We start from the raw sequence: 142,820 nt of genomic DNA, 5'->3' as shown, positions 1-142,820 counted from the left end.
CAAATCTCAAAAGAGAGGGGAAAAAGGGAAGATGGGATGCTACCGAGCGGCATCCCTGTTAAGCGATCGATTCGGTCGTTCATCTTGACTCGGATTGATTTTGAACGCATATAAATTTGAGCCGTCGATTGCTCGACAAAGATCCGAGCCGTCGATTGCCGAACGGCTAAATCGGCCGCTCTACACTCGCTTCGCGAGGGTTCTTGGCAACATCCCCATTCAAAAAAAAGGTTACTTTTGTGTTATTTTCCTCTTGAGTGTCATAGTTAGCATATATACTTTATCTTGTTATTAAAATAAAGAAATTGAAAGCTACCCATTAGACATTTATTTAGTTAGAAATGTTCCAATCGTGTACCATTTTTAGTCTCCCTCCAAATGATGCATCATGGTGATTATTTTCAAACTTGTTATCACACGCCAAAGAGACGAGTTAGTTGAAAAGATGTCATTTTCCAAAACTGAGGGGTTTCTTTCTTGTTCAAGTTAAACTTCCGTACGTTAAAAGAAAAATCTTAGCAACTAATAAATGAGTTTACGAACCAACAAACTACTCCCCCGCAACCCAACGGATTGGTCAATTGGTCTTGACTTAGAACTCAGGAATTTGTTCATTCTTAAGGTTTCAGGTTCGATTCTTTTTATCAGCAGCTCTAAGAGCTATTTCACCTCACGTTCAAACGTGTGAAACAGTTAAAGGAAAAACTGTATGGATTAATCCGAACCCGGGACGTACACGGTGCCTTACCCTTTCGATCAAAGTTATTGCAAATATACTAAAACATACTTCTCATAAAGGGTGAATCTCTCGATAAAATTCACATGCTATGAAACTCATGCACCCCTCTAGAAGGATTTATATCCCGATTTATTTCCAATGTGTAGTGGACCGTCTCATAAAGTTTTATCTGGTCTGCAAAACGAGAACTAAAAAATAATACATTTCTTTCGAGAAAAAATTTAATATCTTTTCATAAGCTAAAAGAAGTCATTGATATCTAGTAAATTGTTGAATTTTTTTGAATTTTTCTTGCAAAAATTGTGTTATTTCTTAATTATTGTTTTACGGAAGTACTGGACAAATTTTATGGGACATGAAAATGGACTTCATGTTATAGTCAAATATCATCGTTGAGCTGCCGCGAGGATTCTCCCACTGTTGGAGTTGCTCCTGTGAACTCACATTATTTCAGGAAATGATATTCACACTTTCTTTTTTGTTTTTTAGTGTTGAAAGATGGTAATTTTTTACTAAAAAAAGACCAAAAAAATGAGTGTGGATATAAAGAAAAGGAGTATAAATATCAATTCTCACAATACATTTTTTAAAATGTTACTCCATTTATTGTCTTTTACCAAATTTGATCGAAACCACATTAATGAACCAAAGAAAAAAACGCAATGGAAAGCCTAAACTCAATTAATCCAGAATGCCCAGATCAAAGGCAACCTTTTATTGCTATACGTGGAATTTAATGGACCTCATGTATGATATGAGGCGTAACGAAAAATTATTCGGTGCTCCAAGTTACGTTTCCACCGCAATTTGTGTAGAGTTGAAGATAAAATGTGTGGACCTCACCTTAATATGCAGAGAAAAATAAGCGTGTGGTTGTAGCCATATGTAGCGTTTACTTATCAAGAGGTTGCAAGGTCAAAACGTTCCAAACCTCAGGGCTATTAAAGACTTGTTCGATTGTTAATTTTAGAGCCCAAGAATTCGTTGACGTGCGCCTATATTAGGCAGATTGGGGGTTACTGCTGCACTACACCGTATAGTGCGGCAGATTCAGCCGTCTATTTCGGCACGAACAATACGGATTTAATTCGAGCTCCGACAAATCTCAACCGTTTATTATTCGGATGAAAATTTGAGTTATCTATTGCCTAGATGGATGGTCGAATCTGTCACATTGTATGGTGTAAGGCTGAGGGTGCACTGTACAAAACCGTTTCGGAACATTACTATCATAAAAAATTAAAAAATTAAAAAAAAAAAAAGAAGAAGAAGAAAGAGAGGGCCGTGACGATGCAATGATTGGAGGGCTGAATGACGGAGTAGTATAAGGTAACCGACAGTCACACGTAGGACTGACATAGATATGTATACTTACGACAGATACATAATCCTATCATGGAATTTACGCCGTCCCCGTCACCGCAGCTACACCCAATCAAAACCCACATACTGTCCATTCCCTACCGTTGGTTGTTCGGCCGCTACATGTTTCGCTTACCCAAATAAGTACTACTTAAAAAATAAGTATTTATTTTTAAATTTAAAAAATTAATTTTTAAATTTTTTTTCAGGGTTTGATAGATCTCATCGAAATCTATTAAACAAGATTCATGTTGAATTTTTTTTTGATTTCAGTAAGCATACCATTTTAAAGCTTGAAAATTACAAATAAGTACTTATTTTTTAATAGACAAGTGTGGAACACCCACGCCAAATGGGTAATTTCTTTTACTTTTTAGATTACTCTCGTTATGAAGAAGCAATAATCTACAAAAAGTTAACGAAAAGCTAACAAATACAAAAAAAAATTGAATATGAAGAAAAAAATAAGTCATTTGGCTTATTAGTCCAAACAACCAACACATCACCTTGAGGTTATCCATTTAGTGCATGGCTAAAGTTAGCAACCCTAAGCTCTATAGTGGCCAAATCAAAATGAGTTGACAAAAATTTGAAATCTTGCGGTCAGCTTTTTTTCTTCTCAGGCGCTATTCCGCAAGGTTATTATTTTTTGGCTTACGAGACAAGTCATTCTTTCACAATACGTCATTTTTAATTCAAAAAATAAGTACTTATTTTAGTTAATAGAACACACCCTGAATCTAATAGTCTACATTAAATGACGTTCTAGTACAATAAGTGGAAGTAGAGAGCATTTGTCAAAATTCATACAGTGACCAACATTGTTAAATGCAAAATCATTTGTCAAAGTGGAAAGTACATTTCATCTCTACCAATAAAGCATTTATTCTATAGAGAATGAGTTTCAAAGAACAAGAACATAGAGAATAACCAGGGCCGACCCAAAGACAAGGTCTAAGAGGCCTGGGCTTTGGGCCTTGGGCCCAAGATTTTAGCCCAAAAAGAGGGGCCCGTTAGAAGTAATTATATAGTACTCCATCCGTCTCCTTTTTGTTGTCCATTTTTGAATTGCGTGTCATTTTTTAATTGCTCATATCTTTTAATCTATAACGTTTTTTTATAATTTTGAAAACTTTCTATTATAGAACTAATCAAGATCTATCTCAAAAAAGATCTATATTACATATATTTCAAGATCCACACTTAAAGATATAGGCAAAAGACATGAAAGAGACATACAAAATAATAGACAATGAAAATGAGACGGAAAAAGTATAAAATTTATCCCCAACATATTTTGTATGAGCCTTCCTTGTTCACTGGTAAGATAACCTCTAACCCACAGGGTGTGCTTGGGTTCGATTCCTTCCCAAAACACTTCTTTCTTAAATTTTTATTTGTCCAAAAACAGCATAGTGGAAAATATGTTGCTGCTTGGTTATGAATTTTTGTCAAAGTGAACACAAGGAAACACCCAAACCACCGAACCAAAAAAACATGTTTTGCATGAAATGTGGTATAATATTTTAATTTAATTATATATATAAATTATCTCTTGTTATATTGTAATTGTGAAAAAATTTAAGACCCCACTTGATGATTTGGTTTAGGACCCTCAAATACTTTGTGTGGACCCTGAGAATAACTTTTGTTATCGTAGGACCCATTATTTTTAGTTATTGGCTCAAATTTAGTCATTGGTCAAGAGATTGCTAATTTTAGTTACTCCTTCATTGTGAGCCATTTTATAGGCCAACATTGCTAACTTCGTAAATAAGTTGCTTTTGGTTATACCATTGTGAATGCTGCAATGCCTTTTTCTAGTGGGAAAAAGCTAGCATGCGGTCAACCTCATGTTACTTTTTTCATCTTGCTCGATAAATAACTTTATGTGCACAAATCGCGTTGTGGGGTTCACTACGGGTTTCACACAAACTATTTAAACCTTTCATAAATCATTTAAAATATTTTTTCAAAGGCTCCCGAGAAAAATAAGCTCAATCCGATACCTATGGATGTTCAATGGAATCATCTAACTTTTCATTTAGGTTTTAGGATCCTATAATCTAAATGAAAAGTTATATGATTGGATCGAACACTTATAGGTATTAGACGAGGCTGATTTTTCGCGGAGGCTCTCAAAAAAATATTTTAAATTTAATGAATAGCTCAAATAGTTTGTGTGGGACTTGTAATGGCCCACGTCAATCTGTGCACAAACTATCTATGTGAATAGGCTTTTCGTAAAAAAGAAAAAAAAAACCCTCATGTTGCTACGGAAGGAACCGTGCTATTCACACAGACAAAAATATCACAGATCGTCCACAGATTTTTTGGGTAATCCGAACCCTCATTAATTAAGATTCATGACCTGCACCAATTTTGATTAGGTCATTATCACCCAACAAACTGATTTAAAACCACAATTATCTGGCTGATCAATTAGATAGATTGCTTAAATGGTCAGTGGAGAAGGCAATTAAATCAAGCAACCTATCTTACTATTTAGTACTAACAATAGTTGCTATAATTAAGAAGAGTAAAAAATTCAAAAGCACAAATGGGGTGGCCAATCGTTCATGGTATGAATAGTTTTTAAGACCAGACTCTCCTTTTCAAAAATCTTCTTAAAAATTAAGCAGCTTATCTTATATTTTCAAATTCAAAAATAATGCAAATGAAAAATAATTTTCAATTTTTTTTTGCGCTATTTAAAAGATCTCAATAAAATTTATCAAATAAGATCCATATTGATAGAAAAATTATTTGCGTAAATACATAATTTTTGAGCTTAAAATTATCTTCTTAAAAAATAAGTATTTATTCAGGTTTCTAGAATGGGGGTGCACAAAATGGATTGGAAGAAATATCTATCTCCTTTTAACTTGTTATGCATCGATATTTCTTCTACTACTTTATGGATATGATGCCAGCGTCGATAAACTCAAGTTCTCTGCACCATCGTAATCGAAATTGTCTCCATGCTAAAATAAACAGATTAAATTTTGATACAGATAAATAACGACATGCGAAGTGAGTTCCCTCTATTAAGTACACAAATAAAGTACACTAAATTACGGCAAAAGCTAAACACCGCCATGTGCATCCGTTTAGTATAGGCTTACTATAGCATTTCTATAGGTGTCGCTACAAATGTCTTGTTTCTTGTAGAGATTTTTCAGTGCGGAACGGTATATCCTACGTGGTATCTGTTTGATACGTCCGAGCCGTCCAATATATTTTTGGATGGCTTGGATTGATACTCTCTTTCTCCTTTCACCCCAACACTTTCTTTCTCCAAAAATCTGAGAGCCGTTCAAAAAAGAAATAGACGGCTCGGATGCACGAGCGAGCACCACATAGTACCCGTCGGCGGTGAAATTTTTTTCTGTTCCCTAATATAGTAGGAGTACTATTTACTTTCTCCACCCGAATTACAATACCACCCTTTACCTTTTCTTTAAGTTCAGTTCTTCATTTTCTCGATAAACCCATCTCCCTCTCGTACTGGACATTTCCTATTGATAATTTTGTTTTTTAATTTTTGTGAGGCCCATCACAAGCCACAAGTTATTCTTAAAATATTTTTTATGAATTTAAAAAAAATATTAACTCAATCTGATATCTGTAAGAGTTATTTTAGAATTTGTTGGGTGTTTCAAAATTTGTAAGACGCCTTATGAATTTTGAAACAGCCCTTACCTCATATTGAGCTAATTTTTTTCAAGAACCCATAAAAAGTATTTTAAAAATAACTTGCAGGTTAAATCATCTTTGTAGGGCTCGTAATGACCTCCAAAAATCATCATATTTTAATTTTTGCTGGTCCATTAGAGATCCTACAAAGATGATTCAAATAACAAATTATTCTTAAAATATTTTTTTATGAGTTCTGAAAAAATTAGCTCAATTAGATATTGGTAAGAGTTGTTTCAAAATTCATAGGGTGCCCTAAAAATTTTGAAAGGACCCTTACCGATATCAGATTGGGCTATTTTTCTCATAAACTAAAAAAAAAAAAGAATAATTTGCGGTTTGAATAATTTTTATAAAACCTGTAATGGACCCCATAAAAAAAAATTGATTGCAATTGGCCAATGAGGGCTAGAGGGGAGAGAATGTGGGTGGAGATTTTTTTTTTATTAAAATTGGAAAAAAGCAATGACGATGAGAGAGAACGAAAGTGATTTTTTCAGAGAGACGAGAGTTTGTTTTTGCTACAAGGCTCCGTTTTCACTAACAAAAAATGCTAAAATCTTAATGCATTTTACTATCTCATTTTTACTAATAAAAAATTGTCAACAAATTTTTTTTTTTACTACAGTTATTCTATTCACAAACCCATAAACAACTTATTCACTATCGAAAACACCTAACAACTTCTCAACCATAAATAAAAATCTACAAAATTTTCATTCCCGGAAACACTCTGTAAATGGAGATGAGATTTGTCTCAAAGCAAAAGATAAAAGGTTAAAATTGTCAATTGCAAGTAGGAGTAAATGATGCTTCTCAGAAATAAAGTAAAAAGGAGACGGCAAGAACACGTGGCTAACTGTGGTAATTGTTTACAGGGCGCTATAGTGCGCTGGTTAGATGAACCGTTCAATTAATATTCGAAATTTTAGTTGATCATGAACCCATGGTTACAGCCCCAGAAAAAATGATCATTGTGTAGATCATATGATCTGAAAGACGGCATTGCATTTTTTCGGGGACCTAAAGAAAAATTTTAGTTGATCAATGATTCGAACTTTTAGACTTTTAGTTAGGGCCGGCCTTGACTTTTCGAAAATCTAAAAAGAAAATAAAAAAATGAACCCTTGTCGTTGGACTATTAATATAAGTACCAAAAAGGAGGGGCGGAGCTTCTAAAGTTCATAAAACTTTTAGGAACCGAAAGCGGTCAAACTTCAAATTTTTGTTCAGGGTCGACTCTGCTTTTAGCATGTATGTTTACATTAAGTTGTTACGCAAAAACATCATCCGTGTTTAACGCTCCATGTTTAAGTTTAAGGATAAATTTTACAATGGCATGAATTCTCATTTTCGGCCATCTAGTATCAATTGTGTTAATTTTAGCCCTATAATTTGCATTCTGTCTCAATTTCGTCCTCTTGCTTATGGCGTTAATGAAACAAACGGAATTGGAGGATAAAATTGTCATTTCTCCTCAAAGAAGGACTAAATTGAGATTTCATGCAAACTAAAGGGACTATTTCTACAATTTTATTTTTACTTTTGTTTTTGTAAATAAATTTAAAATATATCATATGTAATATATTTCTCATCACATTTTATATTGAATAATCAAAATATGTTGAAATTTTTTAAAGTTTTTATTATATATATCACAACAAATATGAGAAAATTCGAAAAGCAATCCCTATGTTAAATGTCTTGGTATTGTATTTTTTTTCAATTGATTTTCACTCTCGTTATTTTCTTTTTCACATGATTAAAAAGAAAAAGTTGTTCAGTAATATTTAGAAATCTTGTAATTGTGTTTAATTAAGCAATGAAACACTATTGAATATTAAGAGATCAAATACATTAAAATATGGGTATAAATGTATTTATTTTGGGACTTACTCATAAGATCACTCATATAACAAATAAACACGGATTTTGAACATTTTTTTATCGCGTGAAAAAATAAGAAGATTATAAGAACATGATACAAAGACATTAGCTAAGGGGTTGATTTGTGCATTTTTTAATATTTTTGTAATGTGTAATGAAATATAAATTTTTTCAATATAGTTTTATTACCCAATAAAAAATAATTCAGCTATCAAATACATTACTTAAGGTCTTTTTTATTTTATTTGCAAAAAACGAAAGTAAATTGTAAAATTTTAGAAATAGTCTCTTTGGTTTACATCAAATCTAAATCTAGTTCTCTATGAGAGAAAATGACAATTTTGCCCTTTAATTCCATTTGTTTCATTGACAGCGCCAGGGAGACAGACGAAATTGAGATGGAATGAAAACTATAGGATTGAAATTGATACAATTAATATTAGAGGGACGAAAATGAGAACTCGTGCAAAGTAGAGGGACCATTTGTAAAATTTTCCCCAAGTTTAATGCATCCCTTATTGATATCTCTGCCTATTTAAGGGGGTGACTATTCGCAGCCCCGTATTTTCTCTTTTAGCCAACTACATTTTGGAAAAAATAGTTGTTGAAAATTATACATAATATTTCGGTAAATAGCTGTTAAAAACAAGATTATATTTCAGTAACTACATGTCGAAAATTGTTCAACTTTCGGTAAACAACTGCCGAACATATATTTTCGGTAAATAGCTGCTGAAAAGAATATTATATTTCGGTAATTGTATGCTAAAAGTGTATCTCAATTTAGGTAACTAACTGTCGAGTATAATTGAAAATTTTTAATGGGCTAAGAAAGAAAATACGGAGTTGCGAATAGTCACCCCACTATTTAATTGCATCCCGTACGCACGTGTGCACAGACTTTCGTTTGGATTTAGGATTTGTTCATGGAAATATATTAAAGCAAAAGGAAAAAAAGCAAAAGGAAAAAAACCAAAATGGTTCTTGTAGTTTAGTATTTATGTCAACTTGGTCCCTACAGTTTGAATTGACTCAATTTACACTCTGTAATTTTCATTTTGTTCCAACTTGATCCAATTACTAACTGTCGTTAGACTCTGTTAACCCCAGACATGAATGGACCACTTTTCTAGGGTTAAAATCATAATTTGTCATTCTTCTCTTGCCCTAGTATACCTCTGAACCAAAATACAAAGCCTCTTTGTTCCATTCTCCATTTTTTTTCAAGGATTCCATTCTCCATTTGTCGCACCTGAGATTTTACCTTCGACCGAAACGTGTCTCGTTCTCCTTTGGGGGGAAGGAACGAGAGGGATTAGGACTTGGATAAGTGATCGGGTTCCTATGGATTGCAACATGGTTCTTGAAAAGAAAGGAAAAATGAGAAGTTTTGTGTTCTATAAAAGGGGTTCAGATATTTTTGAAAAATGTTTGAATTTTAGAAATTGAAGTGGGTTTTATTTTAAAAAAGGACCGAGCTTTCATCAAGCTACCTACATATCTCCAAGTAAAAGAGAATCAGGCCCGACCGTAGTTCGGGCCACAAAAGGGATTTAGAAAATAACTTAGAGTTTCCACCTGGCATAGAGTTTAGGTACATTTGGCCATCTCTTGAATATCGAAAGAATAGTTCAAGTATTTTAGAAAAAAGAACACGGGCCAGAGAACCCAGTTTTTAGAAAAGAGTGACCAAGTTGACACAAACACTAAATTACAAGGACCATTTCGGTTTTTTTCCTTAAAGCAAATTAATAAGCAAGAAACTACCTTTTACTGGGAATTTTTTTTGAAGGAATTATAGCGAAGATTACAACTCGTTGAACTCAGGAAGTTAGACCTTTTGATTGATTATTGTCTCCTTTTGAGAAAGATAAACGTCTTTTTTTGATGTAATTGGTTGCTTTGATTTCTAATAAAATTTCTACGATTTTGACAAAAAAAGAAAAGAACTTGATACCTTACCTTTTTTTTCCCCTTACCAAAATCAAGTAACCATACAAAGCGAAAGAGAGCCATTGAATAATCTTGTTCGCATTCAATAGAATAATCTAGTATTAAGAAAATATAGTCACATTACTTGAGAGTGGAATGAATGATCATTCCCCGCCGTCCCCAGGATAAAACAGCCCAGAATTCAGCACCTCTGCTCGGCTTTCTCTGCACGGAAGAAAAATCGAAACAAAACACAATTCTACCTAAAGCTCAAACTCAGAAAACATTTTAGGGGAGGAAGAGAGAGTCGTTTTTTCTGTGTTTTGAAACCAATTCCGAAGTGCTGTATTTATAGGTGAGGGCAGGGCTTGATTTTTGGAATCAAATCAAAACGAATTGTGTTAATTTAGCACACGCTTTCTAAAACGTGTTTCAGAATTTTAGCAAAAACGTGGGCTTTACTAGTACGTGCGCGAGGCTCAAATCCCGGATTTGCACCCCCCCTGCGCGAATAACCCGTGACGCGCACACGGTTAACTAGTTTCCGAATCAGTTTTTCAAATTGCCGCCCATTTTCCTAAGCGCGCGAGACCTCTCTTTGGGTCTTTATTCACAATCTCATTTGTGTGCAAAGTCATTAAAGTGGATAGAAGTTTTGTGATTTAGCAATGTGGGACTAGAGAAAACATGTACGATGTGTTTTACAAATACACACCAAAGTTCCAACAGATCATTACATAAATGAGCCGAACATGAACCTAGTAGTATTTGACTCGATTAGACTTATGAACCTGGAGTACATGTGTTTCATGAAAATTTTATATAACATATATAAACTCAAATAAGTATTACTCCCTTTTCCATATGTGGGGCTCATAAGTTCCATTTAATAATATGCATAAATGCAATTATTTTCAATCAAAAAACACTTAATTAATAACCAGCTACATATGCATTTAACACCGATTTTAAGTTTCCACTCTTTGACTTTAAAATGGAGTACCATTCGAACTAGATTTTTATGTATCCTCCCATTCGTACTAGACATAAGACTAAATTTATATTTATTCTTTATGACCCACATGTTTTATATATGGCACATACGAATTATAGGTCTAATATGATTATTCATATCTTTTTGCCTAAACTTTTATGCTATTGGTCAATGGATAGATTTTACTTTGATGTGAAGTAAATATAATGTTCACTATCTGGTCCTCTCCCTCTGCCTATATAAGAGCATTTAGGGTTACATCAATTTAGGAGGTACTAAACGATTGAAAGAAATGTACAGTAAGAGAGAGAAACCTGTTTTCCACCTTAGGCACGTTGCTCTTGCATAATTATGGCTTCTTCAATAAATTATCGGATCACTCAAATTCCGCATTAATGGATTCGGGTATGCCGTTCTTGATTCTTTAAGTTCCGCTTAATGATTGTATATGTGATAATCGTGATAGTTCTAGTAAAAAAGGAGATCACGCCATTCTTGTAAACTTATTTTTCGTCTTCATTTTGTGTGTTTTGTTTATCTTTTTCGAATTTTTGTTAGATTCGAATGATATTTTTTAGATTAGTCATCTTTCTTGGTGAGAAAAGTCTAAAAAATTCAAAATTATGACCAAAAGCAAAAAAAAAAAAAAAAAAAGTTCACTAAAGATGAAAAAAGTATCAAACAGCTGTCTTATTTGTCTGAATTGCCGTCTTATTTGAATTTTTTCAACATCGGTCCTTATTTTTAGACTTTACCGATTCGTCTCGTTGAGACAAACGATTAATCCCAAAAATTACTACGAAAAGCTAAACAAAAAGTTACAAAAATAAAAAATACCAAAATAAGTTTCAGACTAAGTTTAGAAGAATGATGTAATCAAAATATGATTGACTGTAAAGCAATAACATCCATGTAGCTAGTGTAAAGTTGCACACGTCACAATATGATTGCCAAAATTATTTTTGTTGATGCCAAAACTCCAATACAAAGTCTTGTACACTGCACATGGTACAAGTCTTTTATGCACTAGAGTTTTGACACCAACAAAATAGTTTTGGCATTATCATTTCCCTTAGTATTATAATAATTGTACATGCAATATATTACTTCAAGTTGAGGGAATATATAATATGTCATATCTTGTAGTATCAATAATAACATGGTCGTAAATGTTATAAAAACTTATGTATAGAGAAGGAAATACTTAACCTTTATAGTATTGCTTTAGCAATCTAAATGCAAAAACGTGAATCGTGCATGAACGCTTTTTAAGTCAGTGAAAGTCTGTATTACTATATTACTCATTGGAGGAGGAGTTGAAAAAATTCATACGGAGGAGTCAAATCACGAAATTTGGATCATTTCATAACATGATCAAACTTTAATCAGTGTGTTTTATCACTTTAACTTTATGATTAGACAATGGAAGGTTATATTTCTTCTCAAGGCAGAGTGATTAAAGCTTTTGACTTAAAAGCCGGTGGATTTTGGGTGCATGTAGGGTGTACACAGTTCGGATTGGTCTGATTCTTAGAAAATCAGTAACCGGACCATTTCAAACGGTTCTAGAAAATTGAAAACCAGAACCTAACCAATATATACATGGAACCTAACCAGAACCAAACCGCAAGACCGGTCGATCCGGTTTTGGTTCGGTTCCGGTTCTATCCAATGAGCATTCAAACACTTATTCACAAAATATAAACTCATAAAATTAAAAAAATAGGAAGATAATCTGCTGGAATAGAAAATGAAAGAAAAAAATAAAAGCTTTCCTAATAAATGAAATTTCATTTCTAAATAAATTAAGTTTAGCAAGGAAAAGATTAACCTACCAAATTCAAATACATATTTAATTACACACACATATGTATATCTATATTTATCATAGTTTTAAACGGTCCGGTTCGGTTATAACCATGGTTCATTATTTGAGAACTAGTAACCTAACCAAAATTAACGGTTCTTATTTTTTTGGAACCATAACCTGACCATAGAACCGCAGAACCGAACCAAATAGGACGGTTCGGACCGATTTTACGGTACGAGCAGTTTTCTTGAACAGATTAGGTGCCATGGAATCTTGAAATTAATTAGGCTTATACTCCTTAATAAAGGGTTCAAATCAAGTTAATTAATAATCCCTTATTGAAGTCAAGTATTGCAATTGCATGACAAGATATCTCCCACTTAAAATCAACTTGGGGGGCAAGTGAAGGATCATGATGTGATGAGGCTTTAGGCCCAACAATATGTGTTATTTTTTCTGGACCCTAATACTAAAGTAATGCTTCAATTAGAAAAAAAGAAAAAGAAAGAAAGATTGGAACCTTAATAAGAAATTTTGATTTTCAGAAGTTAATTACAACTAATTTTGCATATTGAAAGAGAAAAATAACTGAATTTACATGAGACTTCTGGATCAAGGCAAAATTCAACTTGGGTGTGTTTACGATATTATGGAGGATTTCAAACACAGCCTTGGGGGCATTCGTAAACTGAAATTGAGCTGATATATCTCTTTGGTAAATTGAGGATTTCTATCATGCCTTTTTTTCCTCGATGTACCCTTAACGAGCTCTCTTATAAAATTTTCTTAGCTGATTAAGAAAGAAAAAGACTTATAGAGTAAACTAGAAGAATGTGTGATCTCATGCATCTAAAAGAATCTCCAGACTCCAGCCTTAGCTTCAAATATGGAGATGTCAATTTGGCGAATTTCCATTTCTAGAGTTGGCATCCACATAACCTTCCTGCTCCAATCACAGTGTCAGATTGTAATAGAAAATATATACTTCTCAATTTTATGGGGAAAAAAAAAACAAAGATGCTACATGCACAACGGTTGTGCAAAATATCAAACACAACCAATCTCCATCCGTCCATTGTTGTAATAAATGGTCAAGATTCGTTCAAACTTTTCCTTGGAAGAGTTAAACTTTTCCTTTGAAGAGTTTTTTAAAAATCTAGAGCGTCCAAACACATCTGAACGGTCAAAATTGGTTACACAACACACACAACGGTTGTGTGAGTATCATTTCCGGAAAAAAAAATCCTCAATGGCTTCAATATAAATTGCTTTTTTTTTTTTTTAAATTTCAAAAGGCTCATTTTGGTATTTGGCAGCTGTTGCCAAAATAAACGTGAAATGAAGCCTGTCCAATTCACGTAGGATTTGACTTTGCATTCAAAGGCAATGACCCGGGAATGCTGCTCGGCAGCTCCCTACCGAGCATGTGCAGAGCGACTGATCCGATCGTTCATCTTGACAGGACAACTCGGATTGAATATGAGCGCATACAAATCTGAACCGTCTATTACTCGGTTAAGATCCCAGCGATTGCCGAGATGAGTAGCCGAATCAACCGCTATGCACCGCTCTACATGGAGATATGCTCCCATTCCCCTTTTCTTACCGTTTATTTGGAGCTCCATGGTGGATTTGAATCCCCGTTAGAGGTGCTCCAAGGCCCCAAAATAGCTGAGCAACATATGCATAATAATAATATAGCAAACAGTACGACTGTGCTGACGTTGTTACAATAGTGAAGACACCTCAGCGATGAGTGAAGACCAAACTAGGGTTTAAGGAACAGAACGCAGTGTATTGATCCGCAAAGCTGACTCTCTCATATATGTGTTCCTCCAAGCTTAATTGATACCTCTTTTTTCTTAAAATTAAGTCTTTGCTTATATCTTACTGTATCTTTTAACTTTGTCTGCCCCAAAATAGCTAAACTGACTCTCTTATTATGTGTTCCTCCAAAGCCTATAAATGATAGTACCTCTTTTTCTTAATTAGGTCTTGCTTAAATTTTACTAGTATTTTTTTAAACTTTGTATGCCCCAAAATACCTAAGCTCATGACTCTGTCTCGTGATCTATGTTGCGCATGATGGTCATGGAAGCTTAATTTCATGTTACAGACATGACAAATAAACTTTATCTGTACTAGGGAGGCCAGGACACAAGCAAAAAGTTTGAAAAGTAGGCATGCAAAAGGCCAAATCATTTTGGGGGAAGGATGAAGGGAAAGAAAGGGGGTTCCAAAGCAATATTATTAGTTTCAACATCATTTTTATGATTATCATCATCACTTGAAAAAGAAGCTTTAAGTGTTGGTTGATTGAGACTTTATTGCAAAAGACACCCATTCCACTTATAGGAAGAAAAAAAAAGAGAGAGACTCTTTATCCATTCCATTTTTAGGGAAGAAAAAAACTACTCAACAATAGTTGTTTTACGGAGTCAATCGCGACCATCCAAGACAGTCCGGATGTCAACGAAACTTTTTCGGGGAAGAGTTAAACTTTTTTCCGAAATTTTTTTATTAAAATTCGGACCGTTCAGAACACTTTTGAATGATCACGATTGGTTGCTGCTGTAAAGAACTTGTTTACTTTTCCCACTGTAGGGAAATACCAGCAGTTCCAAACGCTTGGGTTATATGCATGTATCAGGTACACATATAGCTGAATTGTATGGTTCATGCATTTAATTTCCAAACACAGTACTCTTCAGGCATTTTTTTTTTTTTTTAAATTTTTTAAGAGCTCCAACCCAACAGCCATTATTTCTCCATTTGAGATGATGAAATTGATATTTATTAATCGAAAAGTAGATATAGAAGGTCTCACTATTTGTATATATACAAATTTCAATCGCAAATCTCTATATCTATAATTCATCTCTATTTCAATTAATATTTCTTTACTTTTCCTCCAATCATAATTATTCATGCACTTCCCTCCTATCTGTTAATTACTTTTGCATTTTATATTCAACAAGTGAATTTGGAGGATCCTCTATTTGTTTATTTCGTACTCTATATTTGGAGTATCAAATTCCATTCTCCAAAATGGAGGAGGAAATAGAGGAGGGTTGGAGCAAGAGTTTCCTCCAAAATCGAGAAATAGAAAATGAAATGGAGAAATAAAGGATGGGTTAGAGATGCTCTTAGCAATTGAGGAGCCGGATGCCTATCCAAAAAATATATATATTAAGGTTCCGGATTTATCTTTTAATTTTTTACCAGATTGTGTATAGGTATTTGGCTTTTGGAAAGAAAAGAAAAGCAAATACAAAACAAATTAGATTTATGATTTTTTTTTCTTTCCATTTTTAACTATCAACAAATCTTTCAAAAATCCTAGATCCAAATACAGTCTAGGCTCAGATAAGTTAGCTGTTCTTATTTAGCCTCAGTTAAATACATGGGCCAAGAAATTTTTTGGTGCCAGGTGGGTATATCCCACGTGGTATCCACTCGGCATATTTAGGCCGTTGAATACAATATTTTTGAACGGCACAGATTGAAACTCTCTCTCCCCTCTCACCCCAACACTTTCTCTCTCCAAATTTGAGCCGTTCAAAAACGCAATGGATAGCTCGGATGCGCCGAGCGGGCACCGCGTGGTACCCACCCGGCACTGAAGAATTTTCCACATGGGCCAATCTTTAGGGCCCTTTCACCACAAAGATAGAATGATTTGCCTATGCGATCGATTGATAAGGATATGGTGGATAAACTTGCGTCGTCAATAATTGTGTAGCTAAATGTATGGGAATAATAATGTTTAAGGCTGGTTTTGGCTAAAAAAGTAAAATTGATTTTTTTGGTTTGACTTTATTTAATTTTTTTCGCATTTATTAGTTTTACGCCAACTTTTTGTGGATTATTAATTCTTCTCGACGAAAGGAATCGAAAAAGTAAATTTTTTTGATTGAAAATCATAATTTTTGTATAAAAGACAAAAAACAGGTAAAAAAAGACTGCATTTTTGACTTATTTTTTTGTCTTTATTCAAAAAATTATGAGTTTCAATCAAAATTTTATATTTTTTCGATTCCTCTCGCCGAGACGAATCAACAATCCACAAACGGTTGACGCAAAATTAACAAATGCAATTTTTTTTTTGAATAAAGACAAAAAAAAAATCAACTTAAGAAATGTTTTGATCCTACAGGTTCAACTTTTCATCGTTATTATAACTCTAGTTTATTTGTATTTCTTCCCTTGTTGTAATTAAAATTCTTCTAAACTATGAATGTACAAGACCACACATCTTCATCTAGGTTAGAAAATTTTGGTATATTAGTATATTATTACATGTGCAAGCAAATTTTTTTGGTTACTACTAACAAATAATAACACAACTGTTGTCATTTATCACATTTTACCCAAAATTATGGAATTTGTATAGGAGTGTTGCTATATGTACCGAAAAAGGGGGAGAGATTTCGTACCGACGGCCGCCGGTGGGCCGTCTCCGGCTACCGGACGGCCGATCCGAGCCGTCCAAAAATTCTAAAAAAAAAACCGAGGGGCCCTTTGCGGGAATCAATGGCATCCGAGGTGTGTAGGGTGCTTGATCGGAGCACCCCTTTTCGCGTGTAAAATGTTACACGCGAAAAGGGGTGCTCCGATCAAGCACCCTACACACCTCGGATGCCATTGATTCCCGCAAAGGGCCCCTCGGTTTTTTTTTAAGAATTTTTGGACGGCTCGGATCGGCCGTCCGGTAGCCGGAGACGGCCCACCGGCGGCCGTCGGTACGAAATCTCTCCCCCTTTTCTGTACCTCTATCATTTCTATTTGTATAGTGGGGCCATCTTTGGAGTTTACTATTTCTTGGGAAAATGACGGCCAATGATGTGTTTTACCATCTTTGGAGTTTACAAATGTTCTTAATTTATCTTTGACGTGTATTAATTATCAAAATACGTCATGGGCCTTCATTTTCCCCTATTTCTTGCTCTTTTGCCCAAAGCATTAAGGCAATTAGACAACCCAAAGCCACTTGGTCTAAAATAACAACTCAACTTTTTCCGGCCTGACATGTTATTGGGTTGGGTTAGTGGTTTTGGTTGGGCTTCGGACACTCCATGGACTTCCTCCTAATTAGGCACGTCGAATGTCTTTTTTTTTTGGTGAACAAAATGGAAGTGCAAGTATAGTATGACATCACATCTGCTAGAAAAGTATTATCTCATCACATCACACCACATCGCTATCTGTGGAGGATCCCACCACACCTTTGTCGAGACCGAAGCTTAGGTGGTGTCGAATGTTTCGGTGTGTGAGTGAAATGGACTTGAGGGCATGCTGTTTAGCCTTTAGGGATTGTAATGTTGGGCTGGACTGGACTGCAGCCGTTGTAAACTTGAGGGCCGCCCCTCCCCACCCCCCCCAAAAAAAAAAAAAAAAATTATATAGTATTCATTATGTATATTTCCATAAAATTGCCATCATTTAAAATGAACACGAAAAAATAAGGAAAAGATTGATTGTACGCGCGTAAATAGCACTTCCCCGGCTAAAAATGCAAGAAAAATGATTTTTAAGCTTTGTTTTAGTTAACTGTAATTATATGTGTAACGTAAAATTTTGTTTCCCTAAATACTAATAATAATTTTGCAATTTGAAGGTGTCTTATCTTTTTATCATTTTAGATTTAAAATGCATAAAGAGCCCCCACTTTTCTAAATTTGCCTTGTACTTCCAAAATGTTAGGCCATCTAGGATAAAATTACACCAAATTTGAGTTTGGAGAAGTAAGTAGCGATTGTCAATAATAAGCTCTTAGCTCAGTTGACATTATCTATTGCCTTCCTTAATAAGAACTTGGGTTCGAGCCTCATGAGGGACAGTTGGATGGGATTCACGACTATAAACAACCTCAGAATCCTGAAATACTAACTCTCTCCGCTAACCCTATATAATAATATTAAAAACGAAGAAGAAGACGTAGCTATTGCTAATGAAAAGTTGAAAGAATATTCACCCCCTACATCACCAAAACGTCCCCGTATTGCTGTTTTGTTTGCCTATCCATCCTCTACCTTTGCCAGCGGAGAGAGAGAGAGAGAGGGTTTATCACTCTGTCCCCAAAATCAGTTGCAATGAAATCAGTTACCCAACCCTTCTTCTTTTCCCTCCAAATCCAACCGTTAAACCCCCACCGCCGCCAAACCTCCCTCCACTCTATCTCCCCTCTCTCTCTCTCCTCCCTCAAAACCCACCCCAAACGACCCTTCCCAATCAAATCCCAACAAACCCACCTCAACGAAACCCAATCCACTTCAACCCAAGACGACGGCATCCCCATCGACCACGTCAAGACCTTGGCCCGCTTCAAGTCCCTCCACAACCACATCACTGTCGTCCAGGTCTCGCGCGCCGCCGACCACCCTTTCGCCGGCTCCCGCCTCCTCCTCCTCGACTCCCCCGGCAACATCCACAGCATCTCCTTCACCTTCCCCAACAGACGCCTCTTCACCTCCACCTACTTCGACGTCTTCGCCACCCTCCCCCCGATCCTCCCCCCCGGCCCGCTCGCCGTCCTTGGGTTCGGGGCCGGGTCGGCCGCGAAATTGATCCTTGAATCGTACCCGACCGGGGTTGTCCACGGGTGGGAGATCGACCCCGCCGTGATTTCGGTGGGCCGGGAGTATTTCGACCTCTCGTGGCTCGAAAGGAAATTCCCAGATAGGCTTAAGGTATGTAGTTTTACTGTATTACTATGTTTCCTGTTTAGACCAGGTTATTATTCATGTTTCTTAATTAACCTATGTTTTTTGTTATGCATGTTTTTTTTTTTTTTTCCGTTCATGCTCGGCTTTCTAAAATTTTGGATTTAGGCCCCCATTTTTCTACCTGTATTATGCATTGTATGTACGTATTGGACAACAAAGAGTTGTATGGATAGAGAATCTACAACCAAGAAAAGCCCCAAAACAGGAAATAATTGTTCCAAGCTATGTTACATGGATTCAGGTGCGAGTATCGGGTGCAAGTCCAAGCGTCGGACCTTCCTAAACTTAAATCTTAGGATACTGGTATATGTGTTCCCAAATTGGATATGGGTACGGGTAGGGCTGTAAACGAGCCGAATTGAGCGAATATTAGAATGTTGAGATTCGTTCGTTAAGTTTTTTAGTGAGCGAATATTAGAATGTAGGACACATCGACATGGATACTTGAGCCAAAATAAAGGATCCATGTAACATAGTTTCCAAGTAAAAAAGGTGTGAGCACTTATTTAGAAGAAAGTTTATGTATCTAATTTTAGTTGTAAACTGTTCCCATGGTTTTTTTTTTTGGTCTAGAGTAAGATGATCTAATTAGTAATTTTGTATCTCAAAAAGCTAGAAAATTGATCCTCGTCAAGTAATTTTGGAAAGATAAAAAGGCCCATTTTAGATTGATGTCTTAGGCCTCAAATTTTCTTGAGCCAGCCCTGATTTCGTTTAGGGCTTTTGGTCATTTTATAGCCATTTAAGGGTATGTTAGGCCTATGTTTTATATATGAATGAAAACTAAGTTTTCTAAATTTACTTTTCCAACAAGGTGTATATCGGGGATGCGATGGGGGCGGAGATTGAAGACGGATTTTCGGGTATTTTGGTGGATTTGTTCAATAAAGGGTGTTTGATACCGGAGTTACAGGACCCAAGGACGTGGGAGAAGATGAAGCGGAGGTTGAGGCGTGGAGGGAGGATTATGGTGAACGTGGGTGGGAGTTGTGTTGAAGCAGAGGATGGAAGTGATGGAAGAGTGGTGATGGAAGAGAGTGTGAGGGCCTTGGAGAAGGTTTTTCCGGGCAGAGTTAGTGTTTTGACCATGGGAAATAGGAATGAGGATAGTTCTATTGCTATGACTGGGGAAATGCCTGATGTTGGTGAGTGGAAGACGGCTCTGCCTAAAGCTCTGAGGTTTTATGCTGATATGTGGACTCCATTTCATGGGTAAATTGGTTTTTCTCTGGTGATGTTCTGGTTACATCTTTCCAGGTATTTTTGGTGGTGAAGCTTCTACAGTAGATTGTATGATATGTTCTCAGTTTTGAGCCTTCCTGGTATTTCACAGGCAGTAATTTTATCCCATTGAAGTCATATAGATTTTGACAAACTTTATGTCAATTGCATGATTGGATTGGTGGGAATTTTGACTAGCAAATTCATTCGACATCGTACTACTGATATTTGATTATGGGAGTGGTGACTCATATCACAAACTACTGAATTTAGTCACTCAAGTAATCTATGATCCTTCATATGTATATGGATGTATCCTTGTACACATGCATTTGTAATTGCATGACCCTAGTAAGGAAATGCTTAGGTAACAGAGGATTTTGTATCCCGGTTGACTTTCATCATACGAATGCATACAAAAAATCACAAATGGTGTAACATAAAGCACAAATGTCGTAACAAATTAAAATGATAAAATGGCACAACATTACCAAAAGAAAGCATACATTTTCACCGTATGATGCATAACTTTTTCAAAACCACTTGGCTTACGGCGCCCCCATAATAACATCCATCACCATCACCATTTCTTTTGCATGCCCCTACTCCAAGGCCTTTTTGGCAGGCAGTTAGGCACAAGAGCAGGGTTCAAATGGGCCTTGGAAGCTGAATGAAATCATCGATTGGTATGTGCTTCAGGTGAAGGGTGAAAGTTTCTTCAGTTTGGTTATGAGATGATCTTTTGACAGCCGCAGTTATAACCTATGGATCGAGAGGAACCAAGGCCCGGGTCAAGCAAGACTAACATGAGAGGCTATCTGAGTTATAAAAGAGAATGGTGGAGCCATTCCAGGAAAATAGAGCCTTATGCCAAGATTGGGGTCCTTGTAAAATCATGAGATCAGCTCAGGAGTTTCGTTCAGGGTTTTCTTTAGCCTCTTGTTTGTCTGTATTGGCCTTTGCTTGATCCTCTCGTTTGCCAGTAATCGTTTCTGCTTGATCCTTTTTGATTGTGCTTGCTGTGTTGCTGAGTACTGGGTGTGTGCTCATGTATGGGCCTTGGTTGTATTCCAGGGACAGCCCCTGAGATGATGTATTTCTTGTTTGAGCTTTCAATGAAATTTGTACTTATCAGGGAAAAAAACATTGACGAGAAAACGGGATAACATTCACCATGGAAAGGCATATCAAAAATTTTCATTTTTTCATTTTGCGATTTGAGCACACCATAAAGTGAAGGTACCTTAGCATTTCCCATGGTATTACTGTTGAACTCAATTTGTTCTTTTCTTTTCTAGCTAATTAGAATTCCTATCATCCATTATTACTGGGACCCGATTAAAGCCTTTCTTGCATATATGGACTCTGTATGAGGAAATTGGGTTGAAGCCAAGAAGACTTAGAAAGTAAAAAAGGATAAAAAAGAAAGGACTTTTATAGTACGAGTAAACTGGGAATTGGTGTTGTCTTGTTTTTATTGCTACTGTTATTTATACTCCTATATATCTTGAAAAAAAATGGTGACGGTTTCTTGGAGTCCACTTTGGTTTTCTTCTCAAGTGAGATTTCTGAAAAAGGCTATAATACCATCTTTTGTGGGCAGCAGCATGAGGGTGAAGTAGTAGTAGTAGTACTAAAGAGCTACCTTTTTGAAGGAGTAGTTGGATAGGATAGGATAGCTAGAATGAGAGAGTGGTAGGGATTGGGTTGTGTACCAAGCTGTCGCTACCTAGAGAAGAAAGCTAATTTGAGATCACTTTATTATTAATGTAAAGAAAAGAAACAAACAGCATAGCCAGTACAGTAGTGGAGTACTATGGAAAGAATCCATGTGCATGGAGTATTATTCAATTGATAATTGATAGGTACCCAACTCCCTACCTACCTCAATGTTGTTGCATTTCTTAAGGGCCTAACCTATCCTAAACTAAATGAACCCAATTCTGTTTCCTGAACTATTAAGTCTACACTCCCTGCACGCCCACGTCCGCATGCACTCTTATGTGGGCGTGCAGTGAACGTAGCATCTGTCTGTTTGCTGAAACCTTTGGGCAAATTAAGAACGAAAATCCTTCCAACACTAACTGTTTCTGTCAAGGCAACTGATCATTAATCAAAGTGAGTTAGTTTCAGTTAGGAAGTTAGTTTAAGAGAAGTGATTAGTTGGTAATTAGGAAAATATTTTCTCGTGTAGTATTAGTTTGACAGCTGTAACTGTGACAGAGAATGAGATCGTGCATCTCAGAGAGCAAAGCATGATAAGAGCTCAGGTCCTGCGATTGTAATTCTCAAGCAAACACAATGGAAGAGTGCAACATAATAACTCCCTCTTTTGGCTCACTTTACAGGGAACCCAAGACTAAAAATAATGTCATAAATTATGATCATTTGAAGAGATTAACTTTTACGTATCGGACCAAAAAACCCCTGCTTTAACATTTACTCCTAAGAAACTCACCGATGCACCCATAGCCTATAAAATTCTCTTCCCTCCGAGATTTGTCATTCATTCCCACCTAGTATTTCACTTTTCCGAATTCATATAGAAATATAAATAATTGAAGAAAATTGAACCAATTGCAGAAAATCCCACTCTATTATACATATACTACTTAATTATTTTTATGTTGACATTTTATGTTATTTTGTTGTTGGATATTTTTAGTATATTTGAATTTTATGGATTCACTCTCTTCTTGTCTTTGTGAACTCTACGGTCATTTTGTCTATGTTTTGAAGATGGATCTTGTTTTAATTGCACTTATTATTATTTACAATTTTTTTTTTGTGTTGCCCTTGGTCGATTAAGATGGAGTGATTAAAAATGTTGACCATTGACTTCAGTAATAAATCAAACCGAACCGGTAATCGACAATTTGGGTTATAGTATAGAACAAAAGAAAACTGCCGATTTTGGTTGCGGTAATTGTGGTTTTTGTTTTACCTATGACCGAACCGAATGGTTACCATCCATACTAGTAGAATATTTTTTCACATTCGTGCTCGGTAGGCCTAAAAAAAGGTCCCCAATGACAGACAACATCAAAATGTAGATTAATAAAAATAATAATCAGAACATATACTAATAAACCCATTAACTGATAGTACAATATTAGAGAAAGTCATTAACTGATAGTACGATTAGAGAAAGAAAAAACTTTAGAAAATGTGAAAGGGCAAAAAGACGGAGGGAAAATGAAAACAAAGGGGAGAGGAAGTAAAAGGGTATTTGAGTAAAAAATATACTCCGTAGAAAATATTTCGGTTCATCCAACGTGCCAACTAGTATTACTATTTCCTAGGTGAGTGGAGTTAGTTGAACTCATTTATTAAGCACTAACATATGCCTTAAGGGCATACATTAACAAAACCCTTCTTAAAAACAGTATAAGCTTATCGAGCCAAGTAATAACTTATTTCAACTAGTAAATTCGAACGTTTAACTAATTGTGATACATAGAAACTTGAAGATCCTTCTTGTAGGAGCTTAATTAAATGAGTGACGTTTGAGTGCTTTTGTTCATTTAACAACCCTAATTTACCTGAATTGGCCACTTTTTGCTTTGGAAGAAGATTATAGAGCGCATAAACCAAAATCAAGCTACATTAATTAGCCTCAAGTTAGTCACATAATCCTTTAAAATGTCATGTGCTTCCGTTCTTATTTATCGCATTGCGCTCGTTCTCTCACTCGTTCTTATGAATTTTTATAGATGGATTTCAAAGACGTTTTCATTGCTCAAGCTCCTGCTTGCGACTTATCTGACTTGGCTTCTTTTTTTTTAACACGAAATCGTAAGAGAATAATTCCACTTAAGTTAATGACAGTCATTCAAGTTTTTATGTACAGAAGAAAGATCGATCTCCTCTAAAATGAGAGATATTAGACCGTATTAAATCAACGAGGACGAACACAAGGATCGGCAAGTTAGATCGATCGTTTTCATCATTAGTGGCGTACTAGTTTATATTCAGACTAATCACGGTGGTTAAACTAATTAATCCGCATTCCGAGAGAGAGAGAGGATGTCATGGCTAGCTATATGTGGACAGGGGGTGTGTGCTGTGCAGCTTCGTGCTGCACAGCGTGCTGCACGGCCTCTGGCGAGGCTTTTCCGGCATCGGTCCGACGATCGGAGACGTTCACCACGTAGAGCTCGTCGAGTTCTACGTGAGCATCAAAAATCAGCTAGATAAAATATCTTTAAGGGCCTCATCCGAACATATATAACTTGAAAAAAATGGATTTAGTGGTTTTGATCCAGTGTTTTGTATCCATTAGGATTCATTTTTTTTCAAGTTATATATGTTCCGATGAGGCCTTTAATGATATTTGATCGAGCTGATTTTAGGTGCACATGTAGAACTCGACGAGCTCTACGCGGTGAACGTCTCCGATCGTCGGACCGATGCCGGAAAAGTCTCGCCGGAGGCCGTGCAGCACGCTGTGCAGCACGAAGCTGCACAGCACACACTCCCTGTCCGCTATATGTGCATGTTGATTGAGACTGCGGCTAAAGAAGTGGTAGGGTATGTTAGCAGTTAGCTTTTTGCCTAAAAATGGTACCAAAGAAAAATATGGACGATGTGTGTTTTGAGATTTTGGATTTGAAATTTTTTCTCAACGTATAATTTTTAATAATTTTTTTCTCAATTATTACTTTCATTATTTTTTATCTCTCTCTCTCTATGCATTACCCAAAATTTCAAAACAAACAGGATTTGTCACTGTTTGTTTTTCCCGAAAACGATATAGGTACCGGACCTATATGTACCGACCATGTACATGTCTCTTTTTTCTGAAACAAAAATTAGGTATATTGATTAAGCACTTACCGATATTATTTTAAGCTGATTTTTTAACCAAATTCCATAAAAAAAATTATTTTAAAAATATTGAACGGATGTTGGTAACTCTATGGGTCGGTACCCATTGCAGTTTTTTTTTCCCCTAGGAGTTTGTCACAATAATCTTGGCGGTACGATAGCCCCAGGGTTAGTCTGATTGGGTGATAAATTTACTCCTCATACCAGGATTCGACTCTTAGGTCAAATCGCAAGAAAGTATTTTATTGTCAATTTTCTAGTTCCGACGTGAATGCTATTTCTTTAACCAGATTGGAGAGGGCATTAGTTGAGGTGCGTAAGCTTGTCCGGGTACTCTGACCGTCAAAAATAAAAGTAAGAATAAACTTTGGTGGTATGATTGGTGGTGGTCCACTTTGTAATCTAAGGAACTGTACATATTGTCTAAAGAAGTACTAAATTTTAGGCCCAAATAGGCCCATATACACAGGAATGGGGTACAATAAAGAATGAGAAGTACAGTAACATGGAAACCTTTGGCAGGACTCATCAATACGGGAAAAACTGTGTAGGGGAACCAGTTTATAAATGTCCAATTTATACTATAAACTAATAATAAGAGTTTAACGTAAATTATACCATGGTTTCATGAGAATTACTTCATATTATATCTCGTCTGATTCTTCATGTGCTCTGTATTTGAGAGAAAATGGGCCCATCATGATCTAATTTTGTTTGTACAAATATGTGTTTTTTTTTTTATCAGCAAAAGACGAAATTTTATTAAAAATGGGAAAAAGGGAAAAGGAATCCAACAAAAGATGATTTTTTTTTTTTTGTGAACCAATATGTGTATTGTTTATTTACGAAATCATGATAATTTCATATCCATAAGTACCTGATCAAGTCTTATTTGCCTTAATTAAGAAATGGACAATCATAATGGAATTGGATATTTAAAAATATGGTTTTCTATTCCTCTCAAGGAAAATACTCCATGATTTATTGAGATGACTCCATCGATGACCACCGATTAACCCTCTTTTTTTTAGGAATACCATGAGCTTCTTCACTGTCCCAAAATCTGATAAATAAACTCAATGTCTAACATTTCTCAGCTCAATTTATTATAATCCTAATTTTATTAATATATACTCCTACTTCCTTCAATCAATATATTAATCAGCCAAACTGGTTTCCGTCAGTATTGTTGGCTTCCTTATCTTCCCAATTCTGGACAAATCACGGCTATATAGAGTGATATATGCTCCATAGGGAATGCGTCTTCAGGCATCGGTTCTATAATTCAAGTGGGGTTCAAAGTTCAAGTGGGGTCAGGCCAAGAAACGTTGTTCTGGGATCATATTTGGTTGGGGGAGGTGGCTCTCAAGGATGTTTACCCGAGGTTATTCCGAATTTCCACTCAGAAGGACCAAGTAATCAGTGTGGTTAAGGAAGGGGCTGGTGAAGGCAGTTGGAATTTACATTTCGGAAGACGTTTATATGATTAGGAAGAACTCCAAAAAGTGGAGTTACAACAAAGGCTTCAAAATGTAGCTCTGGACTGTTCTTAGAAGGATACACTGCAATGGATTTGGTCTTCAAACAAGTGCTTCTCGGTGAAATCTGTATATGATCAGTGGGAGCAGTTGGTCCAAGTTAAAAATGAGGTTTTGGGGTCTTTAAGTAAAAGGTGGAGATGCTCTTACAAACAAGAGTGACATTGAGCTTAGCTCAAGAGCTATGTTTGTACTCTTTGATTTTGACTGGAAGTTTGGAGTTTGAATTCTTGGAGTAGCATTGAATGTTACCTTCTTGTCATTTAACTACTAACTACCAACAATATATTATAATGAGAAAATCTTATTTCCGGCTGTGCTGTAAATAAGGGTTTTCAGCACTCAAATGTGACCGTTCAAAAGTGATTTGGATGGTCAAGATATTAATGAAATTTTTTCGGGTAAGAGTTAATTATGACCAGTCATAATTAAAAACGAATCTCAGCCATTGATTGTGCAAATAGATGGCTGTGATTGGTTTGTGCTGTAAACACGTTATTTACAGCACAACCGGAAATAAGACACTCTCTATTGTAATACATGTCTCCATGTGCGAAGTAAAATTCTTTGAAACGCTTTACATTTATACTTGTATGGCTGAAAATTTATACTTACATAAAATTAAATTCTCTGCATTTGCAGGAATAGATTGAATTCTTAAGTAAAAATTATGCAATTAACTTTTGAATTCTCTCAGCATTTGCATAAATTATGAATTCAAAATTTATGCGATAAACTTGTGTCCAAATAGTATTTACTTATATAGAACTAATTAAGGGTGCATTAATACCAGACACAGTCAAAACGGAAGGGATGCATTGTAGCGATATTTTTCGAAAGTAATACTTTTATGAGCACTTACTAGATTAAAATTTAGATGATGATTCGATACTTTCAGTCTCTTGCTCATTTTTACGATTATTTTTGTAATTGTGTTTATTCTATTTTTCTGGTAGTGTTTTTTTTTTTTAGGTTCTCTCTTTTTTTCTTTTTTTTTGGAGCTTCTTTTTGCTGGGCGATAAGATGGTAGCTGATTTTAGAGAGTTAGGGCCCGTTCGGACAAATAAGCTACAGTGGCTTATTTTTTGTCCTTATTCAATTTTTTTTCTTATCACTTGGCTTATTGTCATTTTTTTGGGGATTATTGCATCCTCACGACAAGAGGAATCTAAAAAGTAAAAAATTTTGACCGAAATCCAATTTTTTTTTAATAAAGACAAAAAAATTGGCTTATTGATTTACTATCGTCTTTATTCAAAAAAAATTGGATTTTGGTCCAATTTTTTTACTTTTTAAATTCCTCTTGTCGTGAGGATGCAATAATCCCCAAAAAAAATGACAATAAGCCAAGTTATACGAAAAAAATTTGAATAAGGACAAAAAATAAGCCATTTTGGCTTATTTGTCCGAACACCCCCTTAGCAGTTACAGCGGGAGCCGAGCATTTTTTTTCACGAGGACTTGAACTAAAGACCTCTCTATTGAAAGGAAGAGTGAAGAATCAACCATACCAACGGTGGTTCTTTTTCTTTTTCTTTTTTTGAGCTTGAATGCATGAGAAAGAGGCAATAGGGTAGAAGGGAGAATGGGGGACATCCCCACAAGGGCCACAACTAGACAAATACAATAGCCATGAGTATTATCACTGTATCAACTTCTCCATTTATTACCCTTTTGTCCTTGATTTCCCGCATTCCTTCTCCCATCCACTAAAAATTCTCTTTGCCCCTTCATCCCATCCACTTTCTTTCCCTGCTTCAATTTCAGGCCCCTCTCTCTTTGCCCCTTCATCCCATCCACTTCCTTTCCCTGCTTCAATTTCAGGCCCCTCTCTCTCTCTCTCTCTCTCTCTCTCTCTCTCTCTCTCCAATTTTTAGGTGTTCCTCTATGAGGTGATGATCTAACCACCTCCAGATATGAATGTGTGAAGCTCCCTCACATATCTTTCACAGGGCTACATCACACTGGTGAAGAAAAAAGGGGAAAAAAAGCCCCCTCTTGAAATTAAGAGGATCTACAAGAGAGAAAAAAGGTACTTTTTTTTTTGTTCTGCTGATCAAAGAAACTAAAACCAAGATCACAAACCACATATGGTGTTTCCTTAGTAATTTAAGTGTTTCCTTGTGATAGTTTCTTTAATTCTGGTTGTTTTGTTGCTCTAGAAAATCTGAAAGGCTATATGTAGGGAAAAAAAACACTATGGACACACACACACACACACACACACACACACACACATATATATATATATATATATATATATATACACATACATACATGTATGTTCTTTGAGTTGTATCTGATCATCTAGGGTTTAGCAGTAAGAGTGTAAAACCCCACAGATTTTCATGTGCCATCTTAAGTTTTTGGGAGGTTCCACCGGCCGGATCCCATGTGCAACTGAGCAATTCAGAAGAACAAGTTTGGATGTCGTCATGATTGCTGATGCAGCTGAATTCATCCAAATCTAGGATCTGGAGAGAGAGAGAGAGAGAGAGAGAGAGAGAGAGAGAGAGAGTTAATGCATCAAACATAGCACAAGATTTTAAAACCACACCACAAGAAAACATGCAGATCAAGCTCTTCTGTGTGCGCGCGCGCGAGAGAATGAGAGAGAGTCTTTAATTAAGAAGCATTCAGAGAGAGAGAGAGAGAGAGAGAGAGAGAGAGAGAGAGAGAGAGTCTTTAATTAAGAAGCATTCAGACCACGGAGAAAAATATGGCAACTCCGATTAATTTGTTGTGCTTTTCCGAAACAAAAGATTTGTGATAATTTTCCCATTGAGACATTTTCTTTAATTTTCCCATTAAGAGTAACTAGCAAGAATAAAGATGGCTTAGCATAAATGAAAGCCACAAGAAGATTTCTGCACAAGAAAATCTTCAACCCTTGTACGTTCTCAGGAGGAAGAAAAAAAAATAAAAAACCTGTTCTTTTCAACAAGTTCTGTGTGTAAATTAACAATAAAACACACTCTTAATTATCACTCCCAAGTTCCCTAACACACTCTTATCTATTAAAAAATTTTGCCGATCAAAAAAAAAAAAAAAGAGTTCCCTTACTGAAATCTCTTGAAGTTAAACACCCCACAAAAAAATAAATAAATAAAAAATAAAAACTTTTGTGCAAAAACTCATTCCTAATTATGTACAATAATGATTTCAAAAATGAAAGTGTGTTTCCGTTTGAAATAAAAATACTTCTGAAGCATATGTAACGAAAATTATGCCCGAGCATTCTATTTTTTCTGAAATAAATCTCATAACTTGTTTACTTGGGTTTTTGCAGGGGAAATGGCTTCATCTCACAACTCCTACAGCTCCCCCTGCGCCGCCTGCAAGTTCCTCCGGCGCAAGTGCATGCCCGGCTGCGTTTTCGCCCCTTACTTCCCACCAGAGGAGCCAACGAAATTCGCCAACGTCCACAAAATCTTTGGCGCTAGCAACGTGACCAAACTCCTCAACGAGGTCCACCCTCACCAGAGGGAAGACGCGGTGAACTCACTCGCTTACGAAGCAGAAGCCCGGGTCAGGGACCCGGTTTACGGGTGCGTTGGTGCCATCTCTTTCCTCCAGAGACAGGTGGAGCGGCTCCAGAAGGAACTGGACGCCGCGAATGCCGATTTGATTCGGTACGCCTGCAATGAGATCAATCAGACGACCGTGCTACCTGCCCCACCACCACCGGGGTTGGTCAATTCGGTTAGTCATCCGACCGCTGTGAGTCGCCCGAGGCCGGTGGAGGTGATAAATAGAAGGATGGGAAATGAGGGAGGGAATTTCCATCAAATTCCTTCTCCTTTCCCATATCCTTATCCTCTTCCATGGTATGATTATAACCCTTCTGGTAACACAACTGGAGGCGGTGGAGGAGGAGGAGGTGGAGGTGGAAATATTTGAATTTAAAGAGGCCAGTGTCAGAACCCATCTAGGGTTTTGCATCTTTTCAGCTGGAGCTTATGATCGAGGATCATCCTATGGTATGATATTATTTTGGTTAATTATTTGTAGTTATAAGCTGGCTTCTAGCTAGTTAGCCTTCACAAGGAAACTTCTAGCTAGCTAGGCCATTGAATTCTAAAAACATATATAGAAGATTTATAATTTGGAAGTTCAGGAGTTATATATGTATTTTTGTACCTAAAACCATTACCCCAAAGTAAATAATTGTGGGGGTTTACTATGGCATTGAAGACCTAAGTCTTTCTTTAGGGTATGTTTTTATTTGAATCAGTAGCTATACCAGATAGTTCATTTTTTTTTTTTGGTTGGCAAAGAAGATGTTTATCGATAACTCGATAATGGGTACATCGAGAGGAATGTGGGAGTGAAAGGCAAGAAGCCCATCGGATGCAAGAATTAATGCTGCAAAGTAGCTCCTTATAGAGCGCCCAGCAGGGAATCATCCATCTCGACAATCAATATATGGTCCGCATTGAAAACAAACTCTTCTCTGAAAGAGTTAACGTAATTTTTCCTGTAAGAGAGTTGCTTTGCAGTATCCTTGGATCCGAAGCCCAACACCGTGCAAAAGGACTAAGCTAGCTAGTTCATCTTTTTTGTTGTGTTATTGATAATTTTAGCTCTGCAACACTAGAGAATGTCCATGTGAAAAAGGTTCCTTTTCTCCCTAGGGTGATAGATTATGGTTAATCAAGACTTAAAGGTACAATTAGAAGTAAAGAGGATTCTCCATAGCGGCCTAAGTCTATGGCTTAGTCTTCCATAACCCTATAGATATATTCTTGCTTTGTTGATCTGAAGGGCCACTGCACGCTTTCTAGCTTTACATTCTCAGCATATAAATTTAGAATTGATTCTAAATTTATATTTAGGCTTTGATTCCAAAAAACTCATAAAAATATATAAGGCAAGTCGGCGCTAAGTTGCAACAGAAAAGACACCTTTCATTCTATGGGTGCTTTGCATATATTAAGGGAAATATTGTTCATTAAATAATCCACATTTATTATAAATTACTATAATGTATCTAGGATTAGAAATTTTAGTACTTATATATAAAAACTTACGTCATTACTTTGCACATAAATATACAAACATTACTTTCAAATTAATAAGCCCGTGACCGCCCATTGTGACGTGTCATTTTGAGGGTACCTATTGGCGTGGCTTATTATAAATGGAAGTGCTCGTTGCAGTTCATTTTTAAGCAAAGAGACAGTAATTTTGGTGAAAATTGTATGATTTTATATGCAAGTGTTGTGAACTTCTACGAGCATGTATATGAGTCGTAAGTTCTTTATTTTTATTTTTTTCTCGTTTGTATAGACTGATTCGAATTCTTAAAATGTCATTGTTTTTCTTGATGTTCTAAGCCCCTGCACAATATATAGGGACCTAGAATTTTGCTTAGAATTAATTGAGATGCATGGACTACAATCAAATGTAGGTATGTTTTATAGTACCACACCATGAATTTAATCTACCCCTTCTACATAGAAATTAGGGAAACTTATAACATGTGTCAGGGAAAATCCGGCCCTAATTAATAAAATAACCTGAAATATGCAAGTCAGAAAGTCTTGGTCTGAACTCTGAAGCGCGACGTGGAAACTAACCAACAGATAAAATAGCAGTTTTTGTCTTCTTCAATTCAATATTTTCTGATAACCAAAATAACAAAGAATTGGAAGGTGAAAAAAGGCATCACAACCGAAACCACCGGCGTCAACTTAACCACCGATCCTAATTAAATTGGCACCAAAGGAATGGACAATCATATCTCTCTCGATGTAATATATTTTTGAATTCAATCATCTCAATTTGTCGCTGGCCGGCTTCTATCTGATTTTTCATATATAGTAGTAGTAATGGTTAGACCATTTAATGGACAGCTTATGAGCCTCATATTTTGCGAGTCATAATTTTTTTTCAATTTATCTAAAACAGTGGGTGTAACAGTTGATAGCCCATTGGATCCATATGGGATTGATTGTTCTCCATTTGCTGCAACAGCTTTTTGCACACATACCCTTCACTGTTATCGTCCCCCCAACACCTCCCAGACAAAACAGTGCATGCCACTCTCTCTCTCTCTCTCTCTCTCTCTCTAACACACATAAACATCTTGGAGGGCCGCCATGACCCGGAATTGGGAAAAGGAATCGAATCAAAACCAAAACTTATTAGTAAAACGAAGCTTACCAAACAGAATTAGGGTTAGGGTTTTGAAATAGTGTTCTGAAATTGGAGAAATGCGTTTCCAAGGAGGTGGGAAAACATTTCCATATTATTTATTGTTCTTGATAACATCGAAGCACACATTAATTACTTACCCAAAAAAAACATCGAAGCACACACTGTAAACACATGGTCTAAAAGAAAGATGTGCTTGGGGTTTTGGGTTTGTTGAAAGAGAGGAAAACTTGTTTCAAGTCAGAGAGAGAGAGAGAGAGAGAGAGAGAGAGAGGGGTGTCAATCAATTATCAGGTCTCGTAATTCTTTTAGGAAGGGTGTAGGGGCACTTTTGTGTCTCTGTGTTGTGATGATGCCCAAGAAGCATTCTCCTAGGCTCTTAAAAATCTTTAAAAAAGAACCAAAAAAAAAAAAGAAAAGAAAAGATTCTAATGTACTTTTTACACCTTTTAATATATATTTATTTATTTTTATTTATTTTTTCAAAAATGATTGGATACATGAAATTCGGTCCATGAAAGAAAATGAATGGTCCAGATTAAAAATGTTGTGAATCTGAGCCATTCATATTTTTTTTCATGGACCGTATGTGTGGTGCCAATACTTCTTTATTTTTTACATACTTCAATACATTTTTTTTTTAATATTAACAACAATCCATTGGCTGTTTTTAGCATCTTCCATTAATTTTTGTATTTTCTTGGACCTTATTTCACAGATTTCAAACTCTTAGTTCCACGGAGACGGGACCTCATTTCTTATCCCAACCCTATAATACCTCTCTCTCTCTCTCTCCTTTTCCTCTAATCTGCGTCAGATCTCTCTCTCTCTCTCTCTCTCTCTCTCTCTCTCTCTCTTTCTGTCTCTCTGTAAGTGTGTGTGTGGTGTTGTGGCAGTCCAAGTGGGGCGTCACGTCCATCGACATCTACGATTCATGGTCTTCTCGATTGGGCCAATTGAACTTTCTTGAGATCATCAAAGAATCCCACACCCCCTTTTCGATTCATCTCTGTCGGGAATTTTGGGTGGACGAAGTAAGAAATCGACTTCACTGTTGGAGATCTCATCATCTCCCTCTAATAACTCCAGCTAGAAAAACAAATGGAGTATAATTTTACAATCACACACCAACACTTATACATACACAAAGGGATGAACCCCGCACATATCGGATATTTGCAGTGTGTATGGAATCCACTTTTTTATGAGTGAATATGTGTGTATATATTTGTGCGTAGTTGTAAAATTATTGTATTATAGTAACGCCGATCAATTCGATCCCCAAAAATCTAGGATTGTAGCAGCAACAGACATATACGTGCGTCTTCTTTCATCTTTGTGTTTGTCGTTGGTACCTAGCTAGCTACCTACCTACCACAGTACTGCTAACACTTTCTCACTATATGCAGGATTCATGTTTTGCTTTTGAAAACAAAAGTTGATTTTCCTGTTCAAGTCTGTGTGAATTCGAAAAGAATACGCAGTACATACATAAATTAATGTACATACAACACAACTTTTAGGCTCCTCTCGTTGATATCATGATCCGAAAATAAGACGTGAATCGAAGGGAATTCAAAAAATACCAAAAATTTAGCCTTAGGGAAAGCTATATAACCCAATATGCAGACCGCACAGTGTTTTTTTCCAAGTAAAAAGAATTTATTAATTTTTATAAAGGGCTACAAACATTAAAAGGATCAATGACACACCGGCAAGAAGCCACCTAGGACCTAAGAGAACGCAAGATGCCCAACCGAACATCAAAAAGAACCCACAAAGACCACACAGCCTAAAACAACCAGTCGAAAAAAAAAATGCATCGAAAGAGAAAACCCCAAACCCGATACCACACAGTGTTGTTCGTACTTATATATATATATATATATATATATATATATATATATATATATATATATATATATTGGATGTTGATTAATTAACCAAAGGGACATAGAGCCTTCTCTCCTTTGATTAACTTCATTTTATTTTTTAGAAATTATGTATAATTCGTTTATAAAAATCATCAATTTGATCCGATAATCGTAGTCACTTTACCCCGCCACATGTAATTCAGGATTTTACAATAAGTTTAAAATTAGGGTTTGGATCTACTAACAGAGTACAATACTAGTGAACATATATCAATTTTGAATAATATTTCAAGATGTACTCAGCAAAAAAAAAAAAAAAATTCAAGATGGTCTATTTCTCCATATATACATGATTAATAGGATTATGTGTCCATTAGTCGATTAATAATGTGACTTTGTCATTGATGACCTAAAAAATGAAAATAAACAAGTTAAACCCATCAAAATGACACAAAGGATGACCGACCAGGCGACCAGCTTAAATTTTATGTTCTAGTCCCTTTTTTCTATTTAATGTATTCTGTAAAAAAAAAAAAAAACGTGTTGGATTTTGCATTGAGAATGGATCCTTTCTGGTAACTGTCCGAACTGTTGCTGAAGTTGTCTCAAGTTCAAATCCTCCAAAAATATCTTCACGAACAATACTCTTACATTGTGAAAAAATATTAGACTGTCCTACACAAAAGATGAGCCAGCAGAGGGAAGATGACAAAATATCTTCATGTAACCTTCTTCGTGGGGGTCTCAAAATTTTTGAGTACGATCTCCAATATGTTTTCTCTATCTATCTCTTTCCATTCATTATTTTCAAAAATTTCTGTCAAAATCCAAACCGAACAGGGCCAAGTTGCTTAATTTGTGCTCGATCCATGTATGTGTCTATGCAAAACCTGGCCTCCAATATACAGGGAAAGGAGAGAGGACAAGGAAAACTGTGGTAAATTTAGGACGAACCCATCAAAGATCACAAAGATTTATGTGATGGGCCCGGTTAAATTCGGGATCATGTCATGTGTGTACACATTTCTGCACAGTTAGATTGGTGTACTGTACTGTACTGTGTTGGGTCAGAAGTTTTCTGCTGAAGTTTCTGTTGGGTTTTACTTTTATCGGCAGAGGCAACTCGATCGTGTGAGGTTTCATATGTGGACTGTACCGTGTAATTCACATCGTGGACCTTTTCTCTTTTTTTTTGAAATAACAAAAATTTTATTGATAAACTCGATAAAATTCACATTGTGGAGTTGAATGCATGGGGTGCCATGGGCATGGGACCCCTATACAGATTGTAACAAAAGGCTACTAATACAATTTTCGAACATAGCTATATTTGGAGCTGTTTGATGCAGACGTAATCACGAACCATCTTGTGGTCGTGTGCATATTCAAACATGGATGTGTGCATCGGAGGTTAAGAACTTAACGCCTTCTCTCTTGTACTGTTAAACAGTGGGTGTGGTTGAGTTCTCTATATTCAAAAAAAAGAATTTACTACACAAGGCAAACATAGAAGCGGACAAGCTGCTTATGGTTTCGTGGGAGGAGGGGAGGGCCTTTTTTACTCCTTCCTAAGGTTTAAAGCTCAGTTTTTTTAAAGTCAGTTCACATTATTAAATTTTTCCCCGGCTTTATTTTGGTCTGCAATAGTGAAGTATTTTGTAATTAATCTTCCAAAGTTAGTTGAGCCTGTACATAAACGTTAGCCGGCCTGGATACTTTGAAGATGAAAATAAATCAAAGGGAGAAGTGTGGATTGCACGCTGCAGTTTCAGACAAAGCGCTGCGTCCTTGAATTAGCTAGGTTAATTTACAGAAGGAAGGGGAGAGTGCAGACACAGTGTTTGATCAGTTGGTTGCATTTATGAATCCAGAAGAATAGGGACGCTTTCGAAGAATAGTACTAGACTACTAGTCCATAAGGGTGGGCCGTATATCCAACACGTCAAATCCAATTTCTCTTTTTCTTTTCTTTCTGTAAAAGGCGTGGAAAAGAAGCAAAAAAAGAGCAGAGTCCTGCTCCTGGCTGCAGGGTTAAACTACGAGGAGGACAAACAACTACTACTCCTATCTCATCACAAACAAAAGGATGTGGGCGCTTCTGTTCATGCCCCCTACCAGACATTTCCATCTTACTACTATGTTCCTCTCTCTCTCTCCCTCTCCCTCTCTCCCTCTCCCCCCCCCCCCCCCCCCCCTGATTTTGTAATAATTAATATGATTACCATTCACCAGTGGCCCACCCGCAGGAGGTGCTGTGCGGCACCATGCTCCGGACATTTTGGCCGTCCGTTCGGCAATCTAACGGTTCAAATTTTATCTTGCTAACGAACTGCTCGGATGGTGGAGATGAGATTTGGACCGTTCGATTACCGAACGGACGGCTCAAATGCAGTGATGTGTGGCTGGTGCACAGCACTATCGGATGCCAATGTCGGCTTCGGTTTCTGGCTTTTAAAAGATCTATGGTGGCATTTTACGAAAAACGTCAGGTTTGATTTATGAGTGTAAATCGCCTCTTTGGCGAGTTTTTCCAAAAATGCCGGGAAAAAGTCACCTTGCTGGCGTTTTTTGCGGCAACACTTTTTTTTAAGTGGCCCTGACTATTTGTCGAAGATTTTAAACATGGGCTTTTGTTTTGGTCGATTACGGTTTTTGAGCTTTTCGATACAATTATATCCTGATGTGCAGGTGATCAGATGGAAAATCGCATTTGATTTCGGCCGATTTTCATTTCATATCATCCCGTTTCCGATTCACAAAATTGAATTACAGCAGTTATGGTAGATACTCGAACCTGAAGGTGATTTAGGCAATTAATAAAAAAATTCAAGAATGAATTTTTAAAAATTCCCGATCGCTAGAACTGATTCCCGTCGTCAATACATACAACCGATGCTGTCATGCTGCAGCAATTTTTGAATCCTATTTGAAAACCCTAATTTGTTCCTTTAGGTTAGACTTTTTCAAGAACTTTTACAGGGTTATCTGATTTCATAGATTATGCGCGCTATTAAAAAATATTTCTCTTTGGGTATCGCATTATATGCACTCGTTAACTAGATATTCTTCCACATTTAAAAATGCTTTTTCCGTACGAGATATCTTAAAATAACAAAATTTAAAAAGACATGCTTGAATTAAACCTTCTTAAATTAATTAAGCCCCAAACATATCATCACCCAAATCTAATGGATCACTTTTTTAAACATTCATAATAACTTAAAAATGTACACAATTTGGCCTAACATGCTCGTCTCCCAAACTCAATCAATTAAGATTATTTATTATTATTGCACTTTAGCTTTAGAAGAACCTATCAGTAGGGCAATGAGTCATGCCCACTTGCATAGAGGAATTATAAAGAATTCGGGTTATGTTACTCTAATGTGCATGTCTAAAACAAAAACTCTACAATGATTAGTCTTAGTTTGACTGTTTTTTAATATACTATTACAATAAGAGAACCTCAATCTCCTATGTATCGATCCGCTTGACAATCAAGGCCTGAGTTTTAGGAAATTTGCTTTCTTCTTAAAGTTTCAGGTTCAAAACATCTTAGATGTTATCAACCCCTTGGGACCGTCCATTGGGCTCTCCGCAAGTGGCCAGGGGAAGTGAGATTAGGTCTTCAGAATTAGTCGAAGCGTGCATAAGCTGATCTAGATATTTGAGTTATAAAAATTTAAAAAAAAAAAAAAAAAAGTCGATTTCTTTCTTTATCCTTTGTATTTTCTTTAATACCAGGAAGACTAGTTCTTTTGGCGGGTTACCAATGATGATCATGATCGGATTATGATGGCTCCCATCAATGGTACAATAAACAATTACAAGCGAAGAATTCCACTTTTTGACAATCATAGTATCCGGTCGTACCAGCTAATTTGTTCGCCCACTTGAAATTAAGTTGATGAACATTACTCACTTGTATGTACGGGGCTTTCACCGGATCGATCTTAATAATAAGAGATATAATCAATTTGTACAGAAGTAATTTTAAACATTCTCCACAACGATCGATCATTCCCATGGAATATCAATATGTGCTTAATGATATATAGGAGATCGATTGAGCTCAAATATTGAACATCAATACGTGCTTAATTAGGCCAAAATGCTGCTGAACTAAAATTTGGAGAACCAAGAAAAGTATGAGTCGATCGATTATGCACTTCACGATATGGTATCAAGTTGATTTTTTGTGAGGAATTATAAACATCAAGTTCCAGGAAATTACAAACAAATGTTATCGCTGGGTGCATGGGATGTGGACCTGAAACACAAAGTGCATAAATTTTTAGTACGTATTTCTTTTTGATCCCGCAAGTGCATAATGTTCATCTATTTTATATGTAGACAGATGAACAAAAAATAGCAGCACTCCATGCACTCTCTTTCTGAAAAATATTTAATTGATTTATGAAGTCTGATGACAATAATTATCATCCTTAATAAAATATGCGTTGAGTTATATATGTTTTTTGTGTGGAGACCATCATATGAAGAATCTAACAATATCTTCCAATTAAGTACAATATTCAAGGAATAGTGACAATCCGGCCCTCTAAGTCCAGGGGCGGACCCAGGATTTAGTTGCTGTGAGGTCAAATATCTACAATACATGTAATTTCGTGGAATCTTTGGGGCAAAAATATTATCTTTTGGGGCAAAATTACAAAATACTCCTCAAAACTATACCTGCTCTAGAGGTATTTTGGAACTCAGCGGGGTCAAGTGACCCCGCTTGCCCTATACTGGTTCCGCCCATGCCTATAACCCTTTAAAAAGAGGTGTACAAACTTTAATCATATGCATGCAAAGTCGGCAATATTTGTGCGTTAAGCTAAGTAGTTAATTTGGACTTGAATAATATTGCTAAAAATTTCTTCAAGGATTATCACAGCAATTCTAACTACTAATATTTTTAATGTGCTAGGTCTCCTTATCTATCCAAGCCCTTGGCCGGTTAAGCATTATACATATGCACCAACCACCCCAAACTCTCGTTTATTTGACGAGATAAGCTCGGAGAACGCGTGATCTCATCAAATGTGTAGTGATGGAAATTGATAGTATTATACTCTCATAGGTATCGTATGTATCACATGCACTTTAAACGATCATATATTCCAATCTTGTGCCCCTCCCTGAATTTAGAAACAAACTGGTCTATCTATGTTTGTTTTCCCTTATATAAGAGGGCATTGAGGAGAAATATTTGAGAAAAGGATGATTTTGGAGGAAGAACGGCAACTAATAGTAAAAGAAAAGGGCTTATATAAATAAAAAATGATGTCTGTGATAGGCTTACACAGTTACACTTAGCAAGGCCTGGCCCACATGAGAAATCAGGGTTGGGCCAGGGTGAACATCAGGTCAGAAGCCCAAATTTTACCCTACTTCGGCCCAACTAAGCACAAGACCAGAACATAACAAAATCCAACTGAACAACTAAGCCACACATTATGGAACACCGGGCCTTAACTAGGGCCTTATTCACAAGAGAAAATGGTAAAGCTTTGGACAATCTTTTTGGATGGTACGTAAATGATTGCTTGAACAAAAATTTTAATTTCAATTATCCGGTTGATTTATGGGGAGGTGGAATTGTATATGTTTCAGAAACAGATCTCAGACTCTTTCCCGTGCATCTTTTCCTCTTGCAATGCAAGGGACAATCTTTCAAATATAAACATATCAAATCAGCTACGCTTTCATGATTTGTGGTTTCTTAAGCTTAATTGTGGTTAAACTTGGTAAGACGTACAAATTAGAAAACAACCGATAAGAACGAGGTAACCATTCAGCCTCGTTTGATGAGGATGAACAAAACCGAACTCGTTACAACACACCAAAATAAAGAAGCGGCGAAACGGATTGCTCCAAGAAGTTTCCCAACTAATCCCACTATCAATCGCAATAGACCCATTTCCCATGCAAATCTCGACAAAAAATTCTCCAAACAAATGTCACCCCCAAACTCCACCTGTCCCCTCTCCACCCTCCTTAAAAACTCACCCACCTCCCTCCTCCCTCACTCCCACTCTCTCTCTCTCTCTCTCCAACCACCACCACCAATGGCCGAGCACCGCCACGACCAAGAGCAGCGCTTCCAACAACAGCAGCAGCAACACCGCGGCGGCCCCACCGACCTCACCAAATCCCTCCTCCACGAGAAGCGCCCCTCCAAGTCCCAGGTCCTCGCCGTGGTCACCCTCCTCCCCGCCGGCGGCCTCCTCCTCCTCCTCTCCGGCCTCACCCTCGCCGGCACCCTCGTCGGCCTCGCCCTCACCACCCCGATCTTCGTCATCTGCAGCCCCGTCATCGTCCCCGCCGCGCTCACCCTCGCCCTGGCCGTGGCCGGCTTCCTAGCCTCGGGCGCATTCGGGGTGACGGCGCTGTCGTCGTTCTCGTGGGCCGTGAACTGCGTCCGCCGTAGCGGGATGCTGCCGGGGCCGCTGGATCAGGCGGCGCGGCGAGTGCAAGAGGCGACGGGGCAGATCGGGCAGAAGGCTAGGGAGGTGGGGCAGAGGGCTCAGGAAGTTGGTGGCACCGGTGGGCGGTCGTGAGTTTTGAAGCTAGCGGTCCTGCATGGAGCCGTGGCCCATCTGTGCATGGATGCTATGCTATGGTCATGCCATATGATTTTATGGGTTAATTGTGTTTGTAATGGCTCTACAGTTTTCTGGGTTTAGGGTTATTCTGAAGAGGATTATGGTGTACTTCAACGTAATAAGGTGGTTAAATAGTTACATAAGAATGCAATAAAGAGAAGGGTTTTGCTAATTGAGAAAAACTTTTTAAATAAAGTTTACGGAGACAATATTGGCCGTCTAGATTAAAAATAAACTATTAACGGTAAGATATAGTCCAGATTATAAATAAACTATTACCTGTAAGAAATATTTATTATCTGTTAAAGATTACAAACAAATCTCAACTGTTGATCGTTTTTCGTGAACAATTTATTCACGGCTCCTCCGTAAATTGATTTCTCTCTTGTTAAATATTTTTTATGGGGTAAGAACGTAGATTCCGATTTCAGATTTAAGAAAAAGTAGAGACTAGAAACTTAAACTACTGTTTTGTCAAGTAGGCTTAGATAAATAAGCCGAACGAGTATAAGTATTGGTGAAATTTATTTTTCCGATCATCTCAGGCAACTAAATTTACTTAAGTTAATCAAAAATAGTACTACGATTTTTTTTACACATCATGATTAAGCTGAACAAGTCGAGTACTCATGTATATGCTAGCCTTAATTTTTTTTCGCATTTGTTAGTTTTTCGTCGATTTTTTGAAGATTATTATTTTGTTATTACAAGAGGAATTTAACAAGTAAAAAATTACGTTCAAAATCTTTTTTTTTTTTGATAAAGATTAAAAAAGCTAATAAGTTAATTTTTTTCGTCTTTATTAGAAAAATAGATTTCGATTGTAATTTTTAGATTTTTCTTGTCATGACGAAACAATAATCCTCAAAAAATTAACAAATGCAAAAAAAAATTTGAATAAAAACAAAAAAAATAGGCCAAATGTAGTAATGACTTAAAAGTTAACACACACTTATGTGACTCACTTTTTGTTCTAATACACATTTTAACACACAAACGAAGAGAGCCCATTAAAGATGCTCTTAGGCCTTTCTGAGCTCACCTTGATGATCAAAGGTCGTTCACTTTTAAGAACTCCGCTAGTAACATCAACTACATAAAAGAATTACACTGATCGAAAATCCTACTACATAATTTCAAAATGCAATACCTTTAAAAAAAAAGATATTGAAAACATCGGACCGTACCCAAAAAAAAGGCGTCGGGTATCGATTCAATGCTTAAATTTCTTTCTTATCCCTATCATATGATATCCAATCAACGTACTATGATTTACAATTAATACAATTTTTAGCTTGTGTCCAAACGAGTTATATAAAAAATGAATTGGCCCTTGTGGATACTACGGGATGCACCTTAAGGCACACGCTTAGAAAGGACAACAAAGTCACGGATAGGTTTGCTAACATGAGAGTTGATCAAGAAGATATATTGGCGTCGCACATCATTCTGCATGATCGACAACTTAATAGCACTCCTGGAGGTACCCAAAAAAATGTAATTGTCCCCGTTATCACAATATGCAGGTAAACAAAAGGAGAGTGATTTTTGCACTCTCCAATTTATTCTTGTGTAGGGAATAAAATTTAAAAGGTGCGAAAATCACTTAAAACAAAAGGGCTAAAAAGGTAATTTAAAAAAAAACAACTTGAACTGGATTCTCTGGTCCCGACTTTATTTGATTCCAGGAACATCCGGTGCACGCACGTTCGAAGCACTTATAATCCTCCACCCAAAAGAAGCCACAGCTCCATCTCACTTCTCCTCCTCCGACATTTCTCCCAGATGAAAACCCAGATCAAATCGCCCAAAAACCGCGCAAAAGCTTCAAATTCGCCAAAAGATTGAAGCTTTCGATCGAATTGCGTCAAGCAAGTCTCTCCTCAAAGGCTCAAACCTATATATGCACACGTATACGTATCTATAGGTCGGCGATCATCGAAGTTGTCCATCAATGGCGGGCGCCGCCTCGGCGCTTTTCATTCTGGATGTCAAGGGCCGGTGCTTGATCTGGCGCGACTACAGGGGTGACGTCACCTCTGTTCAGGCCGAGCGATACTTCTCCAAGCTTCTGGAAAAAGAGGTAGTAGTAAACGGAGTGCACGTGATTTTCCATTTTTCCCAATTCTGTTTGAATTCGATTGTTTTATGATGTTGTTAAAAAAAAATTGGACGGAGGGAGTAGCTCAGAGCCTCATATCATCAAATTACACACTTTAAAAACTTGAACTTTCCCAAAATGCCTTTGAATTCAAATTTCACTTGTCCCTTCAATTCAAGAATGAGGGTAAAAAAAGTATTTTCACAGCACTTATTCTTGGGGTTTTCAAATGGGACACATAAATTAGGACACCTAGAAGTCAAAAAGTGGATGAACTATATGACGGAGGGAGTATAACTGTATGTGGGTTAGCATTTTCGATTTTACCGTGATGCTTTATGTGGCGATTTGGTAGTTGAAATGCGCATTGATTGTCGCTGTAGACACTTTGATTGGAAAAAGAAAAGAGGAAAATGATCATCCATATGTTAGAAATAAGAATAATCATTGCTATTAGGAATGTAAAGATTAGGACTTGGGGCTAGAGCCAGGGTTTTAATCCCGCTTTTTACACGCTCCTAATAGAGTCCCCGAATTGTGAGTCTCCCATTTGTTCCTTGTCAGGCTTGCATAGCTAGTCCATTACCCCAACTGAACCAATTTGTCCAATTAAGTGGAAGTATCATGCTTCTAACTCGTGGACCGGAGAGTTCAGTACAGAAGAGGTAGAATTTGCAAATTCCTTGTTGTGAGTTGATAAGGTTCAGGCAAATCCTATGTTTGACTAATAGTTGGCAGCCAGCTGCCACTAGTTAGTTTATTGCAATTGGACACTGACCCGTGTAATTGGAAGCACTAGATTGTTTAATACGTTACTAGAACCAACCCTCCACAGGAAACACAAGTTTTGGAATCTTGATATTGATTTACGATAGGGATACCAACTATGGCATTATTGCCAGTGATTAACCAAAGGTTTCATAAAGAATGCTTATTTGTGTACATGGTCTTTACCAATTTGGAAAAAGCACTAGTGATATTTAGGATATTGCACTGTAGATCTCAACAAAAAAGTGTTTCGGGGTAGTAGATGGATTAGCATAATGCTGACAAGTGACAACGTTGCAAACTGGGGAAAACACTAGTGAATTTCTAAGCATAGTGGTAGGTATAAAACTCTTATAAGTCATGTTGTTTGCCACTAGTTTGGCTAGCTAGGGCTCTTTTGGTTGTGCTGGAAACTTCCTTTGCAGTTTTTTATTTGCTTGGTGTTCTAATGCCCGAAAGGGTCTAGCCCTCTATAGAATAAGAGTCCTTGGCTCGCCACAATTGTAATACAATTTGCTGAGGAAAATGGTTTCTTTATAAGAGTTGATCTCTTGGGGGGCGGTGCTAAACTGTATCCCTAAACCCTTCTTTAGTAGCTTAGAACTTAGAAATTGTCAAAGCAATACATGGTTAAAAAAGTATAAATGGTCACTGTACCTGTGCACAGGTACACAAATAAGATTGCAAAATTCAACTAGAAAGGTACTTATCTGGCCAAAAAGCATCATAAATGAGCAACTTCATTATATCTTGGTCCATCATCTATTGGTGCAGGAGACAGTGTCGCCAAATTGGATTAGGCTACAATTGATTACTGGGGGTTTTCTTTTGAATTTTTGTGTAATAAGCATTGCGCCCGTCAAACTTGGGTAAACGTTTTATAACAACTAGGAAGACAATGATGTTTTTTTGATTTCTTTGGGAAGAGGTTATACCACTTGAAAACCAGTTCCTAGTGATTAGTGCTTATTTTGACCAAAAGACAAAGGTTTTGTTGGGTTTTTAGTCATTATATCTATTCATGGAATAACCGAATTATTGATGATCCAAAGGTTTGTGCTCATGGAATTCTTTTTATTTTATTTTATAAGTCTCATGGAATTCTTAGGCTTAGTTTAGGATTTTATTAAATCATCGTGGTTTTCTAGTATGAATCTGAGATTTTAATCGATTCATAGGGTCTTAACAAGAGAATTCCTTAAAAAAAAAGAGACGACCATTCCAGTTATCACATAGGCCAGAGATGCTTGAAATTACAGCTGTGGTCAATCTTCAATCCTTGGTATTCGTTTGCCCAGCCTTGCTATCCTCAGTCCTCATAGCAATAGAACTAGCTCGTCAATCTCAATCCCAGTAGATGACCTTCTGTAGGCAGTCAAATCACGATCATTCGGGTTGATGAACTAAACCAAATAGTTATATGAGTGGAAGAAAGCGACTTATAAATTCGCAGTAAAAAGATTGTTCTTTTTTAACGGCGTAAAAGAACAAATTGTTACCGGAAATGCATTTTTTTGGGTTTGAAAATGGCACAGAATCCCAGAGGGAGTGTTTAATTGTGGCTGAGATGTGAATACTCATAAGAGAATTAATTGTGAGGAGTCATATTTTTTAGGGAGAATTTTTCATAAGTCCACTATAGCACTTTCCAAACCCATCTAGTCCATTTCTAAGTTTCATAACCCACTAAGTCCACTAATAATTTTAATGACAAAAATATCCAACCTAAGAAACAAGGGCCTTGTTTGGTTAACAAGAAAATCTATTTTTTTCCATTTTTTTTCGTTTTTGTTGCAATCAAGCCGCCGCCGCCGCCACCACTGTTGCCGTGGCCACCACCACCGTCACCGCTACCATCACGCCACATATAACGTTATATGAGTAACAAAAAACGTATTTTTTCATTTTTCTCGATTTTTTTATTGAATCCGCTACACTTAACATTTAACGTTATATATGTGAAAATTTTCTCTTTTTGTTTTTTCTTATTTTTCTTGTATTGATTTTTTAATATTATACGAGTGATAAAAATTTCCTAACATATAACATTATATGCGTGGCAAAAATTTTCTAACATGCAACATTTCTTTTTGATTTTTCTTGTTTTTGGTCTTTAACGTTGTATGCTAGTCCATACAAAACGTATAATATTATATGTGAGTTTTTTAATATCTAAATATCGCAAAAAAAAAAAAGAACATATAACATTATATTTGAGCTTCTGCAACTCTGAATCTCACAAAAAAATAGAACATAACATATAACATTATATGTGAGCTTTTGTAGTTCTAAATCTCAAAAAAAAAAAAACAGAATACTTAATATTATATCTGAGCTTCTGTAGTCTCACAAAACATGACATATAAAATTATATGTTCTCAAAACAACATCATATCTTTCCAATAATATTATACATCTCAAAAAATAACATTATATGTTCACATATCATGCCACCGTTATCCTTGTTTCCAGTCGTGCCTTGAATTCCAAGTTGAATCCTTCAAAACCGTTTCTTCATCAAAACCGTCATCAAATCCTTCAAAATTTGTGATTTTCTGCCTCCGAATAGCATTCACATAACATCTATATCTACATATACACATATTCAAAACAACATAAACAACATTAATATATCTCAAAAATGAGATATAATATTATATGTCTAATCTTAGGAAAAACATATATTACACGTGACAGAAGTTCTCATATAACGTTATATGTTTCGTTGTCCATCACTTATTGAATTGGTCCGCGCAGCGGCCTTTTCGACTTGCTTCTGATAATATATGGATATATCCATATGTGCTTCTGAGAAGCCGCTGCGCATACTAATTAAATAAAAGAACATATAACGTAATTAGTTCCCTTTTTTTTTTTTGGAGTTTTGCAGGATAAAATCTCATATACAACATTCTATGTTCTTTGTGCAAATTGAAATATTTTTTATGTCAATACAAGCTCACACACACACATACGTTATAACCATATATATGTATATATGGTCACAAATATTCTCATATAACCATATATATGAATATATGTTGTTACATAAACTTATAATCATATATGTCCATATATGACAATATTTGTCTCATATATATGTGTGTGAGTGTGTGTGTGTGTGTGTGGGGGGGGGGGGGGGGGGGGGGGTGTAGATTTGGTATGATTCATAGTTTAGAATAAGACATATTCAATTATATGTATCTATTTTAAAATAAAACAGATCCTAAATTTGTCTATATAACCATATGTGCTATAGTTGGCATGAAAAACATCACAGATATTCATATATAATCATAAATGGATATTTTCATATGTGTTTTTGAGAAGCTGTTGCGCAGACCAATTCAATAAGAGAACATATAACGCTATTAGTTCCTTTGTTTTGGAGTTTTACAGTACAAAATTAGGTACCAAGGGCAAATTGTCACATATAACCATATATGGATATATAATCATATATGTCTCAGTAGAGAAGATCATCTATAACCAAACTACATCGCTAACCGAGCTTCAAATCACATGTTTTCACAAATAAGTCGGAGAGGCCGTTGTGTGGACCAATTCAATAAGTGATCAACAACGGAGCATATAACGTTATATATGACAGAAACTCATATATAACGTTATATGATACAAAAGATCATATATAACGTTATATGTTATCTTTATTAAATAACATAGAATATTTCTAATCTAGAATGTTATATATAACAATATAATGTTATATATTATTATATCTCTCTCTAACTGAGAATGTTTTTAAAAAATGACATTAAATAACAATAAAAACACACAAAAGTATATTATTTGTGTGACACGAAATGTACACGTATAATCTTATATTTTTTTTTTTCGAAAAACACAACCTATTCCAACCTTATATGTCTAACCCTAGAAAAAACACACATATAACCTTAAATATTTATTCAAAAAACTCAAAATATATCAGAAGCAAGTCGGAGAGGCCGCTGCGCGGACCAAATCAATAAGTGATTGATGAAAAGCACAATATAACCTTATATATTTATTCAAAAAACTTCATATCTGTAACCCTAGGAAAAACACACATATAACCTTATGTATTTATTCAAAAACCTCCAAATCTGATGATAATCGGACACGGGACAAGCAAAAGACCGGATCAACCTTCTTATAATATTATATTTTTTGTTTTAACTACTCCAGATTTCTCTTCAGTAAAACAAATAAAAGATCGGATCAATCTTCTTAATACGATAGACAAATCAACTTTAAAGCACGTTTATGAAAAAGCGGAATAACATTATATAATTGACTGAAACTACAAATTCCACACACATAACAAGATGAAAATCCAAATTCGTTCAAGATTAGTGCAAAAAATAGACTATAACCTTAAATATCAAAGAGATCAAGATACGGAACAACAAGTACTACTATGAGGAACAAGTATTATATGTATAAGATGAGATTACCGATTCCGAGGTCTGGGTGAATGACTCTTCTCCCATGACTTCGCGTATGTTCTCCCTTCGCTGCCTGGTGAATTGATTCATAGTGATTTACGGGCCGGTCCATCTCTGACAAGAAATAGACTATATATAATTGAATCTGAATCTGCAATAAACAAAAAAAAAAAAAAAAGAACCTGATCCACCTTTTTTTATCGTTAAAATGGCAGCCCCATTGACTGGGCTATAGCACAAGGACGGCGTCTGCGGGGTGGCTGTAATGGCATCCCCACTGAACCAATCGAACAGCAACAAGTAGTAATTGTATGAAGAATTCCGCCCTAAGATCGCTGATTCTCATCTTCCTGTTCTTTCACAAAGCGACACGGACCGAACTCGACGGGCTCCACCGTGTCGCCATGGCCTTCGCCAACAATCAGGAGAGTGACGGTGTGGCCTCACTTTTGCCGTTGAGAGAGAGAGAGAGAGAGAGGAGGTTGTGCTCCGGATTTGTTTGTGGTTTAGGGTTTCTCTTTATATGACAGTTTATATAGGAGGGCATTTTTGTCTTGGTTTAATTTCTTTTTCAAAAGAAGTGGACTTAAGAACTTACTAAACTATATTCGTGGACTAGAGGGGTTACAAACATTAGAGGTGGACTCACTAGGTTACAAGTTCTCTATAATGGACCCTAGACTAATTTTTTATATTTTTTATAGGATGGAGGTAATATCTATCTCTTAATTATAGTGTAGCTAAGATATGAGTAGTAATGACGAGGTGGTGTGGACATTACCTGACTGGTAAGAAACTTAGAGAAAAAATGTTTGAAAGATATTTGGTCATGTGCAATGAAGGCTACCAATTTCATTACTTAGAAGTATGGGCGCTATCTCTGTATTTAGATGAATGCCACCAATTTCACCAAAATATGGCCTAAGATTAGTATGTAATCCTAAACCAAGTAATTAGGACTAACTGTTCTTTTGTTTACAAACTCATGGATAATATTGAAGTTCAATGTCTGATGTGTCGTGTGAGCTTTCCTTAATTTACAATCTGACACGCAAAGCTTTCTCTCATGTATAATACTATAATCCGTCACAGAATATTTCTTCCTTCGAGTATAAGTTATCACGTTGAAAAGGTTGTTGATTCTCATGCTATTTTTCCCCCTACTACATTAGGGTGATATAGAGTCTCATGGTCCAGTTGGCTATGACAATGGTGTTACCTACATGTTCATCCAGCACAACAATGTTTTCTTGATGACAGCGTCAAGGCAGAACTGCAATGCTGCTAGCCTTCTTCTCTTTCTACACCGGATAGTCGACGTAAGCACACTTGAAAGCTCTTGTCTCTTGTTCTTCTGTCTTGCTTGGAGAGTTACGTTGGAAGTTGATGGGATCTATTGAAAGATTGTAAAGAGTAGACTGGAGCGAGTAGTTAAGAACAATCTTCATTCTAGTTCATCTTCATATGCAGGTCTTTAAGCATTATTTTGAAGAGTTGGAAGAGGAATCCCTAAGAGATAATTTTGTGGTGGTGGTAAGAAAAGATGAATGCTAGTGAATGTTCGACAAATCACTTTTTGACTTTATTGAAATGATGCCTTGTGCATTTGGCAGTATGAGCTACTTGATGAAATGATGGACTTTGGTTACCCGCAATATACAGAAGCTAAGATTCTTAGTGAGTTTATCAAGACCGATGCTTATAGGATGGAAGTGACACAGCGGCCTCCAATGGCTGTAACAAATGCAGTGTCTTGGCGCAGTGAAGGGATAAACTACAAGAAAAATGAAGTATGATTATCTTCTTTGTGTGCTATTGTTACCACATTAAGCCACTCATACAATAGTTGGACTAACTTTTTTTCCACATTAAGCCACTCATACAATAGTTGAACTAACTTTTTTTTCATGTTTAACCAGGTGTTCTTGGATGTGGTGGAAAGTGTTAATATACTAGTCAACAGCAATGGACAAATTATTCGCTCAGATGTTGTTGGGGCGTTGAAGATGAGAACATATTTGAGGTGCTTGGCTTTGTCATTTTAGTAATTCGATTGTTTCGAGGACTTAGATGATTTGTTTGTTACCAGTTGAATTATGACCTATCTTTATGGTTGTTTAGCACCATAGAAAGGATTCATACGACTTGGAGTGTGCTGAATGGATATTAATAATCACAACTTTTACCTGGGGCAGAGTATGTTTGATCAATTATGAACCTAAGCTGAAAACCATATCAAGAAAGTTCAGTTGGTAACTTGGATTGATGGATTTTTGAATTGTACAAGACATGCAGTGTAACTATTTTGTTTGTGTTTCACAATAATTACTGGTGTTGAAAAAATTATGATAACTTTGTAGCAGACAACTGGGGGAGAGAATGAAAGTACCTCATGCTTTTTTATGTGAAGCAGTTGCAGTGTCCCTTGCCTTCCCAGTATGTATTCTGAAGGTTGAGTTTAAATTGCTAATATTTGCATCTCTATGTTATCAACTAAGATAGGAATCAAGTGTCACTTCCCTTTGCTTGCTTGCTTGGATGGATTGGTGATTTTTTCATGCAGTATTGGAGAACGAATTTCATTGCTTCTAGAATGTGACTTATGTATCAGGGATTAAATTGATGACTTGTGATCACTTGTTTACATTGCAAATATATCGAACAGTGGCATTATGTCTTTGCCATGTTCTTTCCTACTATATGTTTTTCAAAAGGAAATCATATGTGCTCTCCACTTTTAGCTTCTCACACTTTCCTTTCTTTTTTTGAACAGCTTAACTACTCCCTCCATCCCAATTTAAGTGTACTACGGTTCTGCGTGCCATTTTCAATGGTTTATATCTCTCAACATATATTATGTTTTATGTTTTTAAAATCATTGTCTTATAGAAATAATTGATATCTAAAGATCCATATTGCATATTTTTAGCAATATACATTTGAGATATAAGCAATTGAAAATGGCACACAGAACCGTAGTGGACACTTAAATTGGGACGGAGGAAGTATTTTTTTTGAACAGCATCTCACACTTTGCTTTTGAGAGGCTAAAAGGGAAAAATGCTTAGAGTGGGGAATGACAACCATTTCCTTTTTGAAATAAGAGGTTTAACCTTAATATAATCCGGAAATAAGGAGAGTGGGCCAAACAAACCATCCTCTCTGTGTTTGTCTCTCTTGTGTTTTTTCCTTTTATAGGTGATCATGCAGAAGGTTATAGGAAGGAGCATTTTCTCCTTCCTTGCGTTCTTGCATCCAAAGTCAAGTCGGCTTTCTTTTCTTTGAATGATGTCTTTTCCTGTTTTGTTTATGTATCTATTACTACTCCATTGGTAGTTGACTCTTACAAGAAAGTGTTGTAGCACAGTTCTCTTCTTATTTGCGAATTCTGTTTTTCATGTATGTCCTAATATTTTTTGTACCGATTAGGGAAGATAAAGTAATCACACATTCACCTCTTGTAGTGGTATGCCAGAGTGCAAGCTTGGCCTAAATGATAAAGTTTTATTGGAGGCTCAAGGTCGATCAAGTAAAGGAAAGGCCATTGATCTGGACGATATCAAGTTTCATCAGTAAGCCTTGCCTTGTTAATTTAGTTTTCGTGTTTGATCCTGCAGTTCGTGTTTACTCTGTGTACACAGTTGTGCAAGTGCCATCGTTTTTCGTTTTACGGCAGTTTCATGTCACGACATTTGGAATCTCAAAACAAAATGTCTCAATATTTTGTCTGATTTTATGCTCAATATTTTGTCTGATTTTATGCGGCCTTCATCTAGGTGTGTGCGTTTGGCTCGATTTGAGAATGATCGGACAATATCTTTCATACCTCCTGATGGATCATTTGATCTGATGACATACAGACTCAGTACCCAGGTTCATTTTAGTTAGTTTTCTTATTTACCAGTTTATTAATATGTGGTTGTGTTGGTGCCCGCAAGTTTATCTGAAATTCCTCTTTGGCGGGTGAGATGGGAGTCGAATAATGATTTATCCGGCACTGCTTTCATTATTTTATTTCCTCAAAGTTCTCTCTCTGTCTCTCTCTCAATGTTATTTTCATGCATTCAGGTGAAACCTCTCATTTGGGTGGAAGCTCAGGTTGAGAGGCATTCAAGAAGCCGTATTGAGATGGTGCTTAAAGCCAGAAGCCAGTTCAAGGACCGTAGGTAGATTGTTTCTGTTTTTCTACCTCCCTTTGTAAAATAATTTTCTCCACTTTGGGAGTGCATACACACCAGTCTAAAAGTATGAAATTTGAGCCCTTTGGTCCCCAATGGCCCACTGGCATAGTTTAGTTCTGAAGGTACAACACATGTGCTTAACTAGTCCCTCTGGACCATGTCTGGTGCCACCCTTGAAGAAATTTTGATAGTACATCTATTCTTGAAAATTGCAATATAACAATTATACAGTTGTTCAGAATATTTTTGTAGAAAATCTTATTACATTGTCTCCTTCGACATATGTGTATATGTAGAAGGTCTTACTCACAATGGCTTTAGGTTTTCAAATACTAAAAAAATTGTTTTATCTTTAGTAATTATGCAGGTATATCGGGTTATACATCATGTCCATCTGTTGATATTTGTTTCCCTTACATTGCTAAATGCTAAGCCCCTTTCCTTTCACTCACCCTTGCTCTCTTGATGTATGAAAATATAGACTTCAGCTGAGTAGGATTCATATGCATACATGTGGCATGCCAATTAGATCTATGTGAAATAAATTGTAACATAAAATTGGGCAATCTTACGGAGATATTGCTTTGAGGTGATATGCAGCAGTGCAGTTGCGTTGTTCATAGTCAGTTTCTTAACACGTAAGTAGAGATGTTGGTTTTTATAATTCTGAGTGGTGATGCTGATATTGAACATAAAGCTGATGGGTCATCAATTTCAGGAGAGATGTTTGTGGGAGCTGGGTGGGCATTGGCGCTTTGTTGATGTTTATTGACTGGGTTTGCAGTGGTATGTGTTTCAGGTGGCACGACACCACATGGCTTGAATTTGTGATCTTGAGTTCAAATGTAAGTGGGTTATATGATAGAGAGGGTGGATGGGTTTATATCTTCATGGGCCATTGTGGTGGCTGCAACAACGGATTGGTGAGGTAGTAGGTAGTGGCCATCGCTTTCCTGTGGTGGGTGATGCTGGGCTTGGGGTGGAGATGGGGGTTTTCCGTGAGTAGGTTGCCATCATAAAGAAAGGGGATTGCTGTCACATATTCTTCACTGCCACCTGTTCTCGAGGGGATGATTGGAATTAAGCCACACGGTGATACCTTTGACAAGAAAAAGATTTGTGTTTTGTGGGTATTTCGTTTTCGAATTCTAATGGAGAGAATTATTCAACACACTAAGTTTCAATATTCATAAAAGCCCGGTTTTTAACATGGTGGGGATATTAATGCTAAGGGCCTATTGATGCTTCTTTCAGGCTCTATTAAGCAAAAGGAGACGGACATTTTCATTTGATCCTTGCTTGCCCTAATAAATAGGGGGCTAGGCCCTAATCAATAGGGGGCTAGGTGTCCTCACTTTCATTTTGTCTGTAATCCGATTCAGTCCCTTAAGGCAAGAAAAAGCTTTGAATAGCTATGGGTTAGTGGAGTTGATATATTTAGCCATTTAGGTGATGAAGGAGAGTTGAATCAACAATGAATCTAATCTTTCACGAGAGAACTTGGTGTTCTGGATGGAGGGTTAGATGTTTTTCCAAAGAATCCTTGGTTCAGTCTATGGATTAGTGGAGTTGATATATTTAGCCATTTTGGTGATGAAGGAGAGTTGAATCAACAATGAATCTTATCTTTCACGAGAGAACTTTGTGTTCTGGATGGAGGGTTAGATGTTTTTCCAAAGATGTCCTTGGTTCGGTCTCTTATTTTAGAAAGTAGTCCAATGTTGGGATCAACATAAATGAAGATTAGTTCTACAAAACGCATCCTTAAGGATTTTGTATGTGCATTGCAACACGAGATAATGATGCGGCTATTCCTGTTAAATATAGAGAAATGTGTACGTAACGGAGCCATTCCTGTACATTTCTTACTGGACCTCTACGCAATATTGCCATTATATGAGTGATGTCCATCTAGAAAAAGGGGAGTTGTTCCATAGAATGCTATTTAAAATTTAACAACTATGACAACAATAAATCAGTAAATGTAGATTCCTCCTCAGAATGGTTTTATGTATGCCATATCATCATCTAATCTTCTACCTTTTATTTTTCAACAGTACAGCAACAAATGTTGAAATTCAGTTGCCTGTGCCATCTGATGCTACAAATCCTAATATTCGAACTTCAATGGGTTCTGCTGCCTATGCTCCAGAGAATGATGCATTGGTGTGGAAGATTAAATCTTTTCCTGGTAATAAGGTACGGCTTTTGTTTGTTAGCTGTACAGTGCCTTTTTGTTGAGCCCATGGTTTTCAGAAGCTTCAACACATTTGTTATTTAACTTCTTGAACCAAAAACGCACAGGAATATATGTTAAGGGCGGAGTTCAGTCTTCCTAGCATAACCTCTGAAGATACCACTCCTGACAGGAAAGCTCCTATCAGGGTGAAGTTTGAGATACCTTACTTCACCGTCTCAGGAATTCAGGTATGGGTACCCAAATGGTCATATATGCGTTCAGATATATTGTTCGATATGTTGATCATAAGTTCTAAACAATTTTCACCCATCACGATGGAGGATTTTCCAAATACGCTAAAATTGCTTACTATTGACCAGACTGGATTCAGGTTTATCATTTTGGTTAGAAGGGAAAAGCAAATTCTCTTGAACAAGAAGTTTCCAAAGACAAAATGGAACTGACTAACGCCTAATAGTCTAATAGATAAGAATTATGGTGGAGATGGGAAAAAGGTGTAGTATTTATGGTTCATTGCGAAGAGTTAGCTGGAGGGTTATTTGAATTGCCCAGAGGTTTCTTTATGACGGGTTTGCAGCATAGAAACAAGTCTCTAGCTGTAGAAATGTGGGCTTCTTTAGTACACTTATAACTAGGAGCTTACACACGTGGATCATGCAGACTGCTGCTGCTAAGTTTCTGGAAATTTTTTGACTAACAGTGACATTGTGACAATATCAAGAAAACCTAGAACTGGAATGGGTTTGTAGTTACATTTCCCCTTGAAATCTGATTGAGAAGAACCCACGAGTTTATTAGTCAGAACTCTCAGAAGCGTTGAACAATGCAAAGGCTGGAGATTATGAAAACTCCTTGAAACGGGATCCCTGCCACTTATATTTAACTCCATCACCCAGAATAAGTAGTCAAAGTAAATTGAAAAGAGGGGTTTAGCAAGTTAAATGGGATTGTATTCTGGCCTATTTATAGCACGTTACCGCTGCTTTCCCATGTCTGAAAACAATCTGAGGGTGATATTATTATTCGTTACTATTAAGTACTGTTGTACAGAGGGGTGAAAGTCTTAGGTAATAAAGTCTGTACCTAAAGTCTAGTCTGTAAAGTCTTTGTAGTAACCTAAAGTCTCTGTAAACTGTAAATGCATGCCCAAAAGTCTGTTGTAGTAAGCCTCCTTACTCCGTCTATAAAAGGAGAGCTTCACCTCTGTAAATGAATCAAGTTAATGAAAGCCAGTGTATTCTTAATATATCGTGTGTCTTGTATTCTCTTTGATCCTAACTTACTTAGTGTTTGTACCCACTTCGTGTCTGTAAACTTGGTATCAAAGCTATGTCTTCCATTCGAGCGTAAACCCTCTTCTGGGAACTTTTTTTCCAAAACTACTTCAAATCTTTTCTAAAAGAAAAACTTGAAGCGTATGCTCTGTGGTTGCCTTCTAAGGATCTTCCACATCAGAAACTTCATCAACTATTTTGGTTAAGAGAATTTTGTATCAGTGGGTTAAAGTACCTTGAGACTTTTGGCTATTAAGCAGTGTGTCTCGGTTTATCTACCCTGGTATACAAAATTTTATTAAAAAATAAAATAAAAATTGGTTGAAGTCTTTTATGTTGAAAAAGAAAAGGTTTGCTGTACTTAGGAAAAGGAGAACCCAGATTTCTACTTAAAAATGAATCACCTGTTTACAACTCACTCCTCTGCTACGTCATCCTTAGTCCCTTCATGTTCCTCCGTCAGTAGAAATTCCTCATCTTCTTCTTCTAATCTTGAATATTTGTATGAGTTTGAATACCTCCCTGATGATAGTAAGGTCCCTCTTACTGATCTCCCTTTCCTAAACCCCTATAATGCTTTTGTCAGACCACAAATTTCTGTAAAAAAGACCGTCACCCAATTTTTCTCCACAAAACGTCCAACGTCAGTAAAAGAATATGTTCAAGCCTCTAAATTTGACCAATGCTTCATAGCAGCTACAGAAGCTGAACAACATTTACCTTTGGAAATCCCGGTTGATTTGCCTCGTCTTTGGCAACAGCAAGGATTTACCCATCTTCACTTTGGAGCAATCCGACTTGCTGTCACTTTCCATGGTAGAAAAGGTTTGCCTGTTATTTCCAGACTTGCTCTGGTTGATACCAGGTTTCTACAGTATCAGCACGCATGTATCGCTACAATCCAAACCACCCTAAATGCTGGAACTGTGATTTTTATCTTCTACCCCAATTTCAACATGCCATTAGCAGATCCTCATCTGTTATCCGCCTTGAAGGTTCAAGTCCAAATTGGTGGTGCCTCCCAAATCTCCTCTACATATGCAGCAACCCTTCACTACCAAATGGCCTACCGTCTCCAAAACCATGCCTTTGACATGTCCTTACCATCCTCCACAGATGAAACCCTTTTTCTAACCATAAACGCACCTCACCAAGCTTCTTGTGTCCATGTACCTCGACAAATTTCTCGTCCTGAGCTTTTCAAGCTTCTCCCAGAATCTTGGGTTACAGCTTATGAGAAAAATCAAAACAAGTCCATACCTGTCCAAACATCCAACCCAACTTTCATCACCAAACCTGATGGTACTGTGGAAATCACTTTTCCAAAAGAAACCTCTGCCTCATCTTCAACCCATCCTGTTATTTTTCCCTCAAGAATTAACATGTTTGTGGATGGTTCTAGGTCTGGTCCTCCAATTAAATATTTTGATCCCAGTGGCCTTCCAGTCTTCTATTTCAAAAATCCAGAAACAGGTCATTGTTATTTTGATACCTGTGACTGTGATGATTGTCTAGAAGATAGTCTCCTAGAAGATGACGAGGATTTTGAAGAACCATGTCTCATATGTCCTTCGTCACCTCCCACTCCTTGTAAATCTCCACCTCCTCCTCAACCTCCATCTGATGGTGGTTCATCGACTCAACCCGGTGGATGTTTCATGTTCACCTCATCCTCTTCCTGGACAGAAACAGATTTTCCTCCTTTGGAATTTCATAATTCCCAAGAAAGGACGACCCATCGGCATAAAATTCTAGATTCTACTACCATTCTCCCTGATGGTAGTACCAAAGCAGTGTCAGCAGCAGAAGTAGCAATAAATTGGCAGTCAGCAAATTTTCTGGCTCAGAACAAAATTCTTCAGAGAATTGCTAACTCCCAGCAAAATTTGGAAAATGCAGTTCATAAGAAGTTATCAACCTTGGAACTTCTTATCAGAGATTTGCAGCAGAAAATTCAGAATGTTCACCAGGAACTTCTCCAGATGCCCTATGCCAACCAAGCATTTTCAGCAGCCTTTTACCACAAGGATGCTGAAATGAAGCATCTCAAAAACCAGCTTCATTCTCTCCAAGCTCAGTAGAATTCTCAACAAAAAAGCCCGTTTGACATGTTCACATTTTCTTCTCAACAAAGTTTGTTTAGGTATCCTCAAATATCTCAACCCTTACCCATAAATCCTACTTCAGGATTTGGTGAGTCCCATATCTTTGGGAGCTCATCAGCTTTTCTTCCTCCACCAAAAAGACCATCTCCACCAAAACTTCCTTTCCCAAAGCCCCAGATAAAACCTGTCCAGCCTCCAATAATTCCTTCTCCACCATCTACATCTATATCTACTCCAACTACCTCTACTTCTTCTCAACCATCAAACCCAAATTCAAAGTCACCCCAGTTAATAGTTCAGCCAATTTCTAACCCTTCCAAAAATCCAATCTCCACTCTCCTACATACCTTAGCCACTATACCAGAAGCCCCATTTCCTGAACCAACTATTGAGTCTGAATCAGATACTGAATCCATTGACTCGATGTCCGTTCCTCATGTTTTCATGATGAACCCTGAAAACCCAGAGGAACATGTTGAAGATCCTATCATTAAAGAAGGTCCTGAGTTTGATACACCCCCTGAAATTTCAACCTTTGATTCATTCTCACATTCCAATATGCATACCCAAGGTTTCTCTTTTGACACCATTCCCCCATCAAAATGGTTGAATAAACTTAATGAAATTCATGCTTGGTGCACGGCTGCTATGCTCTCTCCTAATGCTACACTCAGTGATGTCATTACTAAGTGTACAGCAAAATTTCTCGGCCGTCTACGTCAATGGTACTTAGCTCTTGGTGAATACCGACAGCTACAGCTCAAACAATTGCCAACCCTTGATCAATTCATCTCAGTCCTGCATACTGAGTTTCTTGGTGACCACAACAATACAAAAGAGTTTGTTCGAGAAGAATATCTTAGCATGAAGTGCTGTTCATTCAAAAGGAAAGATCTCGAGACTCACTATGACCGTATGTCTCAGAGATTTTATCTTCTCAACGGCATGGATGATGTCAATCTCAAGCAAGCCTTTCTCAATTCCCTTCCAAAACCATTGGGAAATGAGACAACAAGATTACTTCAGATAAAAGGATTGACGCTGAATGCAACATCTCTTGGTGGTATTTACCAGCACTCTTTGATTGCTTTGGAAAAATTGTGCAATCACCAGAAATTCCTCAGAACTCTTGAAGAACAGGGAAAACTTCTTGGTAAAGCATGTGACCGACTCGACTTATCCATAAAGTGCAAAGACAAGAAGTGCACTTGCCGTCCTTCAAACCGGAAGTCCAAACACTTTCAGAAATGGAAGTTTCAATCTCCTGGCAAGTTTTCAAAGTTTCCAAAATCTGGCAAGTTCCCACGCCGGAGAAAATGGAAATTTTTCAAGAAGAAAAAGTTCAGAGGGCAGCGAAAGTCTGATCGCTGCTACATATGCGGAAAGAAGGGGCACTATGCAAAACAGTGTCCAAATAAGGCAGCAAGAGACAAAATGGTGAACTCTTTGGCTCTCATTGATGATGACTTTGAAGATGCTGATATCGAATCTCTGTTTTCCATTGACGATGAAGCAGTTCTTGCATTCACTTTTGATGACTCAGACGATTCAGCAGAATCAGATGACTCTTCTGATGATCCTAACTCATTCCCTTATGAAGTCCAAACAATTGGGTTCCCCAACATCATGCTGGCTCAACCTTTAGTCAAGGTCAAAATCTTGCTTGGAAAATATGAGAAACCTATACCAGTCATCGCTTTCTTTGATACTGGTGCAGCAGCCTCCATTCTCAATCCAGCAATTCTCCCTAGGTCTTATTGGCAGTCTTGTTTCAGACCCTTTACAGCAGCCAATGGAGAAACATTTGTTATCACTCTGATAAGTAAGCCTGTTTCCATTCAACTTTTTCCTGGATACACCATAAAACATCAAGTCTATGGTTCTGATCTCCCAGGGAAAGATTTATTGTTAGGCTTTGATATTCTCCAAAATCTCAGCAAAATTTCCTGGCTCAAAAAAGGTTTGAAATACAAAAACTATTTGTTACCCTGGACCACCCAACCAAATCTCTTTTCCATAGAAACTTTCTCCACCATTAAAGAAGCCATAATCCAAACTTCCTGTGCTGAATCCCATTTTCAGTTCCTCACCAAATGCTCCAACCCACTTTGAAAAAATTCAGATTTCTTCATTTCTCTTCCCTTTAAGAAAAATGAAGACATTAATCCCACCAAAGCTACCCATCATGGAATGAACCCAGAACACTACCAGCTTGCTCTTCAAGAACTTCAGCAACTTCAATCAGAAGGTTTGATTGAACCCACAACCTCTCAGTGGGCATGTGAAGCATTTTATGTCAACAAAAGAACAGAGCAGATAAGAGGAAAGCTTCGCCTGGTTATCAACTACCAGCCTCTTAATCATTTTTTGCAGGATAACAAATTCCCTCTTCTTCGAAGAAGTGTTCTTTTTGCAAACTTGCCTAAAACTCAAATTTTCTCAAAGTTTGACCTAAAAGCAGGTTTTTGGCAGCTGGGCATCCATCCAGATGATCGTCCCAAAACTGGTTTCTGCATTCCAGATCACCACTTTCATTGGTCAGTCATGCCTTTTGGATTGAAAACAGCTCCATCCTTATTTCAAAAGGCCATGATTCGGGTATTTGCTCATATCCTATCCTCAGCCCTTGTCTATATTGATGATATTCTACTTTTTTCCCCAGCTATTGAGTCTCATGTTGTCTTACTACAAATTTTTCATTCCCTAGTCCAAACCCATGGCATCATGCTTTCAGAAAAAAAGATGTTTCTTGCTCAACCAGAAATTGATTTTTTAGGGATGCATATCTCTAAAGGTCAATATACCCTCCAGCCTCACATAGCCTCCCAACTTACCATTTTTCAGATGAAAATTTCACAGTCGAACAAGTTCAACAGTTCCTTGGAATTGTTAACTATATGGCTGATTTTATTCCCAACCTGGCACAATACCGAACTCCTCTCTCAGCTCTACTAAAGAAAACCCCTCCTCCTTGGTCAGCCCTTTGTACCAAAGCTGTAAAAGACCTCAAAGCCCTAACCAAAACTCTTCCTCCATTAACCATACCTTCAGATGGAAAGAGAGTCCTTCAGACAGATGCCTCTGATCTATATTGGGGAGCAATTCTTTTGGAAGAAAATTCAAATCAAAAGCGCAGAATTTGTGGATACAAGAGTGGTGCATTCTCTCCAGCAGAACTTCATTACCACTCTACTTACAAAGAAATTCTGGCAATCAAAAGGAGCATTGAGAAGTTTGAATTTCATCTAATCGGTCATCATTTCCTAATTGAGACTGATATGATGAGTTTCCTCAGCATGCTCAAGTTCAAACAGAAGCACCTTCCAAAGGCACAGTTACTCAGATGGGCAAATTGGTTTTCCAATTGGAGTTTTGATGCTGTTCACATAAAAGGAAAAACAAATGTCCTCCCTGATTTTTTATCAAGGCTCACAAAAGAAATCAACCAGTTTTCAAAAACAAAACCACATTTCTTTGTTCCTGGTTGTTTTCTCATGATTTCCTGTTTCCATCCGATCAATTTTCCTATCCTCCTTCAGTGTCATCTTTTAGAGTTAACCCTTCTTTCTAGATGTGTTCAAATGTGTCAAAACCTTCAATATCTCTGTATTTTTAAGTATGGTCTTAATGAAGGTCCCATAAAAGATCTACCCTTTCATCCTGTCTATCCTTTTCTCACTCAGTTTGAAGTGTCCTACCATAATGTCTTTTATTTCAAAAAAAAAGCCTATCTCCTCTTATGGTATTTAGTCGATGTGTATACTATAAGCATCTGTTTTAATAAATCAGCAGTCTTGGTCTATCTAGTTCGTGCGGCGTTCAATCAAGTTCAACCACCAGAAGATTTCTTTCTGAAATTTCTCTTGCTCTTTGATAACATACCCTACTGGCAACAGAAGATCAGACAAGTTACCACAGGTCCAGACGAAGATCTCCAATTTGCTTTTTGGAGAACTCGCAACAACAGATGTGTTCCTAATCCTGATGGTTCTATCACTTGGAGAAAGGAGTATCACAATATATTCCTTTCAGCATATCAAGAGTCTCCGAGCATTGAGATCCACAATGGAAATTATCTGGTCATGACTCAAACAATGTGTTCACTCAATGGATTGACACCTGCAAAAGTTCCCTCATCTCTCCTCCATTATGAATCTGCAAACTGGAAATTCAATGATGCTTATCTGGAAGAATGGCGCCAAAATATTTGCTATCTTTTGACCCAGTATCACTTGACTGACAGAGATAAAGAAAGTAGTTCAGATAATCCAGAGTGACAAGGGTGAAAATTATTGGAGTTTACTGTTTGTTGTTGTATCATATTATTGGTGTGTACTGTAATATAAAGTGTGGTAGTATTGTCCTCTTTCCAGAGAGGGTGATATTATTGTTCGTTACTATTAAGTACTGTTGTACAGAGGGGTGAAAGTCTTAGGTAATAAAGTCTGTTTATGCAAATGGGATGCGATAGTTCCTGCCACGATTCTAGCAAAACTTCTCCACTATGTTTAATGAAATATTACTAACCCCAGTTATAGGAAATGTGATTGCTGACGATTGCATATGCAACTCCTTGAATTTTGCAGGTTCGTTATCTTAAAATTATTGAGAAGAGTGGATACCAGGCACTTCCATGGGTGAGATACATAACAATGGCTGGAGAGTATGAGTTGAGATTAATCTGAAAGCCTACAAAAAGGAGTAATTTCTCAGCATCTTTTTTCAAAATTCTCTTTCATAACATTGGTATGCGGAGTAAGGTCGCACGTCTTGTCATGCGTAAGTGTTTTGAGAGTAACAATTAGCTTCCAATGCTGCACTTGTTGCATGTCCTGAGAAGGATCTTGGAATTATAATTTTGTATTGAACAGCAGGAATCTCATCATAATATCCATTATATAATATATAGTGTTAAAAGAGTGGGAGGTTGGTATAGAGAAAATGGTTCCATTTTGTGCTTATTCTGTTAATGAAACTCAGGGACATGGACCCAACTTTTTGAGCAAATACATACATTTATCTTTTTATGAGTCTCCCAATTCCAAATCATTGGTGCCTTCATATTTGGAATTTGGATGGATGTTTTTATGCACTCTGTTATATTTCCCAAAGCCTGTTTACTTTTGTCATCAGTCTGCTGATACACAACTCAGATAGACTTGAATCGGTTTTAAATTTCTTGGGAACTTAAGTGCATTTACAGTGTATTATCCGCGGACTTGAGTGTTGTATCTATGCCGTATTGAAGAGATATATACTTGCTACTGACCATGGACATTGCTTCATCATTCATGCAACAGCATGACCACCAATTTCAACTTTGACTTTGCGTTCGCAACCCTCCTTTGCTTGTGGCTTCGGCTCTCCTTGCCGCATGGGGTCTCACTATGTGTCATAGTGTCCTCTCTAGTTGGAGTTTTAGATCACCAACGGTAGTGGATCGATCTTGTAATCATGCTAGGCTTGTTATGGTTGATAGTAACGTCTTGCCTGTTTTTATCCTTGAAAAATATTGAATGGATTGGGGATAGATACCGGAAAATTATGACAGAATCTTCTTCAAAGCATCGCTGCATGCACATCCAATGTTGACCTCGAGTAAATTATGTTTGGATTATGACCTCGAGCAAATTATGTTTGGATCATGAATTTGTCGAAGAATTGAGAGAGAGAGAGAGAACACTAAGTACAAAGATAAATGGCTATCATATTGATGAACGGGGTGAGATAGCTATCATAACGATGAACAGCTCATCTCACCGCACCCTTTTCTGTTCTTCGCTTCCCAATCATTTTTTCATTTTCTTCACAGTTTTGTTTCAAAACAGCTTATAAAAATTGGGAATTCGCTCAACGTTCTGCCCTGGTCTCCTTGTTAACTCCTGAGCTGCATAAGTACCTTTTTTTGGGTCTCCGAATCAATTTAAGCGCATGTGGGCTAACCCGGAACCCTGAAGTAAGCCATCAGACAAATTTTCAGTGTCCCCAAAGGTTGGTTTCAGATGGTGGGAGTCAAACATGCAATTAGACGATTAACCACTTGACACTTTTGGACTGGACCATTAGCGATTCAACCATTATCTGCCGAGCAGGAGTATTTCTTTGAGCATTGCCACCGTTAGAAAAAAACACACCAACGGGGGGGCCAATGCGTATTCGTGTGGTTGTGACAGGTAAACCAAATTTGAACGTTTTCGCTCATCTACTTTCACTCAACAAGAAACAATAAATCAGCTGCCATCAGTGTTCGATTAACACAGTAGTAGAATTTCCTATTCAAAACGACGATCCCTAGCAAAATAGTACAACAGATTCTACTCGTTTTTCAGTTTTCTACAATTCGCCAATCAATCGCTAAATAGGATGCAGATGAACAAACCGCCATTAGTTATCCGAACAAACGACTACGTTTCGGACTTGCGTAAGCAATAATTGGCAAATTCTCTAATATCACTACAAATTGTACATCTGTACCTCTTAACAAAAAGAAATGTACGGCTCCCAGGAACTAACTGCTTACTTGAGGGACGATCAAGATTGGATTTCAGATAACCTCTCTATGAAGAGGTCGAACATTTCGTCACGCGGCAACATGCTAATTCTAACGTACTTTTGGCTGACCCCGAAGTGCTCCCCTCCTCTGGTCAATATATGGTGGCTACGGAGAAAGATTTCGCAGTCCTCTATTTCTCCTTCACATTTCAACCAAGCAAAAGCTACGAAAAAGTGCAATGAGTTTATATATAACAAAATGCACAAGCATCTCTAATCCCTTCGCAAATTCAACACTGATGTAAAGAGGGGAAAAAACGTGCTCCTAACCTTTCATCCTTCAACACAATTCTGGCAAAATCGCACACGGTTGTTATTGAAGTTTTAGGTGGAGATGATTTGATTTGATAGAAAAAGGTGGAAAAAGATGATGCAAAAAGTCGGGAACTTCGTAAAAAGATTTAGTGATGAGAAAAATAGTTAAGAATTGGAGTGCTCTATATCAGATCAAGCTCTTGATGAAAAATGTAATCAAATCTGATAAAACAAAAACGTACAGATTGGAGATGGCCCAAAAGTAACGAGCGTACTTCTCAGTATTTGCAATTACCTGGTTGTGTTTCGAAATTACGACCACTGAAGTTGCAACGCGCAGTGGAAAAGTTAGGCAGACTGAACAGTAAACTTTTTTCCACCGCTGCTCTCAGTTGCTTCCACCTCTTTTCCATTAGGATATAGCTATGGTCAAAGAAGGGCTGGACATCTTCAGAGCCGGTACCAACACGGTCACAACTATCAGCTACAGCTTGCAAGATTTTTGCTGCCCGGAGCTGAGAATCTTTGGACACTCCAATTGTATTGATCTCTATGAACTCGGTCATTTTTCTTGCAACTTCTTGGTCTTTAACAAGAGCCCAACTGCAACATGTGAACAGAAAGTTCCAGAAGATGGAAGGGATCCATAAGTTTTGTTCTTTCTTTACATCAATTAAGAAGCAAATATAACTGGAGCAGTTCGTGCTGCTCTTGATCATTAACGTGACGGGTGAATCGAACAGTAGGAGCCCTTAGGTCTAAAGCAATTCGTGGTCTGCAATCCCTAAATATTTCTAGATCTTTTGTCCCCTCATGCATCTTTCTCTGTCCCCTTGGATTTTACGTGGTATATGGCATTGTCCATGTCACCGTATGATTTATGGAGAAGGAGAAAAAGGGGAACAGAAGGAGGCACGTTCCAATTTGTTTGTCCATTCAGAGGAATTCAATTTTTGAACAAAACATAATCATTGCACTTAAAAGTATTTCAACTTTCCTAACCTACCCTTCAACCATTTGAAGTTAAATGCAAGGTAAATAGAAGCTCACAAATTTTGGTGGATTGACTTTTCAAAAAGGACAACCTTTTGTGGAGATTTGAAGAAAGAAATGGACAAACAATTTGGGATGGAAGGTGTAAAAAAAAAAGGACATCCAAACAAGATTACTAGATCAACCACCCATGGCATAAACCCTTGACAAAAAAAAATAATAACAATAGATGAGCAGCTTACCCTATACGTGCTCCAGCATGGCCACTGCTTTTGGAGACAGTGAACAGCATGAGCTCATGGTCTGCAGGAGAATTAATCGGGGTATATTGTGGCCAATAGTAAGCCAGATCATGAACCAGTATTCCATCCTTTTGATTGACCACGGGCTTTCTCGTGGATCCATCGGGGTTGTTTGGTGAGGTTACAAGCTCAATGTAAGGCTTATCTTGACTAAATTTGTGTGCATCACCGGCCCATTTAAAGAGCCCAGACTTCAGGAAGTCAGTCATCAGAGGATAAGACTGCAAGCAATCAGCCAATCCATATTAAACTCCTAAAGGTGAAATGTTGAACAGCTATTGCAGTATAGAAAAACTACATACCTTAGGTAGCAAGGCAAACCAGTTTTATAGTTGATGAGTAAGCACAAAAACTGGATCAACCGAATAAAACAGTACACTAGTGTTGTTTTTTCAAGTCCTCCACTTCAACGAGATCAAGGTCCTAGTGACTAGACGTGTTGGGCTTTTAATTACAAGTTACTAACCTTCCGATTCCTTTGAAAAATGTGAAAAATGAAGGGCCAAGGTTGTATTTTTGGAGACAAAAAAGAAAAAATCTGTTTTTGTGAACAAGCATCTAAAAATTCAGAGTGAAAATCAAAGGTGATGCACCTTGATTTTTATGAAGATTGGAGATTAAAATGTTTCATTATTTAAACCAACCACAGGAGGCTTCTAAGTCTTACAATGAAGGACTCCAAGATAATCTTCCCAAAAAATGCATTTTTCTGAAGGCCAGTTTGGTGGGCCAAATCAGAATTGGATTGCAAATCTGAAGAGGCCCTATTTCCGGTGATTGAATGCAAAATCTAATGGAGGTACCCGTTGGGATAACCACACCCAAAAACATTAAACTTGCAATATGTTGAGGAATGTGGTACTGGTAATCCTCTACCTACTAATCTGTCGGGATTACTCACCCTGTGAGATTACGTGTCCTGCTGTCGTCAGTCTAACCAATCAACATGGCCTTATGACACGGCTTTGGCTTCAACAAAAGAAAATGAGACTATTTGCCTGTTTCCTTCACACCCAATGAGGTTGGTGATTTGCAGAACAATTACAAAAATGGAAAATATGGGAGGACAGGGTATGTTATTAACTAGTACTACAAATATTGATTCACATGGTTCCAATTTTGCAGCTGTAGATAGTATGAGATAAAGTCAGCATCTTATACAACATTTGTCTGGTAAGTACAAACTAGAAACATCAAGACAATACTGATATGAAAGGCAAAAGTTGGCTTAAACCAACTGTCGTGCTTGCATTGGTTGTTCAGTGCTATATGGCCCCAAGAACACTGACCAATTAATGCGAGCTACCTCAGTTGGTTTTAAGCCGACTTTTGGCTTGAACAGTGCTCATATAAAAAAAGGAAAACATCTGTACACAAGCATGCCTGCTACATTACATATAATCAAACGGATATCAAACAGCGAGGTGAGAAACCAGTGTTGTTTTCCAGTTTCAAGAATCTCTAATCACAGAAAAACAGCGTGGCTATGTAATTACAAAAACTAGCTAATTCTCAAGCAAGAAAATTTCAACTCACCGAGTAAAACGGGGCAGCAGATACCACGCTCATGGGCTCAGATGCATCAGGCGGACAGAGAGCATACAATGCAGCCTGATAGAGTTGCGTTGAACCTGTTCCAACCACAATGTGACGGCCTTCAGTGATGGCATTTCCAACCAACTTATGCAATCTAATGACTGTCGTTGCAAATTCTGCCTCCAAAAACCAGCAAATGTTTGTGATATCCGAAAAATAACTTATGTACTGCGACCCGGAGATCACAACTGTCGTTTTGTCACCCATATGCTTCCAAAATCTCTCGTACATTGTCGGATCGCCACTGCATCAAATCAGATAACTTTAGGAATATTTTGTCGCAAACAGAATTACCAGAATTTCAGATTAATAAAAGTGAAAGAATTAACTTCATGTGTGACTTCAAATCCAAAGTTTGATCCTTCTAATGGACTTTCTGTACTTGTGGTACAAAGTATAGATGGTCCACCAATTTCAAATGCTATGGTGATTTCAGCATATTAGAAAAATCAAGGAGCACAAGTTGATGCAGTGATGTACGATGACACCATGGATACAAAATAAGGCCAAGATCCCACCAAGCCATCATATGAATGGTCAATTTCAAAATCCTTACAAGTCAGACCATAAATTGAAATTTATAACATTAGTAGGACCACCGTGGATGGTGGAATGGGCAGCCTTTTATTTTGCAGTGTGGAATATGATTCAAATGCACTTGATGGTCCACTAAGACAGTGTGATGATCTCTGTCCTTACCTTCAAATCTAATATACATGCAAGTCCATGTACCCTATCAAGAAAAATAAATTGGCAAAACTGGCCACTGCACAACTTACAGTAAATAACATGCAAGGTAGGTATGGAAGGAAGTACTTGAGGGTCCTACTCTACAACGGATCAATGATTGGATGGATCACTTGTAAAACGTCAAGTCCTACTCTACGTTTTTTAATTTGGTATACTGTTAACCCTCAGATATGCAAGGTGGGTTTGTAACTGGCAATGCTTAGAAGGGCCCATGAATTATTAAACTCACAGAACCCACTCCCCTTTCCTTATAGCAGTACTAATGAAAGAGGTTCATAAAAACACTTGTCGTTTTCATTTTTGTGTGATAACAGTTTTATAAAAAATGGAACTTATATTAGGGACTTTCTGAAAAATGAGTTGTTTTCAGAAGAAGTTTTCGGAAACAATTTGAATATCATTTTTTTTTCAATGAATGCATAAAACGGAAAACGAAACCAAGTAGACGTATCCAAATTAGATAGTAGTAATAATCTGTATGATCCATATGCAAAAAGGCACACACAAAAGACCCACAAACAGGCACATAGAAAGTGAGCCTGAAGAAGTGCATTGCATTTGAGCTCAAAATGGGGTTTAATTGAGTTTATTGCAGTTTGAGGTCCACCACCAATTACAGAAGAATGATGATTTTGGTCAATGAGAATTTCGACCAGTCCACCACCAATGGTGCATGTTTTTTGTAATTTTCTTTTTCTGGGTAATTCCCCATGGACCCATGGTGCAGACACAAAGCACAACCACTACTTTGGGAACAGAGAGAGCATCACACAGCAGATTCCAAGAGGGCTTCCCCACAGCTCTTAAATTTACCATGGGAATTCACCACCACCCAAGGACCTGTCTCCTCAAGCTGGCAATTACCATAGCAGCAAAGTACTGGTACACACGTATACCCAGAAGAAAAAATCAACTGAGTCAAAACAAAGTAAAACATTCACACTGTTCCCAACAAATCATCCAATGGATAAATATCAATACGAAGCGGATCGTCTGGACTGGACGGTCCAGTCGAAGGCAGAAAGGCCCATTTTGATGATTCGAAACGTTAATTATTAGGATTCACCGAGGACATTGGTCATACCAAACATCATATCGACGGATTTAAGTTGCCCTTCGTCCCTCAAAATAAGTTGCCATGTTGCCAAGCCAATTATATATGAGTTGGACAAAATAACCCAAATAGGAATTCTATTTTGAATTTTTAAGACAATACTGATACTACCTATTCATCAGAAATTGCCCCATCACAAGTCAATGCTGCCCTAACAAAGGGCACACAACCCAGGTAAGAAATAACACACCCATAACTGAAGTGTCAGCATTTTGTTGACGTGGGTCACCGAAGGTGGCATATGACTATTTTCTCCCCAGCTTCATACAAATAATACACTAAAACGATGGCATGACCAAAAAAGCTGTTATATCATACTTATCAAACCGTAAACATAGGGGAAGCTAAGAATCGTTTTGATAGCAAGAGAAGTAAGTGATCCATGGAGAGAAAAAACAATAACGTGTTTGATGGAAAGTAACAGAACATAAAAGCTATCGTAAATAATCACTTATGCAAGAAAAGTTGTTTTTGAAGTTTTTGGGGTTTAACTTCCAAATTGATCATGCTTTCGTACCAACTTATTTCTCAACAAGTGAATCCATTTAAATTATGTAAGGTTAATTTAGACAAAAAAAAAAACATACATTTCTCTGTGGCTTCCATTCTCTGGTACCCAATTGTCAGAATGAATTTTTTTTCAAAACTTCTCTCTGAAAATCCCACACTAAGCCTTTTAAAAATGTTCACTTTCCATCTTTCTTTTGTTTCCTGATCCAAACTTCATATGCAAACGGAATGAAAACAGAGTATCAGACTTACTGGTCGAGATTGATGTCTCTCTGGCCACCGTCTTCGACATCCAAACGAGCAACCGAACTTGATGCCGTCTCCACAAGCTTACCCTTGCTAACGTGCGCCACTTTCTGGGAAAAATCCTCCATGGGAGCCCCTCTATTCTGCTGCTTCTCCTCCAAACAAAAACCATGAAGGCTCTGCTCTGCTCTCCAACCCTCACCCACGTACCCAAGCCTCAGAAACAACCCCACGTTCAACGCCACAGACAACATCAACACATGCCTAAGTGACAAAACCTTCCTCTTGTCCATCTCTCTTTTGTCAATTTGGAAACTACAGAGTCCAATCAAAACTGTAAAAAACAGGGCAAAACAGAGTCTCCTATTAGGATAGCAGGAAAAATCAGACTCTGAAAACAAAAAGAACTCTTGTTTTCTTTATAGCTACTGTGTGTAGGGATGGAATATTGTTTAAAAAGTTCAATACTTGTTTAATGTTCTGATTTATTCCCTTCACTTCCCCTCCGCTCAATCCAAAGTGAGTGTAAAAGCCAGGGTAATTTAAGAAATCTGCTTAAATAAATAAAATATAAAGTAACACGTAAATGAAACATTAAAGGAAGGTAAGCGCTCTTCGAAGTGAATATTTTTAGCAGAACCAATGACTCCCAAGATTCCAACCCGATATTTGCAGCCATACATTCGACGGAGGTTAAATTTACCGGGGGTATAGAACCGTCGGCTGTTGAAGTCGCCGATAAACATTATACTACGATAAATATGCTATGTCAAAATATAATCAAACAAAACCAATATGCCATATAACCTATTTTCAGGTAGACCCAGAAATAAATTACTACTCTCTAGTGAATACTAATTAACAAGATGATTATATTAAACAAATGGTCACATAGATACCTTTAATAGCATTTTACCAAGAGTTGTGACATGCGATGAACATCAATGAGATGGCTAAAAGTCTAACAGGTATACGTGGACACTCGAAGTATAATAGTGTGACTCCCGGCCGGGCCGGTAACGTACCCAACTTTGGTAACTACTTGTGGCCAGAATAGATTTATAATCTGATAGAGTATTTGGGAGATATGTGCAAAGTAGTGTTTGGGAGATAATGCTCAAAATAGAGTATGAAGGGCATTTTTGAGGATGATGCTCAAAATAGATTGTGAATTTGGGAAGATAATTCAAAATGAGAATGGAAAAACTCCTTCACGGCTGATTCTCAAATTGTGCCTCTGTGCCTCTAAAGTTTAGTTTTTATAATAAATTGTGAGAGAATCCATTCTCACAATCTGGCTTGGGCTCCCAAACGGAAAAAAAAAAAAGAGGAGGAAAACACACAATGCACAATTTGGCTCCCAAAGAGGCCTCTACTATGAATAGTACTCCCTCCGTCCGTCTCACTTCCGACCGTCTCATTTGTTGTGACTGTTTCTTTTTTGGATTGCTGTGACTGTTTCTTTTTTGGACGTCATTGAATATTTTAACATAGGAAGTGGGTGCTGGAGAGTGGCAATTTAAGAGTAACTTGTTAACCGGGTTTGGCCAAATGAATGAATATGAGAAAGCAACTAAGTATTTATCCCCCGTGACATTCGTGAAGGCTGAACATTCCAAAACTGACCTAGACATCTGGTTATCGAAAAAAAATTCGGAGTTGCAAAGCGAATACTTGCTAATTAAATTTAAACATATATACATATATTTTATATATATATATATATATATATATATATATATATATATATATATATGCGATACATATCCTCCTCAAACAAGATCATTGAAGAGCCAATCGTAGAAAAAAAACACATAAATTCCGTCCAAAAACATAATAGAGCTGGAGGTAAAGCATAAAAACGCACAAAACCCAGAAAAAAATTCCTCCGGTACTCGTCAATAAACTTTAAACGAGATTTTGTAGACTTGTTGGCGAGGTTAAAAATGAAAAGAACATACCAGTATTGGCAAATAAGGACTTGATTGATCAATCCGCGAAAGAAAGCTTCGAATTTCCCCCAGTGGCTGCACAACCCACTACGGGGGTTGGAGCAATGGCATCTCCTCTCTCTCCTCACTCTCTCCCTCTCTCTCTTAAAACAGAGATCAATCGAAACACATTGGCATTTGAAGGAATCGGGATATTTTATAGGGGGTTTATTTATTGAAAGAAGACTGGAAGATTTTTTTTCCACGGAAGATCTCCCAGTTTCCGATGCCACATCTCGAAATATACAACCAAATCAAGGATTCACAGTTCTGTCACACGCGTTCCCTCCCCCTCTCTCTCTCTCACACACACACACAACTGAACACGCATGCTAGGAGAGAGAGAGAGAGATGGTGGCAGTGGCACTGGGTTCTAAGCTTGGGGTGAGTTGGAAAAACGAAGGAAAGCTGTTTAACACTACTGTTTATACTACTGCTCTCCACTCGTGCTACGTTGCATCCTTTTCCCTGTTTACCTTTTTCTCTCTCATTAATTTATTCAGTAGTGCTACCGTTTTGTTTCACCGCTCTTCTATCGTAGTGCTCAATTTTACCGTTCGTCTCTGCAATCAATTGTTCGAATTTTAAAAAGACTCACCAGGCTTGGAAGAGTCTTTAAAATCCAAAATACTTTTGAACAATAAAATTGAGAGCGGTAAAATACAGCGGTGGAGTAGATTTTCTGTAATTTATTGGTAACATATGGTGTTATGTAAGGAATAGTACTCTCTCGTCCTTTTTTTCAAGTGTTCAATATGTAATTTTGCGTATCATTTTTAATTGTCTATGTATCTTTTTTAATGTATATTACTAAAAGTTACGATATCAATCTGATTTGATTGATCTAAATTATTTTTATTCGTCATTAATTTTAAAAACATAAAACATAATCCAACGTAATATGCATCGAGAAATATAAGCTATTAAAAATGACACACAGAACTGTGGTGGACACTTAAAAATTACCTGAGGGAGTACCATTATGTTAAGAAATTTTTCAGTGCCACGTGGACACGACCACATAGTGCCCATGCACGCATTTCGACCGTCCAAATGTGTTTTGGACGGCATAAATTTGTTCGGGTAATTTTTTAGTGCAAATTTACCAAAATATCCCCTCAAATCCAAACAAATTTGGGCTGTCCAAAAACACGTTTGGATAGCAGAGATGCGTGCACGAGCACCACGTGGCTGTGCCCATCCGGCAATGAAAAATTTCTCCATTATGTTAGATAAAAAGGTAAATTTTCATTAGACTCCCTCAACTATAACTGATTTTCACTTATCGTCCTTAATGTTTAAAACTTAACACTTGTCCCCCTAAAAGGATTCATACAATAACCATGGACTCCTTCTGTTAGAAACACATTGAAATTTTGGACGAAACTTGTCATGCGAGCAAAACTTGACATGATAAATAAGATTTTATGGCAAATTTTCCATTTTTTCTTCATCTAAGGTAATTTCCTAAAATTAGAAGATGTGAGGATAGAATAAAAGAACCTAACCGTTGGAGTCAATTGTAGAGGAATTGCGGGAGATCACGGATAGGAGGTGATTGGGGTTGGTATATAAAGTGTGGTGACTGGATTTGATGTTTTAATGTCGTGATTTTAAGAAGGTTATGGGTAAAGGCTAAGGTGACAAGAAAACGGTGGGCAGATGATTGACGAGTAAAGGGTTAATTGTGATTTTTCATTTACGCTATCTTTAACATCTGTAGTGGAGAGGATTTCTTACTGTTAGATACCCATTCTCCATATGGGGATCCACACTCCCCGTTTGGATGAAGGGAAAAAATAATTCCCGTCACGGATAGGCGAGGACAGAACATTAGATGGTTTTGGGGATCAAAGACAGCGATCATACTATTCACTCTTGTTCTGTCCAGTTGTCATCCCTACTAGTTCATGTGGAGTTCTTCTAAAATAACTCTTTCAGGAAAAAGTTCATTTAAAATGCGTACCATTGATGGCCGTGAGATAGACGATCCGAAGCGCTTGAAGGGACAACACAAATTTTGTACCTAAGGGACAACAGGCTCTCCGAGTTCCTGTAAGCTCTATCCCTATATCAAGAACATAACATTGAACACCATTTTCGGTCTCTTCTTCTATTTGACATTGCAATTAAAATGGGGCCCTTAAAATGTAATTCACACCATTTATGCACACAAGTCAATTTCATTGCTAGTACTGTTAATGATCACATTGATTATTATTATTATTATTATTTTGACATGGTGATCACATTGATTATTGACACTACAATAAAATGCATACAAGTCAATTCTCGTTGCTTACTATTTGTAAATATAAAAATAACAGTTGGGCCACTGAACGGTTTGTCTAATCATGAATCAAGATCCGTACAAGTTAACTCGAACATCCAGTTAAAAAAAAAAAAAAATCGTCGGCAAAACTCGGTGCTCTTTGACGCTCTTACTAGGTGGCTTTTCCCTTTTCAGATGTGTGAAACAATAAACAAGGTACTAAAAAGAAATGAAATCAAACACCAACTCAGCTTTTGCCCTTTGACAAGGAGAAGACAAGTATAATTAAGTCCAGTGCTTGTGTTTTTGCCAGGTGAGTGGGAATGACTTTGGGATTTGTTCTCTTGTGTTTATTCTTCTTTGTTAATCACTGTTATCTTACTAATATCAAACAAAAGAAAAGATTCTTCTTTAGCATTTTTTGTACACCTTTTCCTACCCCTAGTCCACAATCGAATCATGCACTAGTAGAAGTAGAACTTTCAACCGAGTGGAAGTCAATTAAGGCAGGCACAACGAGGACGGGCGGAACGATCAAGCTTTCGCGTAGCATCAGGGTGAGCGCAGAGAGGAAGATGTCGGGTTTCAACAAAAAGATAAGCTAGGTTTTTGCTAACCAATATAGACTTGTACATGTAGATGGCAAACCAAGTTACCAAGGCAGCCCATAGGCCATAGTGGTCATTTTATTCATGTCTAGTCCAAAGAGGAAACTATCAATAATTTAATCTAGTTCCAGCAATTGGAAGGTAATGAAGGCAAAGCAAGCACTAGCTTCAAATGGTCTCATCAGGGATAAAATCCAACAGAAGTTTGGAGAAAACTGTATCCCTGGTTTACTTAGAGTGTTGGTGCAGAATCAGGATACTTCGGAATAGGCCTGTCAATGGGCCGGATCCGATCCGGATCCGACAGATCCGGATCCGGATCCGGATCCGATAAGACACAATCCGATCCGGATCCGATAAGACTCAAATCCGATAGTGGTAATCCGGATCCGAATCCGAAAAATCCGGATCCGATCCGAAAATCAGAATCCGATCCGGAAACTTTTTTTACTTCAAAAATTTTTGCAAAAAAAATATTTTTTTCAAAAAAATACAATTTTTTTTTTCAAAAAAAAATTATTTTCCGAAAAAAAATTTAAAAATTTTTAAAAATAAAATAAAAATAAAAATACAACTTCTTAAACATTTTTTTTTTCAAAATAAAATTTTTTCTATTTTTTTAAAAAAAATTAAAATTTTTAAAAAAAATGAAATTCGGATTCGGATTGATAACGGATTTAATCCGACCCGATCCGGATCCGATCCGGATCCGTATTGAATTACCGGATCCGGATTATCGGATTATCGGATCGATGTTATCGGATTCGGATCCGGATCCGGATCGGATTTTTCGGATCGGATCCGGATCGGATCCGGTCCATTGACAGGCCTACTTCGGAAATAGAACGCCTGAATTTTTTTGGTCAATATATATATATAAATGAAATTCGATAAGGGTACATCGAGAAGGGGAGGAGCTGATGGACATCCAACCAAATGTTGAATGAGTGCGAAGAAAAGAACAAATAAATAAAACCACCCAAAAATAACCCAAGCATTCTTGTCTCCTCTTGGAAATAGCAGCCATCTCCCAACAACCTGAACCAGCCAAACACCAAGTCCTCCTGAAACATCCAACAAAATGGTGAATGAAATAAAACGCCGTGATGGAACCATGTCGAGTCATGTTATAATGTCGCTTTCCGAAAATTCATAAAACTATATGTGCCACCATCAAATTGTGTACATTAGGTTGCAACAAACCTATTTCGAGGATACAACGAAGCCTGATGTTACAATCTTCTACTTGCATCCATACAAATGAAGGACAAACAGAATACCAAGCCAAAAATTTGGACAACAATGTAATTTTATGGCATGCAAAAAGGAATCTCTATGAATGAAAGGTATGAGACCTAATAAGATTCTAGTAATGTTTGGGTCCACAAAATCAGCATACTGGAAAGAAGAGAAAGACCAGAGTAGAGTTGCCTTCCCTACAAGGAGAGAAGGGGGGTGGGGGGCCACATTGATGTTTGAGAGCTCAGTCATGCTAATCTTCTGCAGAGAATATAGAGCTAATAACCCTAAAGATCACAAGGTTTTAAGGCTCAAGATTTTGCCAGTACTCAATGGCTGGTCACCGGCCATATCTACCTCCACACTTAGGGTGGTCCCTATGGGATTATATTGAGCCTGCAGCCATTAAGGGGATGGTCCTTCCCAATTAAGTTGCATGCCCCTCTAGTCCAGGCCTTCACCAATCAGTCTCATTGGAGTGGGCCTACTTTCAATTTTGCAAGGTCCCCTGTTGTACAATCAACATCAAGAAGAATATTAACATGAATAATGTTGGATTACGTCCCTAGGTAAGGCCATACTAGAAAATAAAGGGAAAAAAGAAAATCAATTTTTGGATTTAAATATGTTCTTATTACAAAACGGAAATAGCTTCTCTACGGTCTATGTTTGGACTACAGAGAACGGTTGATGTAATTCCAGTTGTCCAAAAGTGTTATTAACGGTTAGATTTTGTTGAAAGACTCTTCGTGAGAAAATTTAAAATCTAAATCATTGATTGTTGAGATGAACGAACGAGATGAGACCGCAGAGAAGCCGAATCCTTAAAAAAAATCGTACTTGAGACACAAAACTCTCACTTAGAGCTGAAATTAGGGGTGGCAAATTGAACCCAGACCCATTAACAAACCCAGACCCATCAACTAGAAAATAGACCCAACCCAACCCATTTATTAGTTGGGTAAGAATGGGTTCAAACCCAGCTGACCCATTATTAGTTGGGTCATAATTGGGCATCAATTGGGTCAACTTAAATGACCCAATGGGCAATGAAAGTAACCCACCAAATTTCATCTCTTAATTGATTTCTTTTCCAAACCCAAACCCATCAATTGGTCCCGCTCTCTCTCCCTCGTTCCCACTCACCCCGACCCCCCCCCAAAACCCAAACCCCAACCCCCAGGCTCTCTCTCTCCCTTTCCCACTCTCTCTCTCTCCTCTCCCCCCCCCCCCCCCCCCGCCCCATGTATCATGGCCTTCTCTCTCTTTTATTCAATTATTTTGTTTTAAATTACACGCGTTCAAAAATATTTTGAATGGTTCAAATTAAAAATCAATTATGACCGGTAATAATTATTTTGACCAGTCAAAATTGAAAACACATCTCATCCATTAATTGCGCGAATGGACCCGTGAAATTGTGCTCCGCCGTGAATAAATTTCTCTCATGGTAGTCCCGCAAAGGGTTTGGATTAAAAAATTGACTTGTTTTTTTGTCCTTTTTCAAATTTTTTTTGCATTTTTTTTGTTTTGTGTCATATTTTTGTGACTTATTAATTTGTTTTGATGAGAGGAATCGGAAAAGTAAAAAAATTTGATCGAAACTTATAATTTTTTGAATAAAAACAAAAAAAAATCAATAAGACAAAAAAAATTACTTATTCTCGTCTTTTTGAAAAAATTTATGAGTTTCGATCATAATTTTTTTTTACTTTTCTAATTTTTCGATCAGAATTTTTAGTATATATGTAATTGGGTTAATGGGCGGGTCGGGTTTGCTTTAAAATAAATGGGTCGGGTTGGGTATGGGTAATTAGACTCATAGTTAATGGGTCTAAATGGGTCAATGACCCATTAAAGACCCAACCCACTAACAACTTACCCAATTTGACCCAAACCCGCCCGTTTGCCACCCCTAGCTGAAATTGAGAAAAATATAAGTATACAATCTGTTTCCACTTGCAAATTAAGAGATTAATTCTCTTTATTGTAACTTCTACTATGATGGGTATTAGGTAACATTTGTCATCATTCCAACTTCTAAGTCAAGGAGAAGGCCAAGGAATCTGGCACAACTTAAGGAGTGATTATTCAGTGCTCCGGGGACTTTATCTATCACATATAAAGGCTCCTGTGCGTGGTGAATAATGCCCTTGAAGCACTACATGGCGGTGCTCCGAGAGCGAATAATACTTTCCCTGAGCAAAGCGTATGCATGTCAAAACCTAACAAGGACAAGAGCACCTAAACCTTTGGGATGGTAGGGATCCCATGACATCGAAAGCAGAAAATGACAAATGAGAATAGTGACCCCATGACTCCCAAAAACCTTGAGATTCCCTTCAAGTACTTTTCAGTTTTCCCCAGGGTTAATTTGGTAAAGAAATTGACAAGAGGCTTCCAAAACTTCACATTCACATGCTCCTAGCCCCTAGGAAGGCCAAACACAATCTCTAACTTTCCACTGGGAGGGAAAATATCCTCCTCCAAACAAAAAACCATCATGTGAGTGTAACTGTATAACTATAAGCTACTCTTTCTCACCCATTAAACTTTCACATGCATTATTGCTACTTTTGTTTGAGGCATATAATCTTGTATCTTTGCCGTCATATCTTCCTACTGCACCTTTTGGCGAAAATGCTTTGTCAGTTGCGTTCTTGTAAACTTATTTGCCTAGAACTTATATCGGTGTTTTTTTATTTTTTGTATAGCTTTTCGTCATAATTTGTAGGGTTAATCGTTGGTTTCGTTAATTGGAAAAGTATAAAAATATGGACTGATGTTGAAAAAAGTTAATATAAGACGATACTTTAGACAAAAAAGACAGTTGTTGATACTTTTTTTTGTCTTTCGTGATTTTTTTATTTATTTTTTATCATAATTTTTTACTTTTAAACCCCTGCTTTTGGTCATAATTTTTTACTTTTAAACCCCTCTCGTTGAGACAAATGATTAATCCAAAAAACATAATGCAAAACTAAAAAAAAAATTAAATTTACAAGAATATAGATGGAGACTTTCATTGCAGTATCTTCCCAAGATCAAATCAAAAGCGAAGCCCTAGTTTCTTCCAAAGCAAGTTATTTTCCTTTTTATGCCAGCCCATGGGCTTTTCAAGGGGTTTATGTGTGCATAACTTCTTTTAGTTCTCTCATTTTTCTTTAGGCCCACCTCTCAAGAATTGTGCCCAAAATACAGGCCAGGCTCAGACAAGGGAGATGAAGCTAAACAAGATCTAATTCAAACCAAGGATTATTAGGTCCCATTCCGCTAAGGCTCTTATTTTTTAAGTACTTATTTTTCACTTTGCAAGATAGGTCATTATCTCACAATACATCACATTTACTTCAAAAAATAAGTACTTATTTCCCGTAGTGTAACGGGGCCTTACTCGAAGTACAACACCTCCACCTAACTAGATGAATAATAGCAGCAGCCATTGTGGAGAAATTAAACATCATCACTCTTCAACATGATTTAGCAATCAAATCATAGTAAGTGATTGACCGTACCCAGTACCTGCACGCAAACCTACTAATCTTGGAATTTGAATGGACATCCTATGAGCTGTAACCGGACAAATAAGGGTGTGCGAGAACATGGGTATTTCATTCCTGAGAGGAAGATACCAAATACCTGCTAGTTGAAGAAACCATTTTCCTTTTCAGAAGTCCAAGCAGCAAAATTCGTGTTGGTTGATTGCTCTTGGAGAAGATCGGAACTGGAGAGGAACTCAATGGGTGCACAGAGAACGTACCATGCACAATGACTATATAACTGTATTGTTAACAGCTTTTGACATTACAATACTTTAGCAGTAGTATATTGTTTATACGTAAAGCCAAAAAGAGTAGGAATGGCACAAATAACGTTGATCTGAAAACGTAGGTCAATAGTCTATACACAAACTATTTATACAAAGCAAAGGTGTTGACAATAATATATCACCAGCCAAAACAAACTTTCTTGGCTAGACATTCCCGTCATTCATCAGCTTATCCAGCACGACATTAAGGTCCACTGACATTCCTGCCAAAAGAAGCTTCCTCACAGTTGCTCTAACCAAGTCCCTCCTAAACCCCATCGCTGTTACCCTGTCAACAACATCATCTATCGGAGCCTTGTTTCCAGTCCCGCCAGAACTTAATCCAGTATCCACACTAGAGGCAGTCGGAAGCGCGTGCGGTAATATCTGGGCTTTAGGGAGCTGGGTGTAATAATTACTTCCACCACCCTGTACTGAAAAGGAAGGAGAGATTTCCCAGGGTTTCATAGTTGAGCTACGGTAGTGGGAAGAAGACCCATCATGGGGATTCATATTGCCAAAATTAGCATGCTTGGGTGTCTGGGAATACCCAGAAGGAAACTCAGAGTTAGGACCTTTCATGGGTTGACCATGCATCTGTTGAGAGGAATCCAAATAAAACTGGCCGTGGATAGGCGGCCCATCCGCTGGCAGAGAGGAGGATTGGTGGATGTTTGGACGGTAGTTATGAGGTGGGTAAGGTCCATAAGGAGGTGATTCTACAGGAGGATGATGTGTCCATGAATGTTGGTTTTGAGGATTAACTTCATGAAGAGGTGGACGAAATTGCGGTCTTTGGGTTGCCTCCCCCAGGACTTGAGGAAGGTTAAGAACAGGTTCATAAAAGTGAGGAGGTGCTGGAGGTGAAGGCCGTGATTCCTGAGTAGGAGACACATTGTATTGCTGATAAGTGGCTTCTAAAGCTTTTCCAGCAGGAAAATAGTATGACTCAGGCGGGGGACAGGAAGGAATTGGGTTCTGTAGTGTTTGACTATGCACTGGTGCTGCAACAGGTGCTCCGCCTGGCGTTGCATTTTGATAATGCAGGGTTGAAGAAGTGTCAGGAATGAGAGTAGGAAGTGCTGGTGAAAATGCACCAGAAACAAGTGGAGGCTGGGGAGACTGCTCAGAAGCAGGTGATGATGCTTTTGGTGCTGATTTAGATTGACCTGCAGTCTTGGGGTCTTCGGGTTGTGGGTCACTCTTTGAACCCTGAAGCTTGGCAAGCTGAAGCAGGGTTTCTGTTATTTCCTGCTTATCCTTTAGAAAAAGAACACCATCTTGAACCTGCATGCAGAGACTGGCATACATTAAACAGTATTCAAACAAACCAATGCCTACGTACAAAAGTTCTGTCAACATTCTCGGCCTAAAGTTTATGGACCTCTGTTTTCCATAAGGTTTAGCCAATACAATTGCTGAGTGAGAAGTTTAGGTTTGTTCAAATACCCATGGCTTCTAACACCCCATTCCTGAATTTCAACATGCAGGAGTTTAAAGATGAAAATGCCTCCCACAATGGATCATCAACGTGAATTATATTCAAAGATCAGAAACAATAATAAAAGGGATGAAATAGTAGAATAAATGAACTACCAAGGAAGAGACAACAATTGAGAAATTAAGCGCAACGGGTTAACCTAGAGACTAAGTTGAGCTGTTATAAATGTCATCAGGTCAAAAGCTATCCCACAAAGCCCTTGAACCTCTTGAGGCCCCTCTAGGGCTATGCCTAGTAATTCACCGGTAGGTGTTGAAGGGGCAAAAGCCTCACATACCCTTGACCCGGAAAATATTACCTGCCCCCTCCAAAAAACCAAAGGAGAGTACAAGATGAAGAAAAAAACGGTACAACGTAGTTGTCACAACTCACAAGAACCCCAACTTGCATGTGTAATCTTAATTTTCATCTACAAAGTAGTCTATCCACTACTGGCGATGTATAAGCAATCACTTCCTAGTGGCCAACTATGGCCTGCTTTTCACATCTCTGACTTGAAGGTTATAACATTAAAAGGTAAAGCTTCCTTTTCCTTTTCAGAATGTTTGAGAGGAGTTGGGACAAAAAAATAAGTTCACATGAAGATCGAAAGGATGATTAGTAACAGCGCAAGAGAAACCTCTCTCAGAATATTTTCTAGCTGCCTCAGCTTTCCATCTGTTCTGCCATTATTATACTCAGCGGAGATCTTCAGATTGTCAACAGCATTCTCAAGCTGGTTTATTTTACTCTCTATTTCAGAGAGTCTTGCACTAAGCCCATCAACCGAACGCAACAGGTTGTCAAAATGCTCCTTCATTGTCTGATGAATCTCGGAAGCTAGTGCCAGCCGCACTTCCTTTTGACTGAATTTTCCAGAATCAATATGGTCCGTAGAATTGCAATTCTGTACATGTAACAGAACCAACTCTTAACAAGTGCAAAAGTATATGATGTAAATCAAAACACAGGACTTCAAAAAGAAATAAGATTTTTTCTCTCACAATAAAGGCAACAAGTAATACACAGTCAGGTACTGTCGTAAAACCAAGCTTAGAAGTTCTGTCAACATTCTCGGCCTACCGGGTAAATAGAACTGCAATACAGAGCGTGTTTTGACACAACACCTAAAAAGTGCTTAAGTTTCCAAATAAAATTCACATCAATTCCTAAAATAGCAAAACAATATACCGAGGAAAAAGAGAAGCTAACGTATTCTGATGCAGACAAAGCCTCATCTCCAACAAGGTAACTTCTTTCTTGGAATCCACTTCACAAGTTCTAAGTGATTCCATCAGGTCACTCTTTATTTGTTTCTTGCTAAGAAAAATGAACACATGAGAAAGGGAACAACGACCAAACGTACGACTATCCCACCAAGGTGCGAGCATGACAAGGTCCCTCTCACACGGCATCTGATTCATGCATCTACTGTCGTAAGCTGGTTTCGAAAGCACGACCACGTAAGACAGAGCAGGAAGTTTTCACTCAGCTGCCTTTACCAACTCGGCAACCACAAGGGTCACACTCTGCTCAACATGAACCTTACCATAATAGATCAACTAGTACTTAAAAAAAGAAATTTGATTGTCACGCTCTACTTTTATCCACTCAAACTCTCATTTTGGTCTTTACTAAGGTAAAATTACAAAACTACTTTTCATACCTGAGATGACAAACAGGTAATTTATATGCACAATGCCAAAAAAGAGTAAACATACATAAAACACTCAGACACCTTGGGATCACACCGGGGCACGTGATCTATGGTCTGCTCAACCCTCGTGTGCTACTCCTAGCATACAAAACCAACAAATCATCCACGTCAATATTCCCGAAATTCTTCTAAAGAAACACCAGCTTGTTGTGTATTCAACTTTAAAACAAAATAATAACCATAATGAGCAAAAGAAGAAAAAATTGCTAAAATTGCAGCACTGATCGCGTCAATCTCACGGCCAAAATCAAAGACTCTGTTCACTAATACTCTCATTTCTCTAGCTATCTCTCTCCACTCAACACCCCCAAACCTACCTAAACCAGGGTGTTCCACTAAACAGGTCATGTTTTCACAGATTTCTAGACAGATCATTCTCTTACACACATCAACTAAAATAAAATTTAGCGAAAACAGCTTGACTGTTGTAATTAGCTTGAAGCAAAAAAGTATAAAGGAAACGCACACGTAAAAGAACTCGATTTCTTGAGAGAGAGAGAGAGAGAGAAGCGTACTTTGAGTGTGGGAGGGCGAGAGTGAGAAGCTCCAAGTGATCGATCAAGATCAAAACCAAAGCTTTGACCAGCGGCGAAATCATCGTCACTATCATCGTCGGGGGAAAAGAAAGTGAAGGAATCCTTGCTCTTGGATCTGGAGAGATCCATAATTTGCTTGTCCGTGAACTCCGACGTCCTCATTGATCACAAATCAAACCGAAGAAAATTCAAATAACTACTACTACTAACATTTACAGCCGACGAGTGATTATCTCGATACGAATAAAAACATACTACAATTATATAGATACAGACAGACAGAGAAGTTCAGGTGGATTGGATGAGTTTTGGTTGGTGCCGATGGGGCAGAGGAAGTAAAGGAGGAGTGAATTTCAAAGGCAGTGGACTGGCAGTTGTGCCGAGCGCGTACCCGCTGGTTGCATTCGGGCCGTCTATTTCAGTTTTAGATTGTTTGAATTTGGAAATAGAAAAAAAAGGAGAGAAAGAGGAGAAAAAGTGTGGGGGTGAGAGACGAAATAGTATTTTAATATGAACCGTTCAATATATTTTTAGACGACTTGAATGTAACGTTCAGGCACCACATCAGCCGGGGTCACATGATACCCACCCGGCACACTGGAAAATTAAATGAATCCATTGCACTGTACTGTACCATACAACACTCGTGGCAATGGAGAAATTGGGAAAAAAATTCGGTGTCGAGTGGATATATCCCCGTGGTATTCACTCCAACATTTTCTTTCTCATTTTTCTCTCTCCAAATTCAAGTTGTTCAAAAGTATATTGAACAGCTCGAATACGCCGAGCAGGCATCACGTGGTACCCATCCGACATTGAAATTTTTTCCCGTGGCAATGGCATGGATTTATGCATTGTTTTCTGGTTTTTGTATTTCAAGAAAATGGATGCCAGAGAGAGAGGGTGGTTCTATTTGTAATTTTGCAAGCCTTTATTTTTGGGCGTCGCTATTCGCAGCCCTCTATTTTCTCCCATAGCCCGTTAAAAATTTTCAATTATACTCGACAGTTAGTTACCGGAATTGAGATATATTTTCAGCATCCAATTACCGAAATAAAATATTTTTTTTAACAGATATTTACCGAAAATGTATGTTCGGCAGTTGTTTACCAAAAGTTGAACATATTTTCGACATGTAGTTACCGAAATATAATCTTGTTTTCAACAGCAATTTACCGAAATATTATTTATGATTTTCAACAACCATTTACCGAAATGTAGTGGGCTATGGGAGAAAATAAAGGGCTGCGAATAGCAGTGCTCTTATTTTTTTCATACAACCCACAACTAATTCCTATTTTCACAAATTTGCTAATACAACCCAATTTAAATCTCCCTAAAATTCCCAACATACCCCTCCTCTCTTAAAACCCTCAATTTATCCCCAAAAATTGCACTAAGAAAAAGAGGACTGCCGGAGGTACCAACCAAATGGCTACCGGTGGGGTACAAACGACCTCGCGTAGTCATGGATGATCCGAACCGTTTAATAATTTTTTAAAATAACACGAGTGGACAAGCAAAAAATCGACTCAATCCGATATGTGTAGTTACTCCATCCAATGTTCTATTTTTTTTTATTATTCAGATTTTAGGATCAAGTAATCTGAATGAAAAAGAAAAGATTGAATCGAGCACCTACACATATCGGATTGAGCTAATTTTTCATGAATCCACTCGTTTTTTTTTTTAAATTTATTGAACGGCTCGGATCATCTATGCAAGACCCGGGGTGGGCTCCGCACAACAGTCAGTTCTCGATCGATGCAGCCACCGTCGGTGGCCATAGGTGGATTCGGAAAAAATATGATCTTCAAGTTGTGATTCAATGACAAAAAAGTTGGGGAAAATGACGGCCCAGGACGTGTTTTGATAATTAATACCCGCCAAGGACATGCTGAGAACATTTGAGTATATTTGTTAATGCTGAAAATGTCCTTGAAAGGTATTAATTATCAAACACGTCCTTGGCCGTCATTTTCCCAAAAAGTTGTGATTCAATGTACTACACTCATTCTTTTTTACATGTATATAAAATGTGCGCCAATTAGATATTAATTAGTATGTTATTGATTTGATTTTTTACGTGACTATTTTACTCAACAAAACGCTGCAATATGGACAAATTGGATCATCAACCCAAACTGAGGATGAAACTGGCCGGACTGCACGGCTGCAGTGTAGCCCCAAAACGGCAGACAAGCCTTGTGCATTTCAAGTATGTCAACCTCTTAACGATTTCAGATCCAAACACAAATTCCAACATAGCCAGATCCAAACAAAATTTCACGACCCGAACAATGAACATAGCTTTAACGATGTCATCCTTTAAAGTTGCTACCCTCTCAGGGGTATTTCTGTTCCTGCCGTGAGTTGTTTGGTGGGGAGAACAGTGAGGCTGGTCAAATTACCGCTGCCATCTTCAACTCCATTTGCGTCGGCTCCCGACGTGGAATGTTCTTTACCCTGTGTGGGTTGTTGTTCTATGTACTCAGTGTATCCCCATCCAAACCACATGAATAACCCGAACATCATGAGTTTGTTCCCATCGACGGGCTCTGGTTTGGGATTTGTAACCCTTTGGGCGGATTTTGAGTAATTGAAATCTCTTAGTATGGTTCTAAAAAAACATATCCTTCTAACAGCAGAAAATGAGAATTTAAGTCAACAGCTAATGGGAATTTTACTGAGATCACTACAAAAGCCAGGTCCATCAAATAGTCTCTGAAACCCATCAAAGAATGGATACAGTTTCTCATTCTATTAACTGCATTACCATAGCCCGGGAGAGGCAATAGAAGAGTGCAATTTTGCTCACCCTCCTTAAAAGAGGGTAAACATTACCCTCTCTTATTAGTTGAAATGGTGTAAACTCCACCATAACATGATGTCACACTTACCATGCAATACACTTTTAGATAAGCATCACATCACTTTGTAATGCGGTTCACACTATTTCAACCAATAAAGGAGGGTAATATTCACCCTCTTAAGTAAACGGTGAACAAAACTCAACTCGCGATGGAGAGATCCGTTTAAGAAGAAAATCTGCAGCATGAACCATCCTCCGGCCCTCGATACTGAAAATCCTGCCTACGTCACATGTCGCAACATCATTGGCAGTTTCAAGCCGATGAATTCTCATAATTTATTGGTCAATTAAAAGAAAGTTTAAAATCAATAAAAAAAATCCACAATTAATGTACAACATACAGACAAGGAGAGCATGAAAAAAATGGACGGGGGGGGGGGGTGGTGGTTTGCGGGGTTGGGAAATCCATAATGATGGGCAAAATCTACTAAATCTCTATTTCTGCTTCAACACATTGCATCCCCTCATCACCATCTTTCTTATCAGAAACCTCCTCAGTTTTCTCCTCCTCCATTATTACGCTCCTCTGCTGCAACTCGTGATTCAACCTTCCGATCTCAGCATCCTTCTCTTCTATTTTATCTTGCAAGATGAGCACCTGCAAATAGAGCCATATACGAATTGCTGAAATGTAAAACTAATTGGACGTAAGTGGTTCCAAATATTTCATTTTATATCATCTTTGAATTTCTGTTGTAAGAAAGCTTTAAAAGTTGAATGTCGAAATGAAAGATGCAAAGATAGATGCAAACCATTTCATTTGATTTTTCAACATCATTTGTTTGTCCCTCCATAAGCTTATACAATCCTGCATGGAGCAATCCAAGAGTAACATGAACAACATGAACCTATTAAAATGGAAATCAAAACATCTAGAAAAACTTAGTCTAAGAATAAGCACCGAAAGACAATACTAATGGAGATAAAACTAGCAATCTTGAGGATTCTTCCTGAAGACAAAAAGCAATAACATAGGCTATATGCATAAAAATCAAAAGGACTACATAAACCTATTTTCTGCAAGGTATACAACACTACTTAGAGCATCCCCATTGTAATAATCAAATTGATATGGATAAGCAAACTTAACAACAATGTTAAAAAAACACCTCACATTGTAATAAGCAAAATTACAAGTCTTTTAGCAAATAATCAAATTCCACTCATTCCATAACCAAACTTAACAACTTTTATCAAAAACAAAAACTCAATAACCAAACTCAAAACTCAATAACTAAAAAATACCCCACATTAGAATCATCTCATCGAGACGAATAATTTGGTGTGGTCGGATACGTGATTGGAACTCGTTTGCAATAGGATATAAGTCCATTGCGTACTGTGGGGGTTTTTTTTTATAGAGATGCAAAAATAACCAATGTGGAGATAAAGGTTGTTAAATTTGATTATAAACTAAATGGATAATCAAATGTTGACGTGACACATTTTGGTTATTGATTTTGATTATTCCCATTGCGGATGCTCTTAGTCGAATAAATTATAATTCATATGCAGCAAACCCGATTCCAATATTACCTATTTTGAACCAAATTTTTAAAGAGATTTAGAATTGCTTCCCTTATTCGCAGAATGAACACATATTTTCCATAGAATTGATTCTCTCATTCATACAAGGAAGACAAATATTTTCCTTTCTTTAGCAAGAAGGGGTGGTAATCTATTGGCCAATTTAGCAAGCAAAGCACCAACAGCAGCCAATCCCAGTCGATTGAAGGGATATTACTAACTTCTAAGTACCAATTTCAATGATCAGCAAAAAAAGCACAGAACAATGGTGAATACTTTGGCTAATCACATACGCACTAAATCCTAACTCCCTCCACGACGGTATTGTCTTTCACTTGTCAACTGAGAAAAAGAAAAAATTCTGCCTGACGTGTCAAATGTAGAGAAACCCCTCAGGACACATATTTACCCATTCACATACCAAATGGGGACACCTGTCTTCTGAATCCCATTAATATGGAATGCTGTCAAAGCAGAAGTTTAGAAATGCTAATCAGAAGTATCTTTGCAGCATCTTTTTATGAAAAGCTATGACTACGGCTACAGTTTGGGTAGATGTAATTCATCAACCTATAAAGATGCTGAAGGGAACCAAACAACACCGAGCCTTGAGTCCCAATCAATTGGACTTGGTTACATGAATCCGTTTTCTCCCTTGAGCTCCATCAAGGGCATCGTGTTCCGCCAATAAAGATGCTGAAGAAAATTAAAAGAAAAAAAAAGAGAGAGAAAAGGAGAAGAAAAGGCCAGAAGAGAAGAAAACAGAATCCAAAAAGAACCTAGATATAATGCACCATTGCATGAGGGACAGACAAAATCTCTTCTTGGTAAATGGACCCTGAACTTCCTCCACACCAACTCGGTGCCAACGATGCCAAACTTATTTACAGTGGACTTGATAGTAACTTCCCAGTTTCCAGGGACAAGGACAATGGGAAATAAAAAAAAATCACATTTCAAGATTGGAAAAGTTTGTGTGAACACATGGACAACCATTTGCAAAATGACAGCTGCTTTCAGAAAAGGAATTGCAACTAGGGTTATCACCACTTGAAGTGTGCAATAAAATTAGTTTCAGGCAAGAATTTGAGCAGCTTCTAACTTCCTCCAAACCAACTCGGTGCCAATGATGTCAAACTTATTTACAGTGGACGTGCATAGTAACTTCCCAGTTTCCAGGGACAAGGGCAATGGGAAACCAAAAAAATCACATCTAGATTGGAAAAGTTTGTGCGGACACATGGACAACCATTTGCAAAATGACTGCTGCTTTCAGAAAAGGAATTGCAACAAGGGTTATCACCACTTGAAGTGTGCAATAAAATTAGTTTCAGGCAAGAATTTGAGCAGCTACTAACTCCCTAGTTCCTCCACACCAACTCAGTGCCAACAATGCCAAATTTATTTACAGTGGACGTGCATAGTAACTTCCAAGTTTCCAGGGATAAGGACAATGGGAAACCAAAAAAATCACATCTCAAGATTGGAAAAGTTTGTGCAGATTTCAGAAAAGGAATTGCAACTACTAGGGTTTATCACCACTTTAAGTGTGCAATAAAATTAGTTTCAGGCAAGAATTTAAGCAGCTACTTCTTTGCAAAAGCCACAACAAATCATCTTTTCTGAAAATAGCAGGCCCTTATTTGGATGAACTACCCAACTCTTCAAAATCACCAACATCCAAGAACACTCGGATATGAAACTAATTGCTCGGCTACGAAAACAAAGTGGCCCAATCTAGAACAATCTCCAAACGAAGGAGTGCAATTAACCGCCATTTCCAAAACTAATTTCTTAAAGACCATTAGTTTCTTAAAACACAACTGTATGAGTACTACCCGATTTCTAAAACACAACTGTATGAGTACCCGATGCTTCAACCCAGACAATTACTAATGCAGATTAATAAGTAAATGAATTTTCAGTGTGTAAAACTATATGGGTACAAATCATGGTTTGAGGAATCCAGATCACCTATAGTCTTTTTCCCATAGGCGACGACAGATGACTAATCTGAAACTAAGAGTAAAAAAGATGTAGTGACAGTGAAACTATCATACTGGTAATGTGACAGTGCAGATCTTGGACTTTTGTCGTTTAATTTTCTTTTTTTGTTTGATTTCCTGTAGAGGAGATTACATAATCAATAATACAAATGGAGGAGATGAACTACTTTTTGTTCATATTTGATTTACTAGAGAGAAGATTTCAACTACTTTTTTTGATTGATTTCCCAAAGAGGAGATTATGTCATCAAATGCAGGCCAATGTTTGTACCCATTCTGATAGTCCAACAAATCAAGACAAACTGGCAGTGCATTGAAATCACCAACATAAACCAAAAGTAGACATGTAGGAGTAATAAATAAAACCTGTGCAACTTATGATCCAAGATAAAGTTGATCAATTACTGACCTTCAAATTGACTTCTGAGTTCAGCATTCTGAGATTTTTGAAGAGCAAGTTTCATTCCTAACTCGTGAATCTGCCAGAGGAAACAATGAGGCATCTATTTACGAGAATCCATCAACCAATATGGGGTAGAAGTCTCTTATGCCATCATATCCGGTAGTACATTATAACAGGAAGAACGGGTGTACCTGCATTTACAAGTTTTCTACAACCTATTTTTCTACGACTCTAAGTTTTAGCAAAACTTTTCCCCATGATAAATAACACAACACGAGGATGACAAAATGACATTCGCCCCTCAAAATTTATTTCTTTTGTTTCAACATATATATGTGCTCCCAAAATCAAGGGGAACAAAAAAGGAAGAAAAGAAAAAGCAAAGTAGATTCCAAATATATTGGACACCTATCCCAAGCCCTTTTATCCTCAAATTTAATCCGCCAATTTCCTCTTAGAAGCAAAAGAGATTTGATATGTATGTAATCTAGTAAAGAGGCTCAGATAAAATTTATCCCTTCTAAATCTCCCTCTGCACTATCTGAATACATAAATTAGATCACTATCTGAATATGTAAATTAGATGTGTTATACTACTGCAATAAGTAGTACTAGTACCTTTCCTTCGTTAGCTTGGTTTCCGATCTCCTCGTTTTCCTCCTGCAGGGTCCTACATTTAGCCATTAACATCTTCCCCATTTTGCTTTGTGGGGTAAAATTAACAGCAGCATCATTATCCTGCAAGTCCTTTATTTTCTTGTCCTTCTCCTCCACCAAACTCTGGCATTATACAAAACAAAATTAAGTAAACATATCAAAGAAAGTAAGAAACCATCAAATATGCCGTTATATATTTATACACACACACTTGCACAACATATGAACAGCACAAAAGGATTCATAATCCACCATTGCATAATCCTAAATAACACCATGAGTAAAGAAACATAGTGAAGAAACTGGCAAGACTCAACCACTGTTCTGCAGTTGCATTCCAAGAATGAGCAAAAAGTGCATAAAAAATACTAAATTCATAGGAAACATTGGTTATCGAACCACCTTTGTAATATAATCAGCTAGGAAAGGGAAAACAGTGGCATTAAGTTTTTTATCAAAAGCACTTCAATCAAAGCCCAACACAATTCAGAAGCTGAAAGTACCTTCACACAACAGAGTACCTAGTGTGCCAGAGACAAATCAAAAATTTTGACTAAGCTTAGTCATCATCAAAACTGAAACCAGTGTAGATATAAGATGCCGGAGAGATTGGTATGCATTTTTTGGCCCCTCTCTAAACAACTTAGAATCTTGGGATAAGTAGTGATCTAAGCAGCACGGACACTTCCGAGGAGTCATGTTCATGTCAGACACCAAAACAGAAACACCCATTGGACACCCCAAAAAACCAATGGACAGCAGTCAAAAAGTGTCATTATTTTAGAATTAGATCATGCATCAGTGACTTGGGGGACACAGTCTCCATCGCTGACATATCTAAGTCACATTAAAAGTTTGGCAAATAACCACTTGCAACCAATGATAAAACAGAAGCAATCTGTTTTTATAAGTATTAATTCTTTCTCATTAAGGATTGCTAAATTTACGAATCTAAATCTCCAAACTTCGAGTTTGATTATGAAACAAATATCTGAGAATTAAGTTGTCTTTTGCAATTTTTTCTAATATGAAGAGTGCAAAGATGATTTCTTACTATTTTGATAGGACAAAATATGAATCTAATGGTGATGTAAAGGATCAAGTAGATATCATTTTTAGTCTTGCTTATAAAATCAATCGGTTCAATAAAGCGTCCAAGTCATGTTTGCATATGGAATTCCCAAATCATCAGGGCACAAAAGTAATGTGCAAATGCGAAGTACAGGAGCATGAGGACACCCTCACTTCAATAGATAGCTTTTGCGTTTAAGTTCTGCCTAAGACTGTGTAACATGGTATTAGAGCAAAAGTACCCCATAATAGGCAGGGTGTGTATCCCTAGCCCAGTGAACATATTGTGCATGAGGAAGGTGTAAAGCAAAGTCCCACATCGCCTAGGGCACAAAGTAGTATGCAATATAATTAACGTCCTAAAGGTACCCTCACCTCTGTAGCACTTGTGGGACCAAGTTCTCCCCTATGTCATGATCTTTCTAAAGTTGTCATGGACATGCTTTTATTGTGTCGCATTTTGTCCCGTGCCCATATCCAATCTTCAAGGTGGAGATCTCCTAATGTGACAGCACCATCTCTGTTTATATTTGTTTCCTAGTATCCATTATGCTTCTTTCTATTTATGAGAGTTTGCATCAAGTGCTAGACGGTTTTTGGAGAGCTTATATGTGTTGTTTGACCAACGTCCCAACATCTTAAGCTCTTGAGATAAGGGGTGATCTACCACACACATAGGCACAAGATATCAAGTACACTATTTAAACCTAGTTGTTCTTTTTTCCCTAGAATTTGACTCATGGAAACATATCCTATCACATGTGCATCATCCAATTTCTATTGGCATGCTAATCATATTGACCACCAATGCAACTACTACTGCACCTATACACAAGCATAGATTCCACTCGAAACCACCAAATCATCACATTCCCCAGTATGATATCTTCAAGACTAATAATGGTTGAATGTTTTCCGGCACTCAACCCAACATCCTGGTCAACTTATCCTTCAAAAAAAAAACTCATCCTTCAAGAAGAGACGTCAGATTTTTTAAGGGCCTTGAATAGTAAAGAAGCAGGTACTCTCCTTGTTGCAGCTAGCACAATGGCCTTTACCGCCAATTACCTAACCATGGCTATCACCTCCGCCATCAGAATTGCAGCTGCCATGAATGCATCGGGTTATATGCATCATCTCCTGTATTTTTCTAAAATCTTTCTCAAACGATTTAATCACTAAAAAGTGTACAAACATTTAGCAACACGTGATTAAACAGAAAAGTTATTCCAATTACATATTCAGTAATTAAAAACCTTACTCTGGCAAGGTTTAACAATGATAACGGATTATGGTAAATTATTAAAGAAGTTTTATGAAAATCAGATTGGTAATTCCTTCACTAGGCGACTAATTCAATAAGTAGAATGGCCGTGATTCATTCTAAATCTTTGCATATGCAATAAAGAATCGAATCTATAATCCGAAGCATATCCAAAAGACCTAAGGTTCAGCCATAATAGAGATCATCACTTAAACAATAGTATGCAACAACTTGAAATCTAATGTTATTAATACATATTCCAAAAGTCTAACCCAAATCAAAAGTTGTTTCTGTTTACACATGCAAGCAAAGCATCAACCTAACACAATTCAGTAAAGAAAATAGAATCAAATCTAGTTGGAATCACCAATAGGAGTTCAGAACATGCACCTTTAAACGTGTGAACTCTTCATGAATTGCTGGATCTAGTAACAACCTCCTTGCCTGTCATGTTTAAGAATCAAATAAAGAAAGAAAACAGAGACCAAAAGTTAAAATAAGGCATAGCCACTAACAAGATAGAATTAAACACCAAAAAGAGCATAAAAAATGCACAAGTAAAGCGAACATATGTAGATGGAAAGACAGCGTAAAGCTATTTTTTTGTACACATGCAGGAGCTTGGAAAGCATAACTAGAGGAGCACAAAAGTATCCAATTAGCTGTAAAGGTACGTAAGTCTGCTGAAAATGAGATCAATGTCTGAAAGTTCATGTTTGAAATGGGAAGAGTAAAGGATGGGCAAGGGGACATGGTTTTCCGGTTTGCCTTTGCTACAGGCAAAGCTGAAGGATTTCCTTCACAAGGGGAGAAGTAAATTTGGTATGGGATGCGGTTATGCTTTTAATTTTGCAACGAGCAAAACTGAGGGTACACCTTCGCTCGCAAGGGGAGAAGTGTATTTGGTGAATGTTGTTCCATTGAGGAGCCTATCTGAAGGAGAGGTGAACCTAAGAAGGCTGGTAGTGCTTTCTTTGTTTTCATAGATGAGCTCAGGAGGCAGTGCAAGGAGAAGTATTGGGATATCATGTCTACTGTTCTTATTGGTAATGTTGCCCGGCAAAGTTGGTGGGGCAAATGAAAGCTGTCAAAATACCTCTCGTGGTGTTAGACTGTTGAGTGCAATACTGAAGCATTTCATTATACAACTTGTTCTATGATAAATGTAAAATATAGTAGGTACAAATATCCAAAAAAATTGAACACAGAATATCAATGAGCAATTTGTCAATGATAAATACTCGTAAGTCAGATGAAAAGCACAACAAAGCAAATTAAAAATCTATACATCGTAAATGACTGATAGAATGGAAGCCCATTCTCCACAGAATACCGAGGGATAAACCTGATGAATTAGGGTATTCACTATTCACGATGGAAAAACAATGGAATCTAAAAATACTCCAGCATAGCTTCCAATTGTGCATGCAAATATAGCCCATGATGCCACAACGATATTCTTATAACAACAGAAGCAGACACATTTATCGAACCTGCATTGATGGTGGCTTAAGTTGGGCTCTCAAGTCTCGTACAGCAGACTGAAAATGAAATAAAATCAGAATTAGAAAGGGAAAACACACAAGAAAGATCCAAGTAATAAATTTAGCGTATTAACAATTGGATTTTAATGATATTATAGATTCACATACCCTCTGAGTTACAGACCTTTTCCACACTAAAGACTAAACAGTATATCAGGTTCCAATTTGGATGAATCATGTTATGGGAGAACAAAAGAATACAAGTCAAAATTACAAGTCTCTCACACAAAATGTAGTACATAGGGCAAAGAGAAATCAGCCATGGATGTACCAACAGTACCAAACACAATAACCCTTTCTCCACCAGCACACTACTTGGATGACCCTTGAGGCCTTGGTCATGGGGTAGAAATTGAAGGAGCACCACTGCCTCTCTTATCGTCTAAAGTCTACATTACGAGATTCTCTCTACAATACTCTCTCTGCACTTAATCTCTCCACAATCTTTGCAACTTTCTCACTCTCAAACTCTCTCCAATCCACACTTTACCAGTGACCAAACAATCATAAAGCAGGCGAGGGTAAACCAATAAGAAAAACCACTTTTTAACATTTCTTTAATCCCAAAATCAAAGTGATAGATATTACTACAAACACGGATCACTCCCATGGAATAACATCAACTCTTGCCTTCTATATTTCCCACTATTTCCATTTTAAAATAAATATTTCTTCAGCCATGTCTTGCTTGAACACCCACTCATTCCCAAAGTGCATTAACCAGCTACAACACAACACACCAAAATGTCAAGGAAAAGCTTGAGTTCTCACCTTCAGTTCTGCTATCTCCTGCTCCCGTTTTGCAAATGTTACAATAAATGCGGCTTCCTTCTTTTTTGCTTTTTCTAGCTGGTAAACAAAATGAAAAAGAATGAAGTCTTGCATAACTACTGCCAATTTCCATTGCAGCAACAGGACAGCAAAAAAATAAACAGCAAACCTGCTCTCTCAACGACTCCTCTGAGGATTTCAGACTCTGAAGAAAACTGACTACCAGTTTAGGTTCTGCAAAGAGAATACAACAATTAGCAGTACCAAAAAAAAAAAAAAATCATTCAAAAAAATCGATTAAATGGCCAACCAGGAGATGTTCCTGCAGGTATGAAGGACTCATTCTCAAATGTAGAGTGCCAATTTTGAATCTCAGCCTTCGCAGCTTCAAGCTCCGTCTGAAACCAAACAATAGGACCATAAACTCATAAATAATTTCAGTCACGCTACAACATACTCAACTCCAAACTTTTGCCTGAGACATACTGTTCACTCCCTAACAGGAGAAACTACACAACTCCTAGTAGATAGACACGGGATAGAAGACGTTAATGGGTAGGGTGAGAGCTATGGCCATCAATGAAGGTGAGCAGAACTGAAAGGCATACAATAAGGTAATATAGAGGTGATATCCCAATATCTTAACGTATATCGATACTTACTTGGTATGTTGCAAGGGTATCCTTACAATTCTGGAGGCTGCAGAAAGAGACTTATATTAGGGACCAAGAATTGTTAAATAAATAGGGAGATATCACGATTTATGTAAAGCCTAAGAAGCAATCCAAATCCAATAATACCTCTCACGAAGAGATAAAATCATCCCAGTTGCCACGCCAGGCGCAGTTTCTTCTACTTTTACAACCCCCTGATTGTGGACAAAAAGCAACCAATGTTCCCTGAGATATAGATATTTCCAGATACCATTCGTATTGCATATGCAAATTAAAACATAGTACTTCACACCCTACAAAGACATCACATACTAAATTATCAAGCTACTCTAATAGGGTTAACCGGTTAAGTGCTCTTGGTATAATGCTCACTGCCATGAGAGCTTCAAGTTTGATTCAATTTAACAAGTACCACTAATATTCCACATTATTGAACAGCATCAAAATAACTACCTTTAAAACAAACATTGAGTGTAACCTGTGTCACCCGTGGTTTAAAAAGTTTAAACTACCCATGTCGAATGCCATAAAGGATAATTGAAACTCTCCCTAACGCCAATTGCTTTTAGGGAAGAGGGTGGAAAAGCAGTTCGACAAGTGGTATCAGAGCCAGGAGGTCATCGGTTCAAATCAGGGGAGCGTCGTCGGGAGGGAGGGATTGTTGGGTCCGGAGTGCTCCCATGGATTTGGTTACACAATGCCACTCCCTGTGACCGCTCTAAAACAGCATTGCCAGTGCGATATCGAATGCCATAAAAGACTTAAATTAAACCCTCCCCAACACCAATTGGTTTTAAGAGAGATGGTGGAAAAGCGGTCCGACAATATACAAACAAACATCAATTTTGCAGCACCGGATAGAAAGAAATCTACCTTTTTAGGGCCAAAAATATCGTCTTCCTCATCCTCAAGATCACCAAAGCTTCTCTTGTTACCTGAACCGCATGATTACACACAAACATGGAACGAATGCAAAATCAAAACCACATACATTTAACATGTATCCATATATGAACTATTCTTCGATAATGCTAAACAAACCACCTGAGCGCCTGGTCGATTGGGGCCCCGGAAAGTCACCACCGAAATCATCATCCTGACCGTGTTTTTCGAAATACTACATTAGAATCAACAAAAACAACGCAAACGAAACGAGAACAAAAAAAAAAAAATCAGAAACTCTAGACTATGACGTTTAGGCAGGGAACTTACGTCGTCGAGATGGGGATGAGAAGCCATCGAACGGAATTGAAACTCGAAGCCCTAGAACTTTTCGTCTTCACTCGAAAGGAGAGGGAAAAGAGGTGAGAAGTGAGCAACTAGAATTGGGAGACAAGACGCGGTGATTGGCTGCGGAGGGCGACCACGCTTCTCTGCTGGAGCCCTTGACGTGGCTGAGAAACGTGGGCGGGTTTTTTTATGACGTGGAGTATAACATGTAGAAAGACTGAAGTACCCTTTAGGAATTATGATATCCCTTGGACTGAGTGGACTGCCCCGTGCGGTTGGTGCAATTTGTGGCCTATATAATTGGGCATGTTTTGATTAGTGAAAATTGAGGTCATTTCGCAGAACTCGTCAAGAAAATTAATTGTGCAAAAAATCATGTATATTCGTTTACCAATCAATGGTGACCCAAAGAAATTTATTTTTCAAAAAATGAGGTTAATATAAATCCAGTAAGCAGAGCACAATTGAACATGCTTATTTATCGTTGTTTCGTATCCAAACAACACGATTTTGGTACAATTTTGGAGAGTTTTTTTAACTAGTCTACAAAATGAACGGGCCGATAATCAAATAAATAAGTTCAATATGAGCCCTCAAAATGCACCAACCTCAGGGTGCAGTCCGCTTTGGTTGATGGGCCTTTAGCAAAAATTTTGGGCTTTAAAACATGCACTCAGCGAACCTGTAAATAGGCCATTAGCCCTTTTTGGGCCTTTGGCCATGTCATCCAGCCTTTCCATTTATGTTCAAAGAAATTGTGCTGCATTTGCATTTTTTTTTTTTTATACTCGCTATTTACATTTTGGCACAAGAAAGAACATTACACTCCGACCGTTTGTAGCGAGATAAAAAGTTTTACAAGAATATGGTGAACATAGTAAAAATAATTTATATAATAAAACAGAGCTGTGTTTGAATCCAAAAGATAACCAACGCTCTAGATTTATCCTCATACTTACATAAATCTCTGCCCTTCATCTTACAAAAGGCATTTTTGTAAATACTTAACATTATTAGGGCAAGAATAAAGCACAGTTTTTATGGAAATATTATTTGAATCCTTCCAAACAAGGGAAGTGCAGCCACGGATGGAGCACATCATCGTCTCTCTCTCCCTCTTTGGAGAAACCGATCTGCTCCATCTTCTCTCTCTCTCTCTCTCACACACACACACACACACACACAACCAACAATACCTCTCCTTCTTCGTCTTTCGAATCCCACCAACTCCAAGCCGCCGATGACTTCCACCAGTCCACACGCTCTTTTCCCTCCATCACTCTGTCAATCGTCTCTCTCCGCCATACCCACCACCACTCCCCTCTCTATTTTGATTTCGGGTTCTCTCTCTCATTCGTCCAGGTATACTGTTGCTCCCCTTTTTTCCAATTTTGTAACCCTAATTGTTGAATTAGTATTTGTCGCAACCTTTTTTTTTATGGCTTTAAAGATAAAGAAAGAGAATTTGGGGGAAATCAAATTCCTTCTCATCTTCTATATTCTGCCTATTTTTCTGGAAAAAATTGTAGGGAATATAAAAGGAACAGGGCATCCAAAATGGTGTTATCGGGTATAGGGAAAGAGATTAAAAGAAAAAATCTTTCTCAGAATGAGAAATTGTTTAGAAAGAAATAGGGCATCCAAAATGGTGATTTATATTTTTGTGCTGCGTTATTGTTTATGCCTATTCGAGGAAGCTACTTTTTGTTTGGAACTTAGTGTTCTTAGGATCATTACTGTAACTTTCAGGGCATGAAGTACTTGGATGAAAATGAGTGAGTCTGAAAGTGCTTTTGGAGGTAAAAGAAACATTGTTTTTCTTTTCAGGGCATTAAGTACTTGCATTATTTTCCTTTAATTCTTTTTGACTCCAATACACTTATTGTTTGAAAAATCAAGGTAGCATGTCTTTTGGCAAATGGAGTTTGTTCCTTTTTGCCTTATTAACTGTTGTTGATTTTTGCTCTACAGGTTTTAAGATACCATACCCACATCCAAAATATGCTCTTTCAAACTCAACTGAGACGACATGAAACGACTTTAAGCAATCAATCTCGAACCTATCTTTGGCCTTTGTTTTGTCTGATTGGAAATGGTCCTCTTTGATTCTGTTAAGAGACTCAATCTTTGTTGGTCATTACGATAATTTGTTTGGCATTTGATTTTTGGTTATTTTTGTTTGTTTGGCATTGAAATATGACTAACCTGTAATGTGGCTATTTTTCTTCGTAACTTTGGTATTGTAACCATCTCTGTATTTATTTTCTATATCACCGAGTATATGTGAAGTCACCATCTCATGCTTATCTAAAAGAAGTCACCTGTTATAGGAGTTGCCACATTGTCTCGCATTAGCATGGCAGACGAATTTGGTGATCTTGAACTATTGTAATTTGGATAGCATGAGAGACTCAATAGAGACAGCCGGACATTTGTTTATGTTAGCGACAAAGAGTAGTTTTTTCTTCTTCTTTTTTGCCTTCATCGGAGTAGCAAGAACCACCGAGGTCAAAGGTAACCACTCTCCCACCTTCACTGCTAAACAAATGATTTCATATGGATTTTGTTTTTCATTATCGCTTTCCATTTGCATGGATTTTTTTTGGTAACTCAAGGGAGAGTCATGTTGGTTGGACAAGGTATATCAGTTGAGGGACATGGTAATTGTCATAGATGAGTCTGATTCCTGAACGTAGGTTGACAAATCTTCAACATCACCTTACTCCCACTGAACTGTTGCTGATGCATCTCATTGGAAATGCTTCTGGTGCCGTTCAATATGATGGATAAACAAGGAAATGACTCTGGTCACCGGGGGAGGATATAGTCAGTGTCAGTGTGCCGCAACTGGCTTCTCTCTTTTGGCTGTCAATTGCATGCAGTTTGACCGTTCACCTTTTTTTATTTCTTTTCATTCCGTTCTCAGATTAGATTAGAGACTATGAGAACTATTAGTAATACTGTTTAATAGGCAGCTGTACAAAACAAAGCCTGGTCTGGGGAAATCCCTTCCTACTCTGTTGTTCATTCCTTCTATTTTGTACTGTACAAGGTTTTCCTTAGCGTACCTTTAGTTCCAGAGATCGAGCATCAAGATAGCCATAGGTTGGTTGACAAACCCAAGGGCAGAGCAAAGCCAGCAAGCTACGGCTTCAAGTAGTGAATCAAAAGGTGTTAAATGGAGCCATTTTCTCATGTGCCCGAAAGAGAAAGGGACGAATTGAAGCGTTAGAGATGTTTGCACTTTTTTTTTTTGTGCCCTAAAGGCAAACTAAATGACTTAAGCAGTTAGTTTGGTACACATAGTAGTTTGCACTTTTTTTTTGTTCGCTAGATTAAAGGATGTTGCATGAACCAAACTAAGTTGGATATAGAGTGAATCAAACTAATATGTTGATGCATACTCTACAATGTATAATTGAGATGAGTATTATTTTGTTTGATTAATTGTTCTAAAAAATTACGTGCTAATCTAGGTTCGCCGAAGACAAAAATGCACAGAAGTTAGTAGCATGGAATCGCACTCATGGATTTTCGCTCCCATATATAGACACTAATAATTTCAAATGCCAAGAGAATTCGAATAAACTAATTTGCGTTCATGCTGTCCAATGTAAGATTTTTCCGTACATGATTTCATGGTTAATATTTTTTTTCATTACCTACACTTCGAATTTGTGAATTTTTTCGTGCGTACAATAGTATCGCGTTATTGGCCGCATCGAAAAAATATATGTTGAACACCTATGGATTGATTTATGCAATACATGCTTTAAGCAAGTTAAAGATCAGTATGGTTGGGTTGTGTGTAATCAATGCGGACAAGAAGATGTCCAAACCGTAACCAGGTATTCATTTTTATAATGAGTACTACAACTTAGATGTAACACATCCAAAGCGGTTGAATTATTTGCATGCATCTTAGATATAATGTAAAGATGGCCGTGAAAGACTCCACTGGCTCAATGGAGCTCTTGCTAAAGGATACGAAGGCAGAATTTATCTTACAATGTGTCGCATCCAATCTGAAGAAATTAATGTTAAAGGTGAATACTTAAAAGCTAGATATAAATCACATTGTATAGAATTAAAATAATATAACAATACCTTTTTATTTATTATGTTTTGCCAAGATAGAATTTAAATAATATAGCAATACCTTTATTTGTGATGTTTTGCCAAGATAATGGGGTGCAAATGCTCACAGACTATGTTTCTCAATATTATGGACGCTCATACGTGTTTATTATTGTTGCTCCAAAGGCTGCGTGTCTTAACCATTGTGTCTCTGTTGTGACTTTCGTATTAAAAGTTGATTGGTGAGAAGGATGTTTGCACATTTTCAAAGGTAATAAATGATTACACAGATTGTAGGTGTTATAAGTTGTCCTTTTTATTTCATTGTCATACCCAGATTATACATAAATCACTTCACATTTTTAATCTTATTTATGTAGGAATGTCGAGGACTGACAAAGGAACGATGGGGTCGTCATGATAAGAGCTTTGTTAAGATATTGGGAATCTCATAATGACATTTTATTTGTTACATTAAGTTTTACAAATATATATTCAGTTTGACTTTATTTAATTTTTATTATGTGTGTTGGGTGATTTGTTGATTTTGGAAAATTTTGACCCGCTTGAATATTTTTTGCACCTCAATTTGTCCTGCGCATATTCCGGTGCTCTCTTTGCTCATTGTTTGACCCGTGCCTTCAGGCACGGGCATTCGCTAGTACTATATATTATAGGGGGATTAGCTATACGGTGTTCATTTGGATATGAGGAATATAAATGGATAATGGTATTTTCGTAAATTACAATGATTTCTCCGTAAGTAATACTGTCAGTTTCGTTATTAGAAGCCGGATATGTATGGATATGGGAAGGGAAGGTGTGCTCAAAACAATCCAAGCAGCTCATCCTTGATTTGGAAAATCAAAGAATTTCTAGAAGGATTACCGTTCGGCTAAAATAAGCCACTTTTTTTTTGTCCTCATTCAAATTTTTTTCGTATTTGTTAGTTTTTCGTCAATTTTTTTAGGGATTATTGCATCGTCATGACGAGAGGAATCTAAAAAGTAAAAAATTATGATCGAAATCTTTTTTTTTAATAAAGACGAAAAAATTGGCTTATTGGCTTATTTTTGTCTTTTATTCAAAAAAATTTAAGTTTCGATCGTAATTTTTTACTTTTTAGATTCTTCTTGTCATGACAATGCAATAATTTCCAAAAAATTGATGAAAAAATTTGAATAAGAACAAAAAATAAGCCACTTGGCTTATTTAGCCAAACGGGGCCTAAGTCTAACATTAATTATTTTAATGACCGTATCAATACTTGAAGCCAAAATGTGATTTTTATGTGACGCAAAAAATGAGACTCACCGCGGTCCTACTTGATGATCCAAGTTGTTAGTTTTGTAAGTCTAGATGTGTTTGTCATTAACACAAATAATAATTGGATATCAGTAAAAGTTTACTCAAATCTCATTGTTCATGAGAGAAATAAACCCATCAAACACTAATTAACACTAGTTAACATCATTTTTTTTGTGTGTGACAATTATGTTCATTTAGAGGCATACCGATGTCCAATTAATTAACCTATTTTTGCAGCAATGATGAACACATTGACTCTTACAAAATGAATTGATCTGATTGTCAAGTGGAATCGTGATAATCCTCCCCATTTATATCACGAAAGCGTCACGTAAGACAACTGTCAGATGAGAGAATTCACACCCCAATAGGGTATTTCACAAGCCAGTATTAAAGTCATGATAAAAAAGACAAACTAGAACATTCAAATCAATATTAATTGGAGACCAAAGATACAATACTTGGCTCACCTAGTAGACTCCATGTCCCTATAATCCAAAACAAAATTATGGACCATTAATTCTACTTTTCTAAAACCTATTGGAAGGTCCAACCTCAGCCACACCAACCAATCTTTTAGACTCTTAGTGAAAACCCCATAAAATGTGTCCACGTACCCAATCAAGAATGGAAAACACATGGAACCACTAACTTTAACTTAAATATAAAAATCTCTTTTTTTTCTATATTATATACTAATGTCTCCATTTCACAATCCAAGCTACTCCAATAGGTAATCTACTTAATTAATTCCCCCCTCACATGATTCACATGTTATCATTTTTGAGCTCTCACAGAGTTTCAGGCAAAATGTTGGGAAGAGGGGGGTATGCATGCCTTTATTCAAATCTTTGAGTAATATTATATGAGCTAGGGAAATCACAAATAGTACACATAATCTTTGCATTTCCAGTCCTTGGACCATAAATGGAATTTTTTTAAATTGTGCAACTTTCCCTCTTCTATTAGGTAAGAGATATGGTGCATGATCAGGAGATGAAGACAAACAAACAAACTTTTTCTCTCTTAATCTTGCATTATTATTCAATGGGCCTATATCTAGCAGGGAGGAACACTATCATTCAATGGCATTATATTATTTCTATAAAGATGATGAGGTAGATTCAAACACAGGAGTATTTGTTGTTAAATATCTTTGCCCAATAGTAAAATGACACACAGTATAAACAGAGTTGCCCATGGGCCCATCGGTTATGGCCAGGTGTCAACTCGCGATTTGGGTATAGCATGTGGGGTAGCACTCATGGAATTGAGTTAGGCTATTAAGCAAGTAACCACTTCTAGTTTTTCGGTAAAACAGAGAAGTTATTTCTTGATTTTCATTGATGGAATGCATTGAAGGTAGACAAGAATGATTGATGATGTTAGGTTTGTGAAGCCTGAGGAGGTGTTTTCACTAAACTAAATGGATTAAAGTCGTATTTTTACGAATTTTTAGGCAGACCATTCTTCTAACATACGTCAACTAAAATATCATTTGGCGAAAATAACTTGACTATTGTCATTAGTCTGCAGAAGCAAAAAAATATAGCGAAACGGTTCCAAGATTAGTTAGGCTTTAAATTGCCACTTCGTAAATAATGTCAAAGTTCGACCTACTGGCAATATATATGATAATTGATGATGTAAACCCAATAATATGAATACATACTATGAGCAGCCCATGTAATTGATATACTCTATCTTCATTCGATATGTAGTGAAATTTGGTGCATATGAGCTGTGGATGGACTCAATTTCACAACTGAAAAACCACGTAAAAATTATCTGTGTGGTTTTTCTTTTTGCTTTCTTCTCTTTATAGTTTTTTTGCGCATTGTGTGTATCGTGCTTTGCCCATTTCTCAACAGATAAAGAGGGAGAACTAGGCAAATTAACCGTCTTCGCGATGTTTAATTATGGATGGAATGATTAACAAGAGGGGGCATTAGGGTTTGCCGGCAGAGTCGATTTCAGATTTGTTGATTGCACCAATTCAGGTAGGATAGTGATCCAGCTAGGGAGACATGGGGGGTGCCACCTGGACCCCAGGGTTTTTATGGCCACTTAAGGTTACTTATAATTACCTTATCAGTTTCCATGTAACTAGTCAATTTCACTCTAGAATGGGTTGTTAGGTAATGGAAATTAAGAGTGAATTTCAACGGGTTAGGTAGTCTTTAATCAAGGTTAAGTACTCCAGAATTAGTCGAGGTGCGTGTAAGCTAGTCCGGACACCGGAGTTATTAGAAAAAAAAAAGGTTTAGTACTCGCTTGTTATTACTTTGACATCTACTAATAAGTGGGTTTAAAGGAATAATTATGGTTAGAATTTCGTGAAGGTGCATCAATTGTCAATAAAGTAAGCCAACAACTCCATCAAAAGAGGAAAAGGTAAGCCAACAATGGCCAGTTTAGAACTATTAACTAGTGGGTGTGAAGATTTCTTTTGTTGGAATTCTGAAATTTCCATGTGAATGTTTTTCCATTCTAATGTTCCTTTTTTCCACTTCCCACCCCACATTGAGTATAAATGGCTCTTCAATTAATAAATTCCTACTTTGAATTCCTCAAATTGAAAATGACTTTTAAATACGAATTTACTGCATGAATATATTTCAACTGCTTAAACTAAAGGTTTGCGTCCATCCTCAGAAGTGGAACTTTTATCTAGCGACAAAACTCTATAGGTGTTTTCCACTCGCAACATAAATAAATCAAGTCTTCTGCAAGAACAGTTTTCATTGCCAAAAGCGAAATCTTCCGAGCCAAAAACCTGTAGCAAAGAAATCTCACTCGTCTGCCATTTTAATTTCCTCGAAGATGGGTACCCTCCGATGTTGACATCGAAATTTTTATCATCTCAAAAATGAAGGCATGCATTTTTAGTCGGCCGTTTAAATTTGTTGTTATGATGCTAGCAAGCAAGTTCATTGGACATATAATTAAAAGATTTTCTTGTAAGACCTTCCATTAGCTGTTGATACAATCCCCTTTTGTATCCAACAAGCTTAAATAAATGTGTATGGCAGTCCAAGTATAATGGCTCTCCAATCAATCCCAAGTACTTTACTTAATCCCCCCTCTCTCTCTCTCTCTCTCTCTCTCTCTCTCTGAGTGTATCTCTTTTGTGTGGGCATGCAATGGGATGACAGAATAAATCACGGCAAGAGACAAGGGGCAATCACATGTGAGACTAGCACAAGAAAGGTGCTTCAAAAACTTGTGGCAGCTTAATGAAAGTTTGCACTCCGGTTAGGGGACCAGTGGGGCCGTGAATTTCGAAACCCACTTCACTCACAACCCTTTAATGTTGAGGAGTCAACCTCAATGCCCCCTCTCTGCTTTTTTTCTACTCCACGTAAAAGTGTCATCGGCCAGTTTGCCGGCCAGTTTGCACGCACTTCGGAATAATTTCTAAAATCCCTCTGATCGATCATATCATTTCACACGTTTACGTCTAAGCATGAGAAGACCCCAAAAAGTACTGGCGAAGAGAATCGAACCTGAAATCTCGAGTGAAAATATACTCCTGAATTCCAAACCAACACCACCGGACCAGCCCCAGGCTCCCCCGGTACTCCATGTATACTTACCTCTCAACACTGCCCATCATTATTCCTCAAAGTGGAAGGGAATTGGCCCACCAAATATAGGAGACAAACTAAAAGCATTGCACGCAGCAAAAGCATTTCTGTTTTTTACTCTCGAAAATGTTGTCTGCTCCTCCTTGTCATCAGAATCTAATAACACGTGTCTGAACCAGCTCACGTGTATCTCGAGTCATTTTTTGTAGAGTAATCTGAGCATTCAGTAGTAGGAAATCCAAGTGAAAACTGAGTAAAGTTTTGTATGGACCGATCCCGTAAACATTGATAGCTCATCGGAAGAGAAAAATCGGTTAATCTCGGGTCTTAAAATTCTCGGAATATCCTTGGCCAAAATCACTACTCCTACTTTTTTACTTCTTGTTTTCCATCATGTGCACGTGTGAGAGGTCCTTACCAATAAGTATATACCACGAACCAATGAATCATGGCCGCACGCTTGCACCCTTTGTAGAGCCCTAGCGCGCGCGCTCTCTCTCTCTAAAATTGTTAACAAAGGCCTTGCGTGACTGAAGCAACTACTTTAACAGAAAGTCTACACACACATACACTTTGTGCACAGATTGTGCACAGATTTTATTGTGGGGCCCACCACGGGTCCCACACGAATCATCCGAGCCGTTCATTAAATGTAAAACACTTTTTCAAAAGACCCCATATAAAATAAGCTCAATCTGATACCTATAAGTGCTCGATCCAACCACATAACTTTTCATTAACCGAAAATCTGAATGAAAAGTTAAATGGTTGGATGAAGCACCTATAGGTATTGGATTGAGCCTATTTTTTACGGGGACCTTTGAAAAACTGTTTTACATTTAATGAACGGCTCGGATGATTTGTGTGGGACCCGTGGTGGGCCCCACAAAAAAATCTGTGCACAATCTGTGCACAAACTGCTGTGTGTGTAGCAGCTCTCCTACTTTAATAACCTTGACTGTGTGTGAGAAATTTTTGGATACCGGGTGGTACCACGTGGCCGTGCCCACGTGACATCCGAGTAGCTCATCCAAGTCGTTCAAAAGTGTGTTGGACGGTTCAGATTAAAACCCTCTATCTCCTCTCACCCCACTACTCTCTCTCCTTTTTCTCTCTCCAAATCTGAGCCGTCCAAAACCGAAATGGATAGTCCAGATGCGCCGAACAGGCATCACGTGATACCAACCTGGCACTGAAAAATTTCTCGCTCTTCATGAAAAAAAGGAAAAATTCAAGGGCCTTTCCAAAATAAACCTTCTACTAATTTCCTAAATAATTAAATTGATGATGGCATGCAGATGATGTAAGGTCGGCAATTAAGACACCAATAATTCTATGTACTCCGAAATGAGAAATCAATGGTCTAGATTCATTTCAAAGTAAATTTGGACCATTAATTAATTTCAAATTATATTTAATTTGCGTGGTTTCAATCACTAAATTTAAGATTAAAATTAGAATGTAATTTTCCTATATACTCATTCTGAATTTTTTCTTTACTTTAGTGATTGAAACCACACAAAATACTCCTATAATTTTAAAAAATGCACTGATCAATGATAATTATGAAATATTGTATTTCTCTAAAATTGGGGTGCAGAAATCATTGCTATATTGAAGTAGAAGTTTAAAGGTAACTCACGGGCTATTAGAGTATGAGCACTATTGCTACCAATATAACTTTATTAAGAACTCAATTTCCGACATAACTGCGTCCAGAGCCACATGCACATGAGTCCACACCCATCAAACGGCTCTCTGGACGCAATTGTGTTTAAAATTCTATTTTAAAGTTGCGTTGGTAGACTTTTTGACTAGGAATGGGGGATTGCTGCCAAGCGGGTGTCGAGCCATCAATCCGACCGCTCATCTCAGCTATCGACGGCTTAGATCTTAACCAAGCTCAAATCTTGACCGAGCAATGATCTGAGCCGTCAATTTCCCACCATCTCTTATTGGGTTTGGATCGTTTGACCATTCATCTCAAAAATTGACGGCTCATATCTTTGCTCGATTTCCCACCATCCCTTGAAGCATGCTAGCTCAGTAGCTCAGACCAGTGTTTTCACTGTTTCCATCTTTTCCCACCATCCATCCCTTGACAGCTACTGAGCTAGCATGCTAGTTTATGCTTACAAGGGAAGTGAAGGCTTCATCACTTGAAATAGCAAAAAACCACCCAGGTGATAATAAAACTTATTCTCCAGCCAACCAAAAAGAAGACAAGACATCCAATGAATAAAGGCAGACAGCTATAATAGTATGTCAATATTTAGCGGATTTTCAAATTTCAACAGTGGCATGCTCAAAAGATCAGCTACTGGGGTGGAACACCAAATTAGATGGTCTCAACCAATCCCTGGTCGATCTCTGTGGTTACTGAAAAAAAGTAAGAGAATATTCTGATATCAATATGCAGTTATGATCCCACTGGTCAGGTACGTCACACCGTATATATTTTTGTGGTGCATGGACTAGGCAACGTTCCTACCAAAGAAACATTGAAAGGGCTACAAACAAGTCCAGCCAAGTTGAGAAATAATCGAGTTCAAGCTTGGATTATTTAGTATGGTACTATTCGAGTTCTATTCGTTTACTAAATGAATCTCTCTAGACAACTAAGACAAACTGAACTTTTATGAAAAATCAATCAAGATACAACTAACTTGAGCTTGACTTGTGTACCGAATGAACTTTAATTAAACTTGAGTCTGACTTGCTTAGTAATTAACGAGATGAGCACTAAACGAGTCGAGTCTCATGTTAATCGTGAACAGCTCGGGGTGTGAAACCCTACATTTGACAGTGCACCCCTGGCAGTAATGTAGTGGGACGACATTCTTGAATTTAGAAAGTTGGGTTGTGTACGGTTAGCATTTTAATTAAGGATTCAGCTCTTCTTCAAGAACTCAACCATCCTACTGGCCCTTATTTTGTGAGTCTTTTTTGCGAGCCGGATGTGATCATCAAAATCACACTTTTAAAACTTGTCGAGAAGACTAGTCATCCCAAAAATTATGTTCATTCGATATAGATTAATATGGTTTTGAAAATATTTATGTCAAAATCAAAGATTGAAACAGTGATCAAAACCCATTTCTTTCACATGAATCTATTTATGAAACCATATATTCCAATTGATATTGACAAGCGTACTTTTTGCCATGACTAATATTTTTGCTAATGTCGAAAAAGTAAATGGTTCCGGTCATCGAACTTAATCCCCAAGGACCCTCAAAAGATCCTCCAGTAACTGACAATGATCCTGCTCCATTTTTCATGAAATTTTTTCATCATAAACTTGGTTTTCTTGTTTTTAAACAAAAGGACACAAAAGGCGCATCATTCTGTACGAAAATTGTGTCAGCAAAAACTCTCTCTCTCTCTCTCTCTCTCTCTCTCTCTCTCTCTCTCTCTCTCTCTCTCTCTCTGTGTATACATATATAAATTTCCAGCATATATAGTTGCATGTTGGTGGGTAAGGTTGTGAAAAAGTTGAGTATTATCATGAAGGAAACACTGAGGTACTTGGCAGGAATAGCAGGGCCAAGTGGGTATGGATCCAACTCCACAGCTGAGCAAGTTACTCAAGATTCTTCTTCTTCTTTATTCTCACTCCCTAATTCTCAACTCACTGCAATTGTCACTGGTACGTAATTACTCTCAACACCATTCTCTCTCTAAAACACACATAACTCATTTCTTCTCTGAGAAACCAAGTTATATATATATATATATATATTGAGAAACCAAGGTTTCATATTTATTGTTGCCCGATTTTTATCAAATAAAACTTTCTTTTTCTTATTTGTCTTCCCCTGGCATGCTGAAATATTCAAAGGACTCGTAATTTTTTGGGAGTAAGGTTTCACAGTTGCCGATTGAAAAAGAATAGCAGAATGTTAAGGTTTTATTTTTTATTTTTTAAACTAAACCTTCTGCTATTCTTTTTCATTCATTGATGTGTTTATTATACATGCATGTATAAGTTGTGAGTAGAGTTCATGACTTTCTCTTTCATCTTTCTCTCATTTTCCATCTGCTACCTTCGGGTTCACCACTTGAAGGAAATGGAAATTTCTTTAATATTCAAATAGGTGAATTTGCATTTGTCATGTTTTCTTTATTTTGTACTATAGAAATTAATGAAACACCCTCTCTCTCTCTCTCTCTCTCTCTCTCTCTTCTACATGAACCCTTCGATGGAATTGCCATGTAAATTTTAAAATTCGAATATATCCAACCAACATAATTCCCTGGAGGAATATAGTTGATGATAATGTCGAGAGCACATATCTTTTGTGTATGAAGCATACAGAATTAGTTTCAAAAAAAGAAAAGAAAAAGCATACATAATTTATTAGATTGAGTGGACCATTTTGATTCCAGGAGGATACAGTTTTGTCTCTTTTGAATAGTTCTCTTTCATTGGCTCTTACTAGGTCACTGCTTTCTACCAGTGATGTCACCTTCACCATAAAAAAAGACCTTCATAATATTGTCTCGTGAAAAAAAATCTTCATATTTTGATAGTATTAAAAAGTTGGAAATATTTTTATTTTTATTTTATTTTAGTTAGTACAAAGAATAAGCAAATATATAATGCTAATTATTTCGTGCATTTTTTTTTGGGTAAAAGGTGCAACGTCAGGGATCGGTGCTGAAATTGCGAGAGTATTGGCGAAGAGAGGTGTGAGAGTTGTTATTCCGGCAAGGGACTTGAAAATAGCCAGCGAGGTTAGGGAAAGAATTCAAAAGGAGTCTCCAAAGGCTGAGATCATATTGTTGGAGATTGATTTGAGCTCCTTTGCTTCAGTCAAGAGATTTTGTACTGAATTCTTGTCTCTTGGATTACCCCTCAACATTCTCATGTGAGTTTTCATTTTTTCCTACCAAGTTTTTGTCTGTTTGTTTTTCGTTCCTCTCTTTTTAACCTATTAGAGAGAAGTAGTACTGTTGCTGATGGTGGATGTGAAATCATGTGCAGAAACAATGCTGGGAAATTCTCACAAAAGCTGGAGTTCTCTGAAGACAAAATTGAGATGACTTTTGCAACAAATTACTTGGGTAAATCTCCCACTTTTTCACTTTTAACTAGGGGCTCCTAGCTAGCAAAGCACTTATCGTACTACAACCCTAGTCTCAATTGGGCGCGGGATGAGTTTTTGGGTATTATTTATAGAGGGAATAAGATAATATATGGTATTATTTATGGAAAGTGAACTCACATTGATGTGACTTTTATAGAAGGTAGATAAAAATAGTATTAGTTGGTTTGGATGAAGTTAAAAATGAGGCATAAAATAGTATTTAGTTTTGATAAAAAGGAGGCATAAAAATAGCGGCTTTGTTCGTTTGCCATTTTTGTTTTGTTTTTGTTTTGTTTTTCAATTATTACCATACTTCTTTCTTCAATCATTACTCTATTTTTTCAATTATTACTTTCACATCTCTCTATCTCTCTCCAATCATTACCCCTATCTTCAATTATTACTCTATTTCTCTCTCCACCCACTACTAAAACTAAACTAAACTAAGCTCTCAATCAAACACAACCGAGTAATTGAAATATTGGGGGAGGGGGATGAGAAGAGCCTCATCTGCCCTTCTTATAATATGGACACCTCAAAGATTGTCCATAAATAATACCCCCAGGGTGTACTATTATTAATTTAGTTCCAACAATGACTTTGGATGATTTAATCTGGTGCGCTTTTGTTTGCCAAACCAAGGCAAAAACATCTCATCAACTCCTCATCCCCTCCCTTTGACTGCATCCAATCGGGCCCTAAGGGTTAGCCCGGTAATAAAGACTCGAGAGTTATTAACGGTTTGCTTCCTTTTAAAATCTCACGTTCGGAATCACTTAGGTGCTATCAACTACTTTGAGATTAGTCTATACAAATCTTTGCTTGATCTGACTTTAAATGGGGCTTCCGCTAATAGACGGTGGGTTTGGTTCCCAAGATTAGTTAAAGTGAGGGAAACTGGCCCGGACACTTGGTTTTAAAAAAAAAAAAATGCACTTATCTCCCATTATGGGCTTTAGACCATGAAACTGTTCTCAGTAGCCCAGATGATGCCCAAACTCGACAAAAACAAAAATCTAGCCCAAACTCTCTTGACTGACTTCTGAAGCCGAAGCCTTTGGATCATAAATCTATGGAGGTTATGATGGAAAAACCACCCACCAAGGGTGGCTTACTCCACCACCGGTGGTGGTATTGGATGGCAAAAGCCTCCTTCATTCACAGGCAAGATTTGGGTTCGAGTTTTGTCAGTGACAAGGGAATGGGAGATTTGTTCCCTTGCCATCCTGTTCCTAGGTGATGTTCTGGTGACGACCTGTCCTCACGGACAGTAGCTATGGCTCAAATCGGACATTCCATAGCGGGTAGGGAGCACCTATGGTAACGCTCAAAGGAAGTTGTTACGCTGGTCGTCCCCTTCCACCCTTTTAAATGATCAAAAAAAAAAAAAAAAGGGTGGCTTACTCCCAAGTGGCCCAAGGTTTCGAGTCGTGTGATCGATGACCCCTTGAATTTTGCTCTTCTATGAAACCTGTGTTCCACTAACTATTGGTGGGACGGTAGGATGGCTTTTTGGTCCTTTATAGGGACAGCCGTGGATCTGCAATTTCTATGCTCACGTACATAGAAAGGTTGCTATGGTCTCTACCCTTTTTGGCTTAGAAAGAAAGAAAGAAAAGTAAGACAAGCGTAGTTATTTATGCACTCTCTGTTTTAGCATCAGGACTCACTTTTTTGTTCTTATTTGTGTAAATTTACGCTACTACCATTTTTCCAAAAAATGAAGAGGTGATGTTCAAATTCACATGAATAAAAAGAACAAAAGAAAGCGGATCGTACTTAAGGGTGTGCGAAAATCAATTCAAAAAAAAAAAGGTAGAGAAATCAAATTGTAAATTTAGGTTTTACCTTCGGTCTTTTAATTATCTCTAGTTATTAATCCCTTTTTTTTGGCAGGTCATTTCCTGTTAACAGAGTTATTGTTAGATAAGATGGTAGATACAGCAACGAACATGGGAATTCAAGGAAGGATTATCAACGTTTCTTCTGTACTGCACAACTGGGTGAAAAAAGAACATTTCTGCTTCACCAATTTGCTTAACCCAAACAAGTAACACAACTTTCTTCTCTTAAACTTGAAAACTTCTATTTAAACTCGAATTCTCGTGTTCGAAAACGCATACCGGTACCTCTTACCCCCTCAACTTTCCTTTTGAGTGGTGCTAGTACCACACCCAAACTCACACCCAAACACACACCCACCACTCACATGAGTGATGGGTCCCACACACACTACACACTCTAGTGTGTGTATGAGGCCCACCACTCATGTGAGTATGGGTGTGTATTTGGGTGTGAGTTTGGGTGTGTCACTAGAATTATTGATAGAGGTATTAACTTGAATTTCGCTTACATGACATGTCTAGAGCTATACTCTCAAAACCATATTTTCTGTTCACTTTTGCCACAACAATGTAGTTTGATAACTATTATCGATGTCAAGTCAAAAAAAATTCATGTATGATTAGAAAATAAACGGTCTCGGAATGCCTTTCTGGCCCCAGGATGTAGCCCAATGTTTAAGTCACACAAAAGCCAAAGAACACCAGGGACCCCAACTAATCCAAAAAAATGGCTTTTTGACTTTTTTGGTCCCCAAAGTATTTCCGCTGTACCACTTTGGTCCCCAATATTCCAATTGCTAATATTGCATTCCCAAAGTATCAATTTTGTATTTAAATGGTCCCTACGGCTCACGCCGTTCATTCCCTCCATCAAAACCAAGGGCAAAGTTGGTATTTCACCTCAAAACGGTGTCGTTTGGTTGGAAACGGCTTTTTGACTTTTTTGGTCCCCAAAGTATTTCCTCCATGCCAATTTGGTCCCCAAAGTATTTCCGTCATGCCAATTTGGTCCCCAATATTTCAATTGCCAACATTGCATCTCCAAAGTATCAATTTTGTGTATAAATGCTCCCTGTGGCTCACGCCGTTCTTTCCCTCTGTCAATTTAGTCCTCTGGGTTCCGAGGTTTTGGTTTTTATGACCCTCTAGAATAAAATGATCAGAAAATTAAAATTTCGCACCAGTTCAAACGGGTTGAAAATTGAAACACTTGATTTTTTGAGGTTGTTTATATATTAAAAAATATGGTAAAAAAAATTAAGTGTTCAAATTTTCAATCTGTTTGAACTTGTGCGAAGATCTTAATTTTTTGATCATTTTATTCTAAAGAGTCATAATTATTTTTTTGACTTTAAAGTTTTCAATGAAAACCCTAAGAGAATTAAGAAAAATCTATGTTTCCAACAAAACGACACCGTTTTGAGGTAAAATACCAACCTTGCCCTTGGTTTTGACGGAGGGAAAGAACGGCGTGAGCCGCAGGGAGCATTTAAACACAAAATTGATACTTTGGAGATGCAATGTTGGCAATTGAAATATTGGGGACCAAATTGGCATGACGGAAATACTTTGGAGACCAAATTGGCATGGCGGAAATACTTTGGGGACCAAAAAAGCCGTTTCCAACCAAACGACACCGTTTTGAGGTGAAATACCAACTTTGCCCTTGATTTTGACGGAGGGAATGAACGGCGTGAGCCGTAGGGACCATTTAAATACTAAATTGATACTTTGGGAATGCAATGTTAGCAATTGGAATATTGGGGACCAAAGTGGCACAGCGGAAATACTTTGGGGACCAAAAAGGTCAAAAAGCCCCAAAAAAATTGCTATGAACTGGGGGGCAACAAGATGGGGATAAACAGGAGGAGAAAAAGAACACAATGCTATAAACACACCTTTTACATACACACCATCTCACAATGAAGTAAAAACAAGTACCTATTCTTTCACCCTAAAAAACAAAAGTACCTAATCAAACAAAGAGCACATCTTTTACTTCATTTTCTCTTCCTGCTGTTTTCTTTTTCCTCCAACTTAGCTCAAAGAGTGAATAAGTTACATGTGTGCTTCATGCAGCTATAATGGTACCCGCGCTTACGCTCAATCCAAATTGGCCAACATATTGCATGCCAAGGAAATAGCAAGGCAGCTGAAGGTAGAGTGGTTCACTGTAATTCCAAATCAAGAAGGAACTTCGAAAACTATCCCCAAAATTAATTTCATTGTATTCAGAGCAACAACTTCAGTTTTAAAACAGAAAGTTCACAACAAAGTGTTTGATCAAATCTGACAGGGAAGAAATGCTAGGGTAACTGTCAATGCGGTGCACCCCGGGATTGTGAAGACTGGCATCGTTAGAGACCATAAAGGCTGCATCACAGGCATGTATTTTGTCTATAGACTCTATACCACCATGACTTTGATTATTTGCCTTGTTTCGAACATATTTGGAAGAGGTCTGACCTAGTTCAAAGACAATGTTGCCACTTACCTACCCTTGCACTGTAAATGGGAAGCTCTCTGATCTTTCCTTCGAGTTTGAGAGTAATAGAAATCTTTCTCTTCAAAAGAAACTCTGGCAACGGCTTTCACACTAGCTACCATTGTGTATGTGGGGGAAATATATTCAGTATTCAGCAAAAATTATGTCATGATACATGACCAATGGTCGGCTACTCAAGGTTGGTCACATTAGCAAAGTAGAACCAGAGATCTCACACATTCTACAACCCTCCGGGGTGAGAAAAGAAAATCCTGTCCTCGGACCAGTAAAACGATGAGCTGGATCTCACTTTATCTAATGTAGTGGAACATGAGTGGACAAGACAAAAAGTAATGTGGTGATCTGACATTAGGTACTCCTAAGGGTATTTTGCTTTGAATATGACTCTTTTTTCCTCTAACACATAGAACTCGAAAAGTAAATTGATCTCCTTCTCGAATTTGCCCGCAGATTCTCTGTTCTTTTTCGCATCCAAACTGCTAAAAACATCAGCACAGGTATGTCTACATGTGTATATCCAGCTAAAGATTCATCCAACGAAAATAATGGTTCATCAACCTTACCTCTTGTATTTCTGTCTTGTTTAGGGAGCATCTACCACCTGCTATGTTGCTCTAAGCCCAAAAACAGAAGGGGTGACCGGGAAGTACTTTGCCGACTGTAATGAAACAAACTGCTCAACCCTTGCAAATGATGAATCTGAAGCTCAGAAACTATGGAAGCAGAGTCGAGCATTGATTCGTAGACATCTACGTCAAGCAAAGCAATAGTTGTGGTCATGTATATATGTACTATCCATATAGTATATATGAACTCAAGTAGGAGCGTAGGACATATTACAAGAGTAGTCTAGTATTAGTTGCTGCTAATGTACAAGAAAATAAAGATTGGATAAGGTTCATCCCTAAAATTGGCAAATAGTGTACAATGAACTTATAATTTTCACCTAGTCAAGGCTCACATCAAGTTATCTAAACCTTCACAGACATGGAAACTTTTAACTCATATTCATAATCGGATTCATGCCCTCGACAAAACTGAATGAAGGCAACGGATTCATATAGCAGACCATGGTTTTAAATCGCAGTATTGGTCAACATAACAGTCGCGGTCGCGAGTAATGGACATCAGGAGTTTCGGTCATTCTGTAACGGGAATCGGCCATCGCACTCATGAACTTTTTTTTTTTTTTTTCAAGTACTATAAAATCCTTAAACATTCATTGATATACATGTTCTATCATTACTTATGACAAAATTTAATGTACCAATAGATTTTAAACCAACATTCAACTTTTACGAGTACTTTTGTAACTACGATTCATATGTCGCGTTTTAAGGCTATTAATATTGCTATTTTCACTTTTCCATAGGGGGTGAGAATCTCACTATCCAAGAAAGTAGGATTGGTACTAGAATAGATAATTTATACAATACGAAAGCGAATACTGATATATATTGCCACATTGATGCAAATACCATGCCACTATCCCCATGATACACAATTATACAAAAAAACAACAATTACACATACATTCCTAGACATTATCGACGAAACAGACCTGTAACAGTGTGTATCGGCGGTCTGGACGGAAACACAATACGTAATGGGCGTAAAAGCTTATATGCACTTGAATTTCTGTACCGTCATTATTTTCACCGCCATTAATTTCAGTGCGAGGGAAAATTGAACACTTCTTTGGCAGGTTGTGAAGACATCACTATATATTTATATCTCTGCTTTGAAAAACAGCAGAGATACTGAAAATGAAACGGTGTAGATTATCTACTAAAATTTGCCTATGACACACGAATCATTGGAATAAACAAAAAAATATGCAACCCAACTCTAGAGACAACAATAATCAAAAGATATCAGGTAAATTAGTTAGCTCAGTCATGGTGCTGAAGAATAAGTAAAAAAAGAAGAGAATGAAAGACTTCTAGGGTCTATATCATCCGTTGGAAACATGACATATTGGTTAATATTCTAATCAAAATTATATTCAGTACCCAGAGACAGGTTAACCCCTGCAATGCAAAGTTAAAGAAGCAAAAAAGCAAACAAATTCCTTTCGTAATAAAAACTCCAACCTTCTGATTGTGCTAACTAATAATGTAGTGATATAAAAGTTGTCCACTATCAGTTCTTCAAGCATAAGGCTCACTAGTCATTCTGTCTTACCTTTAAGGAGACTCTCAATCATAATTTCAGTTCTTGATCCATGTTCATGGTCTATCCAAGGAAGTTCAAAGCTCAATCATCTGTGAGAAGACCACGAGAAGGTAGTCCTCCAGCCTATACACTTATTGAAGCTGGCAGGATACCCAGAATATGTTGCTTTGAGTAATCAGTCCCAGGCAGTCAGGCAGTGGCGACGCCAACATGTAAGGTGTGGGGTCTGGTGATCCCATGGAAAAATTATTCACTGCTACTAGATACCCAAAAAAAGTTTCTGATTTGTTAGCATTTGACACCATGACATGGGCTATGATCCCAACCCGTGTTGTTGCACCCAATAATTTCCATCCACAACCTATGTACTTCCTGTCCCCCCATGACCCACTTTCCATCCTTCTCTACCGTTACAAGGACAAGCAGCACTGTATATTTTTGATAATTCAGAAAAGAAGCAATAAGGGTTGTTGGAAGCAATAAGGTTAATTATCACCTCGAAAAACTAGTATATGAGTTTAGGCGGTCTCTCTTCTCATTGCCAATTGGTTTTGAGATAGAAGCTTTAACATGGTATGAGACCTAGGTTTTTGGAGGCTTTTCCCCTTTGTTTGTGCCATTGTTGCACTTTGTTTCGTTGTGATCCGTGTGTTCTGGATCCTTCGTTGACCTCTCCACGTGCGAGTCGAGAGTCGCACGTGCGGGGGAGTGTTGGAAATTGTTCCCCATCAGTTAATTATTACCTCGAAAACTAATATATGAGTCTGGGCGGCCTCTCCTCTCATTGCCAATTGGTTTTGAGGAGGATACTTTAACAAGGGTTAATAAGTTTAAGTTCGAGAAATATATGATTTGGGGAAGTTTATGTTACTATGTAAATTGACATGAATATATCGTGTCAGAGTTGTATGTAAGCGATTATAGTATTGAATGGGAGAGTGTTACCAATTAATACAAATATACAGTATATGCATACGTAAAATTTTTATTGAGTTAATGGACATAGAGATTATTTGTCGATTAATGTAAAACTGTTTGCTGTAAAGCAATTGAAGTTTAAATTCACAAATGACCCCATGAAAAATAATTCCTAGAGTCGCCACTGTCCCAGGTCATAACACCACATCACCCATATAGCTCCTCCAGCCCATCTGAGAAGTAACTGGCTCAGGGTGCTTGTAGCTCCCCAAAAAATTAAACTAGCAATCAAACTCTCTCCACAATGCAAAAGGACCAAGAATCCAACATCAATTCGGTAAGAGAATGAAGTGAATATACCATTTTTGGGCTCCACCAACTTCAGCAGCTCAAATATTCAAAGCAAATGAATCACTCCTTTATAATGGTTGGCCTGCTATTTGCTATCCAATACCTTGTGAAATCCTTTCGGACATATCTGAAACAAGAGAATATTGGTTACTCTCGTAACATGCAGTCATGAATGCTGCAAGAGTGATATGATCAACATTCGGATCTTTATCTATTAGTTTGTGGAGAAACAACACTGCCATTTCCACTTTCCTCTCACTGCAAAGCTTCCTGACCAAGGTGTTAACTGTGCGAATCCACAACTTTTTGTCTAATCTGTCTAAAAGAGCCATGGCAGTGGCACACTTATCCTTCTTGCAATACTCATAAGCTAATGTCAACCGAGTAACTTCACATGGGGAGAGCCCCTTGTCTATCATGGAGGAATAGAACCTGTGAGCCTCATCCAAATTACTCTCTTTACAAAGCCCACTTATCAGAGCACCATAAGTAATACTATCAGGAAAACAACCATGGTCCCTCATTCTATCAAATAACTTAACAGCCAAGCTACTATTTCCAACTCTACAGTAACCACATACAATGGATGTGTATGTTTTCTTAGTTGGAACCAAGCCAAGCTTGATAGCATCATCAAAAAGCTGCTGGCTTTCTTTCATTTTCTTTTGCCTACAAAAGGAACCTAGTAACGTGGTGTATAAATGAATATCCGGTGTAATGCCAGTTTTGAATATCTTGCTAAAAATTGCCATGGCTCTGGTAGTATCAGCTTGTTTGCAGTGCTCAGATATGATGATGTTGTATGTGACTATATCAGCTTGCAGTCCACTTTTAAATCCCCTTTCCAGCAGTTTAAAAGCCTCCTGAACCCTTCCTTTCTTACTGAGTCCATCTACAATGGTGTTGTATGTAAAAATATTGGGTGTGAAACCTTTTTTACCCATTTCATCCATCAGCTCATAAGCTCGATCGAAATTCCCTACCTTGCAGTGGCCATCAATCATAGTGGTATATGTGTTGGTATTAGGTACTAATCCCTGTTCCTCCATTCTAGTCAACAACATTTCTGCCCGATTCAACTTTTCCTCTTTGCAATACCCACCAACCATAGCAGTGTAAGTGTACACGTTTGGTTTGTAATTATCACTCCTAACAAGCTTAAGGAAAAGCCTGAATGCTTTCTCAGTCCATCCTTTCTTACACAGTCCGTGAATTAGTACTGTATGGGTATAAATATTAGGCTTCCAACCTTTCTTGACCATTTCCTCAAACAATTCAAATGCTTGCTTGATACTACCCCTCTTGCACAACCCATGAATCATAGCAGTAAAGTTTATCATATTCGGAGCGAACCCCATCTCCCGCATCTTACCAAACAGCCACAACGCTCTATTCACATGATCTTTTTCGCAAAATCTGCTGATGATCAAAGTGCATGTCGCATTATCAACGAGAAACCCCCTCTCAAGCATCAAACTCAACCACCTGTCCGCTTCTGCAATTCTACCCATCCTGCAAAACCCAATGACCATTAACTTAAAACTAAAAGAATCAGGAGACAACCCTCTCTCAGACATTTCATCAAACACGTTCTCTGCAACTTCAAACAAACCCATTTCACAACCCACATTAACTATAGAGTTGAGGGTCTGAGCGCTCGGCACTAGCCCTTGATTTTGCATCTCAATAACCATATCACAAGCCTCCTTAAACTTTCCAATTTCAGCGAAACTCCTCACCATACACTGCATTACTTCATTGGCCTTCTCAAAGTTGCTATTTGCAATCAGTGACGCCGACAAAACAATGTATAACCGCCTAAAATGCCTGAATTTTAAAAACCCAGTTGCCCAGTAAAAGAAACTCAGAGCCACCATCGAACCAGCCTCGTCAGCGAGAGAGGCGACGACGGTAATGGCCTGGTCAGGAGTCAAATACCCAGAGTCAATTGAGAGGTATAGGCGTGGAGGTGTTCTTCTGAAATGGATTTGGTTTTGGTAGTAGGATTGACAGACCAAAGAACAAACTGTTCGTACGACAGATTGGGATGACGATGGTGACGGCGATGGGGTAGATGTTGTTGAAGTGAGGTCGTGAGTGTAAGATATGTGGCGAAAAAATAGGGCATTGCGAGTAGAGGTGGATAGGATGCGGTGACGGTGGGGTTGGAGTCGACGGAGATGAAGCAGATTGAGAAGAGACACCATCAAGGTTTTGAACAAGTGGGACGTAGCCGTTTAGGATTTGAATGTCATAGAAACTAGAAAGGGGTTTGAGCTTAGAGTATTCTTTTTGGAATGCAAGATCAGCTTGCGCGTAGCCCGCGTAGGGCTACCAGCCGATTGTTCGCGAGCGGCCAGAGGTTCGACTCTTTTAGTATACGAATTAAGCTCGAATAGTTCGAGCTCGATGTTTTCTAGAGGCTCATTCAATAAAATGAATTAACTAAACTGTATCTCCATAAAAAATAGCCAAGCTCGAGCGCGAGCTAGACTAGTTCTGAACGAACCAAGCTTAAACACTTCAAAACTTGACTTGTTTGTGTAACCCTATTTACATGCACATTAGAATAATTCTTACAATTTCTTTTACAATCGTTTCACAAGCGCAAGCGTGGGAGTGAGCTAAGCACAAGGGTTGATCGCAAGAAAAATTGAACATAAAATTTAAGGAGAAAACTCTAAATCATACTACAAATTAAATATAAACATGACCAAGACACAGAAGACACCTTTCATCTGTAGAAACATATGATTAGAGCGTGCGTACACACTCTCTTTCACTCTAAAACCCTAGTACTTTCCTTTGCCTCTCTGCACTTTCTGACTTACTCGTCGGAGGGCCACCCTTGTCGCTGACCGGCATGGTCTTTAGTCGTACTTCCTTGTGCAGGTCAGGCGAAGGACCTAAGAGCGAACTACATTTGAACCAAAGATTAGAGGGGTGACCAGATCCAAATCTAGAGCCCCACAATATTACTTTTGAATTAATAAGAAGTAATATAATCTCCTTCCGTTAACACGATCCTTATGGAGCCGAGCATGCTAATGTTTAGGCCTATTTGTTTTATTTTTTTTGTGAGTTCGAGCTTGAGCCAAGCATACTAATGTTCAGACTTGTTTATTACTTTTTTTCATGACCTTGAGCTCAATAAAAACTTAACGAACCAACTTCGAACAAGGCCAAAATGAGCCAAACACCGAGCCGTTTTCACAAACGGCTCAGTTCATTTATAGCACTAGGTTCAAGGAATAAGATTTATAAATTTTCTCCATTTCCCTAGTTCTAAGGATCAAGTACAAATCCAAGATCTCAGTATGAGAATTTAGGTATATCTACACGTGAATTACAGAAAAAAGATGCTACATATATCGGATATAAATTGCACTTTACTTGACGAGTTCGAAAATTTGAAAACCCAACTCTATGTTTATGAAATAGCACTAAAAGCCTCTCCAAAATTAGTAGAATTGAAAAGCTCAGCCCACAATACTCATTAAAATTCAAGTTTTAAAAAGAGGAAAACTGAAGCCTTATAATTAACCAGCACGAATAGGGCCGCGGCATGTCCTGGCGATTTGGAACACATTCCAACAAGTAGAACTCTCATGGGAAAGCAATATACGTCACCTTAAAATATTGCATTTAAAGCATGGGAAATGGTACTGGCGGATTAACTAAACATACCACCATACATGAAAAATAAATTCACTCAAATAATTACAATAAGGAGATTGAAAGAACTGGCAGTTACGAATTTAAAGAAGCTAACCTGCATTGTTCCAGAAAAAAGAATGACAATAACTGCTGATAAACTAGAAATCGGAAAATACACGGTAGTAACGCAGAGAATGGAGCCGTTAGAACTTGGCGGTTGATACAATCAGGCTCGTGCAAAGCAATGAAATCAATATTGCAGAGAGAACATCCGGTAAATGGAGGGTGTTTGATGAAGACTGGACGTCAACCTCAGAAGAATCAACAGCTAGGGGCATTCCGTCAATGTTAAGACTGCAAGAGTGAGGATCGGAGCCGTCCGTTCCCATCATGATGGCTCTCAGGACTGAAGAAACAGTGTGAATGTAAGCGGACCGGTTCATTGCAAGTAGCCAAGTCAAGCCCATTACTTCACAGTCTCTATCGTGCATTTTGCTCGTCCTGTCCTCGGATTTGCTTGTATTTCCAGTTTTGTGCTCCTTCAGCTGCATTTAGATCAGAGACAAGCAATGAGCCTGGGCATAATTATGTCGTCATTGGCCCCTTTATTCAATCGTTCAATATAAACAAGGGATGGGAAAGTACATAGGATTCAAGAGCATTGGTTGGAGCCACTAAATTCGTGGTTTAAAAATGGAATCAACTAACAATATCTACTAACTAATGTTGATGGGCTATGGTCTTGGCATGCATATGTATAGTACAGAGGAAGCTAAAGGGATTTGCCTTGCCTGGAATATTCCCGTGAGAGTTTTGTCCTTCGGTAGGAGGCTGTTTTGCTTAGCTTTGTAGTACTAGTGTTGTCCTTGGTGTTTTTGCCTGTTGTGTTTCACTTTGGGGGTTGGTTGGTGCTGGCCTTGTGTCGGCCTTGTTTGTGTGTGTCTGGATAAGCTGGCGAGTCCAGAGGTTGAGTGTGTTTTTTATGATCTCTATACTATACGTTCATTGTTTGGCTACTATGAAACCAAGAATGTGATTATACATAACCACATATCTATGATCAACCAACAAACAAGACCGAAGATCCATGCATGTCCTTAAGGCAGATTAGTTTTTTCTCTTTTGATGTTTTGAACAGCAGGGAGTTTAGTTACCGATCTTTTTGTTAGTTTTCATACGAATACAAGTTACCTGTTCGCGCAGGTAAACAAACATAGCCAAAGTTCCATAAACAAAACCACTATGGGTTGTCAAAATTGTCGTGTGTGATTATAACATGGCTGATTTGAGAACTGCATTATCCCAGAAGTAAAATCACCCAATGACTTCTACTTAAACGATGACATCCTTTGATTGATGAGACATCTTGACCATTACTGATGCTCTAGGGCGGGATATAATTATGGACAAGTAATGCATGGAGTGCTTAGGCTCCGTTCCAGAATTCCTTTTTAAAAAATAAATATTTATTTCATATTTTTAAATTTAAAAATAATGTAAATAAAAAATAATTTTTTAATTTTTTTTTTGCACCATATTAAAGATCTCAATGAGTTCTATCAAACAAGATTCATATTGATAGAAAAATTATTTACGTAAGCACATAATTTTTGAGCTTGAAATTGCATTTTTAAAAGATAGCATTTTTAAAAGATAAGTACTTATTTTCCTTTCGGGAACGGGGCCTTAGTATATGAGTATAATTGGGTGTGATAGTTTTGGATTTGGTTGGCAGTGACTTTTCTGAATTTCATCTTTAACGAATGATGGAAAACGAAAATAATTCATCTTCAAAGAATGATGGAAAACGAAAATAACTTAGGGAAAAAATAGAGAAAAACATTTGTGCCTAATGATGAAAAATGTTTTACTTTGTTTCATCTGGCCAAACAACAAAAAATGAGTAAAACGTAGAAACAAAAGGAGCCTAACATTCTCCCGAAAGAAAAAAAAAAAAAAAAAAGGCAACCACGTCCCACTCATGACTTCTGCTAGCAAAAGCCGCAGCAGAGGCACGTGCCATATATAGCCATCTAAATTTGGCGCGTAGTACTCCCACTGAACCGAGTAGGCCCGTGTAAGCTGGTTCCAGAGAATAAATTTTATTTACCATCGGTGTAAAATTTTATTTTTTCACTATCGTCTATTATTGTGATTTGTACCGTTCATATTTTAAGACTCGCAATATAAATTATCATGTAAAAAATCAGCTTGATTAGAAATTGATAGATATATTAAAATTTAAATTTTGATTTATAAAATAGACGATCTAATTTCTGTTAATAATAATAAAAATAAACTACCTATTTTACAAAGAAAATTTTAATTTTTAGTACTTCTGTTAATGTTCGATCAAGTTTATTTTTTGAACGAATACACTTCTAAGTGAAGTCTACAAAATAAACGATTCAGATCAGTAATAAATATACGGTAGAATAAAAAAATGTGGAGGTAAAAAAAATAAGACTTTCTATCGCCGGTGGAAAAATTTTATCTGGTACTCTCACAGTCGAAACAAAAAAGGAAAAAAACACCACTAGGCACTAGACTCTAGACCCGTGAACACAATTGTCCATGGCGAGAATGCGTGGGCACAGCGAAAGGCAACAAGAACACTTTCCCAATTCGAAAATTAATTGGCTATCTTTCTTCTTAATTCATTTAACTGATACCCATTGCGCATTGTAGTAGTACCTTGTAGAGACTGTTCAAGCACTTGGAACACCCAGCAAGGCCCGGACCAGCGGAGCAATCTCTCTCCAATCTCTTAACACTCTTACGATCACCGATGAGCTTCCCGTTTTCCGACACGGTGAACGCTGCCGGGCAGCTCAGCGGGTGCAATCTTATGCCGCAATAACAGCTCGCCATGTCGCAGGTCTTGTTTGGCTCCGCTAATTCTATGCCTCTGTCGTTAAGAGCCTTTCGGAAGCCGACCACGCAGGTCTCCGAGTCGTCGGGGAGGAGGGGGAGGTCGTACGACGACGCTGTTTGGGGCACCCTGTTGGGTCTAATTCCCAGAGCCGTCTCCGAGTAGGCGGAGTAGAGCCAGGCGGCGAGAACCGGGCAGCACCTGCTCCGGAGGAGCTGATCACTCGATCGGGATCTGACGGCGCATGCGGATCTGACGCCGTGAAAGAGCTCGTCGGGGAGGTCCAGGGGGCAGCCGGCGACGTCAGATTGCTCAGGGAACGCCGGTATGGTGGCTGCCAGCGATGGGGTTACCGAGAAGGGTTGGATGGAAGCCGGATCCGGCTCCGGAAGTACCGGAAGTGCTGGCACTACTGTGAGCGGAAAGGCCAGAAAGACAATTGTGAACAGATAGTTGAGGGACATTGTTCCCTTGAGATGGAGGGAATGTGACCTCTTTTCCTAAGGCCTTCAATTTCTTTTCTTTTCCTTTTTTTTTTTTTGTTTTTGGAGAGAGAGAGAGAGAGAGAGAGAGAGATATGGCTTTCTTTAATGGGAGGTGAGTTATGGAAAATTTTCTGGTCTTGTTTCGAGGGGAGGGGAGGGGAGGGGACGGGACGGGACGGGACGGGAGTTTGGCAGTTTGCAGTCTGACTAGCTAGCACTTTGCCACTTTCTTATCTTCGTGGGACAAGGTTTCCTGTCAAAAGATAACAAAGCATAAAAGGCTGAGGTCTCGTTCCGAAACTTAAAATAAGTACTCTTTTCGTCTCTTTTTAAGTGTCCTATTTCGTAACTCTAACTTATTAAAAAGACATCATCATTACACTTTTTACATCAATTTTTTCCTCCACTTTCCCTGCTTGTCCATCATCATTACACTTTTACTCACAAACTTTTCAAAATAAAATCTACTTTTAAGGACAAAATAGACAATACACCAACTTTTACCCTCCTAACTTTACAAAATGGACACTTATTAAGGGACAGCTCAAAATGGAATACTGGACACAAAAAAAAGGACGGAGAGAGTACTTATTTTTTAAGAAGGTAATTTTAAGTTTAAAAATAATGTGTTTACCGCAAATAATTTTCCAATCAATATGAATCTTGTTTAATAAATCTCATCAAGATCTTTAATACGGTTTTAATTATTTTTCATTTACATTATTTTTTAGTTTGAAAATATGAAATAAGCTACTTATTTTTTAAGAAGGTTTCTGGAACGAAGCCTGAGTTCTCCTCAACTTTCTTCGTTGTGTGTTTTGTTCGTATTTTTTTTGAATTTTTGTTAAATTTGTGTGATTTTTTTTTTGAATTACTCATTCGTCTTGACAAGAGGGGTTTAAAAAGTACAAAATTATGGCAAAAGAAAAAAAAATTCACTAACAACGAAAAAGTATTGCTTAGCAAAAAAACGACGAAAAAGTATTAAACAGCTGTCTTTTAGAGCTTAAGTGCCGTCTTATTTGAAATTTTTTTATATCGGTATATATTTTTATACTTTTTCAATTAATCCCTAAAATTAGGTCTAAAAACTAATAAAAAATAAAAAATACTAAAATAAATTCTAAACTTATAAGTTTAAAAAAACGTCGCCTAAATACGAGGGATGCAATCAAGCAAGAAAAGCATTCCACTGTCTCCACAAGTTTTTTTTCTTTTAAGAGCAGTAGCTGCCATATTCATACCAAAAATGTAAAGACCCGATATTTTAATATATATATATATATATATATATATATATATATATAGGAATTTTAAAGTGAGAGATCTCTGGGACTTTCATTTTTCGATCAAATTTTGAAAATTCGAACCGTTCAATGAAAACTGTTCGGATGAAGCCCTTTCCGGTCATTTTTTTTGCTGATTTCTCCCGGGGACCCTTAAAATCACATTCTGATCACTTTGAGCTGCTCGGATCATCGAAATTCAATCGGGAAGGGGAGTCCCGCATTTTAATAAAATGAAGGATCCCTCACCGGAACCTAACTCTATATATAATTATTATTATTAGTATTATTAAAATAAAATATTATTTTTGCTCGAAAAATTATTTATGTCGTCATACAAAACCTTATTCTGTAATCTGTCGTGTGCGCACGTGTCCGGCGAGAAATTGTTCGAGTGTGTGCGTGTGTTGCTCCGGATCACTTTTAGGTATTTTACCTAATTTAGGACACAAAAACAGGTTGCACCAGCTTCGGCAAACTGGTAGCCATTGTTCCTTCACAAAAAATGCTCGATGTATATAACGAGTCACTGTTCACAATGTATCTATTATAATATTATTTGTTTCTCTCACCTTCCTCGCACTCTCTTATTCTCACTGGTTCCCTTTCTCTACTACTCCTTCCGTCCCAAAATGTTTGTCCGGTCCGCAAAACGGAATGTTAAAAATAATACAATTTTTGCAAGAAAAAATCAAAAGTTTTTTAACAACTTACTAGATATCAATGAGTATTTTTAATTTGTGAAAAAAGTTTGAATTTTTTCTTGAAAAAATTGCATTATTTTTATCACTCCGATTTGCGGACCGGACAATCATTTTAGGACGGAGGGAGTATAATATTATAATATTATTTGTATCTATTATAATATTTTTTGCCAGTTTAGGATGGGGTAAAGTAGAGAGGCTGCTGCAAGTGGAATGAGATTTTCGATGAGAATGGGTAGGTAAAATGTACTGTTCATAGTTATTTTTGCTCACAACTGATGTACATGCTCTTACATTTCGGCTGAGTGAAAAAAAAAAAAGAGAAAAAGACAAAGGGGAAACCAAATCCCACATTTTACTCCCCAATTCCCTCCCAATACAACACCACATAATTACCCACATGTTAATACCCCTTAGGCAAAAACCCAAAACCTATTTTTGTTCGGCTAATTTAAGTCAACTGATTTATTTTTTTGTTCTTATTTAAAAAAATTGTATTTGTTAATTTTTCGTTAATCTTTTTAGGATTATTGCATCGTCATGATAAAAAGAATCTAAAAAGAAAAAATTACGATCGAAATCTAATTTTTTTGAATAAAGACAAAAATAAGCCAATAAGTCAATTTTTCGTCTTTATTCAAAAAAAATAGGATTTCGATAATAATTTTTTACTTTTTAGATTCCTCTCGTTACGACGATGCAATAATCTCAAAAAAATGATGAAAAACTAACAAATACAAAAAAAATTTAAATAATAATAAAAAAATAAACCAGTTAGCTTATTTAGCCGAACGGGACCAGTACCAATTCCATTTCATTCTCTTGTTCCCAGCCAACACCCACTTAGAGAGAGAGAGAGAGAGGGGCAGCCTGCTTCCATTTCCTTCTCACCGCCGTAGCTCCACTCCTCTCACCTCCACCAACCGCCGCCACGTCTCATCACCTTCCACCAACACCACCGAACTCCTCTCACCACCCGAATACCACCAGCCAAGCTCACAACACAATCACCACCACCTCCTCCAGCCGAGCTCCGCCGTCACTCTGACCCGCCACCATCTCTTTCCGAACCACTCCAAAAACCATTTTGCTGGACGAGAGGTAGTTCGGAACTCACCTCCTTAAGTATATCTATTTATAATATGGTACTGTGAGTTTTGAATCTTGTTACGTGTTTTTACGGAATAAATGGTTTAGGACGGAAAAAGGGAAGACCGGGCCATAAATCCATTGGAACATCATTAACATAGTTAAGCCCCTGGGATTGGAATCTGGTAATTAAATCCGTTAGTGCATCAGTTAAACCCAATATTTTCCTCCTAAACTTTTCTCCACTAATGACTGATATTTCTCTAAGTTGTAAAAATGTTGGTAGAATTTGAATGGTAAATAGCCCATTCCAAAACACTTTCTTAAAAAATAAGTACTTATTTCACATTTTCAAACTAAAAAATAATGTAAATGAAAAATAACTTTTCAATTTTTTGGCACTGTATTAAAGATCTCAATGAGATCTATCAAACAAGATCCATATTGATAGAAAAATTATTTGTGTAAGCACATGATTTTTAACTTGAAATTGCTTTCTTAAAAAATAAGTATTTATTTCCCTTTTGGGAACGGGCTTGAATAATTGACAGATAACCAACTAATCTCAAGATTAGTTAATGAGAGTAGATTGGTCAAGTGAAAAAATGTAGCCAAATCCCATCTCTCTACGTAGATATTGCGTCTCTATAATGATTGTAGCGTTTCGGTGCGATGATTTTCGGTCCCGACGTTGTCGGTCGAGTCCAGCCGTACCTCTGTTTCGTTTTTCCATTTTTGCTAGAGTCACTGAAGAAACTTTGAAATTGTTTTGGTATAGTTATAGTTTAGTCCCTTGTAATTAGTTTGTAAATCCACCCTAATGAATAAGGAAATGATAATTTAAGTCCCAAAGTTAGGAGCTGTTTGATAAAACTAAAAACTGAAACTGAAAGCTTAAAAATTAAGTACTGAAAGCTGAATACTGAAATTTTAAAATGAAAAGCTGTTTGATAAATATATTAAGTACTGAATTAAAAAAAATGATGAATAAATTTTGTTCCAATTCTCTTTTAATTTACTAACAATCATAATATACTTATGGTAATGGTGGAGGAGTGGTGGAGGTGGTGGTGGTGATGGTGGCGGAGGTGGTGGAGGTGGTAGAGTGGTTGTGGTGGTGGTGGTGGTGGTGGAGTGGTACATGGGAGCGGTGGTGGTGGTGTAGTGATGGTAGTGGTGGTGGTAGTGGTGGTTGTGGTGGTGGTGGTGGTGGTGGAATGGTGGAGCTGGTGGTGGTGTAATGGAGTGGTGGTAGTGGTAGTGGTGGTGGTGATACGGTGGTGGAGGAGTGGTGGTGGTGGTAGGAGCGGTGGTGGTGGAGTGGTGGTGGTGGTGGTGGAGGTGGTTGTAATGGTAGTATGATGGTTGAATGTAAGAACACAAAAATTTAATCAGAATTAAGTAGCTCAAAGCTATTTTTTTTTCCTTCAATTTTTTAGCCTATATTTTAAGTGGTACTTAATTTGTTAAGCAATGTAAAATGTAGTTATCAAACCTAATAAATCACTTATTACTTAATTGATTCAGTTTTAAGTGCTGAATTTAGGTTATTAAACAAGCCCAATTAGTTCCGATTTGATCTTAGTTCTATCGCATGATAAGTTCTATCGCACGATTAAATGTTGTTAGCATGTTAGCATGGTTTGTTGAAATGTTGAATTGCGTGATACTTTATTGTATTTGTATAATGGGCAAATAGGTTCCCGAGGTTGGTTGCGATGTGTGAATTTCATTTATAAGACGTGAAAATAGGATTAAAGGAAAAGATAATAAAGTGAGAGGCTGAGTTTTGGATTGGATTTTGGGCTTAGAACCCAAGGTGATGTTTTGATTAGAGATTGATTGGTGGTGGATTTGTGAATTGTTGATTTTCGAAACCTTGGGTATAGCATATATGGTGGTGATCGACTCTTGGATGTTGGTGCTTCGTTTGCTCCGATGTAATGGAATAACGCCCCAAGCGTAAGGCTTAAAACGTCTGTTGAAGCATAATAAATCGGAAATTCGGGATCGTACCCAAGGGAATAATTATATGGTTTGCTCGGATTTGTAGATGCAAGTAGGGGCTTTCGGCTTTAAGACAGCCAACTTTGTTTTACTTTAACGGTGGAAATAAAAGGGCTAAATTAAAAAAGAATTAACTAGAGAAAAGATAGGCTAGGTCTAAGAATTATTAACACCCAAGACCCGAGCTAAATCACACTCGTCACCCAATTACACAATTCAAGATACTTGGTTAAAGTTCTCAAATTGGAAAATAAAATGATTTGAGAATCAAGCTAGCTCTAGAATTCATTTGGCAAATACCTCGTGCGAAATAGCTCTAAGCATCATGTGTGGTGGGTAGGCGAAGCTCCCACCTACACATGATCAAAGATGTTAACACCTCGGTAATTTGACAAACAAACCCGAACCCCACATCAATTTTCAAATCAAAGTTTAAAGTTTTATTGGGTGCAAAATGCAATGTTCGCCCGAGTCATGAGATGCTAATCATCCCATGACCTAACCCTTAAAATTACTCACTCATATCTAGAGAGATAAAAGCAAGCACAAATCTACTTGACATAATTGAAATAACAAAATTAGAAGAAAATTAGAAATTAAGATAGATCGGGAGAAGATAAACAACTTTAATTAAGGTAAAAATAACAAAAAGTAACAACTAAGGGCAGAAATTGAAATATAAGTGCTGAAAAAATGAAAAACAACAAGAACACTCAAGAACAATTTGAATCTAGATCTAGATCTAAAATTAGGTAAGCAAATCTAATTCTACTTTTCTATCTACTTTTCTTTACAAAACAATGAAATACGCTTTTATACTTCTAAGATCCGCGCCTGGAATATTCCATAGATGCTCCGAAAATCCACTTCTAAGCCCCTCGGCATCGATGGCAACGGCCTTAGAGTGCTTCACTAAGGGGCTCGGCATCGATGTAAATAGTTTTATCCCATCGATGCCGAGGTGGCTAAGGGGCTGGACCACTAAGGGGCTCGGCATCGATGTAAAGGATTTTAGTCCATCGATGCCGAGCTCAATAGCTCAGAATTCTGCCTTGGCTGCCTGCTTCTTGCTCGGGCAAATCTGGTTCTGCTCAGGCAACTCAGCTTCTGCTCGGGCAAATCAACTTCTGCCTTGGCCATCCAGCTTCTGCTCGGGCAAATCTCCACAGCATCTTATTTTCATTCTCTAAACTTAAGTAAAGATTGCATTTTAAACCTTTCTTTTACCTTTTATTTACTTTAATTTATTTAATGAAAATAAGGAAGTACCCCCCATTTGGAAACAATGGCATTACCAGAATTTTGATATTTCAATCCAATCAAAATGTTGACCCCCAGCTTTTAGTGTAAAATAGAAAGCAACACACTTTTCTATCGAATAAATGGCTCAAAACATGACCTTAATCTTTGAATAAAACCTTGCAATTTTGAAGTTGCTCTTAGAAAAATTCAATGATCAATTACCGCCATTTTTTATCTCGAAAATCGATATTTTTTCGAAAAGTGATTTTTCCATACTTCGACAGATTTTCAGGGGCCGACAGGGTCTTCATTAGTTTCTCGAGTACTTGGACGCACTCGGGCCATGGATGATGTCAAAATATGTCTTATTCACACGATTTACCTGAAAGCACTAAAAATATACCTTATGAGTAAACGCAATTAAGAAGCAACTAATTAAGCGATGAAATTAACTAAAATTAGATACTAGCGCACCCTGCATTGCATTAACGGGTACTTATCAGTTGGGTGGTGGTAGGAGCGGTGGTGGTGGTGTAGTGATGGTAGTGGTGGTTGTGGTGGTGGTGGAATGGTGGAGCTGGTGGTGGTGTAGTGGAGTGGTGGTGGTGGTAGTGGTAGTGGTGATGGTGGTGGTGGTGACCAGGTGGAGGAGCGGTGGTGGTGGTAGGAGCGGTGGTGGTGGAGTGGTGGTGGAGGTGGTTGTAATGGTAGTATGATGGTTGAATGTAAGAACACAAAAATTTAATCAGAATTAAGTAGCTCAAAGCTACTTTTTTTTTTCTTCAATTTTTTAGCCTATATTTTAAGTGGTACTTAATTTGTTAAGCAATGTAAAATGTAGTTATCAAACCTAATAAATCACTTATTACTTAATTGATTCAGTTTTAAGTGCTGAATTTAGGTTATTAAACAAGCCCAATTAGTTCCGATTTGATCTTAGTTCTATCGCATGATAAGTTCTATCGCACGATTAAATGTTGTTAGCATGTTAGCATGGTTTGTTGAAATGTTGAATTGCGTGATACTTTATTGTACTTGTATAATGGGCAAATAGGTTCCCGAGGTTGGTTGCGATGTGTGAATTTCATTTATAAGACGTGAAAATAGATTAAAGGAAAATATAATAAAGTGAGAGGCTGAGTTTTGGATTGGATTTCGGGCTTAGAACCCAAGGTGATGTTTTGATTAGAGATTGATTGGTGGTGGATTTGTGAATTGTTGATTTTCGAAACCTTGGGTATAGCATATATGGTGGTGATCGACTCTTGGATGCTGGGACGGGACATAAGGGTGACATTGTGCTTAAGTCACAACCTGGGCTAGACGGCGCTTGTGCGTTGCCGGTGAAGTTTTATCGGAACTTATGGTCACGGATGGGATATCTGAGTACATAACTTAGCTATCTTTCATCCAGATCTGGAGCTTGTGCGTTGCCGGTGAAGTTTTATCGGAACTTATGGTCGCGGATGGGATATCTGAGTACATAACTTAGCTATCTTTCATCCAGATCTGGAAAAGAGGAATCGAACCACACTAGTGTCTTATGCCAAAGGTTAAGGGTAGGAACGGATCTGTGGATAAGATCCAAGATATCACTTAGGTTGAAGAATAGTAATAAAATGATTAATTGTTCTCTTTTTATTTTATGTCAATGCATTGTAAATCTATTTCCTTGCTGCTTGTAAGTTCTGGGTTTCGGGTGGATTTTGGCTACTGAGCGTCATCGCTCACGGTACTATGTTGCCCTGGTAACTCGAACGCCAGGTACTGAAGATGGAACGGAAGTGCCATTCGAGCAGATCAAGTTCAACCCTGCTACGGACCGAGGAACCTTGGTTGTCGTACACTTAGATGCTCTGGCAGATAATTGATCTTTGATTTTGAAAGCTTAAACGTTTAAATTTGGAAAGTGTGATAATTTGACTCGTTTGAAAATTTTAAACTTAATTCGATATGGCTGTAATATCATGGGGTATGCTTTTGGAACGTCTGACGCAGTAAACCAGATTAATCTTTTGAGAAATTAGTCTTTTAATATTTACTTAATGTTTCCAAAATCCGAGGCGTTACAAAAAAAAACCACCAATTTCATATGTTGAAGCTATGAAATTCTAATCGCTTGGTATTTCATGGGAATCGACAATATTGAATGCCACCACTCAATTCGATGAGCGTGGTTGAAAAGCCAAAACACAAACTAAATACAATGATGATAACCAAACCAAAATTTTATGTATAGGAAGCAGAAATCTTTGACTGTTGAAGCATACATGAAGCAAAAATCTTATAGTTAGGGTTCAAACTAAAAAATCCCCACTTTCACGAGCCCTAAGTTTTTTGTTTGTTTGTTTGAACTAGTTATAGTGAAATTAAAGGCTAGAATCGATTGGAATTGTAGGGGTCATTGACAACCCAGAGATAGAGAGAGAATAAAACCTTAGTGGTCAGTGGTGGTGTCGTTGCTGGGCCTAGGCGATTTTCACTGCTGGTAGTGTTTGCTAGAGGTGGAGGGTGAGGTTGGTGGGAGTCGCGTGGTGATGATCGCGTCGTACTTCTCTCTCTCTCTCTCTCTCTCTCTCTCTCTTAGTTCGTTCGTTCCTCCGTATCGGGAGGGGGGGATACAAAAGAGGCTTGATACAGTGCATATAAATAAAATATGAAAGTGTCCATAAAACAAAAATAAAGGGCTTTATGAGGAAGTTTAACAAATTTGAAGTTAAAGCATGAGATACAAATCTTTATTTAGAATAAAATAATGTCAAAAGTTTGACAAAGTTACAATAGAGGAAGTTAAAAAAAAGGAAATGATATTGGTACTCCAAAAATTGATGTTGGCACTCTAAAAAACAAAGGAAAGTTGCTTTGGAGTTACACTGATTTTGGAGTGCCTGTATCAATTTTTGGAATGCCAATATCATTTTCCTAAAAAAAATTGCCATTATAGTTTTTTTTTTGGAAAGGAATCAGTTCCATATTAAAAGTCCGAAGGCATTATAGATTTCACCATAAGATACATGAGCGAACCAAAACAACCAAAACCTTAACACGAGCATATGCATCAGCCGCACAGGCTCAAGGCACCTAGTTGGAGAGGATGATTTTTCGAATGACAAATCTCCATTATCAAACTGCAAAATGGAAGTCATGGTTAGCCCAAAGTTTCAAGTCATGGTTAGCCCACAGTTGTAGGATCATCACATCACCTCTGTTTAATTAGGATCCAACAAGAGTCACTAGGCCTACAAGGGCACCGATCCATAGATTTAGCCCGCAGTTCTTTAGGCCCTTCTCCATGGGCCAAAACTCAGTTCCTGCTACCGTGGAATTTGAGCTTTTTTCCTTGTTATTTATTTATTTATTATATATCAGCAAAAGGAAAGATTTTACTATTAATCTTTGAAAATGATTACAATGATTAATGGGATTACGGTCACACCGGCATAATGCCTGACGCCACTTGAGAACTGCACCCAAAGGAAAGCAATGAATCAACCAAAACACCACAACGAAAGAAAGAACCGCCAAACGAACCAACAAACCTAAAAAGAAAATCCAAAAACCAAAAAGGACACAAACCTAACATTTTCCCTTGTTGATCTGTTGCGGAATTTGAGCTGACATAGAACGGTTTATTGATTATCCCATTAACCAGAGCAACTTCGGGTTGACCATTTCCACATAATGCCAAGGCCCAATACATCTCTAAAAAGTCAACAACAAATTTCAAATTGTCATTTAAACAAAATTTAATTTGTCAATGGAGGCTGTTAATGCCACGGAGGTTTTTGTTTGTGCCACTGGAATTAATTCCACACCATTCAAATATGCCTCAATTGCCCTCCCTTGTTATCTGCTACTAATTTGTTTTGACTTCTCCCTAACCATTTAACTTTCCTAAACTACCCCCTCGGTGACTTTCCTTTAATCCACAAACAAATCCCACTTTGAATCTTTTTCATTCCTAATCCAATTTAATACTCCACTATCACAAGATCAACCAAAATCTTTTCTTCTACATAGAATAACTTCCTAAAACTCCTCCTTCATCTTAAAAAAATTCTGTCCTCTACATACACAAAAAAACGTCACCTTCACTCCATTTCTTTATCAATATTCAAGGTATTTCTTTATCATTTTTTTTGTGATTCTGTTAATAGACTACCAGATCATCATCCTCTCCTATGTGGTTTTAGGAATTTATGTTATTTTCGTAACTTCATTTTCGATTAAGTTGATAATCTTCCTTGAACTTTTTCTTATGTCAATTTAATGATTTGCAGAATGGATATTGAACAAGCAATTGAATGTGTCATTGGAATTTCAAGTGATCGAATTGAACAAGAAAGAATCGTTGCAGAAGGTAACGAAATGGAAGAAAATAGACAAAATGACATAGTTGGACAACTTGGATGGAAATTTCAATCCCGTGAAGAGCTTCTTGGTACTCTTAGAGATTTTTTCTCAATGCAAGGGTATGCAATATCTATCAAAAATTTCAAAAAGGACGAATATGTCATCATTGGTTGTGATAGGGGAGGACGTTACCGCAATAAATGGCATGTTCCGATAGAGCGTCGACAACGGAAGACGGCAACTCGTCTTATAGATTGTCCTTTTCAAATTTACAGTAAGAGACATGCGGATGGCTTTTGGGTTCTTGAAGTGAAGAATAGTTCACATAATCATGAACCTTCAAGTGATATGTCTGGACATCCTTCTTGTCGTCGTTTGTCAAAAAAAGAGATCATGAGCATTGAAAAGATGACTAGATCGGGGGTACCACCACGCCAAATACTTTCTTCACTTCGACAAGGGAATCCGAAACTTTAGGCAATATCAAGAACAATCTACAATATGAAGGTTAAACTTAAAAATGACAATTTGGCCGGACGAACTATGATCCAAGCATTATTTGAAGAGCTTTGTCAAGGTGATTTTACTTTTTATGTTGCACATGATCAAAATGGTCGTTTGACGCATCTATTTTTTGCACACCCTTCTTCCATTGCATTGACAAGGAGCTATACAACTGTTTTTGTGATGGATTGCACTTACAAGACTAATAGATACAAGATGCCACTACTTGATATCATTGGAGTTTCAAGTTTTAACAGTTCGTTTTACTCATGCTTTGTATTCTTGGCAAAAGAGGGAGAAGAAGATTACGTTTGGGCTTTACAAATGTTTAGGAGAATATTGGGTCCCGCTTGTTATCCTACTGTCATTGTGTTCGATAGGGAGTTGGCCTTGATGAATGCTATAAAGGTTGTCTTCCCAATGACTACTAACCTTTTATGTGTATGGCATATTGAGAAAAATATTTTGGCGAATTGCAAGTCTCATTTTAAAACTCAAGAGGATTGGACCACATTTTTAGGAGTGTTGCTATATGTACCGACCACGGGGAGGGAAAACGTACCGACGGCCGCCGGCGGGCCGTCTCCGGCCACCGGACGGTCGATCCGAGCCGTTCAAAAATTCTAAAAAATAAAACCGAGGGGGTCAACGCGGGAATCAAGGGCATCCGAGGTGTTTAGGGTGCTTGATCAAAGCACCCTTTTTTCGTGTATATATGTGTGTGTACATATATACACGAAAAAAGGGTGCTTTGATCAAGCACCCTAAACACCTCGGATGCCCTTGATTCCCGCGTTGACCCCCTCGGTTTTATTTTTTAGAATTTTTGAACGGCTCGGATCGGCCGTCCGGTGGCCGGAGACGGCCCGCCGGCGGCCGTCGGTACGTTTTCTCTCCCCCAATGGTCGGTACTCATAGATTTTTCGCATTTTTAGATACTTAGAACGAGGTGATAAGCTCTCCAGATGGAGGGGCATTTGATGAAGCTTGGAAATTATTTGAACTACTCTAGAATGAGAAGGAGTACATGTTAAGCTATATTCAAAGGACATGGCTTCCATTTAAAGAACGATTTGTAAAAGCATGGACTGAAAAGTGTGCTTATTTTGGAAATCATGTTTCTTCGAGGGCGGAAGGTGCTCATGGAAAATTGAAGAAATATTTGCAAGTTTCAACCGGTGATCTCCATCAAGTGAAGAACAAGATATGCCTTGCGATTGAGAATGAATTTAAAGAGATAAATGCTCAACTCTCAAGTGAGAAGATTCGAATACCTCACAATTGCAACATTTCTTTCTTTAAAGAAATCATCAATCGTGTGTCAGTGTATGCTATGCGAGAGATACTTAAACAATATGAAATGGTTAAACATGGGACAATGCAGCCAGTTTGCACGGAACACTTCATGGCAACAATGGGTCTCCCTTGTGCACATAAGATGATTGATTGGAAAGGTAAGGCACTACCTCTTGATGCAATACACTCACAATGGAGGATTGATATGATATCCCTTACTTGTTCTGATGGTGGAGAAACCAGTGGGGGAAGTATTAAAAGGATTGATCCATGAGTTGGAAGATAAATATGAAGCATGGCCTCCAACTCAAAAGGAACGCGCTCAAGAGAGGATTTCTCAACTTGTAAATCCATCACTTCCATTACTTTTTGAGCCAAATGTTCAATGTCCTAAAGGACGTCCATCAGGGTCAAAGAAAGGAAAGGAATCTGGGTCAACAAGACGAATTCCTTCGAAGTTTGAGATCGTGGATACAACTAAACGAAAATGTAGCATTTGTAAAGGTGTTGGTCATAATAGTCGAACATGTCTGCAAAAATTTGGGACAAATGAGTTTAATGCAAGTCATATAGCTAATCCAAATGATGATGGACCGACTATGAATGTGATTGACCTACACACAATTTCTACTTCAAGTAACTGCTTTTGGTTGGATGATTGAACGGTAAGTTTAATTCTTTGTCCATTGTTTTGCTTAATTTGTTTTTGTCTTAATTTTACTTGAAAAAAACTTACAATTCTATATACTCCATCCGCCGATCTCTAAATAAATGTTTCCTACGAAACGACGTGTAATTTTTGAAAAAAAGATAAAGTACTTCCGTGCATAATTTTTTCAATTTTCTTTGCACCAAATTGAAGATCTAATGAGTTCTTTAATTCACTGCGAAGAAATTGAAAAAAAAAATTATGCACGAAAGTACTTTATTTTTTTTTCAAAAATTGCATGTCTTTTCGTAGGAGATACTTATTTAGGGATGAAGGGAGTACTAAGTTTTGCAAAATTTGAAAGGATCTATGTTATAACAATTTTCTTTTCCCCACAGGCAATAGAAGACATCTTTCCCGTCAATAAAGATTGTCAAGGGCTAAATGAAGGACGCATTACAACTTTTCCTTGGATTATTTTTTTGGAACTTCATAGTTCATTTCTGGTTAATTTGTAATGTTTCATAGAATGCATCTTTAATTGTGGACGAGAATGTTAATTTTGATTTCTAATAGTTTCTGGTTATGTCTTGCCAATGGTGTTTTGCTATTGACCTGGAGTATTAAATTGGATTAGGAATGAAAAATATTTAAAGTGGGATTTGTTTGTGGATTAAAGGAAAGTCACCGAGGGGGTAGTTTAGGAAAGTTAAATGGTTAGGGAGAAGTCAAAACAAATTAGTAGCAGATAACAAGGGAGGGCAATTGAGGCATATTTAAATGGTGTGGAATTAATTCCAGTGGCACAAACAAAACCCTCCGTGGCATTAACAGCCTCCTTTGTCAATACATATTTTATATTGTCTCTAGTTAAACCTTTTTAAGTTTTCGGTTATTATTTTCTAGATTTTGATTCTTCTCGTGAAGATTAATGTTGAATCTATGAAACTAGACTAAAAATTAAGAAGAAGATTAAAAAAGAAAAAAAAAATTAGACCGAAAAATTAATTAAGACAAATAAAGTATTACGTACGCTAAACTTGCGAGCAACATGCAAGTGGAGTGGAGTACTGCAGTTGGTGTCTCACTAATAATCTCATGCATATGGACAAGTTCGATTCTCTTAAGCACTCACCTTCCTCCCCAAGTTCCCTAAGATAGAGTAGATTAAGTTTAGCGAATGACAAAAAAAAAAAAAAAGAAATACTGTGAGCAACATGAGTGTGCCATTATCAGAGACGTTAATACTTTTTTTAACCTTTACAGGCACTTCGTGAACCAATACGTTCAAAAGAAAAACAACAATAACAAGGAGGTTTTGAGATTCAATAAGTACCCAATTCTAACTGAAACACTAAAGACTTGGATATTAGGGATTAGGAGATGCTGTCAAGCGCCGTTCATCTTGACACGGACGGTACAATATGTGCATTGTCACTTTTCGGTAGCAATTACAATGTGTGGATTAACAAATTTATCACCATATAACAAGTTGTTTTAATTTCCAAATAGCTATAGTAAGTTAAGCTTCAACTATAGAAAGAGAAAAAGTGAAGTAATAAATAATTCAGTGTACAAATTATTTGCAAAGCCAATGTTTCCGGAATAGTATTATTTTATAGGGTTAATGCCGGCCGTCTTTAGTGCCGAAAGAAGAAAAGTTAATTAGGCCATTAATTAACCTTGAAAGAAGGGAAGAACATTCCACTAAGGAAGATAGAGTTAGTTGAAATATGAGTTTGATTGCATCATGCAATTGAAAGCAAAAGCACAAATACCCACCCACATTAGAGATAGGCAAATGCTAATTGATGTCCCAGGGGCACAAGTTTAAGCGAATTAAATGAGCTAAAAAAGCCGGTAAACACGATTAACTATGTTGGTAATTGAGGAGTTCTCCAACTACCCTCATTAATTGTAGGGGTATCACATAAGGCCCATTTAAATGGTCATATCTACCCTTGTTTAAAGTGTCTAGTTCCAATTAATACTCCAATGTATGCGAGTATGTTTTTGTTCTTTTCAGTTACTACTTCGGAAAATCATGTTTTTTCTTCTTTTACTCCGTATGAAAAAGAATGTCTAGTCTGCAAAACGAGAATGTAAGAAAAAGCATTTTTGTTTGAAAAAATTCAAACTTTTTCGCTAAATGCTAGACAAAACCGAGTTCTTTTAAATTTTTGGGGAAAAAAAATTGACCTTTTTTAAACAAACATGTAGTATTTCCAGTTATCGTTTTCCAAACCGGGCATTCTTTTGAGACAAATACTTTAGTAGTTTGTCTAGGCTTATATTTGCTTTATACAGGATATATTAAAGTAATTGATGACTAAAATCTATCACCAAATCTCCCCAGATATTATAGGTGGGCAATTGTTTGTAA

The 142,820-nt window shown here is 37.5% G+C and overlaps 11 protein-coding genes and 2 long non-coding RNA genes across 19 annotated transcripts; 8 read left to right on the top strand and 5 right to left on the bottom strand.

Moving 5' to 3' along the window:
- The first annotated feature begins 18,388 nt into the window (after positions 1–18,388).
- Positions 18,389–21,541, top strand: LOC131335888 (uncharacterized). 3 transcript variants are annotated; one of them, XM_058371445.1, is made up of 3 exons: positions 18,389–19,109; positions 19,960–20,402; positions 21,066–21,541. In XM_058371445.1, exons 1-2 carry the CDS (start codon positions 18,513–18,515, stop codon positions 20,359–20,361), a joined length of 999 nt encoding a protein of 332 aa, XP_058227428.1. In that variant the 5' UTR covers positions 18,389–18,512; the 3' UTR covers positions 20,362–20,402; positions 21,066–21,541. The 3 variants fall into 3 exon arrangements, with proteins under 3 accessions (XP_058227428.1, XP_058227429.1, XP_058227427.1); XM_058371446.1 differs by having other exon boundaries at positions 20,979–21,541; XM_058371444.1 differs by lacking the exon at positions 21,066–21,541 and having other exon boundaries at positions 18,390–19,109; positions 19,960–20,593.
- Positions 21,542–28,263: 6,722 nt separating this feature from the next.
- Positions 28,264–30,964, top strand: LOC131335887 (LOB domain-containing protein 25-like). The gene is made up of 2 exons (XM_058371443.1): positions 28,264–28,763; positions 30,021–30,964. The coding sequence occupies exon 2, from the start codon at positions 30,026–30,028 to the stop codon at positions 30,629–30,631; it is 606 nt and encodes a 201-aa protein (XP_058227426.1). The 5' UTR covers positions 28,264–28,763; positions 30,021–30,025; the 3' UTR covers positions 30,632–30,964.
- A 9,858-nt stretch (positions 30,965–40,822) lies between these two features.
- LOC131335886 (oleosin H2-like) lies at positions 40,823–41,521 on the top strand. The gene has a single exon (XM_058371441.1). It carries the CDS (start codon positions 40,836–40,838, stop codon positions 41,325–41,327), a length of 492 nt encoding a protein of 163 aa, XP_058227424.1. The 5' UTR covers positions 40,823–40,835; the 3' UTR covers positions 41,328–41,521.
- Positions 41,522–43,050: 1,529 nt separating this feature from the next.
- LOC131335885 (AP-1 complex subunit mu-2-like) lies at positions 43,051–63,474 on the top strand. 2 transcript variants are annotated; one of them, XM_058371439.1, is made up of 11 exons: positions 43,051–43,455; positions 49,862–50,008; positions 50,160–50,222; positions 50,303–50,479; positions 50,609–50,712; positions 52,154–52,261; positions 52,466–52,562; positions 52,758–52,855; positions 54,928–55,069; positions 55,175–55,297; positions 63,036–63,474. In XM_058371439.1, the coding sequence occupies exons 1-11, from the start codon at positions 43,327–43,329 to the stop codon at positions 63,132–63,134; spliced, it is 1,287 nt and encodes a 428-aa protein (XP_058227422.1). In that variant the 5' UTR covers positions 43,051–43,326; the 3' UTR covers positions 63,135–63,474. The 2 variants fall into 2 exon arrangements, with proteins under 2 accessions (XP_058227422.1, XP_058227423.1); XM_058371440.1 differs by lacking the exons at positions 54,928–55,069; positions 55,175–55,297; positions 63,036–63,474 and adding an exon at positions 53,589–53,817 and having other exon boundaries at positions 43,062–43,455.
- Positions 63,475–64,695: 1,221 nt separating this feature from the next.
- LOC131335884 (tryptophan aminotransferase-related protein 2) lies at positions 64,696–73,222 on the bottom strand. Of its 3 annotated transcripts, none has more exons than XM_058371435.1 (6): positions 72,729–73,222; positions 70,774–71,101; positions 68,088–68,391; positions 66,492–66,772; positions 65,552–65,859; positions 64,696–65,165 (listed from the first exon to the last, which is right to left on the bottom strand). In XM_058371435.1, exons 2-6 carry the CDS (start codon positions 71,058–71,060, stop codon positions 64,981–64,983), a joined length of 1,365 nt encoding a protein of 454 aa, XP_058227418.1. In that variant the 5' UTR covers positions 71,061–71,101; positions 72,729–73,222; the 3' UTR covers positions 64,696–64,980. The 3 variants fall into 3 exon arrangements, with proteins under 3 accessions (XP_058227418.1, XP_058227419.1, XP_058227421.1); XM_058371436.1 differs by having other exon boundaries at positions 70,774–71,082; positions 72,729–73,221; XM_058371438.1 differs by lacking the exon at positions 72,729–73,222 and adding an exon at positions 71,236–71,364.
- A 7,412-nt stretch (positions 73,223–80,634) lies between these two features.
- Positions 80,635–84,782, bottom strand: LOC131335883 (leucine-rich repeat extensin-like protein 2). Its single transcript, XM_058371434.1, has 3 exons — positions 84,398–84,782; positions 82,806–83,072; positions 80,635–81,972 (listed from the first exon to the last, which is right to left on the bottom strand). Exons 1-3 carry the CDS (start codon positions 84,578–84,580, stop codon positions 80,851–80,853), a joined length of 1,572 nt encoding a protein of 523 aa, XP_058227417.1. The 5' UTR covers positions 84,581–84,782; the 3' UTR covers positions 80,635–80,850.
- A 2,752-nt stretch (positions 84,783–87,534) lies between these two features.
- LOC131335882 (FKBP12-interacting protein of 37 kDa) lies at positions 87,535–98,577 on the bottom strand. Its single transcript, XM_058371433.1, has 14 exons — positions 98,420–98,577; positions 98,252–98,303; positions 98,081–98,142; positions 97,334–97,401; positions 97,196–97,232; positions 96,844–96,931; positions 96,703–96,767; positions 96,534–96,611; positions 95,712–95,759; positions 94,609–94,662; positions 91,845–92,006; positions 91,233–91,302; positions 88,043–88,098; positions 87,535–87,888 (listed from the first exon to the last, which is right to left on the bottom strand). The coding sequence occupies exons 1-14, from the start codon at positions 98,444–98,446 to the stop codon at positions 87,718–87,720; spliced, it is 1,038 nt and encodes a 345-aa protein (XP_058227416.1). The 5' UTR covers positions 98,447–98,577; the 3' UTR covers positions 87,535–87,717.
- A 961-nt stretch (positions 98,578–99,538) lies between these two features.
- LOC131335881 (uncharacterized) lies at positions 99,539–101,423 on the top strand. Its single transcript, XR_009202673.1, has 3 exons — positions 99,539–99,799; positions 100,187–100,236; positions 100,409–101,423. It is a non-coding gene; the product is annotated as an uncharacterized LOC131335881 (long non-coding RNA).
- Positions 101,424–110,779: 9,356 nt separating this feature from the next.
- On the top strand, positions 110,780–117,798 carry LOC131335879 (short-chain dehydrogenase TIC 32 B, chloroplastic). The gene is made up of 8 exons (XM_058371432.1): positions 110,780–111,058; positions 112,049–112,280; positions 112,397–112,476; positions 114,396–114,549; positions 116,423–116,501; positions 116,640–116,727; positions 117,300–117,346; positions 117,437–117,798. The coding sequence occupies exons 1-8, from the start codon at positions 110,878–110,880 to the stop codon at positions 117,617–117,619; spliced, it is 1,044 nt and encodes a 347-aa protein (XP_058227415.1). The 5' UTR covers positions 110,780–110,877; the 3' UTR covers positions 117,620–117,798.
- Positions 113,123–114,088, top strand: LOC131335880 (uncharacterized). Its single transcript, XR_009202672.1, has 2 exons — positions 113,123–113,605; positions 113,894–114,088. It is a non-coding gene; the product is annotated as an uncharacterized LOC131335880 (long non-coding RNA).
- Positions 114,830–122,571, bottom strand: LOC131335878 (pentatricopeptide repeat-containing protein At4g19890). Of its 2 annotated transcripts, XR_009202671.1 has the most exons (3): positions 118,411–119,026; positions 116,181–117,598; positions 114,830–115,082 (listed from the first exon to the last, which is right to left on the bottom strand). XR_009202671.1 is itself a non-coding variant. In XM_058371431.1 (2 exons), exon 1 carries the CDS (start codon positions 122,498–122,500, stop codon positions 120,386–120,388), a length of 2,115 nt encoding a protein of 704 aa, XP_058227414.1. In that variant the 5' UTR covers positions 122,501–122,571; the 3' UTR covers positions 116,202–117,598; positions 119,034–120,385. The 2 variants fall into 2 exon arrangements, 1 of the variants encoding a protein (XP_058227414.1); XM_058371431.1 differs by lacking the exons at positions 114,830–115,082; positions 118,411–119,026 and adding an exon at positions 119,034–122,571 and having other exon boundaries at positions 116,202–117,598.
- A 1,344-nt stretch (positions 122,572–123,915) lies between these two features.
- Positions 123,916–127,552, bottom strand: LOC131335877 (uncharacterized GPI-anchored protein At4g28100). Its single transcript, XM_058371429.1, has 2 exons — positions 126,645–127,552; positions 123,916–124,495 (listed from the first exon to the last, which is right to left on the bottom strand). The coding sequence occupies exons 1-2, from the start codon at positions 127,284–127,286 to the stop codon at positions 124,154–124,156; spliced, it is 984 nt and encodes a 327-aa protein (XP_058227412.1). The 5' UTR covers positions 127,287–127,552; the 3' UTR covers positions 123,916–124,153.
- Positions 127,553–138,489: 10,937 nt separating this feature from the next.
- Positions 138,490–140,450, top strand: LOC131298728 (uncharacterized). The gene is made up of 3 exons (XM_058324203.1): positions 138,490–138,900; positions 139,505–139,946; positions 140,032–140,450. Exons 1-3 carry the CDS (start codon positions 138,490–138,492, stop codon positions 140,448–140,450), a joined length of 1,272 nt encoding a protein of 423 aa, XP_058180186.1.
- The last annotated feature ends 2,370 nt before the right edge of the window (positions 140,451–142,820 follow it).

This window comes from Rhododendron vialii, chromosome 8a (genome assembly GCF_030253575.1).
Source record: "Rhododendron vialii isolate Sample 1 chromosome 8a, ASM3025357v1".
Taxonomy (NCBI): Eukaryota; Viridiplantae; Streptophyta; class Magnoliopsida; order Ericales; family Ericaceae; genus Rhododendron; species Rhododendron vialii.
This window is presented reverse-complemented; position numbering and strand designations above follow the sequence as displayed.

What these genes read in the sequence shown, in the direction of transcription:
- LOC131335888 (XM_058371445.1), top strand. Translation starts at nt 18,513, where the DNA reads ATGAAATCAGTTACCCAACCCTTCTTCTTTTCCCTCCAAATCCAACCG. An exon ending in AATTCCCAGATAGGCTTAAG is followed by an intron (nt 19,110 to 19,959) that starts GTATGTAGTTTT and finishes TTTTCCAACAAG; the next exon opens with GTGTATATCGGGGATGCGAT.
- LOC131335887 (XM_058371443.1), top strand. Translation starts at nt 30,026, where the DNA reads ATGGCTTCATCTCACAACTCCTACAGCTCCCCCTGCGCCGCCTGCAAG.
- LOC131335886 (XM_058371441.1), top strand. Translation starts at nt 40,836, where the DNA reads ATGGCCGAGCACCGCCACGACCAAGAGCAGCGCTTCCAACAACAGCAG.
- LOC131335885 (XM_058371439.1), top strand. Translation starts at nt 43,327, where the DNA reads ATGGCGGGCGCCGCCTCGGCGCTTTTCATTCTGGATGTCAAGGGCCGG. An exon ending in TTCTACACCGGATAGTCGAC is followed by an intron (nt 50,009 to 50,159) that starts GTAAGCACACTT and finishes CTTCATATGCAG; the next exon opens with GTCTTTAAGCATTATTTTGA. An exon ending in AGCCAGTTCAAGGACCGTAG is followed by an intron (nt 52,856 to 54,927) that starts GTAGATTGTTTC and finishes ATTTTTCAACAG; the next exon opens with TACAGCAACAAATGTTGAAA.
- LOC131335884 (XM_058371435.1), bottom strand. Translation starts at nt 71,060, where the DNA reads ATGGACAAGAGGAAGGTTTTGTCACTTAGGCATGTGTTGATGTTGTCT. An exon ending in CATGCTGGAGCACGTATAGG is followed by an intron (nt 65,860 to 66,491) that starts GTAAGCTGCTCA and finishes CACATGTTGCAG; the next exon opens with TTGGGCTCTTGTTAAAGACC. An exon ending in TAATTTCGAAACACAACCAG is followed by an intron (nt 65,166 to 65,551) that starts GTAATTGCAAAT and finishes ACTTTTTCGTAG; the next exon opens with CTTTTGCTTGGTTGAAATGT.
- LOC131335883 (XM_058371434.1), bottom strand. Translation starts at nt 84,580, where the DNA reads ATGAGGACGTCGGAGTTCACGGACAAGCAAATTATGGATCTCTCCAGA. An exon ending in CTCGCCCTCCCACACTCAAA is followed by an intron (nt 83,073 to 84,397) that starts GTACGCTTCTCT and finishes TTACATGTACAG; the next exon opens with AATTGCAATTCTACGGACCA. An exon ending in TAGAAAATATTCTGAGAGAG is followed by an intron (nt 81,973 to 82,805) that starts GTTTCTCTTGCG and finishes CTCTGCATGCAG; the next exon opens with GTTCAAGATGGTGTTCTTTT.
- LOC131335882 (XM_058371433.1), bottom strand. Translation starts at nt 98,446, where the DNA reads ATGGCTTCTCATCCCCATCTCGACGAC. An exon ending in ATACCCTTGCAACATACCAA is followed by an intron (nt 96,932 to 97,195) that starts GTAAGTATCGAT and finishes GTTTGGTTTCAG; the next exon opens with ACGGAGCTTGAAGCTGCGAA. An exon ending in ACCTGCAGGAACATCTCCTG is followed by an intron (nt 96,768 to 96,843) that starts GTTGGCCATTTA and finishes TTCTCTTTGCAG; the next exon opens with AACCTAAACTGGTAGTCAGT.
- LOC131335879 (XM_058371432.1), top strand. Translation starts at nt 110,878, where the DNA reads ATGTTGGTGGGTAAGGTTGTGAAAAAGTTGAGTATTATCATGAAGGAA. An exon ending in TTACCCCTCAACATTCTCAT is followed by an intron (nt 112,281 to 112,396) that starts GTGAGTTTTCAT and finishes AATCATGTGCAG; the next exon opens with AAACAATGCTGGGAAATTCT. An exon ending in AAATAGCAAGGCAGCTGAAG is followed by an intron (nt 116,502 to 116,639) that starts GTAGAGTGGTTC and finishes CAAATCTGACAG; the next exon opens with GGAAGAAATGCTAGGGTAAC.
- LOC131335878 (XM_058371431.1), bottom strand. Translation starts at nt 122,500, where the DNA reads ATGGTGTCTCTTCTCAATCTGCTTCATCTCCGTCGACTCCAACCCCAC.
- LOC131335877 (XM_058371429.1), bottom strand. Translation starts at nt 127,286, where the DNA reads ATGTCCCTCAACTATCTGTTCACAATTGTCTTTCTGGCCTTTCCGCTC. An exon ending in GCTTGAACAGTCTCTACAAG is followed by an intron (nt 124,496 to 126,644) that starts GTACTACTACAA and finishes ATCTAAATGCAG; the next exon opens with CTGAAGGAGCACAAAACTGG.
- LOC131298728 (XM_058324203.1), top strand. Translation starts at nt 138,490, where the DNA reads ATGAAGGTTAAACTTAAAAATGACAATTTGGCCGGACGAACTATGATC. An exon ending in CCTTGATGAATGCTATAAAG is followed by an intron (nt 138,901 to 139,504) that starts GTTGTCTTCCCA and finishes GAACTACTCTAG; the next exon opens with AATGAGAAGGAGTACATGTT. An exon ending in TAAGATGATTGATTGGAAAG is followed by an intron (nt 139,947 to 140,031) that starts GTAAGGCACTAC and finishes TGGAGAAACCAG; the next exon opens with TGGGGGAAGTATTAAAAGGA.